At 46.4% G+C, this 121,896-nt stretch overlaps 1 protein-coding gene across 4 annotated transcripts; it reads left to right on the forward strand.

Annotated features, from left to right (window-relative positions):
• Positions 1-12,648: 12,648 nt before the first annotated feature.
• RBM17 (RNA binding motif protein 17) lies at positions 12,649-119,814 on the forward strand. Of its 4 annotated transcripts, none has more exons than XM_063926798.1 (13): positions 12,649-12,795; positions 14,340-14,479; positions 23,657-23,767; positions 57,090-57,256; positions 57,651-57,707; positions 92,278-92,375; positions 95,972-96,028; positions 96,767-96,905; positions 97,137-97,288; positions 97,885-97,961; positions 105,952-106,050; positions 114,340-114,412; positions 119,423-119,814. In XM_063926798.1, the coding sequence occupies exons 2-13, from the start codon at positions 14,357-14,359 to the stop codon at positions 119,518-119,520; spliced, it is 1,251 nt and encodes a 416-aa protein (XP_063782868.1). In that variant the 5' UTR covers positions 12,649-12,795; positions 14,340-14,356; the 3' UTR covers positions 119,521-119,814. The 4 variants fall into 4 exon arrangements, with proteins under 4 accessions (XP_063782868.1, XP_063782871.1, XP_063782870.1 ...); XM_063926800.1 differs by lacking the exon at positions 12,649-12,795 and adding an exon at positions 12,807-12,829; XM_063926799.1 differs by lacking the exon at positions 12,649-12,795 and adding an exon at positions 13,085-13,199.
• Positions 119,815-121,896: the final 2,082 nt, after the last annotated feature.

A 121,896-nucleotide genomic window follows, 5' to 3' on the forward strand; every position in this document is an offset into this window, starting at 1 on the left:
GGTATACTGCCCATAACTTTTTTGAAATTATCAATTGTTATCGGGGGGAAACCCACGCATCATCACACACCTCATTTTATTTCTCAGATTCAGGAAAACTACAGGAAGTTTTTCCTCACCAAACATAATACCCCATTTTTTTGGTGGTATTCATATTATCAGAAAAGTGTAAACTTTTTCCATTGCCTCAATCATGCAATGTGTGGCCTTATTGGAAATCACGGTTGTCTCTTCACCGTCGACACAGGAGTCAGTACCCTTGTCGGCGTCTGTATCTGAGGTAACGGGCGCTTTAGGGCCCCTGTATGAGACGTCTGGACATGCACAAGCTGAGTAGCCGGCTGTCTCATGTCAACCACTGTCTTTTATACAAAGCTGACACTGTCACGCAATTTCAACAGTACATCCACTCAGGTGTCGACCCCCTAGGGGGTGACAACACTATTTCAGACACTCTACTCCGTCTCCTCATCATTTTTCTCCTCATACATGTCGACACCAACGTACCGACACACAGCACACACACAGGGAATGCTCTGATAGAGGACAGGACCCCACTAGCCCTTTGGGGAGACAGAGGGAGAGTTTGCCAGCACACACCAGAGCGCTATATATATACAGGGATAACCTTATATAAGTGTTTTTCCCTTTATAGCTGCTGTATTGTTATATACTGCGCCTAATTTGTGCCCCCCTCTCTTTTTTTAACCCCTTTCTGTAGTGTAGTGACTGCAGGGGAGAGCCAGGGAGCTTCCCTCCAACTGAGCTGTGAGGGAAAATGGCGCCAGTGTGCTGAGGAGATAGGCTCCGCCCCTTTCTCGGCGTCCTTATCATCCTTTTTCTGTATGTTTTGGCAGGGGTTAAATGCATCCATATAGCCCAGGAGTTATATGTGATGCATTTATTTTAGCCATATAAGGTTTTTATATCGATTTATTGCGTCTCAGGGCGCTGCCCCCCCCAGCGCCCTGCACCCTCAGTGACCGGAGTGTGAAGTGTGCTGAGAGCAATGGCGCACAGCTGCGGTGCTGTGCGCTACCTTATCTGAAGACAGGATCGTCTTCTGCCGCCGATTTTTCCGGACCTCTTCGCTTTTCTGGCTCTGTAAGGGGGACGGCGGCGCGGCTCCGGTGACCCATCCAGGCTGAACCTGTGATCGTCCCTCTGGAGCTAATGTCCAGTAGCCTAAGAAGCCCAATCCACTCTGCACGCAGGTGAGTTCGCTTCTTCTCCCCTTAGTCCCTCGATGCAGTGAGCCTGTTGCCAGCAGGTCTCACTGAAAATAATAAACCTAAACTAAAACTTTCACAGAGAGCTCAGGAGAGCCCCTAGTGTGCACCCTTCTCGTCGGGCACAGAAATCTAACTGAGGCTTGGAGGAGGGTCATAGGGGGAGGAGCCAGTGCACACCAGGTGATCCTAAAGCTTTCTTTAGATGTGCCCAGTCTCCTGCGGAGCCGCTATTCCCCATGGTCCTTACGGAGTTCCCAGCATCCACTAGGACGTCAGAGAAAAATGGATATAACTTTACTACAGTGTTTTGAGTGCCCTTTACCCACAACAGTAATATTTGGATGGTATAGAATAATGAGCAAGTCCACAAGAGAGAGTATATATGTGGGTGAGCATCTGGGATCCAGTGATCATCAAGCAGTATGGTTTAGTATAAAGACAGGATCCAACTCCTGTCACACAAAAACAAAGGTGTTGGATTTTAGAAATGCTGATTTTGCAAAAATGGGGAGATGTTTAAGTGATTCATTGGCAGACTGGTGGAACTTGGAAGGAGTGCAGGAGAGGTGGGAAAAACTGAAAAGTGCAATACTAAGTGCAACTGATCTTTGTATCAAAAGGGTTAGGAAAAGCACCAGGAAAAGGAAGCCAGTGTGGTTCACAAAAGTATCAACTAGTGTGAAAGCAAAAAAGATGGCTTTTAGGAAATACAAACAGACTCAAAATTATAATGACAAAGAGGTGTATCTTGACAGACGGAAGGATGCTAAGAAAGTGATCAGACGTGCAAAGGCAGAAGCTGAGGAAAAAATGGCCCAGTCAGTAGATAAAGGGGGCAAAACTTTTTATTAAGTATATAAGTGAAAGGAGAAAATCAAATGAAGGAATAATAAGACTTAAGACAGAGAGTGAGCATTTGGTGGAGGGTGACAAGGCAATAGCAGATCACCTAAATAATTATTTTTGCTCAGTATTTACTACAGAAGAAGGGATGGGGCCACAGTTAAGTTGCAAGGACATTCATAAAAATAAAGTAGATGAAAGTACATTTACAGAGGAGAAGGTCCTAACAGAACTTTCACAACTAAAAGTGGATAAATCAATGGGACCAGATGGGATACACCCAAGGACACTCAAAGAGCTAAAAGATGTGCTGGTTACACCGTTAACAGAATTATTTAACCAGTCACTAAATACAGGTGCTATTCCAGAGGACTGGAAAATAGCAAATGTAGTTCTACTGCACAATAGTGGAAGCAAGGAAGAAGCAAGTAACTACAGACCAGTAAGCCTTACATCAGTAGTGGGGAAAGTAATGGAAAAACTATTAAAAGAAAGAGTTGTGGAATATCTTAAATCAAACCACTTACAGGATCCAAAACAGCATGGATTTACTGGTGGTAGATCATGCCAAACAAATCTTATTGACTTTTTTGACTCTGTGACGAAAATAATAGATCAAGGGGGAGCTGTAGATGTAGCATATCTAGACTTTAGTAAGGCATTTGACACTGTCCCACATCGCAGACTGCTAAATAAACTTGAAAGCGTGGGGGTGGATTATAAAAAGTTAAATGGATAAGAGCCTGGTTGCAGGATAGGAAACAGACAGTGGTAGTTAATGGAGTACAATCTATGGAGGGAAATGTTACCAGTGGAGTACCCCAGGGATCTGTACTTGGTCCAGTTCTCTTTAATATCTTTGTTGGTGACATTGCAGATGGTATTGAAGGGAAGGTATGCCTTTTTGCAGATGATACAAAGATATGCAACAGGGTAGACACACCGGGAGGGGTAAAACAAATGATTGATGACCTAGGTAGGCTTGAGAAATGGTCAAGAACGTGGCAACTACAGTTTAATGCTAAAAAATGCAAAATCATGCACTTAGGTCTAAAAAACCCAAAGGCTAAATATAGTATCAAGGGTACTATAATGGAAACTACTGAGGAGGAAAGGGATTTAGGAGTCACTATTTCAAGTGACTTGAAGGCAGGAAAGCAATGCAACAAAGCAATGAGAAAGGCAAGTCAGATGCTTGGTTGCCTATGGAGAGGAATCAGTAGTAGGAAAAAAGAAGTGATAATGCCACTGTATAGGTCATTGGTGCGGCCCCATCTGGAATACTGTGTCAAGTTCTGGAGACCATATCTCCAGAAGGATATAAATACATTAGAGAGTGTACAAAGAAGGGCAACTAAAATGGTGCATGGCCTACATCACAAAACGTACCCGGAAAGGCTAAAAGATCTTAACATGTATAGTTTGGAGGAGAGAAGAGAAAGGGGGGACATGATAGAAACTTTCAAATATATCAAGGGTCTTAAAGTTCAGGAGGGAAACATTCTTCAAAGGAAGAGAAATATTAGAATTCGAGGACATACACCGAGACTGGAGGGGGGGAGGTTCAGGGGAAATTTAAGGAAAAATTACTTCACAGAAAGGGTAGTTGATAAGTGGAATAGTCTCCCATCAGAGGTGGTAGAGGCTAAGACTGTAGAGCAATTTAAACATGCTTGGGATAGGCATATGAATATCCTTACAAAGAATTAGAGTTCAAAAAGGGTTGAGATTACATAAAGGATAAAATAAAAAAGGGGCAGACTAGATGGGCCAAGTGGTTCTTATCTGCCGTCAAATTCTATGTTTCTATGACTGTTTAGAATAGGCATGTAAGCAAAAGAGTAGAAAAACTGGGAATGTCACATTTGTACACCGGGAGGTAGGGGGAAAAGGTAGCAGGTTAATCTGTACGCAGATGATACTCAAATCTACCTATCCTCCCCTGACTTGTCCCTATCTGTACTGGACCGTGTCACTGAATGCCTTTCTGCCATTTCATCCTGGATGACATCTCGCCACCTCAAACTTAATATTTCAAAGACAGAGTTAATTATATTTCCACCAGCCAATAGTAGATATCTCCATCACTGTTGAAAACTCGACCATCTACCCTACCCCACAAACTCGCTGCCTAGGTGTCATCCTTGACTCTGATCTGTCCTTTGTTCCCCACATTCAATCTGTCTCAAGATCATGTTACATGCATCTAAAAAACATATCCAAAATATGACCATACCTTACACAAGACACTGCTAAAACTCTAATCCATGCTCTCATTATCTCCCGCATTGATTATTGCAATAGTCTCCTAACTGGTCTTCCCAAAACGAGACTCTCACCACTACAATCCATTCTGAATGCAGCGACGAGGCTTATCTTCCTCGCTAGACGTTCATCGTCTGCAGATCCACTCTGTCAGTCCCTCCATTGGTTACCTGTACTCTACCGCATTCAATATAAAATACTTTTACTCACACACAAGGCCATTAACCAAACTACACCAACGTACATCACTTCGCTTATCTCAAAATATCTCCTAACCCGACCTCTTCGCTCTTCACAAGACCTGCGTCTCTCATCCACACTCATTACTCGCTCCCACTCACGATTGCAGGACTTTCATCGGGCTGCACCCACTCTATGGAATGCCCTACCACGCACAATAAGACTCTCCTCTGGTCTCCAAACCTTCAAGCGTTCCCTGAAAACTCACCTCTTTAGGCAAGCATATCAAATTCCAGAACAGCCCACATAACTTTCATAAACCTTCCTATCAAATTGCATCCACTCTGTACAGTCCTCACATATCTTCTCATTCTATGCAATAGATAGCACCTTTCCTTGTGTACACATGCCTATTTCCCTATAGATTGTAAGCTTGCGAGCAGGGCCTTCCTACCTCTATGACTGTTTGTTATCACCCAGTTTGTTATTGTTATTTCAAATTGTAAAGCGCAACGGAATTTGCTGCGCTATATAAGAAACTGTTAATAAATAAATAAATAAAGTTAATGGTAGATGATAGATGCACTGCTACTCTCTTCTATTAGTATATATGGTAACTGATCTGTGCAAAGCAGCAAGCAACTAATAGTACGCAAAGGAATTGAGCATAAAAGGGAACAATCTGTCAGGATGCTATGAAATGAAGCATATATTCAGTGTATTGTATGAATGAATAAGTGTAATTATAAGGGTATTCTTTTTCTATTTTTGTTTGACACTGTATGTATTGCAAATTGAAAATCAATAAATAAAACTTTATTAGAATAGGGTTGAGGTTACCTAAAGGTTAAAAATAAAGGGACAGACTGGATTGGCCAAGTGGTTCTTATCTACTGTCAAATTCTATGTATCCTGCACAGGATGCCAGGACCCGTCTCACCTGCGCAGTCAAAGGATTTGGGGCAGTCAGCGCGCGCGATCGGAGGACTAGGGAACTCATCCCGCGTGCACAGTTGGAGTAGGGACCCGCTTCGTGTGCGCATTCAGGGGAGTCAGCATCCACCTCGCTCTTCGGAGGAGTCATGATGCATTGCGCATGCGCAATCTGGAACCATCTCGTGTGCAGTCAGAGGAGGAGGAGTCGGGACCCATCCTGCGTATGCAGTCGCAGGAGTTGGCCTCTACAAGCTCCAGAAAGGCAAAGTTTGATGCAGAGAGTTGGACCGGCATCTGGACCGTTCAGGTTATTACCCAGTCCCAGAAAATAAGAATTTACTCACCGGTAATTCTATTTCTCGTAGTCCGTAGTGGATGCTGGGGTCTCCGTAAGGACCATGGGGAATAGACGGCTCCGCAGGAGACTGGGCACACTAAAAGAAAGATTTGGTACTACCTGGTGTGCACTGGCTCCTCCCTCTATGCCCCTCCTCCAGACCTCAGTTAGGATACTGTGCCCGGAAGAGCTGACACAATAAGGAAGGATTTTGAATCCCGGGTAAGACTCATACCAGCCACACCAATCACACCGTATAACTCGTGATACCATATCCAGTTAACAGTATGAATAACAACTGAGCCTCTCAACAGATGGCTCAACAATATAACCCTTTAGTTAGGCAATAACTATATACAAGTATTGCAGACAATCCGCACTTGGGATGGGCGCCCAGCATCCGCTACGGACTACGAGAAATAGAATTACCGGTGAGTAAATTCTTATTTTCTCTGACGTCCTAGTGGATGCTGGGGACTCCGTAAGGACCATGGGGATTATACCAGAGCTCCCAAACGGGCGGGAGAGTGCGGATGACTCTGCAGCACCGAATGAGAGAACTCAAGGTCCTCCTCAGCCAGGGTATCAAATTTGTAGAATTTAGCAAACGTGTTTGCCCCTGACCAAGTAGCAGCTCGGCAAAGTTGTAAAGCCGAGACCCCTCGGGCAGCCGCCCAAGATGAGCCCACCTTCCTCGTGGAATGGGCTTTTACCGATTTAGGATGCGGCAAACCAGCCGCAGAATGCGCCAGCTGAATTGTGCTACAAATCCAGCGAGCAACAGTCTGCTTAGAAGCAGGAGCACCTATTTTGTTGGGTGCATACAGGATAAAAAGCGAGTCAGTTTTCCTGACTCCAGCCGTCCTGGAAACATAAATTTTCAAGGCCCTGACTACGTCCAGTAACTTGGAATCCTCCAAGTCCTTAGTAGCCGCAGGCACTACAATAGGTTGGTTCAAGTGAAAAGCTGATACCACCTTAGGGAGAAACTGGGGACGAGTCCTCAATTCTGCCCTATCCATATGGAAAATCAGATAAGGGCTTTTACACGACAAAGCCGCCAATTCTGACACACGCCTGGCCGAAGCCAAGGCCAATAACATGACCACTTTCCACGTGAGATATTTGAGATCCACGGTTTTAAGTGGTTCAAACCAATGTGATTTTAGGAAACTCAACACCACATTGAGATCCCAAGGTGCCACAGGAGGCACAAAAGGGGGCTGAATATGAAGCACTCCCTTTACAAAAGTCTGAACTTCAGGCAGTGAAGCCAGTTCTTTCTGGAAGAAAATCGACAGAGCCGAAATCTGGACCTTAATGGAACCCAATTTTAGGCCCATAGTCACTCCTGACTGTAGGAAGTGCAGAAAACGACCCAGCTGAAATTCCTCTGTGGGGGCCTTCCTGGCCTCACACCACGCAACATATTTTCGCCAAATGCGGTGATAATGGTTTGCGGTTACTTCTTTCCTGGCTTTTATCAGCGTAGGAATGACTTCCTCCGGAATGCCCTTTTCCTTTAGGATCCGGAATTCAACCGCCATGCCGTCAAACGCAGCCGCGGTAAGTCTTGGAACAGACAGGGCCCCTGCTGTAGCAGATCCTGTCTGAGCGGTAGAGGCCATGGGTCCTCTGATAACATTTCTTGAAGTTCCGGGTACCAAGCTCTTCTTGGCCAATCCGGAACCACGAGTATCGTTCTTACTCCTCGCCTTCTTATTATTCTCAGTACCTTTGGTATGAGGGGCAGAGGAGGGAACACATAGACCGACTGGTACACCCACGGTGTCACTAGCGCGTCCACAGCTATCGCCTGAGGGTCCCTTGACCTGGCGCAATATCTCTTTAGCTTTTTGTTGAGGCGGGACGCCATCATGTCCACCTGTGGCCTTTCCCAACGGTTTACCAACAGTAGGAAGACTTCTGGATGAAGTCCCCACTCTCCCGGGTGTAGGTCGTGTCTGCTGAGGAAGTCTGCTTCCCAGTTGTCCACTCCCGGAATGAACACTGCCGACAGTGCTATTAAGTGATTTTCCGCCCATCGGAGAATCCTTGTGGCTTCTGCCATCGCCATCCTGCTTCTTGTGCCGCCCTGTCGGTTTACATGGGCGACTGCCGTGATGTTGTCTGACTGGATCAGTACCGGCCGGTTTTGAAGCAGGGGTTTTGCCTGACTTAGGGCATTGTAAATGGCCCTTAGTTCCAGAATATTTATGTGCAGGGAAGTCTCCTGACTTGACCATAGTCCTTGGAAGTTTCTTCCCTGTGTGACAGCTCCCCAGCCTCGAAGGCTGGCATCCGTGGTCACCAGGACCCAGTCCTGTATGCCGAATCTGCGGCCCTCTAGAAGATGAGCACTCTGCAGCCACCACAGTAGAGACACCCTGGTCCCTGGAGACAGGGTTATCAGACGATGCATCTGAAGATGCGATCCCGACCACTTGTCCAAGAGGTCCCACTGGAAGGTCCTTGCATGGAACCTGCCGAATGGAATTGCTTCGTATGAAGCCACCATTTTTCCCAGGACTCGTGTGCAGTGATGCACCGATACCCGTTTTGGTTTTAGGAGGTCTCTGACTAGAGATGACAGCTCCTTGGCTTTCTCCTGCGGGAGAAACACTTTTTTCTGTTCTGTGTCCAGAATCATCCCCAGGAACAGTAAGCGTGTGGAAGGAACCAGTTGTGACTTTGGGATGTTTAGAATCCAGCCATGCTGTTGTAGCACTTCCCGAGATAGTGCTACTCCGACCAGTAACTGCTCCCTGGACCTCGCCTTTATTAGGAGATCGTCCAAGTACGGGATAATTAAAACTCCCTTTTTTCGAAGGAGTATCATCATTTCTGCCATTACCTTGGTAAACACCCTCGGTGCCGTGGACAGTCCAAACGGTAGTGTCTGGAATTGGTAATGACAATCCTGTACCACAAATCTGAGGTACTCCTGGTGAGGAGGGTAAATTGGGACATGCAGGTAAGCATCCTTGATGTCCAGGGATACCATGTAATCCCCCTCGTCCAGGCTTGCAATAACCGCCCTGAGCGATTCCATCTTGAACTTTGATTTTTTTATGTATGTGTTCAAGGATTTCAAATTTAAAATGGGTCTCACCGAACCGTCCGGTTTCGGTACCACAAACAGTGTGGAATAGTAACCCCGTCCTTGTTGAAGTAGGGGTACTTTTACTATCACCTGCTGGGAATACAGCTTGTGAATTGCCTCTAGCACAGCCTCCCTGCTCGAGGGAATTGTCGGCAAGGCCGATTTGAGGAAACGGCGGGGGGGGGGGGGGGGGGGAGTCGCCTCGGATTCCAGCTTGTACCCCTGAGATACTACTTGAAGGATCCAGGGATCCACCCGTGAGCAAACCCACTGATCGCTGAAATTTTTGAGGCGGCCCCCCACCGTACCTGGCTCCGTCTGTGGAGCCCCACCGTCATGCGGCGGATTTGGAAGAAGCGGGGGAGGACTTTTGTTCCTGGGAACCTGCTGCGTGATGCAGTTTCTTCCCCCTTCCTCTGCCTCTAGACAGAAAGGACCCGCCTTTTCCCCGCCTGCTTTTCTGGGTTCGAAAGGACTGCACCTGATATTACGGCGCTTTCTTAGGCTGTGAGGGGACATGGGGTAAAAATGCTGACTTCCCAGCTGTTGCTGTGGAAACAAGGTCTGAGAGACCGTCCCCGAATAACTCCTCACCCTTATAAGGCAAAACTTCTATGTGCCTTTTAGAATCTGCATCCCCTGTCCGCTGCCGAGTCCATAAGCCTCTCCTAGCAGAAATGGACAATGCACTTATTCTAGATGCCAGCCGGCAGATCTCCCTCTGTGCATCTCTCATGTACAAGACTGAGTCTTTTATATGCTCTATGGTAAGCAATATAGTGTCCCTGTCCAGGGTGTCAATATTTTCCGACAGGGAATCTGACCAAGCAGCAGCAGCACTGCACATCCACGCTGAAGCAATAGCTGGTCTCAGTATAACACCAGTGTGTGTATATATAGACTTTAGGATAGCCTCCTGCTTTCTATCAGCAGGTTCCTTTAGGGCGGCCGTATCCGGAGACGGTAGTGCCACCTTTTTAGACAAACGTGTGAGCGCTTTATCCACTCTAGGGGGAGTTTCCCAACGTGACCTATCCTCTGGCGAGAAAGGGAACGCCATTAGTAATTTTTCTGAAATCACCAATTTCTTATCAGGGAAAGCCCACGCTTCTTCACACACTTCATTTAGTTCTTCAGATGGGGGAAAAACTATTGGTAGTTTTTTCTCCCCAAACATAATACCCTTTTTTGAGGTACCTGGGTTTATATCAGAAAGGTGTAAAACCTCTTTCATTGCCTCAATCATGCCACGAATGGCCTTAGTGGACATTAAATTTGACTCATCGTCGTCGACACTGGTATCAGTATCCGTGTCGACATCTGTGTCTGCCATCTGAGGTAGTGGGCGTTTTAGAGCCCCTGATGGCCATTGAATTGCCTGGGCAGGCACGGGCTGAGAAGCCGGCTGTCCCGTATTTGGCCTGTCGTCAAATTTTTTATGTAAGGAGTCGACACTTGCACGTAATTCCTTCCATAAGTCCATCCACTCAGGTGTCTGCCCCGCAGGGGGTGACATCACATTTATAGGCATCTGCTCCGCCTCCACATAAGTCTCCTCATCAAACATGTCGACACAGCCGTACCGACACACCGCACACACACACACACACAGGGAATGCTCTTAAAGGAGACAGGACCCCACAAAAGCCCTTTGGGGAGACAGAGATAGAGTATGCCAGCACACACCAGAGCGCTCTATAATGCAGGGACTAACTGAATTATGTCCCCTATAGCTGCTATAATATTTACTGCGCCTCAAATCTGTGCCCCCCCTCTCTTTTTTACCCTTTTCTGTAGTGTAGACTGCAGGGGAGAGTCAGGGAGCTTCCTTCCAGCGGAACTGTGAGGGAATAATGGCGCCAGTGTGCTGAGGGAGATGGCTCCGCCCCTTTTTCGGCTGACTTTTCTCCCGCTTTTTTCTGTTTTCTGGCAGGGGTAATTACCACATATATAGCCTCTGGGGCTATATATTGTGGTTATTTTGCCAGCCAAGGTGATATTATTGCTGCTCAGGGCGCCCCCCCCCCCAGCGCCCTGCACCCTCAGTGACCGGAGTGTGAAGTGTGTATGAGGAGCAATGGCGCACAGCTGCAGTGCTGTGCGCTACCTTGGTGAAGACTGAAGTCTTCTGCCGCCGATTTTCCGGACCATCTTCTTGCTTCTGGCTCTGTAAGGGGGACGGCGGCGCGGCTCCGGGAACGAACACCAAGGACAGGTCCTGCGGTCGATCCATCTGGAGCTAATGGTGTCCAGTAGCCTAAGAAGCCCAAGCTAGCTGCAAGCAGGTAGGTTCGCTTCTTCTCCCCTTAGTCCCTCGTTGCAGTGAGCCTGTTGCCAGCAGGTCTCACTGTAAAATAAAAAACCTAATATATACTTTCTTTCTAGGAGCTCAGGAGAGCCCCTAGTGTGCATCCAGCTCGGCCGGGCACAGAAATCTAACTGAGGTCTGGAGGAGGGGCATAGAGGGAGGAGCCAGTGCACACCAGGTAGTACCAAATCTTTGTTTTAGTGTGCCCAGTCTCCTGCGGAGCCATCTATTCCCCATGGTCCTTACGGAGTCCCCAGCATCCACTAGGACGTCAGAGAAAGGACATAATGGTGAGGAAGGAAATACACATGGATGCGTCTCATTGTCCATTCTGACTGTGCCCAAACATCTGTATTACAGAGGCTGCAGGGGAGGGAACACAGCAAATGTATGCCTAAGTATGGGTACACACCAGGACGATTTTGTCCCGATGGCCCCGATTTCGATGCGTCGTGTGAGCGATTGGATGGGAATCGTTGCAGAAATGTACCTTTTCTGCTAACGATTCCGACCCGATGCGCGTACCCGCCGCTCGCACATCAGATCGTTGATCTTGACTGCTGCAGTTAAGATCACCCGATTCGATGCACGGTGAATACATGTCACTGTGCACTGGATCGGTATCGGGGGACCCACTCTCTGCTTCCCGTATGCGCATTGAGAAGCAGGGACCTGGCGGGGGGATGGGACCACGATCAGCTAGTGGTCGTGATCTGAGCAGCATCGCGCTGGTCTGTAGGCACCCTTAGATGAGCTAGTTACCCTTCGTGGAGAGGACCTTTCCCATGAGCCCCTGGGTCCATGTCACCAACTATTTGGATTAGTAACCTATGGTGAGCGAAGTGGATACAGTGCATCACACATACATACGTGTTACTTTTTTGCTAACACGAAGCCTGCCTTCTGCTTATCCCTCACACACTAACCCAGCTTTGTATGATGTCCTGCCAGCGTGCCCATCCAGCTCATGCTGGCACTTGTGACTTGTAGTTCCACAGAAGCCGGCTGCTGTAGGGAACAGTGAAGATGAGACACTGGAGGAGAGAAGGTGCTGGGAGAGCAGGGCAGAGAGGAGGGGCTGCTGCTGCTGCTGCCTCCTCTCCCGGGGATAGGGACAGACAATGGGCAGAGATAAAAGTGACGGTGGCCGCTGCTGGAGGGGGGAAGAGGTCGGCTGTCATAGTGAGGGACTGCAGGAACACTACAGAGCTGCTCCCAGCAGTCTGCAGGTGAGTCACGTCATATTTACCTACATTGCGCTCGTTACGTAGTTTCCTTATGTTCCTGAAATACAGTTACGTAGTTTACGTGACCTGAACCCAAGTAGTGCGCTCCAAGCCTCGTTTCTGAGAAAACTTATCACGTGACTGTCGTCGGCGTATTGTCGCATGTGAAACGCTGTCCAACGCGGTTGGTGCTCTGCTAGCTGCGGGTCCGTCCTTCATAACAGCCAACTCATAAATCCGCGCCAAGAAATGCTGCAGTGTGTCACATGGTCGAGTCACATGGCCTGTGACGTCACCGGATTACATCTACGGAAGGGGAACTAGTCCCTTCCGTCCTTTTATGGATGAGAATCTGCGGCCAGTAGGTAAGCGTTACGAAGAGGGGTCAATATTTTGCACGTAATATAATACTGTAGGTTTTTCAATAACTTCTGAGAGAGAGCAGTGCTCTGCGGCCTTAGCTGCTCCAAATTCCTGTCCAGTAATCTTTAATTGTTCAGTGGTTGAATGAAATTGGATTACTAGTGTTACAGTGGAGACCCACTTATTGTATATATTTAAGCCAGCCCAAAAACGATTTGGTCATCAAATAAGGTGGCAGAGTGGGCACAATCCTTGGAAGTGGGTGGGGGATGGCGCAAGTTTATCGACGTGAGTAGCGAGATAAGGCGCACTGGTGCCGGCCAGGACAGGTAGACACAGCACTGAGCTGAAGCGATGTGTACTCGGGTGACATCGCCGGAGGGAGGAGTGCTTCGGCTAACAAGATGTTAGTATATCATGTCGATGTCCCTTCGTGCTTCGTCTCCGTAATGAGGTGAAGCAGGAAGTGTATCGTGCCCATACTTGCCTACCTGACCCTCTCCGTGAGGGAGAAAATGCTCTGTGTTCCTGGACTTTCCTGGTAATGTATGATTGCCATCACCTGTGGTGAAACACCTTTCTTATCAATTAACCAGCTCACCACAGGTGATGGCAATCATACATTACCAGGAAAGTCCAGGAACAGAGCATTTTCTCCCTCATGGAGAGGGTCAGGTAGGCAAGTATGATCGTGCCGCTATAATACATTTACCCCTCTAAGAAATGTCGGGCTGCCCCAGGCTCTCTGCACTATGAATAGATGCCGTGCACATGCACACAGCGTTTATTCACCCGCTGCTTAGCCACTACTCTACATAGCATATGCGCTCCCCATACCCACGGTATCCAATTTAAAAAAAAAAAAAAAAAAAATTATTGCAGGGTTTTCAGCACTGAAAACCCTGTGGGGCGTGAAGGGATAAAGAAATTCACCTCTCCGGTGGTCTTTGCGGCTCCCAGAGGTTTCCCCTCCATCTTCCCACTACGGAAACTTCCAATTGCTTAATTTGTCCTCTGGGAGGTGCCGCCAGGGTGCCACAGCAAGTCCCCCTGATTTTTCCTAAAAAAATAAAATAAAATACTTAGGGGGTGCGTTAAAAATTATTTCTTTTCTCATGAATAGAAAAACCCCAAGGGTTTTTTTTTTCATTTCCCACCAGCAATTGAATGTGCACCTATTTACCCCCGAAAACTCAAACAGCACTGAGGTGATAGGTTTGATCTCTACCCTGGTTGTAACTGTGAATTTTGTATATTCTCCCTGTGCTTGTGCAGGTTTCCTCACACAATCCAAATATATACTAGTAGGTTAATTAACGCCCAACAAAATTAATCCTAACATGAATGTGTGTGTGGTGTACATGTGGTAGGGAATATAGATTGTATGCTCCACAGACAACACTGGATTTCTTTCAACAACTCTATCTGTATGTACGTATATATATATATATATATATATATATATATATATATATATATATATATATATATATATATATATATATATATATTTAATATTTAGACTTATTTTTTTTTCTCTTTCAAGGTTGAAGGGGAGAAAAGATGTCTTTATATGATGATTTAGGGGTGGAGACAAGTGACTCAAAAACAGAAGGATGGTCGAAAAACTTCAAGCTTTTACAGTCACAGCTGCAAGTCAAAAAGGCAACACTAACACAAGCAAAGGTAAGCTCGAATTTCATCTAGCACACATAATGGAAGTTTGGGACGCCTCACTTATTGTATGGAAGCTTCTATGATTTGTCCTTTCTATTGTGTTTTAAGCACTGTCATGTTGTGTGTCATTATATTTATAAAAATCTAGTACTATAAAATGCTTAACTTTTAAACTTTTGTGCAGACTGTTTAGCATATGTCCACATAGACCTATCCTGAAATCTACCTAAAGTACCTCTTTAGTGCACCACAGACTTCGCGACTTAGTTGTGCCATATAACTTTTCTTTACAATATGTGTATGAGGGGCAGATTCAGTTACAAGCTGTGTTGTGTGGGTAAACTCTGGATTGTATTCCTGGAGCTATTTAATCATTAGTCAGTTTCCCAGCACGATAAGCCCAGGAATAACACGCATTAACCCATAAATTCTGCGTTAAGTGTTGTAATCTATGGTTAAGTCCCAGAGGGGTGATAATAAGTTGCTGACTGAATCTGGCCCTTAATTTACTCATACTTGCCTGCTCTGCCGCAAGTTGCGGGAACTCCTGATTTTTCGTGCTGTCCCCGCACCCACAGAAGAGTGTTTGATTCTACTGGAATTCCGCCCGCTTCTTAGTAAGGTGGGCAGGAGGAGGAAATTATACCTGGGATTCCGGTTACAAATCCGTGGGTGGGTGGGGGGGACTGAATTACGTAAATCAGCATCGAGATAGCCAGGCCCCACCCCTAGAAGTGTCTTGCAGTGTCTTCTCTCTGGGCTTCTCTTGGAGAGGAGACCATAAAACTAGTTAAGTATTAATTTACTATAATAATTGTAAGTATTTAGGGCCTAATTCAGACCTGATCGTAGATGTGCGAAAAAACGCACCTCTACAATCAAAATCTTTGGCAATGCGGGGGGACGCCCAGCACAGGGCAAGTTCGCCCTGCATTGCCTATGCAGCCTAGCTGCACAGACAGACAGCTACCCGCCATGTTTTTGGCCGCAGCTGCTGCGTGTGAGATCACGCAGCCACCACGACCCGCCCCAGCAACGGTCCGGACCCGCCTCCGTTGATCAGACCGGGCCCCCCCCCCCCCCCCCCAACGCTGCCGCCTACATGCCCCACGACCGCCTCTGCCGTTGCATCCCACTGTGTGTACATGTGCAGTTTGGCTACTGCACGTGCACACACTGCAGCGACTAGGTCTGAATTAGGCCCTTAGTACATAATTAAAAACTTAAGATGCAAAATTCAGGAAAAAATACATACAGATGTGTCCTTTTATATTGTAACTTACCTGGTCTGTGCATGCTAGCAATGGAGTTTTGTTGCTTCTAGTTGCACAGACCACTGGGGCTTGTGACCGTTCTATATTTGTGTAAAATGAGCCTCGATGCGAACAGCTGCAGGTTTTTCATCATGTTGAGTTGTGTTGTGCTTCATCTACAACTTTGGGCCTGGTTCAGGATTGTTAGCAAAGTAAAAAAGCACACAGCTGGTCAAAACCACGTTGTATTGCAAGTGGGGCCGATGTAACATGTGTGGAGAGATTTGCGTGGGCTGTATTCAAACTGAAATCTAAATTGCAATATAAAAATAAAGCTGTCTAAGGGTGGGTACACAGTGCGACGATAATGTTCCATCCTTCATTGGCATAAACAAGGACGCTAGCAATACCGCTAGGTTTGACGTGCAGCACGGATGACCAGCGAACAGCGGGAAGACGCAAACACGCGTACACACTGAGCGTTGTAGGCGATAATGTCGTTACAAAACTGCATATCAGCCCAATATCACTTCAGTGTGTGATCGACTTAACATTTGTGGGCTACATGCAAAAGCAGGCAGTATTTCTGCTGCGGGGTACACTGGGCTCCACAGGGAATGACATTAAGTGTAGAGTAGGATCTTGATCCGAGGCACCAACAGGCTCAAAGCTTTGACCTTCTTCCCAGAATGCCTAGCACCGCCTCCTCTATAACCCCGCCTCCGTGCACAGGAGCTCAGTTTTGTAGTTGGTGCCATGCAGTAAGCAGGCATACAACAGGGGGGCTGCTCCAGCAGCCCTGAGAAGAAGCTTTTAAAAGAAAAATGAAGACTTCAAGGGTTGCAGCAGAGGCACTGTCTGTGTTAGATGTCAGTCAAACATCTACTGCTGCAGCTCCATCACCTCCCCCAGCGGCGCTGTATACTCCCGCGCCCTGGTTGCCGGGTACTTACAGCGGAGGCTCCGGTTTTCTTCCTGTTAGTCACACACACGACCGCTGTTCTCCTGGATCGCGTGGCCGCACTCAGGGAGGAGGTAAGTGGGTCCCCCCGGCGGGACCCACTGTAAATCGAGATCCCGCGCGTCTGGTGGGAGGCAGGCCGCGCGCGCTGGCGTGGACACTGTGGTAGTACAGGGACCCCACTAGACCACCTGGGCAAGGGCACAGGTCGGTTTTCTCTCATAAACCGTTTATATAAGCCCACAGTACCCGGTGGTGAAGTCCAGCAGGGGAATAAGGCTTTGACCTGTAGCCCCTCCCCCAGCCCAGGGCGCCATTTAGAGTAAATGTTCCCGCCCTGGAGCTGCATATCTCTCTCCCCCACTCCCTATCAGCGTTTGGGCGCCATTAGGACAAGCTGAGCTGATCCTGGGACTGTTTGGGCAAATCCTCCTCTGTAAAGCCGCCTGCATGTCAGCGCTGTTCATTTTACAGGACACTTCAGTATTCTACATGTCTGCTGACAGTGTTAGTTAAGAAAGAGTGCATTTAGTCAGGGTTATATAGTACAAGTACCCTGTGATATACATCCAGTCTTTACTGTGCATTGTTATATCTAATTCAGTGTATAGCGATACATAGTACTACTCTGTATTGCTAGTCCAGTGTAGTTTTATTGCATGTCATAATTTCTGCATTGTACAATGTGACTATGTGTGTGTGCATATAGCTGCTGTGTGACCTCCATTTTGTGTATCTCACTCAGATTGTTATCCCTATATTCTATAACCTGAGGTGGCTAAGTGCGTCAGGTTTATCATTTAGTATAGGTAGTTCACAGGATATACTCAGTGTGTGTTTTTCTCTGTGATTTTTAGTCACGATATACCTCTTGAATTCCCTGTTTGTGCTGATACACTACACAGGGGGTTCTTGTCAGGTATTGTGCTGCTGATATTGTACTGTGTTGCCTTGCATTGAGCTTTCGGATATGTCAGCTACAAAGGGCAATGGTGCTGGGGCTGATCCCACATTGCGTGGTGGTGATGCTGTAGACACATTTAAGGAAAACATAGCAGCTGAGGGTTCAGTTTCTGGGGGATCTTTACCCCCAAGTGGGACTGTAGCAACGGGGGTTCAAAATGACCCACCTTGGGCTACCTTCTCCACGCTATTGAATACACTGGTAACCTGTGCCGGTACAACCGCTTATGGTCCCCGCTGTTAGCCCGCCATGGGCAGATCAACTGTCTGCTGAGTTACAGCAATTGAACCAATTACTGACTACTCAGAAGTCTAACCCTAAGACCAAGGGGTCCTCTAAGCGGGCCATTACTTCCTCACAATCCACCAACGTCCCAGACTCCTCGTCTGATGAGGATGGCGTTTATGCTGACCCCACAGATTCTGATCCCGACGCTTCTGATGGGGAATCTGTTTCACAGGTGGATGTTCCTGACTTGTTGGAGGCTATCAGGACTTATCTTCAAATTACTGATGACCCGGAGCCTGATGCTGCCCCTAAGAAACCGGACAGGTTTAAACGTCAGAAAGTGGTTAAACAAGTTTTACCTCATTCTGACCATTTAGTTGAAATACGTCAGGAATCCTGGGAAAATCCAGAAAAGAAATTCACGCCTCACAAGAAGATGCTGGCTCGCTACCCCCTCGCAGCGGAGCTAAGTAAAAATTGGGAAACACCCCCACCAGTGGATTCGCAGGTGGCGCGGCTGGTGGTATCCTCAGCTCTGCCGGTAACTAACGTCACGTCTCTGAAAGAACTGACGGATAAGCGTGTGGAGGGTTGTTTAAGGGCAATTTACACCCTAACTGGTGCTGGGCATAGGCCCACCATTGCTGCGACATGGGCTGCAGAGGCTGTTGCAGCGTGGGCTCAGGCGCTGGAGGCGGAGTTGCCTTCCAACGCTTCTGATCATGCTAGACAATGTCTGTCTTATATTGTCACAGCTTCTCATTACATTAAGGAGGCGGCTTCTGATGCCGGTATTCTGGGGCCAAGGCTTCTACCACGTCCATTTTGGCTGGAAACCCTGGAGGTACTCCCTTTTAAGGGAGACATTTCGTTTCGGAGAAGACCTCAACACGATAGTGGCTGACTTAGCTTCTGCTAAAACAGCATGTCTACCTAGTACTGCTCCTTCGGTGCTGAAGGCTAAGAGTACTCCATTTCGCTCCTTTCGTCCTTCCGGGAAAGCAAAAGGTCAGGCGTACTCGCACTTCCAAACCCAAACGGGCCTGGGCTGCCCGTCAGCCTGCCTCCAAAACTGACAAGCCTGCCGCATGATGGGGCGGGCCTCCCTCTGGGGGATCCCAGGGTGGGGGTCCGACTTCTAGGGTATACCCAGGAATGGTTGAGGACCACTTCCAATGCCTGGGTACGGGAAGTCGTCACTCGAGGTTACGCCATATCCTTCAAGAATCGTCCCCCCTCATCGATTTTGCCTGACAGACGTCCCTTCAGATCAGGTGAAGGCGAGAACTCTTCATTCGGTGGTACAGTCCCTCCTGAACACAGGAGTGGTAGTACAGGTGCCTCTGGCTCAGAGAGGCAAGGGGTACTATTCACCGCTGTTCCTAGTCCCGAAACCGAACGGGTCCTCATGGCCCATTCTCAAAGTCAAGTCCTTGAACAAATTTGTCATGGTTTCCAAGTTTCGTATGGAAACTCTTCGCTCTATTGTTCTGCATTGGAACCTGGGGATTATATGGTCTCCCTGGACATACAGGATGCTTACCTGCATATTCCCATTGCAGTGTCGCATCAGCAATACCTGAGGTTTGCGGTTGGCAACCTCCATTACCAATTTTGGGCGTTACCTTTTGGTTTGACCACGGCTCCGAGAGTTTTCACCAAGGTCATGGCGGTAATGACGGCTGTACTCCGCCGTCAAGGGGTCAGGATCCTACCGTAGTTGGACGACTTGTTGATCCTGGCAAATTCCCCAGAAATTCTCCTACACCATCTGGATGTGACTATTCAGTTTCTGCAAGCCCATGGGTGGCTCATCAACTGGAAGAAATCTTCCCTGGTCCCTGCTCAGAGCATGGTGCACCTGGGGGCGTTGTTGGACACTCACAACCAGCGGTTGTTCTTGTCTCAGGAGAAAGTCCTGAAGATTCAGGACAGGATTCGATGCTTCCTATCTCGTCCGCAAGTGTCGATACATTCGGCAATGCAAGTGCTAGGTCTCATGGTGTCGGCTTTCGACATGGTGGAGTTCGCTCAATTCCATTCCCGCATTCTGCAGAAGCTAATTCTTGCCAAGTGGGGCGGCCTGCCTTACCGGATCAGGTCTCAAATGATCTCCTTGTCTCCGGAGGTCCGTCTGTCACTGACCTGGTGGCTTCAGGAACAATGATTGAGCAGGGGTCGTCCCTTTTGGATCTCCAACTGGGTCCTTCTGACGACAGATGCCAGTCTGAGAGGTTGGGGCGCGGTGTTGGAGCAACACTCCCTTTAGGGTCGGTGGACTAAGGAGGAGTATCTCTTCCCGATAAACATTCTGGAATTGCGGGCGGTGTTCAACTCATTGAACTTGGCCCAGCATTTAATACAGAACAGACCTGTTCAAGTACAGTCGGACAACGCCACCACGGTGGCATACATCAATCATCAAGGCAGCACACAAAGCCGCATGGCAATGAGGGAAGTATCACGGATTCTTCAGTGGACGGAATGCCATCTGCCAGCCATATCAGCAGTGTTCATTCCAGGGGTCCTAAACTGGGATGCGGACTTTCTCAGTCATCAGGACGTACACGCCGGAGAGTGGAGCCTCCATCCAGAAGTGTTTCAACTCCTCGTGGACAGGTGGGGCCTTCCATATGTGGACCTGATGGCGTCTCGACATAATCACAAGGTTACGGTCTTCGGAGCAAGGACACGGGATCCTCAAGCAGCGTTTGTGGACGCACTGGCAATTCCATGGAACTTTCAGCTGCCATACGGATTCCCTCCGGTGTCGCTCCTGCCCAGAGTAATAAGGAAGCTCAAGCAAGAAGGAGGAATCCTAATTCTGATCGCTCCCGCGTGGCCCAGACGGCATTGGTTCTCAGACCTTCAGGGTGTCTCGATAGAGCGTCCTCTTCTACTTCCACAGCGCCCAGATCTCCTCGTTCAGGACTCCTGTGTATATCAGGATTTAGCCCGGTTGGCTTTGACGGCGTGGCTCTTGAAGCTTCCGTCTTGTGGGCCAAAGGATTTTCTGAGGCGGTCATTCAAACCATGTTGAAGGCCCGGAAACCGTCTTCTGCTCGGATTTACCATAGGGTCTGGAATTCTTACTTTGCTTGGTGCGCATCTAACAATCATGACGCTTACAAGTTTACTATGACCAAACTTTTGGCCTTTCTACAACAGGGCCTAGACTTGGGCCTTCGTCTGGCCTCCCATCAAGGTTCATATTTCTGCCTTTTCTGTTTGGTTCCCGAGAAAAATTGCGGCTTTACCTGATGTACATACGTTCACTCAGGGTGTGTTTGCGGATTCAACCTCCCTATATCCCGCCTGTGGCCCCTTGGGACTTGTCGTGGTTTTGGAGGCGTTGCAAGGGTCTCCGTTTGAGCCTCTTGAATCTGCAGACCTTAAGTGGCTTTCTCTTAAGGTATTGTTTCTGCTGGCTATTGCCTCTGCTAGAAGGGTGTCGGATTTGGGTGCCTTGTCTTGTAGGTCACCATATCTGATTTTTCACTGATCGGGCGGTTCTTAGAACACGTCCCGGGTATTTACCTAAGATGGTGTCTTCTTTCCACCTTAATCAGGAGATTGTGGCTCCGGCTTCCGGCCTTTGCCTCTCCTGATTTGTCTTCCAAAGACAGTCTTTGGATGTGGTACGGGCTCTGCATATCTACGTGAAGAGAACTGCCTCCATCAGGAAGTCTGATTCTCTCTTTGTTCTGTTTGGTTTTCACAAACGTGGCTGGCCTGCTCACAAGCAGACCCTTGCCAGATGGATTAGAATGGTGATTGCACATGCTTATGTACAGGCTGGCCTTCCAGCTCCTGCTGCCATAAAGGCCCATTCTACTCGGTCGGTTGGTCCTTCTTGGGCGGCCCGCCGTGGTGCGACCCTTGAATAAAGGCGGCTACGTGGTCCTCAGTGAACACGTTTTATAAGGTTCTATGCCTTCGATACTTCCGCCTCCCAGGATGCTTCCTTTGGACGCCGGGTTCTTGTGCCCGCTACAGTGCCATAAGGAACTGCTTTAGGACATCCCCAATGTCATTCCCTGTGGATCCCAGTGTACCCCGCAGCAGAAAACGAGATTTATGGTAAGAACTTACCATTGTTAAATCTCTTTCTGCGAGGTACACTGGGCTGCACAGGGCGCCCACCCTGACGCACTTAGCTTCTTTGGGTTGGTATGGCATTAGCCGCTGACACTTTCTCCTGTCGTGAGAATGTGATATATATGGCTACTAACGGTTGTTGTTTCTTTTACCTGCTACTGCATTGGACTGGTTGACAAAAACTGAGCTCCAGTGCACGGAGGCGGGGTTATAGAGGAGGTGGCGCTAGGCATTCTGGGAAGAAGGTCAAAGCTTTGAGCCTGTTGGTGCCTCGGATCAAGATCCTACCCTACACCCAATGTCATTCCCTGTGGAGCCCAGTGTACCTCGCAGAAAGAGATTTAACAACGATAAGTTCTTACCATAAATCTCGTTTTACCCTGCACAGAAACCCTATAACACCCCCAAATCTAAATCTCTTTGCACATGTTACGTCTGCCCCACTTGCAGTGCAACATTGTTTTGCCCAGTTGTTTGCTTTTTTGCATTGCTAACAAACCTGAATCAGATCCTTTGTACGCATGTAAAACTAATTACTGAGAGGTTAAAGTGGAAGCCTAGCATCTCTGGTACACTGAGCTGCTTTTCGCTGCATCTGCGCTGTAATGAAGATGCAAAATTAAAAGAAAAATACAATGTTACTTGGAGCATCTTGGTCATACCAGGCGTTCTGTGCCGTATGGCATAAAGAAGCTTCCTGCATAAGGACACCTCAAAGTAAAAAAGGCAAAAAACAGATGTCCTATGTGTAAGACCTCTGTCTTTAGCCTCCTTACCCACATTACCTTGTTTTTTCCTGAAACTTGCATCTTAATTCACTACTCGTGTACTCGGTACTCAGTGCTCTCCCCAGGCATTTAAATTTCGGGTGGTATGCCCGGCAAGAGAGACCATGCCACCCAGCACTCACGGACTCTGAATCCCCTGACACCCGGCATTCTCACTAAATAGACCTTGTTGCAGGCGGACACTGATTACGGATGGACCGCCCGATTGGAAGACTGTGACATTGGCGAGCTACGCCGACGCAGTGTCACATGATCTTCCCATTGGGCGCACCGTCCGGAATCGGTGTCCACCTGCAACAAGGTTTAATTGGTGAGAGTGCCGGGTGTCAGGGGACGGGCTCCTTTTGCTGCAAGGTCAGTGTTGTGGGTGGCAGGGGGTGGGCACGTGGCCTATAACAGTGCAGGGTAAGGGGTCGTTCCCTCCCGCCTGAATAAAAGCAAGGGCGCACTGTTCAGGCGAGTACAGTCGCCTGACTGAGCAGCAGTGAACACAGTTTCAGTGTCTCTCTGTTCTGTGTAGTATACGCTTGGAGCTGTTTAAAAAAACAAAAAAACTGTGGCGCAAGAAAGTTAGGGCAGCATCTGGGAGCTGCATAACATTCTTTGGGGGCATTATCTATTCTGGGAGCTGCTTAGCATTCTGTGGCAGGGCAGTAATTGTGTGTGTGACAAATTAATTATGCAGTATTAAGTATAATATGAAGTATTAGGATTTAAACACTTTATTATTGCGAAGACCCCCTCCCAGCTACTTCTTGATGTCACTCAGCTGGAAAAAAATTCTGGGGAGAACACTGGAGTAAAGCAGATTGTTTTTATAAGAAATATCTCCTCCTCTTTTGATGATTTTGGGTGAATTACCACGTTACAAACTGTGTTTTGTTTTTGATCCAGACGCACAAGTCGAAGCAAAGCACAGTACTTGCACCTGTAATCGACCTTAAACGAGGTAGTGATGATCGCCAGATCATTGATACCCCACCACATGTCGCTGCTGCAGTGAAGGTACGTTTATTCTTGATTTATTGTGAAGCATGGCTGCATAAAAGTTATTTAAAGCATCCCATTTATTACGTGCTTATATTTGCTGTTATTTGTACCAATACCACTAGTTTCCATTTTTAGTAAATAATTGATACAATAGGCCTGGTTCATTAAGGATTGCAAATTCCATTTGCAGTCCTCAGCAATGCAAATGCTCGCATCTCAGATGGACATTGTTGTTCATCTGTGACAGCAGGCTGAGCCTTGTGAGGCCAAGGAAACTGCCTCGCCACTCCCGGAAAATGGGAGCAACATGCCCTTGTTTTCCCGAATGCCATCCGCCTCTACCCGCGAATGCCTCTGACTGACAATCAGGCAGAGGTGTTCGCATACCTGCGCCATTTTTGCAGGACCCGCTATGCACATGTGCGGAATGGGTCATGCGCAGGAGCCTAACATTTGGGAAATACAGTGAGGATCACTTATGTGATCCTTACTGAATCACCCCCAATGTTCTGACTTCTCTTTCTCTTTTTTTTATCTCTTAAACATTTAAAACTACACATCCACCTGTGGGGGCAGATTCAGTTATGGGTGATTGCTTTGAAAAGATAATTTCTGCTCACAGCCTATGGAGATGAAAGCAGAATTGGCCTGTGGTAATAGCCTAATACACTGGATGCTTGCATGTAATTAAATCTGCCTGTATGTATAACAGGGGCTGCTGAGAGCTTCTATGGACCTGGGTACTGAAGGGGGCGTGTTCTGATATGGGGAGGCATAGCCACACCCTCTCAACAAAAATAAAAAATGAAGGATTCTATGCGGCTCCAGTGGCCACGCTTTCCCCTTGCCTGGACCACTGGACCAGGTCCTTGTCTGGGCCCTCCAACAAGCCTAGGTGTGGGTAATTAGTACCCCCCCCCCCCCTCTTACCCCCTTGATTTATGTTATTATTTCTTTCTTTATGATTTTTTTTTTTATTTTTTTTACTAGGATTATATATTGCACATTCAATTAGTTATTTTTCTCTAGCATCCATAAGGGATATTGGGGGGAAACTAGTACGATGGGGTATAGACGGGGTCCAAAGGGGCTGGTGCACTTGAAAATTTTTCAACTGGGTGTGCTGGCTCCTCCCCTCTATGCACCCTTCCACAGGCAGTTTAGAAAAAAGTGCCCTAAGGGGAGAATGCACCTCTCTGCAGCTCCAGAGAGTTTTTCTTCTTCAATTTCTTTTAATCTTTTATTTTCGGTATGCTGTCTGGGCAACAGCATACCTGCACTGTGGGTGTAAGGCGGAGAACGGTCACCGGCCTTACGAGGTGCAGAGCCGCTTCCCCGCTGCAGGACCACCGTCCTGAGGGGTTGTTGTTCAGCGGGGCACTGCGCCTTAACTGTCACAGCTGCAGCACGCTGCACACCCCTACACTGCCTGAAGGTGATATCTGTGGTGAGTACAAACTGGGGGCCCCGCTAGGGGGGACCCCCGGTTTAAAGTGCGGCTGACCCCGGGCGCGGCCCTCCCAGGGGTCCCGCTAAGATCCCCCGTGTAGAACTGGCAGAAAGGGGCTTGACTAGCACTTGTGTGATGTTTTAAGCTTAAAAGGAGACTTTTGCCAGTATAATATATGTATGTAACTTCGGAGCGAAAGGAGGGGGCGGAGCTACCATAGAGCGGGACCTTGGGCATTTTGGCGCCTTTCTCTGCTTACTGCAGCCATTTACAGCACACAATAAACAATATACAATGGGCGCTAAGTTTATTAAATGTGTAAAGTTAGAATATTAAATGGCTGCTCACACAAGGAGGATCTGGATGTCCTCCTGAATAAGGAGACACTGCACCTAAAGAATATGGTTACACGTGTGAGCGCACATATAATTAAAATATGGTTAATTAGGCTGCTGGTTTGATAATAAAAAATCTTTATTTCTTAAAAACAGACTAAATAAACATTAACAAAATTAAAATTAAAAAAACATCACAATGGAAATCACAAAGTGAAATTATGCATATATCCCCGCTATGCCAATTGGACTTTATGTAATTAATATTTTGCATGCATGCCAATGAATTTGGTAATTAGTTAGAACAAGACATGATCCTTAGGTGCAGTCTTAATCATTTAAAGCTGTTTAGACCCTCCCGGGGTTTTTTGTTAGTAGTGTTAGTATTTAGTTGATTAAGCAGAAGAACCAAGGATGTCCCTTAATACCTATTGATGGCACAGTCCATTCATGTGTGACAGTTTCTCTGACGTCCTAGTGGATGCTGGGGACTCCGTCAGGACCATGGGGATTAGCGGCTCCGCAGGAGACAGGGCACAAAAGTAAAAGCTTTAGGATCAGGTGGTGTGCACTGGCTCCTCCCCCTATGACCCTCCTCCAAGCCTCAGTTAGATTTTTGTGCCCGGCCGAGAAGGGTGCAATCTAGGTGGCTCTCCTAAAGAGCTGCTTAGAGTAAAAGTTTTGTTAGGTTTTTTATTTTCAGTGAGTCCTGCTGGCAACAGGCTCACTGCATCGAGGGACTTAGGGGAGAGAAGTGAACTCACCTGCGTGCAGGATGGATTGGCTTCTTAGGCTACTGGACACCATTAGCTCCAGAGGGAGTCGGAACACAGGTCTCACCCTGGGGTTCGTCCCGGAGCCGCGCCGCCGACCCCCTTGCAGATGCCGAAAAGTGAAGAGGTCCAGAAACCGGCGGCAGAAGACTTTTCAGTCTTCATAAGGTAGCGCACAGCACTGCAGCTGTGCGCCATTGTTGTCAGCACACTTCATAGCAGCGGTCACTGAGGGTGCAGGGCGCTGGGGGGGGCGCCCTGGGCAGCAATGATAGTACCTTATTCTGGCTAAAAATACATCACATATAGCCCCTGGGGGCTATATGGATGTATTTAACCCCTGCCAGGTCTCAGAAAAACGGGAGAAGAAGCCCGCCGAAAAGGGGTCGGGGCCTATTCTCCTCAGCACACAGCGCCATTTTCCCTCAGAGAAATGCTGGTGGGAAGGCTCCCAGGCTCTCCCCTGCACTGCACTACAGAAACAGGGTTAAAACAGAGAGGGGGGGCACTTATTTGGCGATATGACTATATATATTAAAATGCTATAAGGGAAAAACACTTATATAAAGGTTGTCCCTGTATAATTATAGCGTTTTTGGTGTGTGCTGGCAAACTCTCCCTCTGTCTCCCCAAAGGGCTAGTGGGGTCCTGTCCTCTATCAGAGCATTCCCTGTGTGTGTGCTGTGTCGGTACGTGTGTGTCGACATGTATGAGGACGATGTTGGTGAGGAGGCGGAGCAATTGCCTGTAATGGTGATGTCACTCTCTAGGGAGTCGACACCGGAATGGATGGCTTATTTAAGGAATTACGTGATAATGTCAACACGCTGCAAGGTCGGTTGACGACATGAGACGGCCGGCAAACCAATTAGTACCTGTCCAGGCGTCTCAAACACCGTCAGGGGCGTTAAAACGTCCTTTTACCTCAGTCGGTCGACACAGACACAGACACGGACACTGACTCCAGTGTCGACGGTGAAGAAACAAACGTATTTTCCTTTAGGGCCACACGTTACTTGTTAAGGGCAATGAAGGAGGTGTTACATATTTCTGATACTACAAGTACCACAAAAAAGGGTATTATGTGGAGTGTGAAAAAACTACCTGTAGTTTTTCCTGAATCAGATAAATTAAATGAAGTGTGTGATGATGCGTGGGTTTCCCCCGAAAGAAAATTATTGGCGGTATACCCTTTCCCGCCAGAAGATAGGGCGCGTTGGGAAACACCCCTTAGGGTGGATAAGGCGCTCACACGCTTATCAAAACAAGTGGCGGTACCGTCTCCAGATAGGGCCGCCCTCAAGGAGCCAGCTGATAGGAGGCTGGAAAATATCCTAAAAAGTATATACACACATACTGGTGTTATACTGCGACCAGCGATCGCCTCAGCCTGGATGTGCAGCGTTGGGGTGGCTTGGTCGGATTCCCTGACTGAAAATATTGATACCCTTGACAGGGACAGTATTTTATTGACTATAGAGCATTTATAGGATGCATTTCTATATATGCGAGATGCACAGAGGGATATTTGCACTCTGGCATCAAGAGTAAGTGCGATGTCCATATCTGCCAGAAGTTGTTTATGGACACGACAGTGGTCAGGTGATGCAGATTCCAAACGGCACATGGAAGTATTGCCGTATAAAGGAGAAAAAGACAACGTCTTTTCAGCCTCAGTCCTTTCGTCCCCATAAGGGCAAGCGGGCAAAAGGCCAGTCATATCTGCCATGGGATAGAGGAAAGGGAAGAAGACTGCAGCAGGCAGCCCATTCCCAGAAACAGAAGCCCTCCACCGCTTCTGCCAAGTCCTCAGCATGACGCTGGGGCCGTACAAGCGGACTCAGGTGCGGTGGGGGGGGTCGTCTCAAGAGTTTCAGCACGCAGTGGGCTCACTCGCAAGTGGACCCCTGGATCCTACAAGTAGTATCCCAGGGGTACAGATTGGAAATTCGAGACGTCTCCCCCTCGCAGGTTCCTGAAGTCAGCTTTACCAACGTCTTCCTCCGACAGGGAGGCAGTAGTGGAAACAATTCACAAGCTGTATTCCCAGCAGGTGATAATCAAAGTACCCCTCCTACAACAAGGAAAGGGGTATTATTCCACACTATATTGTGGTACTGAAGCCAGACGGCTCGGTGAGACCTATTCTAAATCTGAAATAGTTGAACACTTACATACAAAGGTTCAAATCAAGATGGAGTCACTCAGAGCAGTGATGGCGAACCAGGAAGAAGGGGACTATATGGTGTCTCGGGACATCAGGGATGCTTACCTCCATGTCCCAATTTGCCCTTCTCACCAAGGGTACCTCAGGTTCGTGGTACAGAACTGTCACGATCAGTTTCAGACGCTGCCGGTTGGATTGTCCACGGCACCCCGGGTCCTTACCAAGGTAATGGCCGAAATGATGATTCTTCTTCAAAGAAAATGGACGATCTCCTGATAGGGGCAAGGTCCAGAGAACAGTTGGAGGTCGGAGTAGCACTATCTCAAGTAGTTCTACGACAGCACGGGTGGATTCTAAATATTCCAAAACTGCAGCTGTTTCCGACGACACGTCTGCTGTTCCTAGGGATGATTCTGGACACAGTCCAGAAAAAGGTGTTTCTCCCGGAGAAGAAAGCCAGGGAGTTATCCGAGCTAGTCAGGAACCTCCTAAAACCAGGAAAAGTGTCAGTGCATCATTGCACAAGGGTCTTGGGAAAAATGGTGGCTTCTTACGAAGCGATTCCATTCGGTAGATTTCACGCAAGAACTTTTCAGTGGGATCTGCTGGAAAAATGGTCCGGATCGCATCTTCAGATGCATCAGCGGATAACCCTGTCTCCAAGGACAAGGGTGTTTCCTCTGCGGTGGCTGCAGAGTGCTCATCTACTAAAGGGCCGCAGATTCGGCATTCAGGACTGGGTCCTGGTGACCACGGATGCCAGCCTGAGAGGCTGGGGAGCAGTCACACAGGGAAAAAATTTCCAGGGAGTGTGATCAAGTCTGGAGACTTCTCTCCACATAAATATACTGGAGCTAAGGGCAATTTACAATGTTCTAAGCTTAGCAAGACCTCTGCTTCAAGGTCAGCCGGTATTGATCCAGTGGGACAACATCACGGCAGTCGCCCACGTAAACAGACAGGGCGGCACAAGAAGCAGGAGGGCAATGGCAGAAACTGCAAGGATTCTTCGCTGGGCGAAAAATCATGTGATAGCACTGTCAGCAGTGTTCATTCCGGGAGTGGACAACTGGGAAGCAGACTTCCTCAGCAGGCACGACCTCCACCCGGGAGAGTGGGGACTTCATCGGGAAGTATTCCACATGATTGTGAACCGTTGGGAAAGACCAAAGGTGGACATGATGGCGTCCCGCCTGAACAAAAAACTGGACAGGTATTGCGCCAGGTCAAGAGACCCTCAAGCAATATCTGTGGACGTTCTGGTAACACCGTGGGTGTACCAGTCGGTGTATGTGTTCCCTCCTCTGCTTCTCATAACCAAGGTACTGAGAATTATAAGACGTAGAGGAGTAAGAACTATACTCGTGGCTCAGGATTGGCCAAGAAGGACGTGGCACCCGGAACTTCCAGAAATGCTCACAGAGGACTCATGGCCTCTGCCGCTAAGAAGGGACTTGCTTCAGCAAGTACCAGGTCTGTTCCAAGACTTACCGCGGCTGCGTTTGACGGCATGGCGGTGGAACGCCAGATCCTAAGGGAAAAAGGCATTCCGGAAGAGGTCATTCCTACCCTGGTCAAAGCCAGGAAGGAGGTGACCGCAAAACATTATCACCACATGTGGCGAAAATATGTTGCGTGGTGTGAGGCCAGGAAGGCCCCACGAAGAAATTTCAACTCGGTCGATTCCTGCATTTCCTGCAAACAGGAGTGTCTATGGGCCTCAAATTGGGGTCCATTAAGGTTCAAATTTCGGCCCTGTCAATTTTCTTCCAGAAAGAATTGGCTTCAGTTCCTGAAGTCCAGAAGTTTGTCAAGGGAGTATTGCATATACAACCCCCTTTTTGTGCCTCCAGTGGCACTGTGGGATCTCAACGTAGTTCTGGGATTCCTCAAATCACATTTTAAACCGCTCAAATCTGTGGATTTGAAATATCTCACATGAAAAGTGACCATGCTCTTGGCCCTGGCCTCGACCAGGCGAGTGTCAGAATTGGCGGCTTTGTCTCACAAAAGCCATATCTGATTGTCCATTCGGACAGGGCAGAGCTGCGGACTCGTCCCCAGTTTCTTCCTAAGGTGGTGTCAGCGTTTCACCTGAACCAGCTTATTGTGGTACCTGCGGCTACTAGGGACTTGGAGGACTCCAAGTTGCTAGATGTTGTCAGGGCCCTGAAAATATAGGTTTCCAGGACGGCTGGAGTCAGGAAAACTGACTCACTGTTATCCTGTATGCACCCAAAAAACTGGGTGCTCTTGCTTCTAAGCAGACGATTGCTCGTTGGATTTGTAGCACATTTCAACTTGCACATTCTGTGGCAGGCCTGCCACAGCCTAAATCTGTCAAGGCCCATTCCACAAGGAAGGTGGGCTCATCCTGGGCGGCTGCCCGAGGGGTCTCGGCATTACAACTCTGCCGAGCAGCTACGTGGTCGGGGGAGAACACGTTTGTAAAATTCTACAAATTTGATACCCTGGTTGAGGAGGACCTGGAGTTCTCTCATTCGGTGCTGCAGAGTCATCCGCACTCTCCCGCCCGTTTGGGAGCTTTGGTATAATCCCCATGGTCCTGACGGAGTCCCCAGCATCCACTAGGACGTCAGAGAAAATAAGAATTTACTTACCGATAATTCTATTTCTCGTAGTCCGTAGTGGATGCTGGGCGCCCATCCCAAGTGCGGATTGTCTGCAATACTTGTACATAGTTATTGTTACAAAAATCGGGTTATTATTGTTGTGAGCCATCTTTTCAGAGGCTCCGCTGTTATCATGCTGTTAACTGGGTTCAGATCACAGGTTGTACAGTGTGATTGGTGTGGCTGGTATGAGTCTTACCCGGGATTCAAAATCCTTCCTTATTGTGTACGCTCGTCCGGGCACAGTATCCTAACTGAGGCTTGGAGGAGGGTCATAGGGGGAGGAGCCAGTGCACACCACCTGATCCTAAAGCTTTTACTTTTGTGCCCTGTCTCCTGCGGAGCCGCTAATCCCCATGGTCCTGACGGAGTCCCCAGCATCCACTACGGTCTACGAGAAATAGATTTATCGGTAAGTAAAATCTTATTTTTCCTCAGATGATATTATATAATGCCAGCTTGTACTGGCTAAAAGTGTGATGCTGATAGATTTTATAATCAGTTAGTCCCCCGTCGTGACACTCATATGGGCAATGCTTACCCTCCCACTCAGCGGCGGTTTTCGTGTCTGTGGCTGGGCTAAGTCACACTGAGGGCATGTAGCTTCGTCCAGCTGACGGGGGACCAACTGATTTTCTCTGACGTCCTAGTGGATGCTGGGAACTCCGAAAGGACCAGGGGGAATAGCGGCTCCGCAGGAGACTGGGCACAAAAGTAAAAGCTTTAGGACTACCTGGTGTGCACTGGCTCCTCCCCCCATGACCCTCCTCCAAGCCTCAGTTAGATTTTTGTGCCCGAACGAGAAGGGTGCACACTAGGTGGCTCTCCTGAGCTGCTTAGTGAAAAAGTTTAAGTATAGGTTTTTTTTTTTCAGTGAATCCTGCTGGCAACAGGTTCACTGCACCGAGGGACTAAGGGGAGAAGAAGCGAACTCACCTGCGTGCAGAGTGGATTGGGCTTCTTAGGCTACTGGACATTAGCTCCAGAGGGACGATCACAGGCCCAGCCATGGATGGGTCCCAGAGCCGCGCCGCCGGCCCCCTTACAGAGCCAGAAGACAGAAGAGGTCCGGGAAATCGGCGGCAGAAGACGTCCTGTCTTCAATAAGATAGCGCACAGCACCGCAGCTGTGCGCCGTTGCTCTCAGCACACTTCACACTCCGGTCACTGAGGGTGCAGGGCGCTGGGGGGGGGCGCCCTGAGACGCAATAAAAATACCTTGGATGGCAAAAAATACATCACATATAGCTCCTGGGCTATATGGATGCATTTAACCCCTGCCAGTTTTTCCTTTAAAAAAGCGGGAGAAAGGCTCCGCCCCCTTCACGGCGGCCTATCTCCTCAGCACACTGGCGCCATTTTCCCTCACAGCTCCGTTGGAGGGAAGCTCCCTGACTCTCCCCTGCAGTCCTGCACTACAGAAACAGGGTAAAACAAGAGAGGGGGGGCACTAATTTGGCAGATAAATAAATACAGCAGCTATATAAGGGAAAAACACTTATATAAGGTTATCCCTGTATATATATATATAGCGCTCTGGTGTGTGCTGGCAAACTCTCCCTCTGTCTCCCCAAAGGGCTAGTGGGGTCCTGTCCTCTATCAGAGCATTCCCTGTGTGTGTGTGTCGGTACGTTGTGTCGACATGTATGAGGAGGAAAATGGTATGGAGGCGGAGCAATTGCCTGTAATAGTGATGTCACCCCCTAGGGAGTCGACACCTGACTGGATGGTCTTATGGAAGGAATTACGTGATAGCGTCAGCACTTTACAAAAGACTGTTGACGACATGAGACAGCCGGCAAATCAGTTATTACCTGTACAGGCGTCTCAAACACCGTCGGGGGCTCTAAAGCGCCCGTTACCTCAGATGGTCGACCCAGACACGGACACTGACTCCAGTGTCGACGGTGAGGAAACAAACGTATTTTCCAGTAGGGCCACACGTTACATGATCACGGCAATGAAGGAGGTTTTGAACATTTCTGATACTACAAGTACCACAAAAAAGGGTATTATGTGGGGTGTGAAAAAACTACCCGTAGTTTTTCCTGAATCAGATGAATTAAATGAGGTGTGTGATGAAGCGTGGGTTTCCCCCGATAAAAAACTGCTAATTTCTAAAAAATTATTGGCATTATACCCTTTCCCGCCAGAGGTTAGGGCGCGTTGGGAAACACCCCCTAGGGTAGATAAGGCGCTCACACGCTTATCAAAACAAGTGGCGTTACCGTCTCCTGATACGGCCGCCCTCAAGGAACCAGCTGATAGGAAGCTGGAAAATATCCTAAAAAGTATATACACACATACTGGTATTATACTGCGACCAGCAATCGCCTCAGCCTGGATGTGCAGTGCTGGGGTGGCTTGGTCGGATTCCCTGACTGAAAATATTGATACCCTGGACAGGGACAGTATATTATTGACTATAGAGCATTTAAAGGATGCATTTCTATATATGCGAGATGCACAGAGGGATATTTGCACTCTGGCATCAAGAGTAAGTGCGCTGTCCATTTCTGCCAGAAGAGGGTTATGGACACGACAGTGGTCAGGTGATGCGGATTCCAAACGGCATATGGAAGTATTGCCGTATAAAGGGGAGGAGTTATTTGGGGTCGGTCTATCGGACCTGGTGGCCACGGCAACGGCTGGGAAATCCACCTTTTTACCCCAGGTCACCTCTCAGCAGAAAAAGACACCGTCTTTTCAGGCTCAGTCCTTTCGTCCCCATAAGGGCAAGCGGGCAAAAGGCCACTCATATCTGCCCCGGGGCAGAGGAAGGGGAAAAAGACTGCAGCAGGCAGCCTCTTCCCAGGAACAGAAGCCCTCCCCCGCTTCTGCCAAGTCCTCAGCATGACACTGGGGCCTTAAAAGCGGACTCAGGCACGGTGGGGGCCCGTCTCAAGAATTTCAGCGCGCAGTGGGCTCACTCGCAAGTGGACCCCTGGATCCTGCAGGTAGTATCTCAGGGGTACAAATTGGAATTCGAGACGTCTCCCCCTCGCCGGTTCCTGAAGTCTGCTTTACGAACGGCTCCCTCCGACAGGGAGGCGGTATTGGAAGCCATTCACAAGCTGTATTCCCAGCAGGTGATAATCAAGGTACCCCTCCTACAACAGGGAAAGGGGTATTATTCCACGCTGTTTGTGGTACCGAAGCCGGACGGCTCGGTGAGACCTATTTTAAATCTGAAATCCTTGAACACTTACATACAAAGGTTCAAATTCAAGATGGAGTCACTCAGAGCAGTGATAGCGAACCTGGAAGAAGAGGACTATATGGTGTCTCTGGACATCAAGGATGCTTACCTCCATGTCCCAATTTGCCCTTCTCACCAAGGGTACCTTTAGGTTTGTGGTACAGAACTGTCATTATCAGTTTCAGACGCTGCCGTTTGGATTGTCCACGGCACCCCGGGTCTTTACCAAGGTAATGGCCGAAATGATGATTCTTCTTCGAAGAAAAGGCGTCTTAATTATCCCTTACTTGGACGATCTCCTGATAAGGGCAAGGTCCAGGGAACAGTTAGAGGTCGGAGTAGCACTATCTCAAGTAGTACTATGACAGCACGGGTGGATTCTAAATATTCCAAAATCGCAGCTGATTCCGACGACACGTCTGCTGTTCCAAGGGATGATTCTGGACACCGTCCAGAAAAAGGTGTTTCTCCCGGAGGAGAAAGCCAGGGAGTTATCCGAGCTAGTCAGGAACCTCCTAAAACCAGGCCAAGTGTCAGTGCATCAATGCACAAGGGTCCTGGGAAAAATGGTGGCTTTTTACGAAGCGATTCCATTCGGCAGATTCCACGCAAGAACTTTTCAGTGGGATCTGCTGGACAAATGGTCCGGATCGCATCTTCAGATGCATCAGCGGATAACCTGTCTCCAAGGACAAGGGTGTCTCTCCTGTGGTGGTTGCAGAGTGCTCATCTTCTAGAGGGCCGCAGATTCGGCATTCAGGACTGGGTCCTGGTGACCACGGATGCCAGCCTGAGAGGCTGGGGAGCAGTCACACAGGGAAGAAATTTCCTGGGCTTGTGGTCAAGCATGGAAACGTCATTTCACATAAATATCCTGGAACTAAGGGCCATTTACAATGCCCTAAGTCAGGCAAGGCCTCTGCTTCAGGGTCAGCCGGTGTTGATCCAGTCGGACAACATCACGGCAGTCGCCCACGTAAACAGACAGGGCGGCACAAGAAGCAGGAGGGCAATGACGGAAGTTGCAAGGATTCTTCGCTGGGCGGAAAATCATGTGATAGCACTGTCAGCAGTGTTCATTCCGGGAGTGGACAACTGGGAAGCAGACTTCCTCAGCAGACACGACCTCCACCCGGGGGAGTGGGGACTTCACCCAGAAGTCTTCCACATGATTGTGAACCGTTGGGAAAAACCAAAGGTGGACATGATGGCGTCCCGCCTCAACAAAAAACTAGACAGATATTGCGCCAGGTCAAGGGACCCTCAGGCAATAGCTGTGGACGCTTTGGTAACACCGTGGGTGTACCAGTCAGTGTATGTGTTCCCTCCTCTGCCTCTCATACCCAAGGTACTGAGAATCATAAGAAGGAGAGGAGTAAGAACTATACTCGTGGCTCCGGATTGGCCAAGAAGGACTTGGTACCCGGAACTTCAAGAGATGCTCACGGAGGACCCGTGGCCTCTACCTCTAAGAAAGGACCTGCTCCAGCAGGGACCCTGTCTGTTCCAAGACTTACCGCGGCTGCGTTTGACGGCATGGCGGTTGAACGCCGGATCCTGAAGGAAAAAGGCATTCCGGATGAAGTCATCCCTACCCTGATCAAAGCCAGGAAGGATGTAACTGTGCAACATTATCACCGTATTTGGCGTAAATATGTTGCGTGGTGTGAGGCCAGGAAGGCCCCTACAGAGGAATTTCAACTGGGTCGTTTCCTGCATTTTCTGCAAACAGGACTGTCTATGGGCCTAAAATTAGGGTCCATTAAGGTCCAAATTTCGGCCCTGTCGATTTTCTTCCTAAAAGAACTAGCTTCAGTTCCTGAAGTTCAGACGTTTGTCAAGGGGGTACTGCATATACAGCCTCCTTTTGTGCCTCCAGTGGCACCTTGGGATCTCAATGTAGTTTTGGGGTTCCTAAAATCACATTGGTTTGAACCACTCACCACTGTGGACTTAAAATATCTCACATGGAAAGTGGTAATGCTGTTAGCCCTGGCTTCAGCCAGGCGTGTCTCAGAATTGGCGGCTTTATCCTATAAAAGCCCTTACCTAATTTTTCATACGGACAGGGCAGAATTGAGGACTCGTCCTCAATTTCTCCCTAAGGTGGTTTCAGCGTTTCACTTAAACCAGCCTATTGTGGTACCTGCGGCTACTAGGGACTTGGAGGATTCCAAGTTGCTGGACGTAGTCAGGGCCCTGAAAATATATGTTTCCAGGACGGCTGGAGTCAGAAAATCTGACTCGCTGTTTATCCTGTATGCACCCAACAAGCTGGGTGCTCCTGCTTCTAAGCAGACTATTGCTCGTTGGATTTGTAGTACAATTCAGCTTGCACATTCTGTGGCAGGCCTGCCACAGCCAAAATCTGTAAAAGCCCATTCCACAAGGAAAGTGGGCTCATCTTGGGCGGCTGCCCGAGGGGTCTCGGCTTTACAAGTTTGCCGAGCAGCTACTTGGTCAGGGGCAAACACGTTTGCTAAATTCTACAAATTTGATACCCTGGCTGAGGAGGACCTGGAGTTCTCTCATTCGGTGCTGCAGAGTCATCCGCACTCTCCCGTCCGTTTGGGAGCTTTGGTATAATCCCCATGGTCCTTTCGGAGTTCCCAGCATCCACTAGGACGTCAGAGAAAATAAGAATTTACTTACCGATAATTCTATTTCTCATAGTCCGTAGTGGATGCTGGGCGCCCATCCCAAGTGCGGATTGTCTGCAATACTTGTACATAGTTATTGTTACAAAAATCGGGTTATTATTGTTGTGAGACATCTTTTCAGAGGCTCCTCTGTTATCATGCTGTTAACTGGGTTCAGATCACAAGTTGTACGGTGTGATTGGTGTGGCTGGTATGAGTCTTATCCGGGATTCAAAATCCTTCCTTATTGTGTACGCTCGTCCGGGCACAGTATCCTGGCTGAGGCTTGGAGGAGGGTCATGGGGGGAGGAGCCAGTGCACACCAGGTAGTCCTAAAGCTTTTACTTTTGTGCCCAGTTTCCTGCGGAGCCGCTATTCCCCCTGGTCCTTTCGGAGTTCCCAGCATCCACTACGGACTATGAGAAATAGAATTATCGGTAAGTAAATTCTTATTATAAAATCTATCAGCATCACACTTTTAGCCAGTACAAGCTGGCATTATATAATATCATCTGAGGAAAGCTGTCACACATGAATGGACTGTGCCATCAATAGGTATTAAGGGACATCCTTGGTTCTTCTGCTTAATCAATTAAATACTAACACTACTAACAAAAAACCCAGGGAGGGTCTAAACAGCTTTAAATGATTAAGACTGCACCTAAGGATCATGTCTTGTTCTAACTAATTACCAAATTCATTGGCATGCATGCAAAATATTAATTACATAAAGTCCAATTGGCATAGCGGGGATATATGCATAATTTCACTTTGTGATTTCCATTGTGATGTTTTTTTAATTTTCATTTTGTTAATGTTTATTTAGTCTGTTTTTAAGAAATAAAAAGATTTTTTATTATCAAACCAGCAGCCTAATTAACCATATTTTAATTATATGTGCGCTCACACGTGTAACCAGGGCCGGATTGGCCATAGAAGTCACCGGGAGTTTCCCCGGGGGGGGGGGGGGGCGATTGGGCCGTGGGGCCGCCTGTCCTACGCGGCCCCGCCCCCCTCTGCGTTACCAGGCAGGCACAATACCTGCATAATGTAATACAGTCTGCGGCCGCTGTCAGGAGAGCCGGCCCCGCAAATCACCATCTCATGCTGCCCTTCCCCTCAACAGCTTATGCCTGTGTGCGGCCACGCCCCCCCCCCCCCACCCCCCGCACGGCACGTCACCAGTCACCTAGCTGCTTCGGCCAATGGCCGCTATCAGGGGAGCCGGCCACACACCCCCATGTCATCTGCTTATGCCTTGCTGCAGCGGCCGCTATCAGGAGAGCCGGCCACGCCCCCCTCCACATACTCTGCTTATGCCTTGCTGCGGCCACAGAACCGGCCCCGCCCCCCCCTCTATGTCACTTGCTTCATTGTGGGCAATGCAGCGGCCGTTTTCTAGTCAGCGGCCCCGCCCCCAACCGGCTGACCTGAAGAGGAGGTCCGCACGCCAAGCGCCATAGACGTAATCAGTGCGGACCTTGCAGGAAGAGAAGGTGCGGCCGCGGTGGGTGCACACATTCTACAGTAGGAGAGGTGAGGTGGTATGACTGGTGTACAGTGCTCTGGAGGTGTGAGGTGTAATTTTATGGGTGAGGTGTAATTTTGTGTAGGGGGGGGTAAGGTGTAATTTTGTGTAGGGGGGGGTGAGGTGTAATTTTGTGTAGGGGGGGTGTGGTGTAATTTTGTGTAGGGGGTGAGGTGTAATTTTATGTTTGGGGGTGTGAGATGTCATTTTATGGGTGCAAGGTGTAATTTTGTGTCTTGGGGAGTGAGGTGTAATTTTGTGTCTTGGGGTGTCGGGTGTAATTTTATAGGTGTCGGGTGTAATTTTATGTCTGGGGATGTGAGGTATAATTTTATGTCTATGGGTGTGAGGTGTAATTTTATGGGTGTGAGATGTAATTTGGTGTCTTGGGGAGTGTGGTGTAATTTTGTGTCTTGGGGAGTGAGGTGTAATTTTATATCTTGGGGTGTCGGGTGTAATTTTATAGGTGTCGGGTGTAATTTAGTGTCTTGGGGTGTGAGGTGTAATTTAGTATCTTGGGGTGTGAGGTGTAATTTAGTGTCCTGGGGTGTGAGGTGTAATTTTATGTCTGGGGGTGTGAGGTGTAGTTTTATGGGTGTCGGGTGTAATTTTATGTCTGGGGGTGTGAGGTGTAGTTTTATTGGTGTCGGGTGTAATTTTATAGGTGTCGGGTGTAATTTTATGTCTGGGGTGTGAGGTGTAATTTTGTTTCTGGGGGTGTGAGGTGTAAATTTATGGGTGTGAGGTATCATTTTATGGGTGTGAGGTGTAATTTTGTGTCTTGGGGTGTAATTTTATAGGTGTCAGGTGTAATTTTGTGTCTGGGGGTGTGAGGTGTAATTTTATGTATGGGGGTGTGAGGTGTACTTTTGTGTCTGGGGGTTTAGATGTCTGCAGCTAACATCAAAGTTAATTGATGTCACCCACAAGAGTGACCTCAATTAACCTCCCGATTATCCGCAGACCGCAATTTTCCCACCATTGACTATAATGGAGGACCGCTCCGTCTGATTGACAGGCCAGGAGCGCTCAGCCAATCAGGAGAGTGCTATGACGTAACGCTCCCTGATTTGCTGCCAGGTCCTCTAGTGACAGGAGTCACAGTGGGGTCCCGGCATTCAGGGAAAGGGGATCCATGTGTTAACATGGATCCCCTTTAGTGCATTGGACCAGGTTTCTCGCTTTTTTTTTTTTTTGGTGCAGTGTGCCTCAGTGCTCTCTACCTGGTGCAATGTGTCTCAGTGCTTTCTACATGGTGCAATGTGTCTCAGTGCTCTCTACCTGGTGCAGTGTGTCTCAGTGCTCTCTACCTGGTGCAATGTGCCTCAGTGCTCTCTACCTGGTGCAATGTGCCTCAGTGCTCTCTACCTGGTGCAATGTGCCTCAGTGCTCTCTACCTGGTGCAATGTGTCTCAGTGCTCTCTACCTGGTGCAATGTGCCTCAGTGCTCTCTCCCTGGTGCAGTGTGTCTCAGTGCTCTCTCCCTGGTGCAGTGTGTCTCAGTGCTCTCTACCTGGTGCAGTGTGTCTCAGTGCTCTCTACCTGGCGCAGTGTGTCTCAGTGCTCTCTACCTGGTGCAGTGTGTCTCAGTGCTCTCTACCTGGTGCAGTGTGTCTCAGTGCTCTCTACCTGGTGCAGTGTGTCTCAGTGCTCTCTACCTGGTGCAGTGTGGCTCAGTGCTCTCTACCTGGTGCAGTGTGGCTCAGTGCTCTCTACCTGGTGCAGTGTGTCTCAGTGCTCTCTACCTGGTGCAATGTGTCTCAGTGCTCTCTACCTGGTGCAATGTGTCTCTGTGCTCTCTACCTGGTGCAATGTGTCTCTGTGCTCTCTACCTGGTGCAATGTGCCTCAGTGCTCTCTACATGGTGCAGTGTGCCTCAGTGCTCTCTACATGGTGCAGTGTGCCTCAGTGCTCTCTACATGGTGCAGTGTGCCTCAGTGCTCTCTACATGGTGCAGTGTGCCTCAGTGCTCTCTACATGGTGCAGTGTGCCTCAGTGCTCTCTACATGGTGCAGTGTGCCTCAGTGCTCTCTACATGGTGCAGTGTGCCTCAGTGCTCTCTACCTGGTGCAATGTGTCTCTGTACTGTCTACCTGGTGCAATATGCCTCAGTGCTTTCTACCTGGTGCAATGTGTCTCTGTGCTCTCTACCTGGTGCAATGTGCCTCAGTGCTCTCTACCTGGTGCAATGTGCCTCAGTGCTCTCTACCTGGTGCAGTGTGTCTCTGTGCTCTCTACCTGGTGCAGTGTGTCTCTGTGCTCTCTACCTGGTGCAGTGTGTCTCAGTGCTCTCTACCTGGCGCAATGTGTATAACATGCTCTATCTGGCGCAATATGTATAACGTGCTCTACTTGTCGCAGTGTGTATAGGAGGTTCTACCTGGTGCATTGTGTATTAGGTGCACTACTGTGTGGTGTAATATGAATTGCCACTTATGTGGCCACGCCCCTTCCACATGAAACAACGCCCCTAAATTTTTGACGCGCGCCTTCGGCGCGCACTGTCCATACTTTGTCCTGTGGGAATGGGAGCACCAAGCATTATAGTATGTACTGTACGTAATTTTGCCCTTCTAACTTAAAAAAGTGCCCTTCCGAATGAAAAATGTGCCCTCCCCTGTGATCAGCACCCTGCCCTAAAAATCCTAGAGTGAACACTAACATGATCTGCCTTTTGGTGTAACTCCGCCTACATTATATTTTGAAGCAGTAATCCCGCCTACTTTTGTATTGGTCCCGCCTACAGTTGATTTGATGCCGCCCACAAGGCCACTTCTAGAATTTTTTCCAGGGCCACTTTTATCTCCCAATCCGTCCCTGCGTGTAACCATATTTACAGCACACCCAGCACTTCCTGATCCTCAGACACGCTGGATATCTGGTACAGGGTATGGCAAAGGGGAGAGCCGTTTGTGTACGCTATCCTGATCCTATCTAGGACAATATTTGTTAGTGTTTACTGTATTACTGCAGCTCAGGGTGTGCTGGTGTCCTTCCCTCTGTGTCTCCTCTCACATACAGTAGAGCAGGCTTGCATTATAACTGTCTGTGTGTATGTTACTGTGCTTACTGTGAATATGGGTAAACAGCTGTGCAGTGTATGTCACACTAGATTCTCTCCTTTATATAATGACTCTGTATCCTGTGAACAATGCAGTCAATCTTCACAAATCAGTGAAGGGGCTGGGGGAGAGCGTCCAGAGCCCTACTGATTAGGGGGTAATTCTGAGTTGATCGCAGCAGCAAGTTTGTTAGCAATTGGGCAAAACCATGTGCACTGCAGTGGAGGCAGATATAACATGTGCAGAGAGGGTTAGATTTGGGTGGGTTATTTTGTTTCTGTGCAGGGTAAATACTGGCTGCTTTATTTTTACACTGCAATTTAGATTTCAGTTTGAATACACCCCACCCAAATCTAACTCTCTGCACATGTTATATCTGCCCCTCCTGCAGTGCACATGGTTTTGCCCAATTGCTAATAAACTTGCTGCTGCGATCAACTCAGAATTAGGCCCTATGATGTCTGATATGTCATCCCAGCCCACTGCTAATGTACAGAAAACTCAGCTACTACAACAAGCTGTTGCAGATTTAGCTGCTAGGGCTGATGCACAGCCCCCCCCCCTCTCTCATGCAGGTCCTCAGAAGCGTGGTTTACCTGCTATTCTATCTACAGATGATGATATACAGGATGATGGGGATGACCTGGACCGCGTTAGTGGGGATCCCGATGCTGCTCAGGGTATTGAACCCCTCATTTTGGCTATAAGGGATGTGTTAAAGCTACCTCTAGAGGATGCTGCATCACAGCATTCGTTTTTCTTTGTGCAAAACAAGCCTAATGTCACTTTCCCTGATTCTACAGTTAGATGACTTATTCAAACAGGCCTGGAAAAATCCAGACCCAAAATTCCAAGTGTCCAAAAAGTTTTTGTGCACTTTTCCATTTGCTCCTGAAGGTAGAAAATTTTGGGAGGAACCCCCAGTGGTGGATGTCTCAGTATCTCGCCTGTCTAAAAAGGCAGTGCTGCCTGCCCCGGGCTCCTTTACCATGAAGGATCCAGGGGATAGGAAGATAGAGACTACCCTAAAACTATATACACTGCTCAAAAAAATAAAGGGAACACTAAAATAACACATCCTAGATCTGAATAAATGAAATATTCTTATTAAATACTTTGTTCTTTACATAGTTGAATGTGCTGACAACAAAATCACACAAAAATTATCAATGGAAATCAAATTTATTAACCCATGGAGGTCTGGATTTGGAGTCAGCCTCAAAATTAAAGTGGAAAAACACACTACAGGCTGATCCAACTTTGATGTAATGTCCTTAAAACAAGTCAAAATGAGGCTCAGTAGTGTGTGTGGCCTCCACGTGCCTGTATGACCTCCGAGTCCATACAACCCACACAAGTGGCTCAGGTAGTGCAACTCATCCAGGATGGCACATCAATGCGAGCTATGGCAAGAAGGTTTGCTGTGTCTGTCAGCGTAGTGTCCAGAGCACGGAGTCGCTACCAGGAGACAGGCCAGTACATCAGGAGATGTGGAGGAGGCCGTAGGAGGGCAACAACCCAGCAGCAGGACCGCTACCTCCGCCTTTGTGCAAGGAGGAACAGGAGGAGCACTGCCAGAGCCCTGCAAAATGACCTCCAGCAAGCCACAAATGTGCATGTGTCTACTCAAATTATCAGAATCAGACTCCATGAGGGTTGTATGAGGGCCCGACGTCCACAGGTGGGGGCTCTGCTTACAGCCCAGCACCGTGCAGGACGTTTGACATTTGCCAGAGAACACCAAGATTGGCAAATTCGCCACTGGCGCCCTGTTTCACAGATGAAAGCAAGTTCTCACTGAGCACATGTGACAGACGTGACAGAGTCTGGAGACGCCAAGGAGAACGTTCTGCTGCCTGCAACATCCTCCAGCATGACCGGTTTGGCAGTGGGTCAGTAATGATGTGGGGTGGCATTTCTTTGGGGGGCTGCACAGCCCTCCATGTGCTCGCCAGAGGTAGCCTGACTGCCTTTAGGTACCGAGATGAGATCCTCAGACCCCTTGTGAGACCATATGCTGGTGCGGTTGGCCCTGGGTTCTTCCTAATGCAAGACAATTCTAGACCTCATGTGGCTGGAGTGTGTCAGCAGTTCCTGCAAGATGAAGGCATTGATGCTATGGACTGGCCCGCCCGTTCCCCAGACCTGAATCCAATTGAGCACATCTGGGACATCATGTCTCGCTCCATCCACCAACGCCACGTTGCACCACAGACTGTCCAGGAGTTGGCGGATGCTTTAGTCCAGGTCTGGGAGGAGATCCCTCAGGAGACCATCCGCCACCTCATCAGGAGCATGCCCAAGCGTTGTAGGGAGGTCATACAGGCACGTGGAGGCCACACACACTACTGAGCCTCATTTTGACTTGTTTTAAGGACATTACATCAAAGTTGGATAAGCCTGTAGTGTGTTTTTCCACTTTAATTTTGAGGCTGACTCCAAATCCAGACCTCCATGGGTTAATAAATTTGATTTCCATTGATAATTTTTGTGTGATTTTGTTGTCCGCACATTCAACTATGTAAAGAACAAAGTATTTAATAAGAATATTTCATTCATTCAGATCTAGGATGTGTTATTTTAGTGTTCCTTTTATTTTTTTGAGCAGTGTATATACGGCAGCCGGTATTTTACAAAGCCCTATCGATGCGGGTTGCTGGATGACCGATCCTATTCACTCTTGGGCCATTCAAATTCAGGGGGGCCTCTCGGGGGATATGCCCTTAGTTACTATGGTAACATTCAGGACACTACCCGTGTCCTCTATGATTTACTCAAGGAGATGGGGAACATTAATGCTCGGGCTTCTGCCATGACGGTGTCTGCGCGCAGTGCCTTGTGGTTGCGTCAGTGGACTGCAGATGCAGAATCCACACGTAGTGTGGAATCCCTTCCCTTTTCTGGGAATGGCTTTTTGGGATCGAATTGGATACCTTGATTTCCAAAGGTACGGCTGGGAAATCCACGTTTCTTCCCTCCGGGGCCCCGCCGGCGAGCCGCTCCTATCCTGGGCCATCTGTCCAGTCCTTTCGGTCTCACAGATTTCGATCTAAGGCCAGAGGTGCCTCCAATGCAGCTAGAGGCACCAGATGTAAGTCCAGAAAAGCTGCAAGCACCAGTTCTCAGGAACAGTCCACCGGTTCTGCTTCCACTAAGGCCTCAGCATGACTGTGCCCACCCACCCTGAGGGGATCTCGAGGTGGGAGATCGACTGCGTCACTTCAGCCGCGTCTGGGAAACTTCCTGCCAGGATGCCTGGGTCAGAGATCTTGTTTCTCAGGGCTACAGGCTCGAGTTTGACAGTACTCCCCCCTCAACGATTTTTAAAATCAAGCTTACCAGCTTTGGAGGATATGCAAGTTACGTTACAACAGGCAATCCGAAAGTTGGTTCAGTCCCACGTCATTGTTCCCGTACCACTACTGCAACGCGGCACAGGGTTTTACTCAAACCTCTTTGTGGTGCCGAAACCAGACAGTTCGATCAGACCCATTTTGAATCTCAAATCCTTGAATTCTTACTTGAAGGTGTTCAAGATGGAATCCCTGCGAGCAGTGATTGCGGGCCTGGAAGAACAGGTATTTATGGTCTCCTTGGATATCAAGGACGCCTATCTCCATATTCCGATTTGGCCGCCTCATCAGGCGTCCTGCAGTTTGCCCTACTGGACAATCGCTTCCAATTCCAGGCACTGTCCTTTGGCCTGTCTACAGCCCCGAGGGTATTCACAAAGGTGATGGCGGAGCTGATGCTTCAACTCTGGGTCAATGTGGTCCCTTATCTGGATAATCTTCTGATAAAGGCAAGATCCATCCATCCATCTTCTGTCAGACCGTGGGTGGATACTCAACTTACAGAAGTCCCACCTGGAGCCAACTCGGAGGCTTCAGTTCCTGGGGATGTTGCTGGATACTGTGGGCCATAAAGTGTTTCTATCAGAGGACAAGGCGAAAACACTTCAGTAGATGGTCCGCATGGTGCTCCGACCTACTCGAGTGTCCGTACATCTTTGCATAAGATTGTTAGGAAAGATGGTTGCCTCATACAAGGCGATCCAGTATGGGAGGTTTCATGCTAGAACGTTTCAGTTGGATCTCCTGAGTAAGTGGTCCGGCTCACAACTACAGATGCAACGGATGATTCACCTTTCACCTCCGGCCAGGATTTCCCTCCTGTGGTGGCTACAGTCCTCCAATATCTTTGAAAGGCCGGAGTTTCGGGATTCAGGATTGGACCCTCCTCACGACGGATGCGAGTCTGAGAGGATGGGGAGCTGTCATCCAAGGGGCGCAGTTCCAGGGCAGGTGGTCAGCCCACAAACGCCTCCATCCAATCAACATTCTGGAACATCGGGCGATCTACAATGCTCTGCTTCAAGTCTCTCCTCTTCTCAAGGATCATGCAATCCAGGTACAGTCGGACAACGCCACGGCGGTGGCGTATATCAATCGACAAGGAGAGACAAAAAGCAGAGCCTGCATGTGAGATGTGTCAAAGATACTCCGCTGGGTGGAAAGAAATGCAAGAGCCATGTCAGGAGTCTTCATTCCGGATGTGGACAATTGGGAGGCGGACTTCCTGAGTCGTCACGATCTCCACCCGGGGGAGTGGGGGCTCCACCATCTGGTCTTCCAGCAGATCATCGACTGGTGGGGTTGCCCACAAAAAGACATGATAGCTTCTCGTCTCAACAAGAAAATTCCCTGGTATTGCTCACGAACCAGGGACCCTCAGGTGAGGGCAGTGGACGCACTGGCGTCGCCTTGGCCGTACCGGCTAGTCTACCTGTTTCCTCCGATCCTATTGCTCCCAAGCGTGCTAAAGCGAATCAGGAATCAAGGTGTCCAGGCAATTCTGATTGCCCTGGATTGGCCTTGGAAGGCGTGGTACGCGGATCTTCTGGACATGTCCGTCGAAGACCCTTGGCCTCTACCACTCAGATCTTCTTCAACAAGGACCGTTCGTCTACCCGGACTTATGGCGACTTCGTTTGACGACCTGGAAGTTGAGCGGAACATCCTAGCTCACAAGGGCCTTTCCAAGAAGGTTATTGCTACCATGGTTCAGGCCAGGAAACCTGTGATGTCAAAACACTATCATCATATCTGGAGGATATATGTCTCTCTTGGTGCGAGGAATGCATGTATCCACCTGCAGAGTTTCACTTTGCACGTTTCTTACGTTTCCTGCATGCTGGTGTGGATAAGGGCTTACGTCTGGGTTCCATTATGGTCCAGATTTCAGCTCTATTTTCTTTCAGAAGAAATTGGCAGTGTTGCCAGAAGTTCAGACCTTCTTGCAAGGGGTAATCCACATACAACCTCCTTTTGTGCCGCCTACGGCACCCTGGGATTCGTATGTAGTGTTGGAATTTCTACAGTCCTCCTGGTTTCTGATGACGGTAGAAGACCAGCATCTCACGTGGAAGACGGTGATGTTACTGGCCCTGGCTTCTGCTCGACGTGTCTCGTAATTGGGGGCCTTATCGTGTAAAAGTCCATACTAGACAGCAGTTCCTGCCGAAGGTTGTCTCCGTGTTTCACCTGAATCAACCTATTGTAATTCCGTCCAGTACTTCTGCTCCTCCGGAGGCATTGGAAGCTGTGCGTGCCTTGAAGATCTATGTCAAGCGCACGGCTCTGGTCAGAAAGACAGATTCCTTGTTCGTGCTCTTTGATGCGCAGAAAAAGGGTTGCCCTGCTTCAAAGCAGTCCATTGCGCGTTGGATTAGGCTCACTATCCAACAGGCCTATGTGTCGGCAGCCTTACCTGTTCCTAAGTCTCTAAAGGCCCACTCTTCAAGTGGGCTCTTCCTGGGGGCTGCCCGTGGAGTCTCTGCCTTGCAACTATGCCGAGCAGCTACCTGGTCAGGGAAGAACACCTTTGTGAAGTTCTACAAGTTTCATAACCTGGCCAAAGAGGATACCCAGTTTGGGCTTGTGGTGCTGCAGCAGTCTCTGCACGTTCCCGTCCGTTCTGGAAGCTTTGGGACGTTCCCATTGTACTAGTTTCCCCCAATATCCCTTATGGATGCTAGAGAAAATAGAATTTTAATACCTACCGGTAAATCCTTTTCTCGTAGTCCATAAGGGATATTGGGCGCCCGCCTCAGTGCGTTGACTTTTCTGCAGGTTCTTGTTCTATAGTTACCTGTTCAGCTGTTGTTGTTACCAGCCGTTGCTGGTCGTTCTATGTTAGTGGTGTGCTGGTATGTAAATCTCACCACCTTTTGTTATCATCTCTCATATGTCCTATCTCCTTCGGGCATGCTTTTACCTATAACTGCCTGTGGGAGGGGGCATAGAGGGGAGGAGCCAATACACTCAGTTGAAGAAATTTAAAGTCCACTGGCTCCTTTGGACCCCGTCTATACCCCATCGTACTAGTTTCCCCCAATATCCCTTATGGACTACGAGAAAAGGATTTACCGGTAGGTATTAAAATCCTATTTTTTGATTAATATTTTTCCATGTTCATGCAGAATGTTGGTATAAAAATATAAGATAATTCCACAGACTCGGAAGGCACCCAGGAAAATTTTATAATAAAGCTAACTGAGTATCTCTTTATAGACTAAAAGTTACAGGTTCTAAAAGTATACCATTACATCTTTTTGCTAGTATTCTCGTTTTTTTTTTTTTTTTTTTTTTTTTTTTTAAAGAATCCAATTTTAAATTTGTAACTGCAACCACTAGATGGCACATGTTTCTGTGATTGTAAAGTTATGGACATCCTCTACAGCAGTGTTTCCCAACTCTGTCCTCGCGGCACACTAACAATCCTGGTTTTAGTGATATCCAGGCTTGAACATAGGTGACTTAATTAGTACCTCAGTTATTTTGATTTAACCATCTGTGCTGAAGCCTGGATATTGCTAAAACCTGCACTGTTGGTGTGCCTTGAGGACCGCGGTTGGGAATGCCTGCTCTACAGTGCAGCATTGCGAAGATTAAACCTATTCTGATTTATTGTGGTACTTCACATCTGATAAAATGGTGTCTGGTACCTACAATTTTGAAGTACATCTTTACTCAGTGGTCTTAATAACAAAAAATATACATAAATGCAAATCTGTGTAATAAATTAGGTTTGCACTGCGCTCAACCCCTGGCTGTGCATGTTACTGTTTGTCTCAATATCACGTTGTAGAGGTGTAACCTTTCACTGATACCATATATAAGGAGCAACAATTTGAACAAATGTGTTCATGTGTTCTGGTATAACCTTTTACTGATAAGGGGGGTACACACTGAGAGATCCGTGCTTAAATCCTAAGCAATCTGACTAGATTGCTTAGAAGTTAAGCACGGATCTCTCCGTGTATGCACCATAGCGTTAGCGCGTCGCTCTCGCCGGTACTAGATTGTGCCTGCATGCATGCATGCATGCATGGTCTTCGGCTGCCCCTCCTGTAGGCTTGGTAAAAGCACGGTTGTCATTCCTGTATAATATCTACTACGATATTGCCGTCCCGGTCTATAACTTCTAGCTTCTCTAAATTGTTTAGAAGATGACATTGGATATCTGCTTCTTCTGTCCTGAGGTAACTCTACACATTTATCTCCCGTCTTTTTCTGTATAATTGCCTCCCATGTATTACCAAACAGCATAGAACCTTCATAAGGCAAAGGAAACAAGTCTATTTTCTCTTACGTCCTAGAGGATGCTGGGGACTCCAAAAGGACCATGGGGTATAGACGGATCCGCAGGAGACATGGGCACACTAAAAAGACTTTGACTGGGTGTGAACTAGCTCCTTGCTCTATGCCCCTCCCCCAGAGCTCAGTTAGACTTTGTGCCCAGGAGTGACTGGACACACACTAGGGGAGCTCTACTGAGTTTCTCTAGAAAGACTTTTGTTAGGTTTTTTATTTTCAGGGAGACCTGCTGGCTACAGGCTCCCTGCAGCGTGGGAGTGAGGGGAGAGAAGTCAGACCTACTTCTTCTTAGTTTAAGGGCTCTGCTTCTTAGGCTACTGGACACCATTAGCTCCAGAGGGTTCGATCACTTGGTTCACCTAGCTGTTTGTTCCCGGAGCCGCGCTGTCACCCCCCTCACAGAAGACAGAAGTCGGGTGAGTATTAGAAGAACCGAAGACTTCAGACGGCAGAAGACTTCAGTAACGGTACAGCGCTGCGCTCCATGCTCCCACACCCTTCACCAACGGCACTCGCAGGGCGCTGGGGGAGCGCCCTGGGCAGCAGTTACTGAGGGTCACTGGACTGGCAGAACGTAGATTCGGTCCCATACCCCCGCCACTATAAAAAATTTTTACAATTGAGCGGGACTACAGCGCGTCGGGAAGGGGCGTGGCTTAGCCGCACAGCTCACCAGCGCCATTTTCTCTCTCTCCGCAGCCGCATGCAGAGACGCTGGCTCGGACCTCCAAGCTCCTTCAAGTAACAGGGGAGAAAAACGTGGGGGGGGGGGGGCACATGAAATTTAGTGCTTTTTTATAATATATTGCAGCGCTAGACACATATATTATTTTCTTGTAGTATATGGGCGCTGGGGTGTGAGCTGGCATACTCCCTCTGTTTCTCTCTCTACAGGCTTCCCTGTGGGTCTGTCCCCTTGTTTTTGGCTGGTGTGGGTGTGTCGGTACTACGTGTCGACATGTCTGAGGCTGAGTGTTCCTCCCCGGAGGTTGTTACTGGGGGTGCAGAGAGGGATTTGGGAATGACTGTCGGCACAGCCGACTGCTGATTGGGTAAATATGCTGAGTACACTGAATGCAAATGTGGCTTTATTGTCTAAGAGGCTGGATAAATCTGATCCTCAGACAAAAACATGGAGAAAATCCATGGAGGACGCATTTATCTCAGGTACAGACCACCTCAGGGTCACAAAAGTGTTCAATTACCCAGATGACAGATACAGATACCGACACGGACTCTGATTCCGACGTCGATTTCAATGAGGCTTCCTTACATCCGAGGGTTGTTTTAGGAGTATTCAGTACATGATTGTAGCTATCAAAGATGTTTTACATATCTCTGAGGAACCTGCTGTTCCTGACACAAGGGTTTGCTTATTTAAAGGGAAAAGGCCTGAGGTGAAATTTCCCCCCTCTCATGAAATGAATGCGCTTTGTGAAAAGGCTTGGGAGTCGCCTGACAAAAGGTGGCAGATTCCCAAGAGAATTTTGATGGCATATCCTTTCCCCTCTGACGACAGGGAAAAATGGGAGTCCTCTCCCAATGTGGACAAGGCTCTATCCCGATTGTCCAAGAAGGTGGCGCTTCCGTCTCCTGACACGGCTGCTCTCAAGGACCCGGCGGATCGCAAGCTGGAGACGACATTGAAGTCCATTTTTGTTAATACTGGTGCATTGCTCAGACCTGCTGTGGCGTCGGTATGGGTGAGTAGTGCTGTTGCTAAGTGGGCTGATAATTTGGCTTCTGATATGGATACCCTTGATAAGGATAACATTCTTTTGACTCTTGGTTATATCAAGGACGCTGCAGATTACCTAAAGGATGCGGCGACGGATGTTGGCCTCTTGGGATCAAGAGCCAATGCCATGGCGGTCTCGGCCAGGAGGGTGCTGTGGATTCATCAATGGAAAGCTGACGCCGACTCCAAGAAGAATATGGAAGCTCTCCCTTTTAAAGGTATTGTCTTGTTTGGTGACAGCCTTGCTGACCTGGTGTCTACCGCTACTGCGGGTAAGTCATCTTTTCTTCCTTATGTTCCCACACAACAGAAAAAGGCACCCCATCATCAGATGCAGTCCTTTCGGCCTAATAAATACAAAAAAGGAAAGGGCTCCTCCTTCCTCGCTTCAAAGGGTAGAGGAAGGGGAAAGAAGTCGCCCGCCGTGTCAGGCTCCCAGGACCAAAAGTCCTCCCCTGCCTCTACCAAATCTACCGCATGACGCTGGGGCTTCCCTGCGGGAGTCCGTGCCAGTGGGGGGCCGTCTCTGATTCTTCAGTCAGGTCTGGTTTCAATTGGCTCTGGATCCTTGGGTCTTAGACATAGTGTCCCAAGGGTACAAGCTGGAGTTTCAGGAGATGTCCCCCCGCCGCTTTTTCGTGTCGGCCTTTCCAGTTTCTCTTCCAGAAAGAGCGGTGGTAAATGCTGCGATACAAAAGCTGTGTCAACAGAGGGTCGTTGTGCCGGTTCCCCCGTCCCAACGGGTGGAAGGGTTCTATTCAAGCCTCTTTGTCGTACCCAAGCCGGTCGGCTCGGTCAAACCGATTCTGAACCTGAAATCCCTCAATCCATACTTGAAAATTTTCAAGTTCAAGATGGAGTCTCTTCGAGCTGTGATCTCCAGCCTCGAAGGGGGGGATTTTATGGCGTCGGTCAACATAAAGGATGCTTACTTACACGTCCCGATATACCCTCCTCATCAGGCCTTCCTGAGGTTTGCGGAGCAGGATTGTCATTACCAATTTCAGGCGTTGCCGTTTGGGCTTTCCACGGCCCCGAGGGTGTTCACCAAGGTAATGGCGGAAATGATGGTTCTCCTTCGCAAGCAAGGGGTCACAATTATCCCGTACTTGGACGGTCTCTTGATAAAGGCGAGGTCAAAGGAACAGTTGTTAAGAAGTGTTGATCTCTCCCTGTCAGTTCTGCGACATCACTGTTGGATTCTAAATTTGCCAAAGTCTCAGTTGATTCCGTCCACTCGGCTGCCCTTCCTGGGCATGATCCTAGACACGGAGCTACAGAGAGTGTTTCTTCCGGAGGACAAAGCTCTGGAAATCCAGACCATGGTCAGGGAGCTTCTGAGGCCGACAAGTGTGTCGATTCATCAATGCACTAGAGTGCTAGGGAAGATGGTTGTGGCTTACGAAGCCATTCCGTTTGGCAGGTTTCATGCCCGGGTGTTTCAGTGGGATCTGCTGAACAAATGGTTCGGGTCTCACCTGCACATGCACCGGAAAATAAGTCCATCTTCCAGGGCCAGGATTTCTCTCCTGTGGTGGCTGCAAGGTTCTCACCTCCTAGGGGGGTGCCGATTCGGAATCCAGAACTGGGTCCTGCTGACCACAGATGCAAGTCTCCGAGGCTGGGGCGCAGTCACGCAAGGAGGAAGTTTCCAGGGAAAGTGATCAAGCCAGGAATCTTGTCTCCACATAAATGTTCTCGAGTTAAGAGCCATTTACAACGGCCTCCTGCAAGCGAAGAACCTTCTAAAGGGTCTCCCTGTTCTGATCCAGTCGGACAACATAACTGCGGTGACGTACGTAAACCGCCAAGGCGGAACAAGGAGCAGGGCGGCAATGGCGGAGGCCACAAGAATTCTTCGCTGGGCGGAACAGCACGTGAGCGCTCTGTCAGCAGTCTTCCTCCCGGGCGTGAACAACTGGTAAGCAGACTTCCTCAGCAGACACTATCTCCATCCGGGAGAGTGGGCTCTTCTTCAAGAGGTATTTGCAGAAGTGACAAGGCGTTGGGGAATCCCTCAAATAGACATGATGGCGTCTCGCCTCAACAAGAAGCTTCCGAGGTATTGTTCCAGGTCAAGGGACCCCCAAGCCAGTGCGGTGGACGTCCTGGTATCTCCGTGGGTGTTTCAGTCGGTGTATGTGTTCCCTCCGCTTCCTCTCATTCCAAGGGTGCTGAGGATCGTACGACGAACAAGGGTTCAGGCAATACTCATCGTTCCAGATTGGCCACGGAGGGCCTGGTATCCGGATCTTCAGGAATTGCTTGTAGAATATCCTTGGCCGCTTCCTCTAAGAGAGGACCTGTTACTGCAGGGGCCCTGCGTGTTTCTGGACTTACCGCTGCTGCGTTTGACGGCGTGGAAGTTGAGCGCCAGATCCTAGCTCGGAAAGGTATTCCCGGGTAGGTCATCCCCACTCTCCTTAAAGCTAGGAAGGAGGTTACGGCAAAACATTATCACCGTATTTGGAGAAAGTATGTGCCGTGGTGTGAAACCAAAGCAGCTCCTGCGGAGGAGTTTCATTTGGGTCGTTTCCTCCATTTTTTGCAGGCAGGCGTGGATGCAGGCCTGAAATTGGGTTCCATCAAAGTGCAGATTTCGGCTTTATCTATTTTCTTTCAAAAAGAATTGGCCGTCCTTCCTGAGGTTCAGACTTTCGTGAAGGGAGTGCTGCATATCCATCCTCCATTTGTGCCACCCGTGGCGCCGTGGGATCTTGAAGTGGTGTTGCAGTTTCTTATGTCTCACTGGTTTGAACCTTTTGCGTAAGGTTGAGTTAAAGTTTCTCACTTGGAAAGTGGTCATGCTTTTGGCTTTGGCGTCTGCCAGACGAGTGTCCGAGTTGGCGGCTTTGTCTCACAAGAGCCCATATTTGATTTTTCATTCAGATAGAGCGGAATTGAGGACTCGTCAACAATTTCTGCCGAAGGTGGTTTCTTCGTTTCACATAAACCAACCTATTGTGGTATTGGTGGCTACGGATGCTGTGGCGTTCCCAAAATCTCTTGATGTTGTAAGAGCTTTGAAAATTTATGTCGCCAGAACGGCTCTTACTAGGAAGACAGAGGCTCTGTTTGTCCTGTATGCTTCCAACAAGATTGGAAATCCTTCTTCTAAGCAAACTATTGCATGCAGGATTAGTAATACGATTCAGCAAGCTCATTCTTCGGCTGGGCTGCCGTTGCCCAAGTCAGTGAAGGCCCATTCTACCAGGAAGGTGGGCTCATCTTGGGTGGCTGCCCGAGGGGTCTCGGCACTTTAACTTTGCCGAGCAGCTACGTGGTCAGGTTCAAACACTTTTGCTAAGTTCTACAAGTTTGATACCCTGGCTGATGAGGACCTCATGTTTGCTCAATCGGTGCTGCAGAGTCGTCCGCACTCTCCCGCCCGGTCTGGAGCTTTGGTATAGACCCCATGGTCCTTTTGGAGTCCCCAGCATCCTCTAGGACGTAAGAGAAAATAGGTTTTTAATACCTACCGGTAAATCCTTTTCTCCTAGTCCGTAGAGGATGATTGGGCGCCCGTCCCAGTGCGGACTGTTACTTGCAGTTGTATTGATACTGGTTATTTTTGGTTACACAAGGTTTGTGTATCGGTTATATTCAGCTTGTTGCTGTTGTTAGTTCATACTGTTATCTGGTTTACTGCTATTCCGATTGTACAGTATGTTTGTGGTGTGGGCTGGTATGTTTCTCGCCCTTAGTTTAACAAAAATCCTTTCCTCGAAATGTCTGTCTCTCCTGGGCACAGTTCCTATAACTGAGGTCTGGGGGAGGGGCATAGAGGGAGGAGCCAGTTCACACCCAGTCAGTCTTTTTAGTGTGCCCATGTCTCCTGCGGATCCGTCTATACCCCATGGTCCTTTTGGAGTCCCCAGCATCCTCTACGGACTAGGAGAAAAGGATTTACCGGTAGGTATTAAAATCCTATTTTTTTTAATGTACATTCGCTGCCCACAAACACAAGAACTTTTCTTGCCATTACTCCTGTTTAACCTCCTAGTAAGGGAAAGATAAGTATACTTACCTTCTCCCTGTATGGATTCTCATTGTTGGGATGCCGTGGTCTGTATTCTAACTGCTGGCGTTGCAAACCCAACCCACTCTGATTCCAGAAACACAGAGCATGTGCATGGGCTGCACCGGGAGGAAGGGGGGACCTGTTGTTCTTTGTAAACTGTTGCCAAGAACGATGTCTTCAGTAATCCCTGCACGTGCTGGACCTACAAAGTACTGACTGATCTATTTGCAGCCAGTGGCCCATAACTTTTGTCTACATAGTGTATGTATATATAATACCCTAATATCTTGAATCATATACTCATCACTTTGGATAATTCATTTGTATCAGTCACATATGGCGGTAATTGTATATCTTGATTATAATACAAAAGTGTTGTAAGTTTAATATTTGTTAACTTGTACTGGGTTAATCAAGACAAATACAGTTGTGTCTTCATACAACTAGCTTCAATATGCCATGTGGCGCAAGATGCCTGGTGCTAGTGAGCCGTGAGGTCCCATGCGACTGTCTTTTTACCCGAAAATATGTCTTAGTTCCAATGCGATGTGACTAGGATGCACTAGCAGACTTTGCTAATTAATTTGATATGTATATTTGTGTGTGACTGAGTCTGTATACGAAGCACAATGAAACTTGAAATAATGGTGATAGAGGACTGCTGCGCCTCAGAGAGCTGCAGTGGAGATGTCTACAGGTGGTCACTCAACCGCCCTATGGCATAAAATACACAAAGAATGAGAAATCACTTCTGCGCTCATCCAACCACAAAACAATGAAAAAGTATAACAGGAGTAAGTTCGAAATCAACAGTCTTTAGTGAAAACTCTGTTCTTTTTCTCAGTTCTCTTTCATGGACGTGTGCAAGATGACTTGATGCGTATGCGTGGTATGTCCCTCGTATAAAGGTATCTTTGGTACTTTGTTCCCTTCTTTCCTCCTACTTCTCCAAATGAGGCACTCGATAGGTTCTTATCCTCGAGGGCGAGAAGGAGGAACAGGAAAACAGCTGATAGTGTAGTAGGTTCGTAATAATAGAGAACCATTTCTAGGGTGCGTAACTCCTATGTCCTTATTCTTTTAGTGAGGGGTGTGTACCATACATTAATGTGAAAAAAAGTAGAGAGACATAAAGGTATCTTTCCTTCTATAGGTGGTTTTGTCGCTGGATGAGCGCAGAAGTGATTTCTCATTCTTTGTGCACAATGGAACTTGGTCTGAAAAAAACAAACCACTGCCACTGCATTTTAGTTCTTCCTATACAGATTCAGACTAATTTTCTCCCAGATGTACAATAGTTGCATATCAAATTAATCGTCAGAGTCTCCTGGTGCGTCGTAGTTACACATTATGACTAAGAGGCATTTTTGGGTAACCTGTCGTGCAGAGAGGAGCTGTTTGGGGTGACTTCAGCAATAATGTATGAAGACACATCTGTATGTGTTTATTCTTGACTGCAGAATTTGTGTCACTACTTTGTACTGATCATTACTTGATGGAGATTTTGATCGCCTATGAAATCCAATGACCCCCCAGATAAACATTGGCTTATACAGCCTGTCTGGCGTTACCCTTAATCCTGCTTGATGTTTTTATAGTGAGCATCCTTTTTACCCTTTTACACATTTTTTTTAACCTATTCTACTGTAATGCTTTCTCTTTTATCTAGCACACAGGTTCTCAAACTCGGTCCTCATTACCCCACACAGTGCATGTTTTGCAGGTCTCCTCACAGAATCGCAAGTGAAATAATTAGCTCCACCTGGGGATCTTTTAAAATGTGTCAGTGAGTAATTAATACACCTGTGCACTTGCTGGGTTACCTGCAAAACATGCACTGTGTGGGGTCCTGAGGACAGAGTTTGAGAACCACTGATCTAGTATATTTGGATATGCATAATATGGTATAGGTATATACAGCAAGTGCACTGTATCTTTTTTTGTTTTGTTTTTTGCATTGCAATATTACTTAGCAGGAGAACAGACGTAAGTGTTCAGACTATGAAATGTCAACCCAGACTTCAAGTTTTATTTTATGTACCAAATAAAAACACAGATCTAAGGATTTTTTTTTTCCCCCTACACATCATATGCTCTTGTTATCCTTAAAACAATATTTTACGCTGCTTCCCAGGACCCTGTGCCCAGTGGCTTTTCTGCTGGAGAGGTTCTGGTTCCTTTAGCTGATGAATATGACCCCATGTACCCTAATGAATATGAAAAAGTGGTGAAACGTCAGAGAGAGGAGAGGCAACGGCAGCGAGAGATCGAAAGGCAGAAAGAAATAGAAGAGCGAGAAAAGTAAGTAGAATTTCTTTCTTTAACAGAAATGTAGATAAATGGGCATATTTCATTATAGGGCTTATCTTTATTCTGCTACATAATCCACAAAAATGCATTTAGAATGAGCTTGATGCTTATGTAATACATTTGGTAAGGTAAAATGTTTTAAGTATATTATCATTCTATTTTTGTCAAATTATGAAGCATATTTTTTCAAACTGAAAAAGAATTTTCTATTATATTTTAAAAAGTTGCAATTCCTCTTTGACCTCATTGGACATTTACTTATAAAGGAAAATGGATGGGAAATGTTTGTTTCTAAATTATTATTTTTTTAATTTTTTTTTCTCATTAAAGTACTTTATTTTAGCATAAATCAGAAGTTTTAGTCTCATGCATTGATCTATTACAGAAACCTAATTGATGAACGAACGCAACCAACCTTAACTGCTTCAGTAACTCCTGTTAGGTACACAATTCCCTTGTTACAGTGGTATTTATAACGCAGCGATGGAAGCTTGCTTGAGTGATAACTGTATGTATGGAGTCTCTGCAGCAACCACAAAATATGTGAATGGCTATAGTTGTATGCTTGTCTCTTGTGACTTTTAATACTGTGTTAGCATCTTATCCTATGCATTAATGCATTTTCATATGAACAAGTTTCATCGCAATGGTGGTGTAACTTAGATTAGCGCTGTGATGCTGTTGCTACGGCAACATTAAATTGACACTTAACATTTACAGAATAACTTTGCCGTTGCAGTGTGTTTATTGTCTTCATTAATGCAGATGACATATTACATAATAAGTTTAGGCTTGCTACAGACTGTGGTATGAATATGGAGTGATGTTTAGCTAAATAAATAAATATATATATATATATATATATATATATATATATATATATATATATATATATATATATATATATATATATATATATATATATATATATATATATATATAAAAATAAATCTCATACTTGCCTACCTGACCCTCTCCATGAGGGTGAAAATGCTCTGTACCTGGACTTTCCTGGTAATGTATGATTGCCATCACCTGTGGTGAAACACCTTTATTATCAATTAACTAGCTCACCACAGGTGATGGCAAGTTGTGCGCATGAGTTTACATACCCTAGCAGAATTTGTGATTTTCTGACCATTTGTTAGAGAATATGAATGATAACTCACAAACTTTTCTTTCACTCATGGTTAGTGGTTGGGTGAAGCTATTTATTGTCAAACAACTGTGTTTACTCTTTTTAAATCATAGTGACAACAGAAACTACCCAAATGACCCTGATCAAAAGTTTACATACCCTGGAGATTTTGGCCTGATAACATGCACACAAGTTGATACAAACGGGTTTGACTGGCTAGTAAAGGTAACCATCCTCACCTGTGATCTGTTTGCTTGTAATCAGTGTGTGTGTATAAAAGGTCAGTGAGTTTCTGGACTCCTGAAAGACCCTTGCATCTTTCATCCAGTGCTGCACTGACGTGTCTGGATTCTGAGTCATGGGGAAAGCAAAAGAATTGTCAAAGGATCTGCGGGAAAAGGTTATTAAACTGTATAAAACAGGAAAGGGATATAAACAGATATCCAAGCAATTGAGAATGCCAATCAGCAGTGTTCAAACTCTAATTAAGAAGTGGAAAATGAGGGATTCTGTGGAAACCAAATCACGGTCAGGTAGACCAACAAAAATTTCAGCCACAACTGCCAGGAAAATTGTTCAGGATGCAAAGAAAAATCCACAAACAACTTCAGCTGAAATACAGGACTCTCTGAAAAAAAGTGGTGTGGTTGTTTCAAGATGCACAATAAGGAGGCATTTGAAGAAAAATGGGCTGCATGGTCGAGTCGCCAGGAGAAAGCCATTACTACGCAAATGCCACAAAGCATCCCGCTTACAATACTTCAAACAGCACAGAGACAAGCCTCAAAACTTCTGGAACAAAGTCATTTGGAGTGATGAGACCAAAATTGAACTTTTTAGCCACAACCATAAACGTTACATTTGGAGAGGAGTCAACAAGGCCTATGATGAAAGGCACACCGTTCCTACTGTGAAACACGGAGGTGGATCGCTGATGTTTTGGGGATGTGTGAGCTACAAAAGCACTTGAAACTTGGTCAAAATTGATGGCAAGATGAATGCAGCATGTTATCAGAAAATACTGGAGGAAAATTTGCACTCATCAGCCCAGAAGCTGCGCATGGGACGTACTTGGAAGTTCCAACATGACAATGATCCAAAACACAAGGCCAAGTCGACCTTTCAAGTGAAGGTTCTGGAGTGGCCATCTCAGTCTCCTGACCTCAATATCATTGAGCCACTCTGGGGAGATCTCAGACGTGCAGTTCATGTAAGACAGCCCAAGAATTTTCAGGAACTGGAGGCTTTTTGCCAAGAAGAATGGGCAGCTTTACCATCTGAGAAAATAAAGAGCCTCATCCACAACTACCACAAAAGACTTCAAGCTGTCATTGATGTTAAATGGGTCAATACACAGTATTAAGAACTGGGGAATGTAAACTTTTGATCAGGGTCATTTGGGTATTGTCTGTTGTCATTATGAATTAAAGAGTAAACACAGTTGTTTGACAATAAATGGCTTCACCCAACCACTAACCATGAGTGAAAGAAAAGTTTGTGAGTTACATATTCTGACAAATGTCCAGAAAATCACAAATTCTGCTAGGGTTTGTAAACATGCGCACAACTGTGTGTGTGTGTGTATTATAATGTATCCTGTTCATTACACACAGTGGTCCAATACCTGAAATTGTGCATCGTACAATATGTATGTTTTACATTCCATTGTTGCAAGTACGACTGCCTGTGCACTAATAACCGCTGGGTGCACATTGTTTTATTATCGCAGACAACAAATTCCACATTTTGACTGCTGAAATGATTGTTGCAAATGACTCATATCTTTGTTAAAAGAACATCTAAGTTTTCAGTAATGATTTTGTTTTCTCTATTATCCACTTGAGGGGAGGCTGGAGCATGGAAGGTGGAGCCTCTGTCAGAACTTTTGTACTTGAAAATATCCAATATGATTTGTATGACTCTTTTTTGTATGCCCACTCTGCAATGAACTTGCCTTTTGTATTGAGTGCTAACAGGACACCGTGATTTTTCTATGATGCTGCATAAGCAGTTTTTATTAAATTAAGCGCTTATTTTACTATGTAACAGTATGGTTGCTGTTGTGTTGAATCGTACAACATCAAAGAGGGGACAAAAAAAATAATTGCAGTTCAGGACAAATGGGAGCAGCACACCAATATATTCTGACGCGTATACAAATAATAATTCTGTGTGACTTCATGCACTTACAGTATTTTTCTGTTTTTTTTTTTTTTTTTTTTGTTTTGTTTCTCTAACGTCCTAAGTGGATGCTGGGGACTCCGTAAGGACCATGGGGAATAGCGGCTCCGCAGGAGACTGGGCACAAAAGTAAAGCTTTAGAACTACCTGGTGTGCACTGGCTCCTCCCCCTATGACCCTCCTCCAAGCCTCAGTTAGATTTTTGTGCCCGAACGAGAAGGGTGCACACTAGGTGGCTCTCCTGAGCTGCTTAGTGAAAAGTTTAGTTTTAGGTTTTTTATTTTCAGTGAGACCTGCTGGCAACAGGCTCACTGCATCGAGGGACTAAGGGGAGAAGAAGCGAACTCACCTGCGTGCAGAGTGGATTGGGCTTCTTAGGCTACTGGACATTAGCTCCAGAGGGACGATCACAGGCCCAGCCATGGATGGGTCCCAGAGCCGCGCCGCCGGCCCCCTTACAGAGCCAGAAGACATCCTCATTTCTGCCCCGTGACAGAGGGAGAGGAAAAAGGCTGCAGAAATCGGCCAGTTCCCAGGAACAGAAACCCTCTCCCGCCTCTGCCAAGCCCTCAGTATGACGCTGGGGCTTTACAAGCAGAATCAGGCACGGTGGGGGGCCCGTCTCAATGAATTTCAGCGCGCAGTGGGCTCACTCGCAAGTAGACCCCTGGATCCTTCAGGTGATATCTCAGGGGTACAAATTGGAATTCGAGACATCTCCCCCTCACCGTTTCCTAAAGTCGGCTTTACCGATGTCTCCTTCTGACAGGGAGACTGTTTTGGAAGCCATTCACAAGCTGTATTCCCAGCAGGTGATAATCAAGGTACCCCTCCTGCAACAGGGAACGGGGTATTATTCCACACTGTTGTGGTACCGAAGCCGGACGGCTCGGTGAGACCGATTCTAAATCTAAAATCTTTGAACACTTACATACAGAGGTTCAAATTCAAGATTGAGTCACTCAGAGCAGTGATTGCGAACCTGGAAGAAGGGGACTACATGATGTCTCGGGACATCAAGGATGCTTACCTTCATGTCCCAATTTACCCTTCTCACCAAGGGTACCTCAGGTTTATGGTACAGAACTGTCACTATCAGTTCAGACGCTGCCGTATGGATGGTCCACGGCACCCCGGGTCTTTACCAAGGTAATGGCCGAAATGATGATATTCCTTCGAAGGAAGGGAATTTTAGTTATCCCTTACTTGGACGATTCCCTGATAAGGGTAAGATCCAGGGAACAGTTGGAGGTCGGTGTAGCACTATCTCAGGTAGTGTTGCGGCAGCACGATTGGATTCTCAATATTCCAAAATCGCAGCTGGTTCCGACGACTCGTCTTCTGTTCCTAGGGATGATCCTGGACACAGTCCAGAAAAAGGTGTTTCTCTCGGAGGAGAAAGCCAGGGAGTTATCCGAGCTAGTCAGGAACCTCCTAAAACCGAGCCAACTCTCAGTGCATCAATGCACAAGGGTTCTGGGTAAAATGGTGGCTTCCTACGAAGCAATCCCATTCGGCAGATTCCACGCAAGAACTTTCCAGTGGGACCTGCTGGACAAATGGTCCGGGTCGCATCTTCAGATGCATCAGCGGATAACCCTGTCACCAAGGACAAGGGTGTCCCTCCTGTGGTGGTTGCAGAGTGCTCATCTTCTAGAGGGCCGCAGATTCGGCATTCAGGACTGGGTCCTGGTGACCACGGATGCCAGCCTGCGAGGCTGGGGAGCAGTCACACAGGGAAGGAATTTCCAGGGCTTATGGTCAAGCCTGGAGACATCACTTCACATAAATATCCTGAAGCTAAGGGCCATTTACAATGCTCTAAGCTTAGCAAGACCTCTGCTTCAAGGTCAGCCGGTGTTGATCCAGTCGGACAACAACACGGCAGTCACCCACGTAAACAGACAGGGTGGCACAAGAAGCAGGAGGGCAATGGCAGAAGCTGCAAGGATTCTTCGCTGGGCGGAAAATCATGTGATAGCACTGTCAGCAGTATTCATTCCGGGAGTGGACAACTGGGAAGCAGACTTCCTCAGCAGACACGACCTCCACCCGGGAGAGTGGAGACTTCACCCAGAAGTCTTCCACATGATTATTAACCGTTGGGAAAAACTCGACAGGTATTGCGCCAGGTCAAGGGACCCTCAGGCAATAGCTGTAGACGCTCTGGTAACACCGTGGGTGTACCAGTCAGTGTATGTGTTCCCTCCTCTGCCTCTCATACCCAAGGTACTGAGATTGATAAGATGGAGAGGAGTAAGCACTATATTCGTGGCTCCGGATTGGCCAAGAAGGACTTGGTAACCGGAACTTCAAGAGATGCTCACGGAGGATCCGTGGCCTCTACCTCTAAGAAGGGACCTGCTCCAGCAAGGACCCTGTCTGTTCCAAAACTTACCGCGGCTGCGTTTGACGGCATGGCGGTTGAACGCCGGATCCTGAAGGAAAAAAGGCATTCCGGATGAAGTCATCCCTATCCTGATCAAAGCCAGGAAGGATGTAACCGCAAAACATTATCACCGCATTTGGCGAAAATATGTTGCGTGGTGCGAGGCCAGTAAGGCCCGACGGAGGAAATTCAACTGGGTCGATTCCTACATTTCCTGCAAACAGGAGTGTCTATGGGCCTGAAATTGGGGTCCATTAAGGTTCAAATTTCGGCCCTGTCAATTTTCTTCCAAAAAAAACTAGCTTCAGTCCCTGAAGTTCAGACGTTTGTAAAAGGGGTACTGCATATACAGCCTCCTTTTGTGCCTCCAGTGGCACTTTGGGATCTCAATGTAGTTTTTGGGTTCCAAAAGTCACATTGGTTTGAACCACTTAAATCTGTGGAGTTAAAATATCTCACATGGAAAGTGGTCTTGCTGTTGGCCCTGGCCTGGGCCAGGCGCGTGTCAGAATTGGCGGCTTTATCCTGTAAAAGCCCTTATCTGATTTTCCATTCGGACAGGGCGGAATTGAGGACTCGTCCTCAGTTTCTCCCTAAGGTGGTTTCAGCGTTTCACCTGAACCAACCTATTGTGGTGCCTGCGGCTACTAGGGACTTGGAGGACTCCAAGTTGCTAGACGTTGTCAGGGCCCTGAAAATATATGTTTCCAGGACGGCTGGAGTCAGAAAATCTGACTCGCTGTTTATCCTGTATGCACCCAACAAGCTGGGTGCTCCTGCTTCTAAGCAGACTATTGCTCGTTGGATTTGTAGTACAATTCAGCTTGCACATTCTGTGGCAGGCCTGCCACAGCCAAAAATCTGTAAATGCCCACTCCACAAGGAAGGTGGGCTCATCTTGGGCGGCTGCCCGAGGGGTCTCGGCTTTACAACTTTGCCGAGCAGCTACTTGGTCAGGAGCAAATACGTTTGTAAAATTCTACAAAATTGATACCCTGGCTGAGGAGGACCTGGAGTTCTCTCATTTGGTGCTGCAGAGTCATCCGCACTCTCCCGCCCGTTTGGGAGCTTTGGTATAATCCCCATGGTCCTTACGGAGTCCCCAGCATCCACTTAGGACGTTAGAGAAAATAAGAATTTACTTACCGATAATTCTATTTCTCGTAGTCCGTAGTGGATGCTGGGCGCCCATCCCAAGTGCGGATTGTCTGCAATACTGGTACATAGTTATTGTTACCAAAAAATCGGGTTATTGCTGTAGTGAGCCATCTTTTCTAGAGGCTCCTCTGTTATCATGCTGTTAACTGGGTTTAGATCACGAGTTATACGGTGTGATTGGTGTGGCTGGTATGAGTCTTACCCGGGATTCAAAATCCTTCCTTATTGTGTACGCTCGTCCGGGCACAGTATCCTAACTGAGGCTTGGAGGAGGGTCATAGGGGGAGGAGCCAGTGCACACCAGGTAGTTCTAAAGCTTTACTTTTGTGCCCAGTCTCCTGCGGAGCCGCTATTCCCCATGGTCCTTACGGAGTCCCCAGCATCCACTACGGACTACGAGAAATAGAATTATCGGTAAGTAAATTCTTATTTTTTTTCACACTATGGGGAAAATTCAATTGACGGCAGGAAATAATAATAAAAAAAACCCTGCGGCGCAAGGATTTTCCCGCTGTCATGGGGTTTTTCTATTCAATTATAGGACAGAAAATGAGACCCAATGGCTTTTTTTTCTTACAGCTACAGAGCACTGCTGTTTCCCCCCAGGCCCCCCCCCCCCCCCAAAATAGATATTTTTAGAAAAAAAACATTGGGACATGTTCTGGGACGCCAGCGACTCTCCTCTTGAGGACTAATTAAGCAATTGGAAGTTTCCAATTAGTTTAATTAGGCAGTAATTACTCCCCTTCCGAAGCGGTGTTTTCTGCATTCAGCGTCGGGAGCCGAGTCTCCTGTAGTAGTTTGTGAGTGTGTAAGTATGTAGTGTTCACTCTAGAATCCGGGCAGGGCAGGGCGCCGGACCTAGAGGGACAATAGCGTGCGCGCGCTGTGAAAAGGGGGCGCAGCCATGCAAAATAGGGGGCGGGGTCATTGCGGTAATAAAAGTTGGAGGTTCAGCCCGCAGACTTAAAAAAAAAAAGGGGGCGTGGGCGGCCGGCGGCATCACTGTTGGCGTGCCCAGCACCTATGGAGGTGGTGGGCTTCCCCCAAGCTCTTTCTTAGCGTGAATGGATGCCGTGCGCATGTCACCCTTACCCCTCCTCCTTTGTAGTGTATTCCCCCTGGATGGAGGCAGCGGCTGGGAGAACTACATCTCCTAGCATCCCTTGAGCCTCCCAGAGACTAGCATACCGGTAATTATTTTTTTTTTTTTTTTTGTTAAATCTTTTTACCCCAAAATGTGTCTTAGTCGCAATGCCATGAGACTTGGATGCACCAGGAGACTGCTGATTAATTTGATATGTGACACTTGTATCTCTGTGTGTGACTGAGTCACACAGGACCTGGTGCGCCAAGAGGGGCTGTTTGGCACAACTGCAGCAATAATGTATGAGGATACATCTGTAGGTAAATGAATCTTCTCTCAATGCGGGAAGTACCTAAGCTGTAGTCAGCAACTAGAGACCTTGGACCAATACGGAGTGCAGGCTTTGGGCTTGAGTCTACACCATTTACATACACTAGTAAGATGTCTATTGGCTTGTAGATAGACGTCTTTTCTGTATGAAAGTCCTGGGGTAGATGGTTTCTACATTCAACTCCGTGCAGTTTGTACTTTTCCATTTGAGAGCATTACAGATTGAACTCGCCTATAAATGAGACAAGTTGCATCAGCAGTTTGTCTCCAAAGAACACATTTGTTGCCTTTGTGTCTCATGGATGACAAATTGCCCTTGCTGTATGGAATGGGACAATTGTCACTATAGATGCCAGCCTTTAGGCCTAGGAGGCAGTTTCCCTTATTGCTGGATTCAGGGTACGTGGACCACAGCAGAAGCCAAGCTTCTGCTCTGTGTTCTAAAATTTAGGAGAAGTACTAAATGCTGTAATTCAGGGTATATAAAGCAATATCATTGCTGTATGCAGCGCTGTACATGTAACCATGAAGGAGTCTTAGAGTGCGCTCTCTTTTGTAACGAAGGAAACCCGTAGGATCGTGTGTTGGGAAGAACAAAATATTCCAATATGTATGGCAGACAAATGATTTTATATGAAAACATTGTTGTCCCAGTTTAAAAAATTGTTACTATTCAGTATTTAAAAAAAAAAAAAAAAAAAATTGTTTATTTCTGAATGGGCACATTAAATGCTAATAAATGTGCCATCTCTTTTCTATTAATGCTATCTCTGGAAACTGGGAGCACAGAGCACTAGCATGCAGACTAGGCTGCGGCAGACGTTGCACTGGCATCAGAATGCTCCCAGAAATACCCTGCCCCTTGCTGGGATTGGTGCAGCTGAATTACCTGAATCAGGCCTCTGATTGGTCCCCGTTGGTCATGTGACCAGAACCAAGATGGCAGTGCCCTAAGCCCGGTACCGACGGGGTTCTGGCCGCACAGCGCTCCTCTCCACCGCCTGCTCGCCCTCTCCTGCCTTCCGGACCTCCCGCTGCGCTCCAGCCGCCTCCACGCACTGCAGAGAGAGACTGCAGCGCCCGGATGGGTACACTCCGGCTCCCCGCCACCACTCTCCTGCTGGCTGGGACACTCTAGCTATTTCTTTTTTTCCCTTATGATCTCCTCTTCTGTCTCTCCGCTTTCTTTGAATGGTTGGCCACCTCATTTTACAAGCGGAAAGTCTTTTTGCTCCTTTAATTTTTTTTAAAAACAGGATCACGCTTATCATAGTGGCAATGTTGATGTGTTGTACTGCTCTTTGATGTTCATTCATTGTCCGTCACTGTCTACCTTGTGTACTAATGCATTATGTGATCTGCTTAATAAATAAACTCTTCAAACATATAAGAACATGCAACAGAAAAAAACCTACAACCATTAATTATACATTGTGACCAGTCGTCAAGTGGAGTCCAATAAGGAATACATGCATAGCTCAGCAAATGTGATGTCTGACCTTGTGAGCTCCACCCATCCACCAGGAGATCTTTTTAATGGCAAGCTCACAATTCATGTGAACGCTGCTTGTGTGTGTGTGTGTGTGTGTGTGTGTGTGTGTGTGTGTGTGTGTGTGTACCTTTTGATTCAGATGAGATTTTGAAATGACACGTTTTTGAAAGTCCATTACTCAATCATAAGGCTTCTGCTCTAAATAAGTTGCGTTTCTAATAGTAATTTTTAAAAAATCAATGTAAACTCATCAGAGCCATCCTATAAGTAGAGTTAGTAAATAAAATGTAGATTAAGCTGCTCACGCTGTTTAGTTATTAATCAAATACAGTGTAATCAGCTCACTGGGATTTGTTTTAATACTAGTCATCTTTCCTGTGCATGTGTATACAGATAGAGTGTGTGTGTGTGTCTGTTTTAAGCCAGCTAAGTGAGCTGGAAGGTCATGTATTCCTTCTTGATATATGTAATCCTTCCTTCAGATGCATTATTAGTGTTTGATTTTCTTTATATTTTTACTGTTCTAAATGTTACAAAATGTTTTCTTGTGATCATTAATTGTTTTTACTCTGAGAGGTAATAATTTTGTTCTACTCCAAAATACTCTGTCACCGATGGACAATAGTTTTACCTGTTTGATGATGGAGATCTCATGATTCCCTGTCATCGATGCCACAGGGTGAGTCCATGAAAACAGGGACAAAGTACTAAAAATTTTATTTAAAATTATTTGTTATTTCAGTTTATTCTGAAGCACAAGATGTTAAAGTAAGTGGCAACACTAATTTCTCTGACGTCCTAAGTGGATGCTGGGGACTCCGTCAGGACCATGGGGATTAGCGGCTCCGCAGGAGACAGGGCACAAAAGTAAAAGCTTTAGGATCAGGTGGTGTGCACTGGCTCCTCCCCCTATGACCCTCCTCCAAGCCTCAGTTAGATTTTTGTGCCCGGCCGAGAAGGGTGCAATCTAGGTGGCTCTCCTAAAGAGTTGCTTAGAGTAAAAGTTTGTTAGGTTTTTTATTTTCAGTGAGTCCTGCTGGCAACAGGCTCACTGCTACGAGGGACTTAGGGGAGAGAAGTGAACTCACCTGCGTGCAGGATGGATTGGCTTCTTAGGCTACTGGATACCATTAGCTCCAGAGGGAGTCGGAACACAGGTCTCACCCTGGGGTTCGTCCCGGAGCCGCGCCGCCGACCCCCCTTGCAGATGCCGAAAAGTGAAGAGGTCCAGAAACGGCGGCAGAAGACTCTTCAGTCTTCATAAGGTAGCGCACAGCACTGCAGCTGTGCGCCATTGTTGTCGGCACACTTCATAGCAGCGGTCACTGAGGGTGCAGGGCGCTGGGGGGGGGCGCCCTGGGCAGCAATGATAGTACCTTATTCTGGCTAAAAATACATCACATATAGCCCCTGGGGGCTATATGGATGTATTTAACCCCTGCCAGGTCTCAGAAAAACGGGAGAAGAAGCCCGCCGAAAAGGGGGTGGGGCCTATTCTCCTCAGCACACAGCGCCATTTTCCCTCACAGAAATGCTGGTGGGAAGGCTCCCAGGCTCTCCCCTGCACTGCACTACAGAAACAGGGTTAAAACAGAGAGGGGGGGCACTTATTTGACGATGTGTGTATATATATATATATATATATATATATATATATATATATATATATATATATATATATATATATATATATATATATATATATATATATATATATATATATATATATATATATATATATAGCTATAAGGGAAAAACACATATAAAGGTTGTCCCTGTATAATTATAGCGTTTTTGGTGTGTGCTAGCAAACTCTCCCTCTGTCTCCCCAAAGGGCTAGTGGGGTCCTGTCCTCTATCAGAGCATTCCCTGTGTGTGTGCTGTGTGTCGGTACGTGTGTGTCGACATGTATGAGGGCGATGTTGGTGAGGAGGCGGAGCAATTGCCTGAAATGGTGATGTCACTCTCTAGGGAGTCGACACCGGAATGGATGGCTTATTTAAGGAATTACGTGATAATGTCAACACGCTGCAAGGTCGGTTGACGACATGAGACGGCCGGCAAACAAATTAGTACCTGTCCAGGCGTCTCAAACACCGTCAGGGGCTGTAAAACGCTCATTTACCTCAGTCGGTCGACACAGACACGGACACTGACTCCAGTGTCGACGGTGAAGAAACAAACGTATTTTCCTTTAGGGCCACACGTTACATGTTAAGGGCAATGAAGGAGGTGTTACATATTTCTGATACTACAAGTACCACAAGAAGGGTATTATGTGGGGTGTGAAAAAACTACCTGTAGTTTTTCCTGAATCAGATAAATTAAATGAAGTGTGTGATGATGCGTGGGTTTCCCCCAATAGAAAATTATTGGCGGTATACCCTTTCCCGCCAGAAGTTAGGGCGCGTTGGGAAACACCCTTTAGGGTGGATAAGGCGCTCACACGCTTATCAAAACAAGTGGCGGTACCGTCTCCAGATAGGGCCGCCCTCAAGGAGCCAGCTGAGAGGCTGAAAAATATCCTAAAAAGGTATATACACACATACTGGTGTTATACTGCGACCAGCGATCGCCTCAGCCTGGATGTGCAGCGCTGGGGTGGCTTGGTCGGATTCCCTGACTGAAAATATTGATACCCTTGACAGGGACAGTATTTTATTGACTATAGAGCATTTAAAGGATGCATTTCTATATGCGAGATGCACAGAGGGATATTTGCACTCTGGCATCAAGAGTAAGTGCGATGTCCATATCTGCCAGAAGATGTTTATGGACACGACAGTGGTCAGGTGATGCAGATTCCAAACGGCACATGGAAGTATTGCCGTATAAAGGGGAGGAGTTATTTGGGGTCGGTCCATCGGACCTGGTGGCCTCGGCAACAGCTGGAAAATCCACCTTTTTTACCCCAAATCACATCTCAGCAGAAAAAGACACCGTCTTTTCAGCCTCAGTCCTTTCGTCCCCATAAGGGCAAGCGGGCAAAAGGCCAGTCATATCTGCCCAGGGATAGAGGAAAGGGAAGAAGACTACAGCAGGCAGCCCATTCCCAGGAACAGAAGCCCTCCACAGCTTCTGCCAAGTCCTCAGCATGACGCTGGGGTCGTCTCAAGAGTTTCAGCGCGTAGTGGGCTCACTCGCAAGTGGACCCCTGGATCCTACAAGTAGTATCCCAGGGGTACAGACTGGAAATTCGAGACGTCTCCCCCTCGCAGGCTCCTGATGTCTGCTTTACCAACGTCTTCCTCCGACAGGGAGGCAGTATTGGAAACAATTCACAAGCTGTATTCCCAGCAGGTGATAATCAAAGTACCCCTCCTACAACAAGGAAAGGGGTATTATTCCACACTATATTGTGGTACTGAAGCCAGACGGCTCGGTGAGACCTATTCTAAATGGGAAATCTTTGAACACTTACATACAAAGGTTCAAATCAAGATGGAGTCACTCAGAGCAGTGATAGCGAACCAGGAAGAAGGGGACTATATGGTGTCCCTGGACATCAAGGATGCTTACCTCCATGTCCCAAATTGCCCTTCTCTCCAAGGGTACCTCAGGTTCGTGGTACGGAACTGTCACTATCAGTTTCAGACGCTGCCGTTTGGATTGTCCACGGCACCCCGGGTCTTTACCAAAGTAATGGCCGAAATGATGATTCTTCTTCAAAGAAAAGGCGTCTTAATTATCCCTTACTTGGACGATCTCCTGATAAGGGCAAGGTCCAGAGAACAGTTGGAAGTCGGAGTAGCACTATCTCAAGTAGTTCTACGACAGCACGGGTGGATTCTAAATATCCAAAATCGCAGCCGTTTCCGACGACACGTCTGCTGTTCCTAGGGATGGTTCTGGACACAGTCCAGAAAAAGGTGTTTCTCCCGGAGGAGAAAGCCAGGGCGTTATCTGAGCTAGTCAGGAACCTCCTAAAACCAGGAAAAGTGTCAGTGCATCATTGCACAAGAGTCCTGGGAAAAATGGTGGCTTATTACGAAGCGATTCCATTCGGCAGATTCCACGCAAGAACTTTTCAGTGGGATCTGCTGGACAAATGGTCCGGATCGCATTTTCAGATGCATCAGCGGATAACCCTATCTCCGAGGACAAGGGTGTCTCTCCTGTGGTGGTTACAGAGTGCTCATCTTCTAGAGGGCCGCAGATTCGGCATTCAGGATTGGATGCTGGTGACCACGGAGGCCAGCCTGAGAGGCTGGGGAGCAGTCACACAGGGAAAAAAATTTCCAGGGAGTGTGATCAAGTCTGGAGATTTTTCTCCACATAAATATACTGGAGCTAAGGGCAATTTACAATGCTCTAAGCTTAGCAAGACCTCTGCTTCAAGGTCAGCCGGTATTGATCCAGTGGGACAACATCACGGCAGTCGCCCACGTAAACAGACAGGGCGGCACAAGAAGCAGGAGGGCAATGGCAGAAACTGCAAGGATTTTTCGCTGGGCGGAAAATCATGTGATAGCACTGTCAGCAGTGTTCATTCCGGGAGTGGACAACTGGGAAGCAGACTTCCTCAGCAGGCACAACCTCCACCCGGGAGAGTGGGGACTTCATCGGGAAGTCTTCCACATGATTGTGAACCGTTGGAAAAGACCAAAGGTGGACATGATGGCGTCCCGCCTGAACAAAAAACTGGACAAGTATTGCGCCAGGTCAAAAGACCCTCAGGCAATAGCTGTGGACGTTCTGGTAACACCGTGGGTGTACCAGTCGGTGTATGTCTTCCCTCCTCTGCTTCTCATACCCAAGGTATTGAGAATTATAAGACGTAGAGGAGTAAGAACTATACTCGTGGCTCCGGATTGGCCAAGAAGGACTTGGTACCCGGAACTTCAAGAGATGCTCACAGAGGACTCATGGCCTCTGCCGCTAAGAAGGGACTTGCTTCAGCAAGTACCATGTCTGTTCCAAGACTTACCGCGGCTGCGTTTGACGGCATGGCGGTTGAACGCCGGATCCTAAGGGAAAAAGGCATTCCGGAAGAGGTCATTCCTACCCTGGTCAAAGCCAGGAAGGAGGTGACCGCACAAGATTATCACCACATGTGGCGAAAATATGTTGCGTGGTGTGAGGCCAGGAAGGCCCCATGAAGAAATTTCAACTCGGTCGTTTCCTGCATTTCCTGCAAACAGGAGTGTCTATGGGCCTCAAATTGGGGTCCATTAAGGTTCAAATTTCGGCCCTGTCGATTTTCTTCCAGAAAGAATTGGCTTCAGTTCCTGAAGTCCAGAAGTTTGTCAAGGGAGTACTGCATATACAACCCCCTTTTGTGCCTCCAGTGGCACTGTGGGATCTCAACGTAGTTCTGGGATTCCTAAAATCACATTGGTTTAAACCGCTCAAATCTGTGGATTTGAAATCTCACAGGGAAAGTGACCATGCTGTTGGCCCTGGCCTCGGCCAGGCGAGTGTCAGAATTGGCGGCATTTGTCTCAAAAAAGCCCATATCTGATTGTCCATTCGGACAGGGCAGAGCTGCGGACTCATCCCCAGTTTCTCCCTAAGGTGGTGTCAGTGTTTCACCCGAATCAGCTTATTGTGGTACCTGCGGCTACTAGGGACTTGGAGGACTCCAAGTTGCTAGATGTTGTCAGGGCCCTGAAAATATAGTTTCCAGGACGGCTGGAGTCAGGAAAACTGACTTGCTGTTATCCTGTATGCACCCAACAAACTGGGTGCTCTTGCTTCTAAGCAGACGATTGCTAGTTGGATGTGTAGTACAATTCAGCTTGCACATTCTGTGGCAGGCCTGCCACAGCCAAAATATGTAAATGCCCATTCCACAAGGAAGGTGGGCTCATCTTGGGCGGCTGCCCGAGGGGTCTCGGCTTTACAACTTTGCCGAGCTGATACTTGGTCAGGGGCACACCCTGACTGAGGAGGACCTGGAGTTCTCTCATTCGGTGCTGCAGAGTCATCCACACTCTCCCGCCCGTTTGGGAGCTTTGGTATAATCCCCATGGTCCTGACGGAGTCCCCAGCATCCACTTAGGACGTCGGAGAAAATAAGAATTTACTTACCGATAATTCTATTTCTCGTAGTCCGTAGTGGATGCTGGGCGCCCATCCCAAGTGCGGATTGTCTGCAATACTTGTACATAGTTGTTGTTACAAAAATCGGGTTATTATTGTTGTGAGCCATCTTTTCAGAGGCTCCGCTGTTATCATGCTGTTAACTGGGTTCAGATCACAGGTTGTACAGTGTGATTGGTGTGGCTGGTATGAGTCTTACCCGGGATTCAAAATCCTTCCTTATTGTATACGCTCGTCCGGGCACAGTATCCTAACTGAGGCTTGGAGGAGGGTCATAGGGGGAGGAGCCAGTGCACACCACCTGATCCTAAAGCTTTTACTTTTGTGCCCTGTCTCCTGCGGAGCCGCTAATCCCCATGGTCCTGACGGAGTCCCCAGCATCCACTACGGACTACGAGAAATAGAATTATCAGTAAGTAAATTCTTATTTTTTTAACAAAAACACACTTTTTTTTCACTAGATTAGCGGCTTCCGCATATCCATGTGTTTCTCAGGCTAGTTGGATATGATTCTTTCACTTTCATTTAGAAGTAAAAATGTTAAAATTTTAACATGTTAGCAAGCTATTCATTTTATTACCAGTTTTTTAATGCAATATACTTGGAATTTTTTTAGTGTAACTTACATATGAATTAACTGGATTAGTATAAACTTTAAAAAAAAAAATTACGCTATCTTTATCTGTTTTGTATAAGAATTATACCCCTTTTCCCCTACTGAGCACGGGTCGCAGCCGGGAGCTTGACACGGGTGCTACCCGGCTGCGGCCCGTGCTCAGCCCCCTTTCCCACTGTGCTCGCCAACCCGGCATATTGCCGGGTTGGTGACGCTGCTAGTGACGCTGCAGGGGCGGCGCTGGGTGATCTCCCAGCGCCGCCCTCCCATACAGTGTAAACGGGAGCCGTGTCGCATCGACATGGCTTCCGTTTACACTACAACCCTACCCGGATCATTCCCGTGTCCTACCCAGGTATTTACCCGGGTAGGATTCACAGGTCACTTGATCCGGGTTTTTGCGGGGGGACCCTTTTCCGCTAGCAAAGAACATGGGTAAATACGCGCCCCCGTACATTTACCCGTGTTTTTTGAGCTAGTGGAAAAGGGGTATTACTGTAAGGGGATCAGTACGAAATCCCGCTGGATGGGATTCCGGTGGTTGAAATACCGACACCGAAATCCCGACCAGCACAATCCCGACAGGGGTGGCGAGCGGAACGCAGCAAAACATCATATCGTTATGTTGCTGTCTGCCAGAGTGAATTGGAAGATGATGGTGAGGTTAAGATTACTAGGGGGAGATGTACTAAGCCTGAAAAGTGATAAATATCACTGTGATAAAGCACCAGCCAATCGGCTCCTAACTGCCATGTCAGGCTGTGTTTGAAAAATATAATAGGAAGAATAGGAAAGTGTGTCAAGTGGCGCAATGCAGCTATAGTACTTGATGGTTTAAATTAAATGTCACCACATTTAAACACAAAGATAGATGGGGCGTGGCCACGGCGGTGAAGGAGTAGGCAGCGGATCCCGGGAGCTCCCCGTTCTAACATCTCCTGTACCCATCCTGAGTCCCTCCGGAGTGTCTCACCTCCGGGCAGCGGCGGGCACCTTTGTCCGCGATCTCCGCATGCTGTCTGACCGTGGCGGACGACTTCCGGCATTGTGGCCTGTGACTCCTCCGGATCCCCGACCTCGAGTTTGGCGCTCCCGGCCGCGCGACTCACGGGGCCTCATTGACGAGCGGGCGACTCTGTCTGGCCGCAGGGAACACCACAGAGGACATTGCTAATCCTCCTGAAACTGGCTGGAGGGGCCTGGGACTGCTGGCTGGACAACAAGGAAAGGTACTCCAGGGAAGGGGAGAAGTGCCTATAAACCCGGGGGCCATTTTGGGTGCAGTTCCATATACAGCCTCATTACACAGCTCTCCCTGTCTACCCTGCAGGGGCTGCATGTACCTTGGAACTCACTATACTGCAGTGCTACACTAATAGCTCATAGTGTATTACACACCAATACCCTACCTTTGCCTCCTGAAATTTGCTGCAGGACATTATCCTCAATATTACCTATATTATTTCTACTTTTACACAAAGCCTGTGCTTCTTGTCCATTGATATTTTGACCCAAAGATCCAACACGATTGCTTCCCGGCTATAAAAACATATAGCCTGCTGTCTTCTAATTACACTTTATAATACAACCCTACCCGGAGGTGTGTGTGACCGATCTTTGTCAATATGGTTAAGAGCGGCCAGAGTGCGGCCGCGGCCAAACTAGAGAGATTTGCTAGGCAATCCAACCCCAGGGGGTCATCGGCTCCACCTCAGGGTGCCTCTCCAACACACCCAAGCTCCCCTTCTGCGTCTACTGCCAACTCCCCAACGGCAGCGGAGGCGCCGTCTATTCAGCAGGTGTTGGAGGCTATAGCCGGAAGCGAGCAGCGTCTCTCCGATAAGATGGAAAAGGTGCAGTGCGACCTCTCCTTACTCCGACAAGATGTTCAGCGTATCCGTGAGAGAGTGGGTGAGGCGGTGACGCGTGTCTCCAACTTGGAGGATGTGTGTGGCCCCCTTAAGCAATCCATGTCCGCGGTGACCCAACAGGTCTCATCTCTTCAAACCAAGCTTCTAGACATGGAGGGTCGGCTGCGTAGGAACAATGTACGATTTGTGGGTCTGCCTGAGAGAGAGGAGGGCTCGCAGCCGGAGGACTTCCTCGAATCCTGGCTCAAAGAGATATATGGCGCTGAGTCCTTTACGGCCCAATTCACGGTGGAGCGTGCACATAGGATACCATCTCGGCCGCTACCTCCTGGTGCCCCTCCTCGCACCTTCATCGCCAAATTCCTGCACTATAAGGATCGTGACTCGGTTCTCCGCCTGGGTCGTACGAAGGGCCCGTTGGTCCGTAATGGAGTCAGGGTGTCGGCCTTCCCGGATTTTGCCGCAGACGTCCAGAAGGACAGAGCCCAGTTTATGCCTATTAAACGACGTCTGCGGGATCTCAACCTCTCATACTCCATGCTGTTTCCCTCTCGGCTCCGGGTAGTGGCGGATGGGGAGACCAAGTTCTTTAATTCTCCTAGAGAGGCGGCCCAGTGGCTGGACAGATTTGCGCCGGGTGCTCGTCAGCTGGCTCCGGACTGATTCCCTGCGTTGAAGATGCTGGGATCTTGACTACCGGAGGAGACTATCACAGTTCGGGGAGCCCCCCCCTTTGCACTGGTGGCTCAAGACTTTTCACGTTCAAGTGCTACTGGTTAAAGAGGTTTAGGTTAAGCTGAGAATCTAGGCCTTCTTAGCATTTGGTAGTTGGGGTTGGCTGTTTGGGATATAAGTATGCCAGAGTTCGGGGTGGTGTATGGGGAGGGGAAGGATGGTTGGGAAGCTGCTAGTTGCGGCTCCTCTTGTTGTTTTTGGTTTTCTTTCTTTAGTTTGTTATTTTTCATATCTATGTTTTTTCTGAAACTAGGATGTTTAATATACTGGATGTTATGGCTTACAACGCAGGGCCTGTATGAGCTATATGTTGCTGTGGCTAATAGTCCTGATTCTCAGATATATATTGTGAGATGTCTATCCGTGTGGCACATGGCGTATACCTGGGGTCATGATTAACCTGAAATTTCTGGCATGGAATGTCCGAGGTTTGAATAACAAAATCAAACGCTCCTTGGTTCTAAATATGATTAGGAAATATGACCCGGATATTGCATGCCTCAGCGAGACCCACTTAGAGGGAAATCGGTTGTTATCTCTACGACGGGCCTGGGTGGGATGGGCTTACCATGCCTCTCATTCCTCCTTCTCCAGGGGTGTATCTGTTCTGATTAAAAAATCGGTGCAATTTGAGTTAATATCGGTCAAAACGGACACGTATGGAAGATTTGTATTTCTAGAATGCAAACTGAGCTCCCAGCCCTATTACATCTTAGCAGTGTATGTCCCCCCTCCTTTTTCATATGCTGTATTGCAGCAAGCTGCATCTTTTATAGCTTCCTCTCCTACCACCCCAGTGATATGTCTGGGCGACTTTAATAATATACTAGATGTGTCTTTGGACCGATGGCATTCTCCGATTGATGCGGTGGTGGGTAGAGGTTCTACCAAGTTTGCTGATTTCATGAATAGTTTGCAGTGGGTAGATGTGTGGAGGCTTCGCCACCCTGCGGTCCGTGAGTTCTCCTGTTTCTCCAGCACATATGGCTCCTTTTCTAGAATAGACCTGATACTGGTGTCCCCCGCCCTTGTCCCTGTGATCACTGACGTCCGCTATGAGGCCCGAGGGGTCTCTGACCACTCCCCTTTGTTCATGACTCTTACTGTGGAAAGTCAGAGGGGGCACTCTTATTGGAAGTTGCACCCTTCCTGGCTGACTCAGCTGGGTGACTGCAGTGACCTGGAGACTCAGTGGGAGGGTTACTTTAACGACAACACGGGGTCTGCCCCGGGAACGATGGTATGGGATTCATTCAAGGCGTTTATGAGGGGTTCTTATATAGGACGCATAGCAGCTCATAAAGTATCCTCTAGGGAAAGGGAAAAGGCCCTGGAGAGTGACGCCAGAGATTTGGAGTCCCAATACTTGCTGGATGGTACCCCCACGACGAAAGCGCGATGGCTGGTGGCTCAGTCAGCTTGGCTTGCCCACCTGTCTGATAAAAACTCACGGTCCCTCCTCTTTAGGGCTACTAATATTTATATGCAGGCTGATAGGACGGGTGGCCTCCTGGCCCGGCTGATACATCAGGATCGTCCTGGGACTGTGATCACTCAAATGTCCGGCGGTGATGGCTCCTTTGTTGACACCACGCCGGACATTGCGCAGTTATTCCGATCCTATTACACCAAGGTTTATAGCTCACAATTGACATGCTCTACTCTAGATCTCTCCTATTATCTGGGGGGTATTCCACTGCCCGCGCTCTCCTCTGTTGCCCGTGAGGTACTGGAGGCGCCTTTGACGCTCGCGGAGGTGACTGCGGCTATTGGTGTGTCCCCTAATGGCAAGGCTCCGGGGTGTGATGGAATTCCCTCAGAAGTATACAAAACTCATGTTGATTTTTTCAGGCCCAGGCTCCATGCCTTATACTTAGATATATTTGCCAATAATGAACTTCCCCCTTCTATGTCAGAGGCAATTATAATAGTGATTCCAAAGCCCGGTAAGGACCCTAAGTCTCCAGACTCCTATAGGCCGATATCCCTAATTCCCACCGACGCTAAGATCCTGGCAAAGATATTGGCAGTACGACTTAACACAGTGATCACCTCCCTTGTTCACCCGGACCAGACTGGCTTCATGCCAGGGAAGTCCACGTCTATTAACCTACGTAGACTGTATACCATTTTACAACTCCCACATGACTTCCCTTCTGACTCGGCTGTGGTCTCGCTGGACGCGGCCAAGGCCTTTGACAGTATCGAATGGGCTTATTTATGGGAGGTGATGTCTTGTATGGGCTTTGGGCCCAACTTTATCAGATGGACTAAATTACTGTATCAACATCCGAGTGCCAGGATCTTGGTGAATGGTTATGTTTCCCCCTCCTTTCAATTGTCCCGTGGTACTAGGCAAGGCTGCCCCCTATCCCCCGCACTGTTTGCCCTGGCTGTTGAGCCCTTGGCCTGTTTGGTAAGATCACACCCAGATATTGTGGGAATTCGAAAAAAGAAAGAAAAAGAAGCATTTTTTTGGACGCACTAAACCACTGTTCATTTTTTTAAAATTTTTTATCTTTAATCGGTATGCATTAAAATTGTAATCTCAAGGAATTGGTGAAATATTAAAATATAGTGTGAGTAAGAAAAACAGAATGTGATAATAAAAACTACTAATATCCGAATGGTGATCCCTCAAAGTATCTATTGAAATAAAGGCTATATTGCCTATAATAAAGTATCAGTGTCTTCTCTTAGTATTGTCCTAAAATTTCCTATTATACATATAACAAGCCAGCAGTGTTGTTGTATACCCTTTTGCTACAATTGTATGCAAGCTTTTAAATTGTAGCTATTTGTCTGTTCTTAGAGAATGTAGCAAGTTGTATATTCTCAGCTTAATTCCAGGGATGTGTCACTATTAGCCCTTTATACAGGGGAAATAATACCTCCACTGGTTATCGTGGGCTAATATCACATTTGCACAAATGCTCTTATATAATATAACTGCTTGGTATTAGCTCTCTTCTTACAATGTGTTGCCCAATTATTGACACATCATCTTTTGAGTGTTAATTCACAAAATAAATTTTATTCCACCTTATTTAGTGTATTCTGTTTGGAACTTTAAGCAATCTGACAGTTTGTATATAGTCTCATCATAATTCCATCCCATCAATAATATTTCAGGCAATCATATTTAATACTGCTATTTCATTATTTTCTCCCAGTATCAGTAATGTTTTATTATTTGATCATATTGCTTATTATCAACTTGTGTCTTAATACTTTAAGATCACAGCACCATGTGGCTTTCGATGCTGTGATCACTATGCAGGAGAGCACTGAATAATCACCGCCCGTCTAATTACCGCTGGCCGCTCTGAGCTCAGCGTGTATGCGGGCTGACGCTGGGGCTCCCTGCTCTCTCTCTCCTCTCTCCGTCTGGCAGTCCTGCACGTCAGGCTGCTGCTGACAACGGAGATCGTGAGGGGGAGCGGTGCTAGTAGCTGTGCTGCCTGTATTACGTGGGAGGACAATAAACTAAAGACACATAATTAACATTCTTTCAACTTTGAGTTATTTCCACCATTCGGAAGCAGCCCACGGCCGTTCCACCTTAGGCTTCCTCAGGGCACTAGTGATCACAGCATCGAAAGCCACATGGTGCTGTGATCTTAAAGTATTAAGACACAAGTTGATAATAAGCAATATGATCAAATAATAAAACATTACTGATACTGGGAGAAAATAATGAAATAGCAGTATTAAATATGATTGCCTGAAATATTATTGATGGGATGGAATTATGATGAGACTATATACAAACTGTCAGATTGCTTAAAGTTCCAAACAGAATACACTAAATAAGGTGGAATAAAATTTATTTTGTGAATTAACACTCAAAAGATGATGTGTCAATAATTGGGCAACACATTGTAAGAAGAGAGCTAATACCAAGCAGTTATATTATATAAGAGCATTTGTGCAAATGTGATATTAGCCCACGATAACCAGTGGAGGTATTATTTCCCCTGTATAAAGGGCTAATAGTGACACATCCCTGGAATTAAGCTGAGAATATACAACTTGCTACATTCTCTAAGAACAGACAAATAGCTACAATTTAAAAGCTTGCATACAATTGTAGCAAAAGGGTATACAACAACACTGCTGGCTTGTTATATGTATAATAGGAAATTTTAGGACAATACTAAGAGAAGACACTGATACTTTATTATAGGCAATATAGCCTTTATTTCAATAGATACTTTGAGGGATCACCATTCGGATATTAGTAGTTTTTATTATCACATTCTGTTTTTCTTACTCACACTATATTTTAATATTTCACCAATTCCTTGAGATTACAATTTTAATGCATACCGATTAAAGATAAAAAATTTAAAAAAAATGAACAGTGGTTTAGTGCGTCCAAAAAAATGCTTCTTTTTCTTTCTTTTTTCTGATTACATTGTGTGGGTCTAGGACCCAAAAGCATTTGGAGAGCACCTGCGTTTAGAACAAGAAATAGGGTATAATAAACCCAAGATAAGTTAGTAACGCAGTAGTTACCACGATACATTTAAGCTCTACATATAAGAAAGTAATTAAGAAAACTGGTGCGGGATTATAAAAACTTTGTGTATATTGTGGGAATTCGTACGGGCTCACGCGAGGATAGGATAGCACTCTATGCCGACGACCTGTTGTTGTTTTTGCAAGACTACACCAGGTCAATGCCCATTCTGCTGCGTGTGATTGAGGGCTTTGGTGCTCACTCGGGTCTTCAGATCAACTGGTCTAAATCATACATTATGCCAGTCATAGGCCCCCCTCCGACTGTTCCCAAAATCTCCCTACCATTATGTTGGACAATACAATTTAAATACCTTGGAATCCAAATAACTAACGACCCCTCTGATTTCATCCCTCTGAACCTGGACCCGACCATGCAGCAGATCATGCGCAAATCCAAAACCTGGTGTAGGCTTCCACTGACGGTGTCTGGCAGGGTTAATCTCATTAAAATGATCATACTGCCAAAACTTTTATACATTATTCTCCAGTCCCCTGTATATATCTATCCATTATTCTATAGAAAATTGAACAGTGTTCTGTCCTCACTGATTTGGGCTAACAAACGACCTAGGATACAGTTAAATACCCTCACCAGGCAGCGCTCTGATGGCGGCCTAGCTATGCCTAACTTTCAGATGTATTACTACGCTGTTCAGCTGACTCACATTAGTGTATGGGCGCAGGATTCTGGCAATGATTCTTTACATTGTGAGTTCATCCGCTGCTATTTTCCTCACCTCTCTCCTATGCAGGTGCTGCTGAGTGGGAGCATAGCCCGGTTTCTTCCCCCTATTATTTTTCAGGCCTTAAAGATATGGCGGGCCCTGAGAGATCTCTTAGGGTACGAGGACCTGGACTCAGACACCCCCCTTTGGTACTCTGACTGGCTTCCAGAGCTGCATGCGCTTGAGGGACGGGAGGTATGGGCCCCTAGATCTGTGGTTTCTATTTCCCAACTTTACCTACATAGTGTATTTAAATCCTTTCGGCAACTGAAAGATGAGTTTGATTTACCCAACTCCTATTTTTTCAGATACCTTCAACTTCGACATGCCCTCCAGTCCCAGTTTGCTGAGTCCCCCCCATGAATCCTCCCATTTCCCATCAAGACCTTTGTGACTACATTGGGTCGAGCTAAGATGGTCTCCCTTGCGTATGGATATCTTCTTACCAAACTCCATGCGGACCCTTTGACACGTCTCCATGGAAAATGGGAGGAGGACATAGGTCTAATAACTGAGGAGGACTGGGCCCTTGCTCTGGAATATCCTGCTACAGTCACCAAGTCCCTCAGATATCAACAAATTAAATTCTTCATCCTACATAGAACATATATGACTCCAGCTAGACTGGCCTCTTTTGGGACTGGCAGATCTGGCCTCTGCCCTAAGTGCGGGTGGATGTGGGAACATTTTGGCATCTCGTGTGGGACTGCCCGAGACTGCGGGTATTCTGGACGGGGGTTAGGTCAATTCTGGAGAGTACGGGAGTGACTGGCGGATTGCTTACCCCACAATTCTGTATTTTGGGGATGGGATGTTCTACTTCTGAGACTGGTCCGGTGGATCTATATGCTCGCAATGTATGCGCCTTGGCTAAGGTTTGCATTGCGAGGCTCTGGATGGCCCCTGGTGGCCCTTTAGTTTCTGCGCTAAAGACCCTAGTTAATGATACAATATTCAAGGAAAGATATATTTACATGAAACAAAACGCATCAGCCAAATTTGAAAGAGTCTGGTCTCCATGGCTGGAATCTCCCCACTCCCACCTGGTCCCTCAATTATAGTGGATACTGAAAAGCTATTGTGCCACTGACTTACTGTTTAATGATGTATGTTTAGATGGTTGACTGCTGAGCTCTGCGGGTTCGCCTGGTTATATACACGACTGATAAGGTCCTGGTTTAGATGATTACTCCTTAATATGTTTCTTTCAATGTTTCTTTCTTCTTTTCTTTTTCTTTTTATGTACCCTCTGTCTTTGTTGGGTTAGTTTAAGGGCGAAAAATCCCAAAAAATATCATGGGGATTTATATATTGGTTGCGGATGTTGCAGGCTCAAACGTGCCGATTAACTGTGTGTTTGTTTGTTTGTTTGTTTGTTTTCTTTTTTATGCTCATTTCCTCATGGACACAGCCTGATACTAAACTGCTGTAAATTTATCTCATAAACGAGGATGCGATTTATTTGCTATATGTGATGTGCTGTTGGTATGCAATGTCTGTAACTTAATTTCCATACTATTGAATAAAAATTACTTTATTAAAAAAAAACCACAAAGATAGATACAACAAATATAAACCCTCCTAGTACACACAGCGCAAAAATAAAATTAGAATTACGTTCCTGATTGGATGTGTGGAATCAGATGCCTTAATCCAACCTTCCAGGTCAATGGAATCCAGCTCGTTTAGTCCCAATATGAAACAGAAAAAATAGCAAGAGGACAACCAATGTGTAGTACTTCACAACAATGATGAATCAAAAACGTCTTTGAAGAAACAGATGGATCCATCTATCCGTATTGCACACTCCAAGGGTGTATGGATACGGCAATTGACTACACAAAGAAACCTTGATATATATATATATCCACCTATCACTGAGTGAGTGGGGTACGCTGGATCTAGATATCTGTTTCTGTTTCTTCAAAGACGTTTTTGATTCATCATTGTTGTGAAGTACTACCCATTGGTTGTCCTCTTGCTATTTTTTCTGTTTCATATTGGGACTAAACGAGCTGGATTCCATTGACCTGGAAGGTTGGATTAAGGCATCTGATTCCACACATCCAATCAGGAACGTAATTCTAATTTTATTTTTGCGCTGTGTGTACTAGGAGGGTTTATATTTGTTGTTTTTGAAAAATGACAGGAGCCGATTGGCTGGTGCTTTATCACAGTGATATTTATCACTTTTCAAGCTTAGTACATCTGGCCCATGTGTCTGAATCTGGTTGGCAAAAGTGGCATGCGTTTTAAAGTGGATGATCCTGATGTATCATATGTGTCATATGATCATATCCTGTATCTTTTACCAACTCCAAGGCTAGTAATGCAAGGAAATGGAATGGTGTATGATTTTGATACTGAAATTGATGTGTATCAAAAGACCTAGGACCCAGAGAATGCACTTTCATCAACATTTCTCTGACGTCCTAAGTGGATGCTGGGGACTCCGTCAGGACCATGGGGATTAGCGGCTCCGCAGGAGACAGGGCACAAAAATAAAAGCTTTAGGACTAGGTGGTGTGCACTGGCTCCTCCCCTGTGACCCTCCTCCAAGCCTCAGTTAGGTTTTTGTGCCCGGCCGAGAAGGGTGCAATCTAGGTAGCTCTCCTGAGCTGCTTAGAATAAAAGTATAGACTTAGGTTTTTTTATTTTCAGTGAGTCCTGCTGGCAACAGGCTCACTGCATCGAGGGACTAAGGGGAGAAGAAGCGAACTCACCTGCGTGCAGAGTGGATTGGGCTTCTTGGCTACTGGACATTAGCTCCAGAGGGACGATCACAGGCCCAGCCATGGATGGGTCCCGGAGCCGCGCCGCCGGCCCCCTTACAGAGCCAGAAGAGTGAAGAGGTCCAGAAATCGGCGGCAGAAGGCATCTTGTCTTCAAGAAAGGTAGCGCACAGCACTGCAGCTGTGCGCCATTGCTCTCAGCACACTTCACACTCCGGTCACTGAGGGTGCAGGGCGCTGGGGGGGGCGCCCTGAGACGCAATGAAAACACTATTTATGGTAAAAAATACATCACATATAGCTCCTGGGCTATGGATGTATTTAACCCCTGCCATTTTACCTCATAAAAAGCGGGAGAAAGGCCGCCGTGAAGGGGGCGGAGCCTATCTCCTCAGCACACAAGCGCCATTTTCCCTCACAGCTCCGCTGGAAGGACGTCTCCCTGACTCTCCCCTGCAGTCCTGCACTACAGAAACAGGGTAAAAAAGAGAGGGGGGGGGGGCACTAATTTGGCATATAAAAACATATATAGCAGCTATAAGGGAGAAACACTTATTTATAAGGTTGTCCCTATACATATATAGCGCTCTGGTGTGTGCTGGCAAACTCTCCCTCTGTCTCCCCAAAGGGCTAGTGGGGTCCTGTCCTCTATCAGAGCATTCCCTGTGTGTGTGCTGTGTGTCGGTACGCGTGTGTCGACATGTATGAGGAGGAAAATGGTGTGGAGGCGGAGCAATTGCCTGTATTAGTGATGTCACCCCCTAGGGAGTCGACACCTGACTGGATGGTCTTATTTAAGGAATTACGTGATCGTGTCAGCACTTTACAAAAAACTGTTGACGACATGAGACAGCCGGCAAGTCAGTTAGTGCCTGTCCAGGCGTCTCAAACACCGTCAGGGGCTCTAAAGCGCCCATTACCTCAGTCGGTCGACACAGACACGGACACTGACTCCAGTGTCGACGGTGAAGAAACAAACGTATTTTCCAGTAGGGCCACACGTTACATGATCACGGCAATGAAGGAGGCTTTGCATATTTCTGATACTACAAGTACCACAAAAAAGGGTATTATGTGGGGTGTGAAAAAACTACCCGTAGTTTTTCCTGAATCAGATGAATTAAATGAAGTGTGTGATGATGCGTGGGTCTCCCCCGATAAAAAATTGCTGATATCTAAGAAATTATTGGCATTATACCCTTTCCCGCCAGAAGTTAGGGCGCGTTGGGAAACACCCCCTAGGGTGGATAAGGCACTCACACGCTTATCAAAACAAGTGGCGTTACCGTCTCCTGATACGGCCGCCCTCAAGGAGCCAGTTGATAGGAAGCTGGAAAATGTCCTAAAAAGTATATACACACATACTGGTGTTATACTGCGACCAGCGATTGCCTCAGCCTGGATGTGCAGCGCTGGGGTGGCGTGGTCGGAGTCCCTGACTGAAAATATTGATACCCTGGACAGGGACAGTATTTTATTGACTATAGAGCGTTTAAAAGATGCGTTTCTATATATGCGTGATGCACAGAGGGATATTTGCACCCTGGCATCAAGAGTAAGTGCGATGTCCATTTCTGCCAGAAGATGTTTATGGACACGACAGTGGTCAGGTGATGCGGATTCCAAACGGCATATGGAAGTATTGCCGTATAAAGGGGAGGAGTTATTTGGGGTCGGTCTTTCGGACCTGGTGGCCACGGCAACAGCTGGAAAATCCACCATTTTACCCCAACTCACCTCTCAGCAGAAAAAGACACCGTCTTTTCAGCCTCAGTCCTTTCGTCCCCATAAGGGCAAGCGGGCAAAAGGCCAGTCATATCTGCCCCGGGGTAGAGGAAAGGGAAAAAGACTGCAGCAGACAGCCTCTTCCCAGGAACAGAAGCCCTCCACCGCTTCTGCCAAGTCCTCAGCATGACGCTGGGGCCTTACAAGCGGACTCAGGTGCGGTGGGGGGTCGTCTCAAGAGTTTCAGCGCGCAGTGGGCTCACTCGCAAGTGGACCCCTGGATCCTACAGGTAGTATCCCAGGGGTACAGATTGGAATTCGAGACGTCTCCCCCTCGCAGGTTCCTGAAGTCTGCTTTACCAACGTCTCCCTCCGACAGGGAGGCAGTATTGGAAGCAATTCACAAGCTGTATTCCCAGCAGGTGATAATCAAAGTACCCCTCCTACAACAGGGAAAGGGGTATTATTCCACACTATTTGTGGTACCGAAGCCAGACGGCTCGGTGAGACCTATTCTAAATCTGAAATCTTTGAACACTTACATACAAAGGTTCAAATTCAAGATGGAGTCACTCAGAGCAGTGATAGCGAACCTGGAAGAAGGGGACTATATGGTGTCCCTGGACATCAAGGATGCTTACCTTCATGTCCCAATTTGCCCTTCTCACCAAGGGTACCTCAGGTTCGTAGTACAGAACTGTCATTATCAGTTTCAGACGCTGCCGTTTGGATTGTCCACGGCACCCCGGGTCTTTACCAAGGTAATGGCCGAAATGATGATTCTTCTTCGAAGAAAAGGCGTCTTAATTATCCCTTACTTGGACGATCTCCTGATAAGGGCAAAGTCCAGGGAACAGTTGGAGGTCGGAGTAGCACTATCTCGGGTACTGCTACAACAGCACGGGTGGATTCTAAATATTCCAAAATCGCAGCTGATCCCGACGACACGTCTGCTGTTCCTAGGGATGATTCTGGACACAGTCCAGAAAAAGGTGTTTCTCCCGGAGGAGAAAGCCAGGGAGTTATCCGAGCTAGTCAGGAACCTCCTAAAACCAGGAAAAGTGTCAGTGCATCATTGCACAAGGGTCCTGAGAAAAATGGTGGCTTCCTACGAAGCGATTCCATTCGGCAGATTTCACGCAAGAACTTTTCAGTGGGATCTGCTGGACAAATGGTCCGGATCGCATCTTCAGATGCATCAGCGGATAACCCTGTCTCCGAGGACAAGGGTGTCTCTTCTGTGGTGGCTGCAGAGTGCTCATCTACTAGAGGGCCGCAGATTCGGCATTCAGGATTGGATCCTGGTGACCACGGATGCCAGCCTGAGAGGCTGGGGAGCAGTCACACAGGGAAGAAATTTCCAGGGAACGTGGTCAAGTCTAGAGACTTCTCTCCACATAAATATACTGGAGCTAAGGGCAATTTACAATGCTCTATGCCTAGCAAGACCTCTGCTTCAAGGTCAGCCGGTGCTGATCCAGTCGGACAACATCACGCCAGTCGCCCACGTAAACAGACAGGGCGGCACAAGAAGCAGGAGGGCAATGGCAGAAGCTGCAAGGATTCTTCGCTGGGCGGAAAATCATGTGATAGCACTGTCAGCAGTGTTCATTCCGGGAGTGGACAACTGGGAAGCAGACTTCCTCAGCAGGCACGACCTCCACCCGGGAGAGTGGGGACTTCACACGGAAGTCTTCCACATGATTGTGAACCATTGGGAAAAACCAAAGGTGGACATGATGGCGTCCCGCCTCAACAAAAAACTGGACAGGTATTGCGCCAGGTCAAGGGACCCTCAGGCAATAGCTGTGGACGCTCTGGTAACACCGTGGGTGTACCAGTCAGTGTATGTGTTCCCTCCTCTTCCTCTCATACCCAAGGTACTGAGGATTATAAGACGGAGAGGAGTAAGAACTATACTCGTGGCTCCGGATTGGCCAAGGAGGACTTGGTACCCGGAACTTCAAGAGATGCTCACAGAGGACCCATGGCCTCTGCCGTTAAGAAGGGACTTGCTTCAGCAAGGACCCTGTCTGTTCCAAGACTTACCGCGGCTGCGTTTGACGGCATGGCGGTTGAACGCCGGATCCTAAGGGAAAAAGGCATTCCGGAAGAGGTCATACCTACCCTGGTCAAAGCCAGGAAAGAGGTGACCGCACAACATTATCACCGCATTTGGCGAAAATATGTTGCGTGGTGTGAGGCCAGGAAGGCCCCCACGGAGGAATTTCAACTCTGTCGATTCCTGCATTTCCTGCAAACAGGAGTGTCTATGGGCCTCAAATTGGGGTCCATTAAGGTTCAAATTTCGGCCCTGTCGATTTTCTTCCAGAAAGAATTGGCTTCAGTTCCTGAAGTCCAGACATTCGTCAAGGGAGTACTGCATATACAACCCCCTTTTGTGCCTCCAGTGGCACCGTGGGATCTCAACGTAGTTCTGGGATTCCTCAAATCACATTGGTTTGAACCGCTCAAATCTGTGGATTTGAAATATCTCACATGGAAAGTGACCATGCTGTTGGCCCTGGCCTCGGCCAGGCAAGTGTCAGAATTGGCGGCTTTGTCTCACAAAAGCCCATATCTGATTTTCCATTCGGACAGGGCAGAACTGCGGACTCGTCCCCAGTTTCTCCCTAAGGTGGTGTCAGCGTTTCACCTGAACCAACCTATTGTGGTGCCTGCGGCTACTAGGGACTTGGAGGACTCCAAGTTGCTAGACGTTGTCAGGGCCCTGAAAATATATATTTCCAGGACGGCTGGAGTCAGGAAAACTGACAAGCTGTTTATCCTGTATGCACCCAACAAGCTGGGTGCTCCTGCTTCTAAGCAGACGATTGCTCGTTGGATTTGTAGTACAATTCATCTTGCACATTCTGTGGCAGGCCTGCCACAGCCAAAATCTGTAAATGCCCATTCCACAAGGAAGGTGGGCTCATCTTGGGCGGCTGCCCGAGGGGTCTCGGCTTTACAACTTTGCCGAGCTGCTACTTGGTCAGAAGCAAACACGTTTGCTAAATTCTACAAATTTGATACCCTGGCTGAGGAGGACCTGGAGTTCTCTCATTCGGTGCTGCAGAGTCATACGCACTCTCCCGCCCGTTTGGGAGCTTTGGTATAATCCCCATGGTCCTGACGGAGTCCCCAGCATCCACTTAGGACGTCAGAGAAAATAAGAATTTACTTACCGATTATTCTATTTCTCGTAGTCCGTAGTGGATGCTGGGCGCCCATCCCAAGTGCGGATTGTCTGCAATACTTGTACATAGTTATTGTTACAAAAATCGGGTTATTATTGTTGTGAGCCATCTTTTCAGAGGCTCCTCTGTTATCATGCTGTTAACTGGGTTCAGATCACAAGTTGTACAGTGTGATTGGTGTGGCTGGTATGAGTCTTACCCGGGATTCAAAATCTTTCCTTATTGTGTACGCTCGTCCGGGCACAGTATCCTGAGGCTTGGAGGAGGGTCATAGGGGGAGGAGCCAGTGCACACCACCTAGTCCTAAAGCTTTTATTTTTGTGCCCAGTCTCCTGCGGAGCCGCTAATCCTCATGGTCCTGACGGAGTCCCCAGCATCCACTACGGACTACGAGAAATAGAATTATCGGTAAGTAAATTCTTATTTTTTGCCTCATGTAACCTGAGTGACCATACCCTGTAACCTGAGTTACCAACAATTTGTTTTATAAATAATTCATTTCTTATCATAAACGTGTAATATGTTATATCATCATCTATGATTTAGTGGCTTTTTCATAAATAGATTGTAGCAACTTCACACCTCAATAAGAGCAGATATATTACATTATATGATCTTAAAAAAAAAGCTGTGTCTTTTTAGTGTAACCTGAGTTACCACACAAAAACAATTTGTATTAATTTATATGCAATTATTTTTCATTGTTTGCACATTTGGAAATAAAGAAGATGTATTATTAGTAGGCTAAATCATTATTTAGTACTCCTAAGCATATTTTATGTGGTAAAAATATTGGTTTAAATGTCAACTTAGAGCAGTGGTGGCCAACGCGTGGCTCTTGAGCCTCATGTGGCTCTTTCTGTATTCAAATGTGGCTCCCGACACTCAAAGTCACGTGACCACATGAGATCTGTAAACCGCTGCATTCCAGCCAGACATGCAGCAGCACTACGTAGACTGAGAACTCGGAGCAAAATACACATCGGGGAGCTGGCTTGAGTGACACAGGCGGGTGGTGGCTGGAGTGACACATGGGGGGAATGAAGTGTATTATGTGAATCTGGCTTTTCAATATATTTTATGCGGATCTGGCTTTTTCAATTATTTGATGTAGAAGTGGCTTTTTCATTGTATTTTATGTTGGATCTGGCTTTTTCAATGTATTTTATACCAGGGGTGTGGCCTAGCAGGCACAAGGTCACACCCCATTTTTGCAAGTGCTCCTTCGGCTCGAAGTCGGCTCTTTGATGTACCTAACAAGATTTCTTGACTTTTTGTCTGACTGGTTGGCCACCCCTGACTTAGAGTGTCACTTGTAACCTGAGTTACCATGGAATCACCCCACAGAGCTTTGCATTATTATTTTTTTCCTTTCCTTTATGGTGTGAAGAGTTCTGCTCCTGATGTGACCTGTGAAGCCCCACCCCAAACTCTGATTGGCCCAGTGAATAATAGGCAAAGCACCCTCCCCTGTTGACCGTTTCATACCATTGATGACAGTCATCGATAGTGGCCATCCCTACTTTGTTAACAAAATCCTCCTTTAATTAGAAGTGTATATTTGTGTCCGGTGCCATGGTGCATCCTCAGGGATAACTCACTCTTCGACATATGCTTTTCACTGCAGACAGCATGTTTGTTTTGGTTTCCTTTTCTCTATAATGAGTGCCTGTTTATAACAGGGTTATACATTAGAATTCTCTTGGGGCTAGAAGGGTAAGAAGCAGCACATAGTACTGAGTTCTCCGGCACAGCAAAGGTCCGTTGCATGAGATTCATAGGGCGGTATTCAATTCTTTTCACCCCCTTCCACACGCATTCTGTTTCTGCTAACGGACATAATATAATCATTTCAGCTCGCTGCCCCCGGAGTAGTGAGGGTGTCTAACCCTTTATGCAGCTAAACCTGATTACTGTGGGTGCGATAACAGGGATCACTTTAGAAAGGAGATTGGGCGTGATATATCATTTGAATACCGCCCATAATGTCTTGCTTTTTGAGGAAGGGGAGAGCGTTAAAGTGGTATTCACATTCATTGTCATGAGAAAATGGAATGCAAGGGTCTAAGATACAGTGGCAAGGGAATGATAATATGCTTCCGCTGATCTCTTTTCATTCCTGATGTACAGTCATTGTATGGCTTATTTTTAATGACATTTATGTAAATAGTTTAATGCAGTATGTTGCAATGAGAACTTTATTTCCCCTGTCAATGCTTTAAGACCGTTTGAAATATCCATATCATGTATCCAGTCTGAAAAATGTGGTACAGTCTCCTGTGATGAGAAACTGCGTATCGCACATAAGGTTATACACCGCTAAGTAAATTTTGAGTTCCTATGTGACGCACAGTCCATGGCAAGGGTAGTGTCATATGTGCTTTAATTGTATGCAGCATGTTTACAGTTGCCTAATGTTTTGCTATAAAACAAACCTAGTGTGGTCCCTCCCACTGGAATGTCCCAGTGCAGTTGCACTGCACTCAAGAGAATTTGTTTATCAACGTTGTGTTTTTAAAAAATTTATCAATGCACAATTAGGGCTGGATTCAATTAAATGCATTCATTTACCATGCCAGGAAAAGGATGGTACCCTCAGGCTTTAACGCCTGGGGCATATCAGTTACAGCCCCTTTCCTTGCGCTGGAAAATTACCTGCTAACACGGAGTTACTCGCAGAACACGGGATAAGTAACCAGAGCTATGGGCTAACACGCATTTAACAAGGACTTTGTTTGAGCTTCCCTCAGACTGATGTCGGGCTGCTGCTCAATTAGCCTGCGGTAATTAACCGTGGCTAATTGAATCTAGCCCCCACACTTTTTACTATATTTACATTTGTTTTGTTTTTTTGCACCACTTAGCTCTTTAGAACACAAGGCGATAGGTGACACTGTTAACATTAGACATTAGTAATGAATGCTGAAGCACTTGTATCAGTTATATTTAATAAGTAATTTCCTGTTATATTGTATATCGTCATATTTTCATCATATGCTACATTCCTGTAGTTTTCCAAATGGTTCTCTTTATGCATTTAAGTGCAATACATTGTACTTTTGTATTACAGGAGGAGAAAGGACCGGCATGAAGCTAGTGGGTTTTCTCGTAAACCTGACCCAGAATCTGATGAGGATGAAGAATATGAAAAAGAGAGGCGGAAGAGAGGTATATTGTTAGTGAGCCTGATGACGCTAAGGCTAGCTATTTCTTTTGAACTCAAAAAGACACAGTACTTTTTATTCAAGGATTTAAGACCATAAAAATGTTTACATTGTGAAGTAACTATTCATATTAACTGATATCCACTGTATATAGTATATACTTCAGCAGGTTGTCATTCAATCCAGGCAAGTCCTGCTGAGCATTCCAGATGCGCATTTGTGCTTTTGACATGCTTTTATTAAGTTCATTGAACTTAGTAACAGTGCTATAAACAAGTTGAGGTTGTGTTACACATCTCTCTATAGACCGTCAAGGAAAACAAGTAGAGGCCAGCACTTGTACCACTCACTATTCCAGGGTTCTCCAACCTCAGTTTTCAAGGCACACTGAGAGGGAGGCGATTCAGTTGTTTTCACGGCAGATCTTCTATCTAAAGTGAAGGGAGATCGCAGGGCAATATTTAGATGGGTTCGGTTTTTTTTTTTGCCCATGTGCCCAAACTGACCAGGTTAAGCTGCGTAAAGCAGCTAAACCTGCCCAAACCAATGGGTGCGACTTGAAAAGTGTTGTTTGGCCACCCAAACAGCTGACTTTTTGCACATTCAGCTCGCCACCTCAGGAAGCTGCAAGCTGAAATGTGTGCGCTCATGGCTCTTCACGCCTGAATGTATAAACAATTGAATTGCTCTGTCGGGCACACAAAATAAATAGCCACAGTCAAAACAATTGAATCGTCCTCTAAGAGTCTAGGTTTTAAGGATAGCCATACTTGAGCACAGGTGACTTAATTAGTACCTCGTTTTTTTAAAATTTATCCATCCGTGTTAAAGCATGGATATCCTTAAAACCTGGACTGTTAGTGTGCCTTAAGGACTGAGGTTCGGAAATACTAGAGTAGTGTTACAAGTGCTGGCCTCCACTTGTTTTCCTTTACTGCGTATAGAGGCACTTGGGTAACACAACCTCAATTATTTATAGTATTGTTTGATTCATTCAGCAATGTTTTTCTGAATGGGACCGGATCGACTTAATGCTATGAGATAAAATGAAGGTTGCTCCCAAGAACGGGATTAAGAGATTTAATGTCTATGCAATCAAGCAGATACAGACGCCAACCTCGCTTATCCGTATTACTTGGATGAATGTATGACATGAGCTGATGCCTGCTTCTAGGCCAAACTCTCTGCAATTTATGTTATCAGATGAAAAACTAAACTCTTAATAACTATATTTATTATATTTTTATATTTTCAGAAAAAAATTTACTTTTAATTTACTGTGTAATGGAAGAGTACAAATTGATTTCTTCATAAATAAAGACCGTTCCCTATAAAACAAAGGAACAAAACAACATTTGTTGTCCTTGTTGCTAGTACGCTGTTTCGTTATTACTCAGCACTGCTGACCACACATTCATCCTTAGTTACTGAATTACAACGTAATATTAAAAAAGAAATGTTTATCCCCCCAGTGCCACGGCCTCAATATGACTGGGATTATTGCCTCTTTTTTATTTTATTTTTTTTGTAGAAAACTAAGCAATGCATAAGATTTTAAATCCTTTTCAGCTCGAAACATTAGAAACGGCCATTCTTCTAGAGTTGTTGTACTTTTAAGAAATATCCTATATAATAAAAGGCTAACTGCTCCTCACCTCTGTTATGTGCACCGGTGGCCACTGGAGGCTGCCTCACAGATTAAATGAAAAATGAAAGTGACAATGCAGGGAGATGTTACAGCATGCTGCTAATTACGTAAAAACACTGATCTGTTTCACACTTGCTGAATATGGATAGGGTAGGGGTAGGTTTTTGGTTTGGCAGTTGCCATTTATAACCTTTCATATTCAAAATTGACTAGATTTTCTATCCTTTTGTTAGATTTCCATTTACGGTTACATTAATCTAACGCTGCTCCTCGTCTCTGTGGTGCCGCTGGCAGCCACTGGAGGGACAAGGACACCCCCCCCCCCCCCCCCCCCCTGTGTACACTGCACCCCCCACCATATACTGCCCCTATATACACTTTCGACCCTCATACCCCTCCATAATAGTGCCCCCTATACACAGGGCACATTCCTCCTCTATACACTAATTCCGCTATATATTGCAATTTCTGCACTCCCTCCCTTATATACTTTGCTGCAACCCATGGTTACTTGCCATCCCAGAACTCTGCAACAGGTAGCAGCAGTAACCAGGAAACGGATGTAGAAACCACAGCGCTCAGAGTGGAGGCACTGGGTACACAGGTGGCCACTTACTGGCGGGGGGGAGAAGGTGAATCAGTCCGGCAGAAAGGGGTGAGACCCTGTGTGGAGTGAGTAGTGCGGTAACCGGGAGGAGGAGGGGTCGGCGCTTGGGGTGCAGATGATGCGGTTTAGGAGAAGGCAGATAATTGGCTCAACTGCTTTATATATCCTGTTGGTGGCTACTGGTGTCCTCTGCCCCCAGACTGGGCAAGAGCTGTGCAGGGACTGGTGAGTTGCCAGTACTGGTTTACGTAGTGAAACGTCATTATAGCCTGCCCATTACAGATATACAGTATATATATATATATATGTGTGTGTGTGTATGTATGTATGTATGTATGTATATATATATATATATATATATATATATATATATATATACATACATATATATATATATATATATATATATATATATATATATATATTATATATACATACATACATACATACATACATACATACATACATACATACATACATACATACATACATACCAATCCCACACTCTCACTCGTCACAGCCAACTGCTGGGGTGCCAGATCAGAGTCCAACCCACTGAGCGGTGGGACCCATAGTACAGTATTTCCCACAGTAGTGCAAATGATAACACTCTCCAGACTTGATAAGTAGTAATAATCAAACAAAATATTTAATGGGGAAAAAAAGGATAGATCTCACAGTTCCAAACGACATGCAAGTGTATGTTGGCTGTGCTGCATACACCTTGAAAAAGGTCCTGGCGTGGACTGAAAAGTTGGTGAACACTTGCATGTTGAGTAAATTGTGTTTATATGTCATCCTTTGGTTTAATTGAGGATTTGATTCTGTCTGTCCACATACTTTATGATTAGCAGCCACCAGCACTGGTTTTACCTATTACATTGACCATAAATAAGTTGAATTGGTCCTGGGCCACCAATCCAAGGCACCCCTGCAAGTGTCCTGAGGCACCCCAGGGTGCCACAGCACACAGTTTGAGAATGACTGCCTTATTCTAATAAGTATTCTAATAAGTCCTTTCCCCACCAAGGTACATACCCCTGTCCTCCGCACCGCGCAGGACATTGTGCTTGTACCCTGTCACCCTTTACCTCCCTTTGGCTTCCGTTGTCAATCTCTGCCTCTCCTGCTTATGCGGTCACCCACTGCTGTGTGGCATAATGAACTTGGGTTGGGGGAAAGGGGGGTAACTCACAGGTTCCGCCACTCACAAGCTCCGCCACTGATGCATACACTTACCTTCTTGACTTCCACCTAAAACCAACTCTACAAAAAAAATATATACTGTTACCTTAGGAAAATGGCATGCTTGTGAGTTCAACCTACTTTTTTTTTTCTCTTACAGTAATAGGAGGAGCTGCTATTGCACCCCCTACGTCACTTGTTGAGAAAGACAGGGAATGTAAGTGTTGATGACTTTCAAGAATACCTAGTGCTACCACTAGATGAAGTCTTAAGCCATTACTAAAGTTATTTCTGTGACCCATAGGACTTTAGTAATGTGTGTTTTATGTATTGCTGCTGGGTTTTTTTGTTTTTGTTTTTTTAAAGTATGTGCCTACTTATAAACATTTAAGTTGATCATAAACCTTATATAATTGGTGTAACAATATTAGAGACGGTAATGTATGAAGATATGTTTAATAAGGACTTGATGGTTTAGAGACCTCTTTTTTTTAAAGTTTCATTGTCTGTTTTTTGTTTTTTTTACCTTTTTAAAAAGATGGTCTTTATTGATACTCTCGGCACATGTAAGCTATTTCCATATACTGTAGTACATCTTGCTAATCTAAATGTTTCTCATGATTGTAAAAGTATTGCTGTTAAGTGCCTTTTTAGCTTTCTAGGTAGTTTATTCCTTCATACGACTTCACACAAACATATCTGCAAATTGTGCATAATCCTTTTTCCTGAATAACATAAGCATATTAGTCCAAATAGAGAGGGGAACATTTTGGTGTAACTGTCTTATGTGTTTATAGCACCTCTTAACCTTACATTTGCTGTAAAATAAAATAAAAAATAATAATTCTCAGTGTGTAGCATTTGTTAAACTAGAATACCTGTACTGTATATCTGCATAAACCTATTTCTACATGTGAGTTAGGTATCATTTATCATTTGAATTTTCTTGTCTCAGCTATCGTACCTTCCTATGATGATGAACCTAGGCCTCGTCCCCCAGTAGCGAAGGCTGCAATTCCACCCCCTATATATGATGAGCCAGAGAGACCACGGTCACCAACTGGGCCAAGTAATTCCTTTATTGCAAACATGGGGTAAGATTGTGTTCTTTAAATATTTTGTAGAGAGCAAAGTACAAATTAAAGGATATCTACCCTCCCAAATGGCACATAATTGAATCCTTCCATGCACCTTTCTGTTTTGTTTCTTTTAGGGATAATAACTTGATTTCACCCCTCCCACATTTTAGAAAGGGGGTTGTCATTTTAAATAAATTACTACCTTTTTTTCCAACTGTATTTATTACTTTTATTTTTGTTTCACAGGGGAACTGTAGCCCACAAAATCATGCAGAAGTATGGCTTCCGGGAAGGGCAGGGTCTGGGCAAACACGAGCAGGGGCTCAGCACTGCACTCTCTGTTGAGAAAACCAGCAAGAGAGGAGGCAAAATCATTGTTGGAGATTTGGCAGATAAAGGTGTGTTGCTTTCTTTATATCCTTCCTTATTATATCAACTTTCTAGGGGAAATTAAGGTGTGGATAAATGCATTTAATTTAAAAAAAAAATGGTTTTCTCTAATGGCATTTAGAAAGAAGATACAGTATATGTAGTTTACTAGCAGGGCTTATTTTTCTGTGACAAATTGCAGAATTTTTGCATTGTCTAGTAGGGTTTTCCACTGACACAATAGACCTCTGTTCTGTGGTAGTATTTCCTTTATTTGGGTGAACAAGAAATGTAAGTCTTTGTTTTATGATATTTGTTAGTTGTTCCTTATTGGTGTAAGACATGCTGAGTTTGCCTGGCAGTTGCGTCGTATTGAGACCCACTGAGCCTTTTATAAATGTCCTGGTGTGATGCAAACACTGCAGATAACGGAGATGCTCAGGACTCCATGCACTTTGTATGTTTGTCACTGTTGGCAATGAGAAGCATTGCAGTACATGTTTTTTTAAGGTGACACTAAATTGTGCACGTGGTTAGAGTTTTATTTGTAGTTTATGATTGTTTAGTACCCATCTTATTTTTTGTGTTGGAATATATCGCTAACCAATGCATTCCTGTCTTTCAGCTGAAACCAGTAAGAAAACTGATCCTAACCCCCTAACAGAAATACTAAAGTTTCCTACCAAGGTGGTTTTACTACGGGTAAGGATATAATAACGTATATAACCAGGCTCAAAGTACCTCCAATCCCCAGGTTACTTATGTTGCCTTAGTGATTCATATCTAAAAATATTGTTCCGTGTCACCCTCACATTCTGCTGCAGCTCTGCTACAAGTAGAAGTGTTCTAACGCCACTAGACAGCTGATCTTGTCCTGATGGGATCTCACATAGGTTAGAAGGCTGTTTTTTGTATGTATTCAGTCAGCTCTGGTCGTATACTATCTATATAACAACCAATTCAGTGCTTTTATATAGCTAGTTTATAAAGCTGTCACTCCAATTAAAAAAGCACCTTCCCGTCTATTACGGCAACCTGCTAGAGTAGTGATACCAGTCATATACAATGTTTTATACACAAGTGGCAAATGGCTTTACTGTAGTACTGAATATAACATTTTTCATAAGTAATAGTCCTTTTACATTAGTAACTATTTTGCGAACGTAGGGGGTTATTTAGGTTTATTAGCAAACCAAAAAGTAAGCAAATCGGCAAAACCATGTTGCACTGCAGGTGGGGCAGATGTAACATGTGCAGAGAGATTTCAATTTGGGTGGGTTATGTTTGTGCATGGTAAATACTGGCTGCTTAATTTTGAGACTGCAATTTAGATTTCAGTATGAACACACCCCACCCAAATTGAAATCTCTCTGCACATTACATCTGCCCCACCTGCAGTGCAGCATGGTTTTGCCCAGTTGCTTGCTTTTTGGTTTGCTAACAAACCTGAATAAGGCCCATAGGGGTCATTCCGAGTTGATCGCTCGCAAGCTATTTTTTGCAGCGCTGCGAACAGATAGTCGCCGCCTATAGGGGAGTGTATTTTTGCTTTGCAAGTGTGTGATTGCATGTGCAGACGAGCAATACAAAAATGTTTTGTGCAGTTTCTGAGTAGCTCAGAACTTACTCAGCCGCTGCGATTACTTCAGCCTGTTCTTGCCCGGAATTGACATCAGACACCCGCCCTGCAAACGCTTGGACACGCCTGCGTTTTTCCAAACACTCCCAGAAAACTGTCAGTTGCCACCCACAAACGCCCTCTTCCTGTCAATCTCCTTGCGATTGGCTGTGCAAATGGATCCTTTGTTAAATCCATCACTCGGCAACGATCCGCTTTGTATCTGTACGACGTGCCTGCGCATTACGGTGCATACGCATGCGCAGTTGTGACCTGATCGCAGTGCAGGGAAAATCCTAGCGTGCGATCAGGTCAGAATGACCCCCATAGTTGCTTAGAAGAGTGCAACTGTAATATGCTTGATTTCTAGATGGGAGGGAGCATGACTAGCAAGTAAGGGCTGTGAGTATCATTTTTTCTCTATCGTCCTAAGTGGATGCTGGGGTTCCTGAAAGGACCATGGGGAATAGCGGCTCCGCAGGAGACAGGGCACAAAAAAGTAAAGCTTTACTAGGTCAGGTGGTGTGCACTGGCTCCTCCCCCTATGACCCTCCTCCAGACTCCAGTTAGATTTTGTGCCCGAACGAGAAGGGTGCAATCTAGGTGGCTCTCCTAAAGAGCTGCTTAGAGAAAGTTTAGTTTAGGTTTTTTTTCTTTACAGTGAGTCCTGCTGGCAACAGGATCACTGCAACGTGGGACTTAGGGGGAAAGTAGTAAACTCACCTGCATGCAGAGTGGATTTGCTGCTTGGCTACTGGACACCATTAGCTCCAGAGGGATCGAACACAGGCCCAGCCGTGGAGTCCGGTCCCGGAGCCGCGCCGCCGACCCCCTTGCAGATGCTGAAGCGTGAAGAGGTCCGGAAACCGGCGGCTGAAGACTCCTCAGTCTTCATAAGGTAGCGCACAGCACTGCAGCTGTGCGCCATTTTCCTCTCAGCACACTTCACTGGGCAGTCACTGAGGGTGCAGAGCGCTGGGGGGGGGCGCTCTGAGAGGCAAATATAAACCTTATACAAGGCTAAAAATACCTCACATATAGCCCATAGGGGCTATATGGAGATATTTAACCCCTGCCTGACTGGAAAAATAGCGGGAGAAGAACCCGCCGAAAAAGGGGCGGGGCCTATCTCCTCAGCACACGGCGCCATTTTCTGTCACAGCTCCGCTGGTCAGAACGGCTCCCAGGTCTCTCCCCTGCACTGCACTACAGAAACAGGGTAAAACAGAGAGGGGGGGCACATTAATGGATATATATATATATATTAAAGCAGCTATAAGGGAGCACTTAATATAAGGATATCCCTTGTATATATAGCGCTTTGTGGTGTGTGCTGGCAGACTCTCCCTCTGTCTCCCCAAAAGGGCTAGTGGGTCCTGTCTTCATTAGAGCATTCCCTGTGAGTTTGCGGTGTGTGTCGGTACGTGGTGTCGACATGTATGAGGACGATATTGGTGTGGAGGCGGAGCAATTGCCAAATATGCAGATGTCACCCCCCAGGGGGTCGACACCAGAATGGATGCCTTTATTTGTGGAATTACGTGATGGTTTATCTTCCCTTAAACAGTCAGTTGAGGACATGAGGCGGCCGGACAATCAATTAATGCCTGTCCAGGCGCCTCAAACACCGTCAGGGGCTGTAAAACGCCCTTTGCCTCAGTCGGTCGACACAGACCCAGACACGGGCACTGATTCCAGTGACGACGGTAGAAATTCAAACGTATTTTCCAGTAGGGCCACACGTTATATGATTTTGGCAATGAAGGAGACGTTACATTTAGCTGATACTACAGATACCGTAAAACAGGGTATTATGTATGGTGTGAAAAAACTACAAACAGTTTTTCCTGAATCAGAAGAATTAAATGACGTGTGTGATGAAGCGTGGGTTGCTCCTGATAAAAAGTTGATAATTTCAAAAAAGTTATTGGCATTATACCCTTTCCCGCCAGAGGTTAGGGCACGCTGGGAAACACCCCCTAAGGTGGACAAGGCGCTCACACGCTTATCCAAACAAGTGGCGTTACCCTCTCCTGAGACGGCCGCACTTAAGGATCCATCAGATAGAAAGATGGAAGTTATTCAAAAGAATATATACACACATGCAGGTGTTATACTACGACCAGCTATAGCAACTGCCTGGATGTGCAGTGCTGGAGTAGTTTGGTCAGAATCCCTGATTGAAAATATTGATACCCTAGATAGGGACAATGTTTTACTGTCGTTAGAACAAATAAAGGATGCATTTATCTATATGCGTGATGCACAGAGGGATATTTGCACACTGGCATCTCGGGTGAGTGCTATGTCCATTTCAGCCAGAAGAGCCTTATGGACACGACAGTGGACAGGCGATGCGGATTCAAAACGTCACATGGAGGTTTTGCCGTATAAAGGGGAGGAGTTATTTGGAGTTGGTCTATCAGACTTGGTGGCCACGGCTACTGCCGGGAAATCCACTTTTTTACCTCAAGTCACTCCCCAACAGAGAAAGGCACCGACCTTTCAACCGCAGCCTTTTCGCTCCTACAAAAATAAGAGAGCAAAGGGCTTGTCGTACCTGCCACGAGGCAGAGGAAGAGGGAAGAGACACCAACAGGCAGCTCCTTCCCAGGAACAGAAGCCCTCCCCGGCTCCTGCAAAAACCTCAGCATGACGCTGGGGCCTCTCAAGCGGACTCGGGGACAGTGGGGGGCCGTCTCAAAAATTACAGCGCGCAGTGGGCTCACTCGCAGGTAGACCCCTGGATCCTGCAGATAATATCTCAGGGGTACAGGTTGGAATTAGAGACGGATCCTCCTCATCGTTTCCTGAAGTCTGCCTTACCAACCGTCTCTTCCGAAAGGGAGAGGGTGTTGGAAGCCATTCACAAGCTGTACGCTCAGCAGGTGATAGTCAAAGTACCCCTATTACAACAAGGAAAGGGGTATTATTCCACTCTATTTGTGGTACCGAAGCCGGATGGCTCGGTAAGGCCTATTCTAAATCTGAAGTCCTTGAACCTCTACATAAAAAAGTTCAAGTTCAAGATGGAGTCACTCAGAGCAGTGATAGCGAACCTGGAAGAAGGGGACTTTATGGTATCCTTGGACATCAAGGATGCGTATCTACACGTTCCGATTTACCCCGCACACCAGGGGTACCTCAGGTTCATTGTTCAAAACTGTCACTATCAGTTTCAGACGCTGCCGTTCGGATTGTCCACGGCGCCTCGGGTCTTTACCAAGGTAATGGCCGAGATGATGATTCTTCTTCGAAGAAAAGGCGTATTAGTTATCCCATACTTGGACGATCTCCTAATAAGGGCAAGGTCCAGAGAACAGCTGGAGACAGCTTTAGCACTATCTCAAGAGGTGCTAAGACAACACGGGTGGATTCTGAATATTCCAAAATCCCATTTAATCCCGACAACTCGTCTGCTGTTCCTAGGAATGATTCTGGACACGGTTCAGAAAAAGGTTTTCCTTCCAGAGGAAAAAGCCAAGGAGTTATCCGATCTGGTCAGGAACCTCCTAAAACCAGGAAAAGTGTCAGTACATCAATGCACAAGAGTCCTGGGAAAAATGGTGGCTTCTTACGAAGCAATTCCATTCGGCAGATTCCATGCAAGAATATTCCAAAGGGATCTGTTGGACAAATGGTCAGGGTCGCATCTGCAGATGCACCTGCGAATAACCCTGTCACCAAAGACAAGGGTGTCACTTCTGTGGTGGTTGCAGAAGGCTCACCTATTAGAAGGCCGCAGATTCGGCATTCAGGATTGGATCCTGGTGACCACGGACGCCAGCCTGAGAGGCTGGGGAGCAGTCACACAAGGAAGAAACTTCCAGGGAGTATGGACGAGTCTGGAAAAGTCTCTTCACATAAACATTCTGGAACTAAGAGCAATCTACAATGCTCTAAGCCAGGCGGAACTTCTCCTGCAAGGAAAGCCGGTGTTGATTCAGTCGGACAACATCACGGCGGTCGCCCATGTAAACAGGCAGGGCGGCACAAGAAGCAGGAGTGCAATGGCAGAAGCTGCCAAGATTCTTCGCTGGGCGGAGAATCACGTGATAGCACTGTCAGCAGTGTTCATCCCGGGCGTGGACAACTGGGAAGCAGACTTCCTCAGCAGACACGATCTTCATCCGGGAGAGTGGGGTCTACATCCAGAAGTCTTCAACATGTTAATAGACCGTTGGGAAAGACCAATTGTAGACATGATGGCGTCTCGCCTCAACAAGAAACTGGACAAATATTGCGCCAGGTCAAGAGATCCACAGGCAATAGCTGTGGACGCACTGGTAACTCCTTGGGTGTACCAGTCAGTGTATGTGTTTCCTCCTCTGCCGCTCATACCAAAGGTATTGAAGATCATACGGCAAAGAAGAGTAAGAACAATACTAGTGGTTCCGGATTGGCCGAGAAGGACTTGGTATCCGGAACTTCAAGAGATGCTCACGGACGAACCGTGGCCTCTACCTCTGAGAAGGGACCTGCTACAGCAGGGTCCCTGTCTTTTTCAAGACTTACCGCGGCTGCGTTTGACGGCATGGCGGTTGAACGCCAGATCCTAAAAGGGAAAGGCATTCCAGAAGAAGTCATTCCTACCTTGATTAAGGCACGGAAGGAAGTCACCGTGAAACATTATCACCGCATTTGGCGAAAATATGTAGCGTGGTGCGAGGATCGGAGGGTTCCGACGGAGGAATTCCAACTGGGTCGTTTCCTACATTTCCTGCAATCAGGATTATCTATGGGTCTCAAATTGGGATCCATTAAGGTTCAAATTTCGGCCCTGTCAATATTCTTCCAAAAAGAATTGGCCTCTGTCCCTGAGGTCCAGACTTTTGTCAAGGGAGTACTGCATATACAGCCTCCTGTGGTGCCTCCGGTGGCACCGTGGGATCTAAATGTAGTTTTAGATTTCCTCAAATCCCATTGGTTTGAACCATTGAAAAAGGTGGATTTGAAATATCTCACATTGAAAGTGACTATGTTACTAGCCCTGGCCTCTGCCAGGAGAGTATCTGAATTGGCGGCTTTATCTTATAAAAGTCCTTATCTAATCTTCCATTCGGATAGGGCAGAACTGCGGACTCGTCCGCATTTTCTCCCTAAAGTGGTATCAGCATTTCATCTGAACCAACCTATTGTGGTGCCTGCGGCCACTAGCGACTTGGAGGACTCCAAGTTGTTGGACGTTGTCAGAGCCTTAAAAATATACATTGCAAGGACGGCTGGAGTCAGAAAATCTGACTCGCTGTTTATATTGTATGCACCCAACAAGTTGGGCGCACCTGCTTCTAAGCAGTCGATTGCTCGTTGGATTTGTAACACAATTCAACTTGCACATTCTGTGGCAGGCCTGCCACAGCCTAAAACTGTAAAAGCCCACTCCACAAGGAAGGTGGGCTCATCTTGGGCGGCTGCCCGAGGGGTCTCGGCATTACAACTCTGCCGAGCAGCTACGTGGTCGGGGGAGAACACGTTTGTAAAATTTTACAAATTTGATACCCTGGCAAAGGAGGACCTGGAGTTCTCTCATTCGGTGCTGCAGAGTCATCCGCACTCTCCCGCCCGTTTGGGAGCTTTGGTATAATCCCCATGGTCCTTTCAGGAACCCCAGCATCCACTTAGGACGATAGAGAAAATAAGAATTTACTTACCGATAATTCTATTTCTCGGAGTCCGTAGTGGATGCTGGGCGCCCATCCCAAGTGCGGATTATCTGCAATACTTGTACATAGTTATTGTTAACTAATTCGGGTTATTGTTAAGGAGCCATCTTTAAGAGGCCCTTTCTGTTGTCATACTGTTAACTGGGTTTAGATCACAAGTTGTACGGTGTGATTGGTGTGGCTGGTATGAGTCTTACCCGGGATTCAAAATGCCTCCCTTATTGTGTATGCTCGTCCGGGCACAGTACCTAACTGGAGTCTGGAGGAGGGTCATAGGGGGAGGAGCCAGTGCACACCACCTGACCTAGTAAAGCTTTACTTTTTTGTGCCCTGTCTCCTGCGGAGCCGCTATTCCCCATGGTCCTTTCAGGAACCCCAGCATCCACTACGGACTCCGAGAAATAGAATTATCGGTAAGTAAATTCTTATTATATTGTGCTAAGCTGCTGTCCAACCTGTACCCGTTAAATACGCGTGCACAGTTGTGTGCTCTACTGTTACTTGTATGCAGCTCCCTCTTCATATACAGAGTGCTAAGTGAGACATACTTTCCAACTTTCCTTGTAGAAGGGACAGACTCCAGACTGGGGCATTCACCCAAAATCAGTGATTGGGCAGATCTTGCTCTCTCCAGCCTGTTGTAGCTTTCACTACCTGCTGCTGCAGTATCTTAAGCACAGCTGCTGCTTGTCTGAATGCTAGATTGTGGGCACATGTTTGAAAAAAGGATAGGATAGGTTAATAAAATATGGAAAGCTTAGGCCTCCCTCTCCCCTCCAACCAAACCCGATATTTAAATGAATAATTAAGCCTCTTTACCTGTAACTAGCCATGATTATTAAATCAATAGCAGTCGCAATTAATAAATAGATCTGTATCCCCTCAACCAGCCCCAGCCTTAAAGTAATGGTTTTCAAATGTAATAAATAGATCTGTTTCTCCACAAATTAAGCACTACATTCAGTTATAGCCCCCATACTAACCTAGCATTAAAATAATAGTCCCATCACCGCAACCAAAATCAATAGGCCCCACCATACCACTACCGTAACATTATATAACTCCTAACATCACCCCACCTGCAGATGAATAACTCCCACCCACCATTAAGTGATTGGCCCCACCATTACCACACAAATAAATAGCTCATGACTTTTTTTTCCATCTAGCACTGCATCTTGCTGTTTGCACACACGTAACATGCCAGCAGAACTGTCTGCTGGGATATGCTGCAAGGTGGCAGATCCTGGGGGAAAGGCCAGGCACCAGGAAGGATAGAGTGGCCTGCCGTGGATGCCACAACCAGTTAGAGACACTCTCTGAGTGTGTGCCAGTCCTTTACATATTGTCCAATCTGTGTGTGAATGTTATTGCTAGTCTGTGATTTTTATTTATTTTTTGACTCTTTCAGAACATGGTGGGTGCAGGGGAAGTTGATGAAGACCTGGAGGCTGAAACAAAAGAAGAATGTGAGAAATATGGCAAAGTAGCAAAATGTGTTATATTTGAGGTTAGTACAATAGCTGTTTTTTTTATTGCAGAATTATTTGTTATAGTTGTATGAATTAACAGTGAATTCTACATATCCAAGTGTTGTATTCATGTTGGCAAATGTGTACCATGCATAGCTAGAAGTATGTATTGCCAGTACCTATTTATAGTAGCAGGATTGCACAACTGACATACTGAAATACTTCCTTATTCTGATTCTGTTGATGGTGAGCTTGAATTGTGTGTAAAATACCGCCATTTTGGTTTGCCCTGCATGGTTATGGTTAGTATGTGGGTTTGTAAAGGTGATGGTATTACTTTAGGATATAACCCATTTTCTTTAAAGCTGACAATCCACTAGTCTTGATTTTATTTTATGCCACACATGATTTTCCTAAGCACTCTTTCATTGCTGTTTTATTAGTGCTATTGGCTTTTTGGTGGCTGTTTAGATACACCAGATGAGAGCGAAAAACACGTGGGGTGGAATGCCACGCACCAAATTATGCAGTCTGCAAGAGAGCCAGGATTTTTATCTAAGCCCAAAGCATACACCAAAAAGCTACGCTACATTTCAGTGGCTTAACCACTTCACTGACCAGTTTTTAAATGTTTTTTTTTTTTAAGCGCTTTTTTTTCCCCCACAGAGTGTAAAACTTTTTTTTTAATGTGTGTGTGTGTGGATATATAGATTTTTTTGGTCAACCCCATATGGTTGACATGGACAAAAGGTCAACATAAGAAAAGTCTCCAGGGTCAAAGGGTTCACATGACAATGGTTGACACACCTTTTATTACATTGTAGGGGTTAGTGTGAATAATTTTGGCATCTGTGACCACCACTTGTAGAAACGCGTCACCTCCCACAAGGTTACGAAAGGTTATGATTTGTGACATGGAAAGTCAAGGGTGGAGAAAGTATACAAAATCGTGAAAAAAAAAAAGTGTCGACCATACGTGTGTCAACCGTTGTCATGTCAACCATATGAACCTGATGACCTTTTTCAGTGTCAACCGTTCATATGCCAACCTCGTGCCTATCCACCATATGGGGTCTACCTAATGACTGTCGACCCCTAGTACGGATCCTGTGTCCATAGGCTCCCATTGTGAAATTACTATCCCCACCCCGTGGCGTTAGATCTCCAGCATTATCTATCACTAGCCCTCTATTGGTAATAGATCCCAGTGTCAATGAGCCCCCCACAGTTTAGTGTCCACTCCTCCCCATGTGTCATGTGTGTGTCATTTTTAGTGTATATAATCCCCACCCCTCTTATTGCAGAGCTCAGTGGGGCCCCGCAGGAGGGACTGATCATCAGTCCCTCCTGCTGTAGATAATCTCTGAACACACAGAGATCAGCATAGATGTGCTGGGGAGGGGCTGCAGCAACATGAGGACGTCTGTTCTGCACATGCAGAACGGATTTCCTCCTTTCATGACAGGGGCAGCAGTTGGCCAGCCAGACGTATGTGATGCAACCTGGCTGAAGTCACATCAGATGTGTTTATGCCAGGCAAGTGGTTAAAGGAACACAAAGTTGCCAATCCAGTATTGCAAAGTATATGTCCAGATTGTAGAGGTGATAGAGACTTAGCCAAATAGATTCAAAACTATAGTTACACATAAATGTACTTCTGCCAAGTAAAAGCAGTTTCTTATTTAAATGCTTTGTCTTTATTATAGAAAAAAATTGTTTTGGCATTTGACATTAGAAAGTATTTTGGGTTGACCAATGGTATGAATTGTGAATAAATACATTCTGATTTGATGCTGTAACAAGATAAAGTGTCATATTTATTATTTTATGCCCTAAAACTATAATTTCTTATTGCAGCAATAAGAAATGATTTTTCAAAGAGATATATTAAAAATGCATTCAAGGACTCTGGAAGACAAAATAGTAAAATGATGGCTTATGCCAGGGCTTGACAGTTTTTTTTTTTTCTAAAATCTAGTAGCCAGCTTAAAAGTTTAGGAGCCAGATCGTCACCCACCAAAGAATATTAAAACTTGTATAGAGCACCATACAAGCCCCTTCAACGCCCCTCAGACCTCCACACATGGCTGTTCAGTGCCCATCAGATAATCTCTGGTGCACAACTTATATATTTCTCTTACATCCTTGGGGATACTGGGAATCTATCAGAGAAGTTCTAAATATCCCTGATAAGGTGGCAGAGGAGACTGAGGAATCTTATTTTAATATAAAAAATAAATCCTCTGCCGCTTTTCCTGTGTCAAAGGAACTAAATACCCTGTTTGTAGAACCGTGGGATAATCTTGATAGGAAATTTAAAATCCCTAAAAGGTTGATATCATCTTTTCCTCCTGAGGATAGGAAAAAATGGGAAAATCCACCGATAGTGGATGCGTCAGTTATCCAGGCTGTCACGGAAAATTGTATTGCCTGACCCGGGTGCAGCCTCCCTAAAAGACACGGCTGATCGTAGAATTGAGACTACACTCAAATCTTTGTATACAGCTGCACCATAGCATGTGGGTGGATTACTAAGGCCATCGCCAAATGGTTGGGTAACCTACTTGAGGGTTTACCTTGTTTCAGGGAGAGATTATTTTCTCCTGCAACATATACAGGACTCTGCAAACTTTGTGGTGGAAGCCATAAAAGAAATAGGCTTGCTTAATGCACACACCACAGCTACGGCAGTGTCAGCACGCAGAGGCTTATGGCTACGCCAGTGGACTGCTGACACGGACTCCAGGAAAGGCTTGGAAGGCCTAAACTTCATAGGAGAGGCCTTATTTGGAGATGAACTAGACAAATGGATCTCCAAAGCTACTGAGGGTAAGTCCTTCTGCAGCTCCCCCAGCCAGGAAAGCCTACTCAGGACCTAATCTACAGTCCATTCGGACTGCCTAGTTCAAGGGCAAGACCGGAGGTTCTTCTACAGGCGCTAGAGGTAAACCACGCAAACCAGCAACTGCTCAAGCTCTGCTTCCTCAAAGCCTTCAGCATGACGATGGACCGAGATACCTGGAGGACTGTTGGGAGCCCGACTAAAAAATTTTAGTCACATCTGGACAGCTTTGTGCCAGGATTCCTGGGTCATAGATCTTATTTCCCAGGGCTACAGACTGGAGTTTCAGAAGCTCTCACCTCACAGATTCTTCAAATCAGGCTTACCAGTTTCACAAGAGGCAAGTTTAACCTTACAGGACGGTATTCAAAAACTGGTACAGACTCAGGTCATTGTTCCAGTGCCACCTCATCTGCAAAACAAGGGCTATTATTCCAACTTGTTTGTAGTACCGAAACCGGACGGTTCGGTAAGACCGATTTTGAACCTCAAGTCGTTGAACCCGTACTTACGAGTGTTCAAATTCAAGATGGAGTCTCTGAGAGCGGTGATCTCTGGTACGGAGGAGGGGGAATTCCTAGTGTCCCTGGATATTAAGGATGCGTATCTACACATTCCGATCTGGCTGCCTCATCAGGCTTATCTACGGTTTGCACTACAGGACTGCCACTACCAGTTCCAGGCCCTGCCATTTGGTCTCTCCACGGCACGAGAGTATTCACCAAGGTGATGGCAGAGATGATGTTTCTACTCCGTAAACAGGGAGTGAACATAATTCCGTACCTGGACGATCTTCTAATAAAGCCACTGTCCAGGGAGCAGTTGTTGGAAAGCATTGGCCTCGCAACCAGACTACTCCTGGATCACGGGTGGATTCTGAACTTACCAAAATCTCACCTGGAACCGACCAGAAGCTTCCTTTCCTGGTAATGATACTGGACACAGAGTCTCAGATAGATAGTGTTCCTTCCCTTGGAGAAGGCTATGGTAATCCCAGTCGATGGTTCGGGCTGTCCTGAAGCCAACCCGGATCTCTGTGCATCTGTGCATTCGCCTTCTGGGGAAAATGGTGGCCACTTACGAGGCGCTTCAGGATGGAAGGTTTCATGCGAGGCCCTTCCAGCTGCATCTGTTGGACAAATGGTCCGGATCGCATCGTCACATGCACCAGAGGATCTGTTGTCGCCAAAAGCCAGAATCTCCCTTCTGTGGTGGCTTCATACTCTCGTCGAGAGCTGGAGGTTCGGGATTCAGAATTGGATTCTGCTAACCACAGACACAAGCCTCAGAGGTTGGGGAGCAGTCACCCAGGGGGTGCAGTTTAAAGGAAGTCGGGAACTCATCTTTTCCTTCCAATAAACAACTTGGAACTCGGGGCAATCTACAACGCTCTTCTGCAGGCCTCATCTCTACATTGGAATCAGGCCATTCAAGTCCAGTCGAACAATGTAACGGTGGTAACGTACATAAACTAACAGGGCGGAACGAAAAGCAGAGCAGCAATGTCAGAGGTGTCAAGAATTCTCCTCTGGGCGGAGAAACCAGCGATGGCGGTCTTCATTCCGGGAGTAGACAACTGGGACGCAGACTTCCTCAGCTGACACGACCTGCACTCGTGGGAGTGGGGCCTCCACCCGGAGGTGTTCCGGTGGCTGACACCTCGGTGGGGATATCCACAGATTGACATGACGGCCTCTCAACTCAACAAGAAGCTCAAGCGGTACTGTTCCAGGTCGAGGGACCCACAAGCAGTGGCGGTAGACGCTATGACAACTCCATAGGTCTATCAGGTGGTGTACGTGTTTCCTCCACTTCCTCTGATCCCAAGAATTCTAAAGAGAATAAAAAGGGAAAAGGTTCAAGCAATCCTCATTGCTCCGGACTGGCCTCGAAGGGCCTGGTACGCGGATCTTCTCGAGATGCTGATCGAAGATCCGTTGCCTCTACCTCTTCGCGAGGATCTTCTGCAACAGGGCCTGTTCATCTATCAAGACTTACCGCGGCTACGTTTAACGGCATGGAAGTTGAACGGCTGATTCTAGCCAGGAGAGGAATTCCAGACAAGGTCATCCCGACTATAATCCAAGCCAGGAAGGGGATAACTTCTAAACATTGGAACACCGTATATGGAAGAAGTATGTCTCTTGGTGTGAAAGCAGACCATATTCTGCGGTGGATTTTCATCAGGAACGTCTCCTGCTTTTTCTGCAGTTGGGAGTGGATGTGGAACTACGCCTAGGCTCCAATAAAGTCCAGATTTCGGCCTTGTCTGTTATCTTTCAGAAACAATTGGCTTCTCTCCCTGAGGTCCAGACGTTTTTGAAAGGTGTTCTGCACATCCAGCCTCCCTTTGTGTCTCCCACGGCCTCTAGGGATCTCAATTTGGTGCTGCAGTTCCTCCAATCGGACTGGTTCGAACCGTTACAGGAGGTTGACGTAAAGTACCTTACGTGGAAGACAGTCACACTGTTGGCCTTGGCTTCAGCAAGACGTGTGTCTGAGCTAGGGGTGTTGTCTCACAAGAGCCCCTACTTAATTTTCCATGAGGACAGAGCTGAACTCAGAACTTGTCTGCAATTTCTTCCTAAGGTGGTATCCACGTTTCACATCAACCAACCTATTGTGGTCCCGGCTGTTACGGACACATCTGCTACTACAAAGTCTTTGGATGTTGTGAGGGCTTTGAAGGTGTACGTAAAGAGGACAGCTCGTCGCAGGAAATCCAACTCGCTGTTCGTTCTCTATGATCCCAATAAAATTGGGTGTCCTGCTTCAAAGCAGTCTATTGCACGCTGGATCAGGCTCACTATCCAGCATGCTTATTCCACGGCAGGATTGCTGGTTCCAAAATCTGTACAGGCCCACTCTACTAGGTCAGGGAGTTCGTTGGCGGCTGCCCGGGGTGTCTCGGCTTTACAGCTTTGCCGAGCAGCTACTTGGTCAGGTTCGAACACGTTTGCAAAGTTCTACAAGTTCGATACTTTGGCCTCTGAGGACCTTTAGTTTGGTCAATCAAGTTCTGCAAGAACCTCGGCACACTCCCACCCGGTTTGGGAGCTTTGGTACATCCCCATGGTACTAAATGGAGTTTCCTAGACTGAGTCTGGTAGGAGGGGCGTAGAGGGAGGAGCCAGCGCACACACTCAAATTCTTAAAGTGCCCAAGGCTCCTAGTGGACCTGTCTATACCCCATGGTATTAAATGGAATCCCAGTATCCCCTACGGACTACGAGAAAAGGATTTAAGGTAGGTACTGAAAATCCTATTTATACCACAGTTCTGCCCTCAATTCGTAGTAAGCCACATAGCAGGGCCCCACTTCATAGCATGCCACACAGAAGGTTCCACATTTCATAGCATGCCATATAGCAGGGATGCCAATCTATAGTATGCCGTACAGTAAGACCCCCAAACTATAGCATGCCATACAGCAGGGATCCCAATACATAGTAGGCCAAAGTAGTATATATTCTCGACATTAATTCGTGTAAACACAATGGTGACTGAACATAGGCACAGTTGATATGTGCTTATAGCTCCCTTTTCAAATATATGAGGCTAGCCTCCCAACAGTGTATTTGTTGTGATTAATTTTTCACTACCTTTCCTTATGGGAACTGCTTCCAGGACCCGAAGTCTGCTGATGACTATCCCCAGTTCAGCGACTGCAGGGATCAGTTGTTTCAAGGTGGCTGATGTTGTAGTGGGCTTGAGTGGTATGCCCTACATCCGATCCCCAGGGCAGGATGGTGGCTGTGGGGATCAGAGCTTCAGTGTGACAGGTGCAGCCAGGGGCGGATTGGGATGGAAAACCAGCCTGGGAAATTTGTGAGAGCAACCCTAAGGGGATGTGTGGTCTGAGGGGGTGGGGAGGAGACTGCTAAGGGGGGCGGGGTCACTCATTTTAGGACCTGATTGTACGCAGTTGCAGCCCTCCTTGCGTCTTTTGCTGCAGTTGTGTCTGAGACCAGGCAGATTGGGAACTATAAGTGTCCGTGTAATATTTAGTAGAAGTTGCCCGACATGGGCAGCACAAGAGGTATAACATACCGTGTATCCATGGCAGCGTCACTGGATGGCAGAGTTGCTATACTGCAGAGATGGAATAACAGAATGGATGCGGACAATGCAGTGTGGTGAGCTACCTGTCGTGGGGGGTGGGGCCACATCACAAAACAGGCCCCACGGACACGTCAGCCTACCGGGAATCTTCCTTGTGGACCCTATGCACGATCCGCCCATGGATGCAGCAGCGGGACTTCACTTTTCACCATCACCACTGATGGTGTGCTGGGACTGAGCACTGAATCTTCAGAGCTGGCAGCAGGTATTGAGTACTGTGTCCAGAGACCTCCAGGAACGGTAGTAAGCTTGTGCTGATCTTCATGGCTACGGTCTACATGGAATCAGCACCAGCTGACTTCAGGTACCGGAGATCTATGGACACAGCTCTCACTACCCGCTGCCTGATCTGAAGGCACAGCATTCTGTCCCCCCACATCATCAGCAACCATGATAGTGGGAATGGGTTTGGCGGGGCTGAACTGAGCTCTGCAGTGGGAGTTTTGAAGACAAAAGAGCGCTCACAAACTTCCTCCAATCTAGAAACATGGGTGGGTTCTCATTCATCATGACGACTGTTTTGCAACACACAACATAAAAACTTCCATCTCGTCCCTCACAGGTCTCTAGACCCAGCCAATTGAGATCAAACTATATAGATCAGACCACAGCAAAATCTAGTCGCCTGGACTAAAATTTTACTTGCCAAGGTGACCTGGTGCTCAAGACTTGTTGAGCCTTGGTTTATGCTATCACTTTACTTCTGGGTTTGGTCCTGGCATTCTTACTGCACAGGCATTGGACCAGGCATGTGCAATAAGTGGGTTAGATATTGCTGGCAACTTTGAATAGTCACTTTTCGAAGCTTTGTACATTTCACAGTTAAGCAGCCCCTATAAAAAATCGTGAGGATACATCAGTTTTGTGGATATCTTCCAAAGACATGTTTTCGGAGTATATCCTGCAAAACCTGGTTAATAAGTAGGCCCCTAAAATATGAAAATGCTAAAGGTAATGAATACTTTTTATTGCCACTTTGTATTTATTGACAAAGTGTCTGAATTCTCAGCTTCCAAAACTTTTTATTTTTTACCTTTTGTGTGCAAACGGGTTGGGTATGAAATGTCGGCGGTCACATGACCGACCGCGGCATCCCGAAAGCGGAGGCGGGTTAGTATTTTACACCTCTTCCCTTCCCAAACCTTCCATCCCTAGTGTCTAACCCCAACCCCCACCCTGATACTCGCCTTCTAAAATACCAGAATGTAATCAGTTTTACCAGGCTTTTATCACCTTAGTGTGAGTTATCGGAAGCAGCATAACTGTTGTTTTGTGTGTGGAATTTAAAAGACAGAATGTATACAGTGGTTTGCATTTTTTGTAAGCTGATTTGTACTTATCACAATTGTTTTGTTTTTCCTAGACCCCTGGTGCTCCAGATGAGGAAGCAGTGAGGATATTTTTGGAATTTGAGCGTGTAGAATCCGCTATAAAAGGTCAATTACATAGCTGTTGTAAAGCCTGACTAATCGGAGAGGTTTCTGTGTGTGGGAGAGGAGGTTCCAGGATAATAAAAGTGCCTAATGATTACACTCTAATAATGGATTTCACTTGTTAGCTCCCAAGTATTTATTGTAAAAATAATTTTAAACCTTTGTTTTTTTTATCAACCATGTTACAACACTACTTTTTAGATTTTAATTGTTTTAATTATTAACCCAAACTTGCAAAAAAAAAGTGTGAAAGCAAAACAAATACTTCAGTGAGCTAATCAGAATTTTCACAGCCTTGTTTTCTGCCTTAGAACTTGTAGAAATTGATTTTCTACTTCATAGATAAGTTTTAAAATGTATTACTTTTCAAATAAATCACAGCCTTAAAAATAATGGCCATTTCATAGCATAAGCGACTACAAATATACAGTTGTAGCTGCAATCGCTTTAACTCCACCTGACAGGCTTTTTATAAACTATTCTGCAGATCCTTTATCTCCAAATGACAATTTGGAGATATGATTATGTCCATACCAGGACTAAATTTTGTCGAAGACTGCCAGGAACTAATTTGTTTAGTTCTTGGCCAGGTTATCCACAAAAACTGATTGCTGTATGTATGTGTGCATGGCACTTTTACAGTAGAGGGAGATCACCCCCCTTTGTCTGAATCAGGCTTTTTCTTGTAATAATGGATTCAAGCAAATTGTCTGTACTTGTAGTTTTTTACCAGTTACCGTTAGTTCCAGTTTATAGTGGATCTGTATGTGCTATTAATAGACAAGACCAACAATTGAAATTCCCCAGTGTCCCCATGGATAGATAATAACGGAAACCAATTCTGTTTTTTCCCCTATCGAATATCTCCATATATGTTACAGTTATACCTTTTTGGTACCTCCTCTATGTTCTGTAGATAAAGAAAAATCTATTTTAAGATTGGGATAAAGCACTGTTGAACGTTTTTGTGTGAACATTACCTTTAGAGGAAGAGCAGGGCAAAATCGGATTTCATTTTAGGGAACAAGATTTTAATAATCTGATACAAGGATGGGGACGGTGTATTTTCAGGGGTGTTACCAGTCATTCCTCTTAGCCAAAGCAGGGCCGAAACTAGGATTTTCGTCACCCGGGGCGGGGCAGCAATTAGTCGTCTCCAGCCCCCCCCCCAAAAAAAAAAAAATAAATAAAAAAAAAAAAAAAATGATGATAATAATTAAAAAAACACACAAAAACACAAAACAAACAAGCCCTATCAGACTAAAATAATCAGATTATCTAAAAAATTTAAAAAAGGGGATACTACTGGACAATATTCCCCTATGTGCCTCAAATGCCAAATGTGTCACATGCGCCGCCAGCGTGTTCAACTACAGGACATGCTCCTCTGTGTGTCCCCATACATTGCACTATATTATAACACGTCATCACCACTGCACTACATCACTATACTACATCCTCTACACCCTGAACTACATCACTGCACTACATACTCTATATGCTACACTACGTCCCCTTATATGTTACACCACATCAGTGCACTACATGCCCCTATATACTGCAATACATTACTACACTACATACCCTATATGGTACACTACATCACTGCACTACATCCCACTATAAGCTACACCAAATCCCCCCATCTGGGAGGCAAAGCGGAGGTTGATACTGCCAACTGGGTGCACAGTGCACTTCTATAGCTTGTACGGTGTACCGCACGCTAGTCGCAGCACTGCATGGCAAATAAGAGAGTTTAAGACAGTAGCCAACATAGGAGCAGGGCCGTCTTTTCGTATGGGCTCAGTGGGCTCTTGCCCAAGGGCCCCTGGAGTAAAAGGGCCCTAGGCTGATAGCTGAGGGTCCCCTCTTTCCAGGGGTACCAGATTTTTTTAAATTGGCCCTGGGGAACCAGAGATATCCGACTTCAAAGCAGTGGGCCCCATCCAAGCCTGTTAATTGTTCTTTCCAGCCAGATATCTTGGGTTCTGTCTGACTTGAGAGTATTTCTGAGAGAACAAACCAAAAGCTGGGACACTCCCCTTTCACTGGACACTGGCACCTTGTCTCTACTATGCCCAGAACCAGAGATATCAGCCTTCAAGCAGCTAGTCCCTGCTCCAGCTCCACACGCCTAATATGCAGTTTTATATTTTTGTTGGTGGATTGCTCTGGCTCCTGAAGTCTGATCCCCAAGTCCCCAGTACCTCCTGAAAGGTGGGACTCTCAAATTTTTTTTATCCCATTAAAGCTAAGAAATCTATTTCCAAGAACTGGACATATCTGCAGTAAAGCAAGCTGCCCAACCACCGGAAAATGATGAATATTAAGCCCACTCCACTATCCACCCCTGCCCTGTGTATTAAACGCCCCCCTACCACCCTGGAAGTCATGTACCAGGGCCCCTTCATTCAGCACAATGTCCCTTTCTACAGCTTAGTGTTCTCCTTCCTGCCCCATTTGTGCAGTATAGGAGTAATTAACAGAAACTATTTCTCCAGGTCCTACATGATAAGCGAAAGATAGAACCCCCTACCCCCCGCGTAACATCAAAGCTGCCGCTGATAGCACCCCCCAACCCTACCGCTGATGGGTGGGTAGAGGGGCTCCAGTGCATTGCTGTGCCCAGGGGCCTACACTACTGTTAAGACGGCTCTGCATAGGAGAGGTCCTAGGTACTCGAGATCACCCGCACAGTGTTGGAGCCAGCTGCGGGCAGACAGATGGGTCAGATACATTGCCCTGGAAGCTGTCTGCTGTCTCACTGGAGCAGCACAGCACTGCCGTTTAAAAAAAAAAAAAAAAAAAGCTTGCTCCTCTAACTCCTTGGCACCCCCTGAAATCCTGCACCCGGGGCGCATGCCCCCTTAGCCCATCAGAAAGCAAAGGTGTCACTATCTCAGTCTTGCTAAAAATAAATAAATCTGTATTTTGGATATGGGATATGCCACCTTTATTTAAAAACATTTGTAAAAAGTAAAATTGATAAATCAAATTAATTTGAATGGAATAAGTAGCATCCCAATACCTTCCTCCGCCACTTAATTAAATAAATATAAAACATTTTTTCTTGATTTGTCAGTCAAAATAGAGGGGTGAGCACACAAAACACAGGAGGAATGAATAGATAACCCTCCCTCACACCCAAGTGTAATGATCAAAGCGGGGAGTGCCCGGGGACCCCCCCACCCCCCCCCACACACACACACACACACACCACCACCACCAGTCATCCACAAGCAGCTTATCACATTGGCATCTTGAGAAGAGGGCACCTTAGGCAATTCCAGATTTAGTTCACTTCAGTCATTTGTAGTGTGCAGGTGTGTTTAAAAAAAAAACACATTATTTTTGTGGGGATTCTCATCTTTTCTTTCTGCGTGGATTACAACGCATCAAAAAATAAAAAAATATATGTACGGTATATTTTTAAATGATTGTTAAAGTGATTTTAATTAGGATTTCTTCCCTTTTTTTTTTATGTCCGTTATACTCACTAGGCTAGAGCAGAACTTTTCCTCACCAGCTCTGCAATTAAAATTTTTAGGGATTTGGAGGACAGGGGCACAGTGCTTTTAGAAAATGTTTTTTTCTTATTATAGAGGGGACTGTTTCTTACAGGAGATATCCTCTTCAAATGCTCCTCCTTTGGTTTCTTGTATGTGCCTTTTGGTTGAGAAGAACATTTCCAGGCTCACTCTGAGTGAGCAATGTTGTAAAATGCTTCAGGCACAAAGATGGTACAGTAGATATAATAAAGATATTCTTGATGTCCCCTCACTCATGATATATGTAAGCCATAAATACAGTCATGGCGACCAGTATTTTCAGGAAGAAAACTGAAAAGCCGTTCACTGTAAAAATGGGTCTGGTTCCTATGGTAAAAAGTGCATCTGGTCATTAAAACTTAGCAGTTTGTGAATTTTGAGGCAGATGCTCATTGATTGAGAAGTTGATTGAACATTAGGTGACTTTCATGTAAGCTAGAACAAAGGAACCATGTGGCAGATATAATGAGCCTGGAGAAGTGATAAGTGCACGGTGATAACACACCAGCCAATCAGCTTCTGTTTACATATTGGGGCTGATTGGCTGGTGCGTTATCACCTTGCACATCGCACTGCATTATCACTTCACCAGGTTTAATACATCTGGCCCCTTGTTCTAGTTTGCACATAGCACTGTGAATCCCCTAAACACTACATCTCTGTTGTAACCATGGTCCATGAAGAAACCGCAATATACAAGGGTGGTTCAAGAAATAAAGTAACAAGACCTCTCATTGCGTAAATTTATTCAACTCGTACACATACGTATGATCAGTAGTATGGCCTTGGTACACATTTTTGCACATATTCCCCATTCTTGTCTAAGCATTTGTTCCAACAGTACACTGTTGGCACAAATGAAGCCAGGGCAGGACTGCTTGCTGAACCTCACCGTTTGTTGTGAATCGCCTTCCACCCAGGTGCTTCTGTAATGGTTCAAAGAGATGGAAATCATTCTGTTCCAAGTCAGGGCTGTAGGGAAGATGGTCCAGTACCTCCCAATGGTAGCGCCGTAACAACTCACGCGTTCAGTTGACTGAGTCTGTCCTGCATTATCAAAGGCAGTGCACCAAACCTGTTTCCGTGACATGACATTATTACCATTCACCTCTACAAGTTGGCTATGAATGTCAACTTCTGAAGTGTCCCTCAGACACAGAAATCTGATCACACTACACACCTCTGCCATCTTACAATTGATATTGAGACAGTATGATTGACATGAGGGAAAGCCTAATGGCCATGAGGGGACGCAGTGGTCTACCTGCTCTGGCCTGGGGATAAAGTAGTATGAAAAAGAGAACATTACATACATGAGAGATCTTGTTACTTTCCCTTACTTATTGAACCACGCTTGTATTTCAATTCATTTCACTCGATATAATAGTTTGAGACCTATCATTCTACAACAGCTGAAAATTAGATGTTTGGAGCAATTGTTTCATAACTTTTCCTTCTGTTTCAGCTGTGGTGGATCTAAATGGGAGATACTTTGGTGGCCGAATTGTTAAGGCGGGCTTCTACAATCTGGACAAGTTCAGAACTCTGGACCTCGTAGATTGATAATTATTAGTCCTGTTTGATGGGAGACATCTGCTCATTGAAAGAAATATCTAAATATGTCACGTTTATTGTGATAAGGTTTTTTTTTTTTCGTGTTTTATAGTATAAAAACATTTTTAAAACCACAAAATTCTTGTGTCCTTTTTATGGCAGATTTGTTTTTCTTTTCGTATAAACCATGTGTGTACTGATTTTCTAGTGCCATTTACATTTTTCTCTTGTTAATCACATTTCTGCCAGACTACTATTTAACGCTGTGTTATTAGAGCAAAATAAATGTAGTTTTATCTGCTTCATCAGATTCCTAACATTCCAGTCAAACAGCACTATTGATTTATTTTTACAATAGCTAATTTTGGTTTCTACATCTAAGTATTTTTAAGTTACTACAGATCTTTTTTTTTTGTTTTGTTTTTTTATTCCTTATAAATTTAACCTAATTATGAAATTAATCAAAACTTTACTTTAAATGTTAAAACTACAGCAGTGTTATTTTCAGAGTACAAATTATTTTTCTTAACTATATATTAATATCTATTTGCTCATGGTATTAAGGGTCATTAATACAATATTGTACTTTTGAGATTCAAATAACATTTTAAAGAAACTTTCATATTTATTATTTGTCTGAACAAAAACATTTTTTGTTTTCTATTCTACAGCACGTGTACATTGTGCTTTTGAATAAAGTTATCTCTTGAAACTTTAATCTTCATTACCTAAACAACTTACTTTTACTATTACTTTTAATATCTCATGGGGTTTAAGGCAGCAACATAGGGGGTCATTCCGACTTGATCGTAGCTGTGCGATGCTTTTGTACTTGTAGAGTAACTCCCAGCCAGCGCAACTCCTGCGGCTGGCCGGGAGCTACTCATCGCTGCCCGGCTCGCAGTGGCTGCGTGTGACATCATGCAGCCACTGGGGCCCGCCCCCACACGGTCCGACCACAACTGCGTTGGCCGGACCACGCCCACAAAACGGCGGCCAAACTCCGCTGTGCCACCCCCTCCCACCTAGCGACCGCCTCTGCCTGTCAATCAGGCAGTGGCGATTGCTAGGCAGCGACAGCCGTCGGCTGTCAGCCATGCGCAGTTCTACCCTGAATGCTGCGCTGCGAAGAACTGCAGTGAGTGTTCAGGTCAGAATGACCCCCATAGTGCAGTGTGCACAAATGCCATATGCAATTCAATAAACCTTAAACATTTATAATGTGTAACAACATATTTCTTAATAAACATTCATATTCCAAGGCTATAATTTAAGACCTACAGATGTATTTTTATACATCATTGCTGCAGTCACACCATGCAGCCCATCTTGGTGTGCAAGGTCATCTGAGATTATGCTAGCATCTGGCGTCATTTTAGCTGAAAATGCTTAGTCGCAACGTGATGAGGCTAGGGTGCACAAGGAGACTGTGCTGATTAATTTGACACTGTATGTGTGTGTGTAACGGAGTCTCTAAATCTGCTTACAAAGTGCTACGATGCACCAGGCGTGCTTTTTATGTCATAACATTGTTCTTCATATACAGACTCTCAAATTAATCCGCAGTCTCCTGATGTGCAGTTGCATCCTCGTGAATAAGATGCGTTTTTTGGCAAATGGACGCCCAACGTTCACGGGACCTGGTGGCTCACTCGCACCAGACATCTTTCTCTGCGTGCTGTATTGAGGCTAGATGTATGAGGACACATCTGTACATATGCCAGCAGACCTTGACGCTGTCTGATTCGGGAGGTACTTATGAATCACATCATTGTCTGCAGGAGTGTGCCAACACGCTACTAACGTTACTTAAAGCACTGTAACTGGGCTGGCACACCAACTTATAACATGATGCTTTAACATCATGTTAACATTTTTAGTTCTGACCTGTTTACAATGCTTTGAGTAAAGTTAGTTTATACTCTCATCAGACAATATGATAGTTGGCATTAGGGATATCTAAAAATCATTACCAGTTCCCTTTCATTTGTGAAGTTGTCTGCAGTAAACTATTGGAGTTCTAGTTTCAGTAGGCTGGCTAGGAACGTGCACTTGTCATTCCACTAAGACATGAAGTTTGTCTCTCTCTATCTAAATTAATAGCCACATTTAGATCTTTGTTTTAATTTAGCTTTAACTGTTTATTGATTGTGTAGACTAAACTAAATTAAGAAGACGCACAATTTACTTTCACTGCTCATTGTGGCAAGTTTGACAGTTAACTGAAATAGATGTTAGTATAATGTTTAAATACAGCTTGGAGTCTGTGAGCAATGTTGTAAGCTAATGGCATGGATTCAAATGGATTAAGAGTGACCTTTAGCGTTCATTTGATATAGTACATTGTGCTAAACAATTACCCTGTCAATTCACATTATTATGACC

This window comes from Pseudophryne corroboree, chromosome 6 (assembly GCF_028390025.1).
Source record: "Pseudophryne corroboree isolate aPseCor3 chromosome 6, aPseCor3.hap2, whole genome shotgun sequence".
NCBI classification, from domain to species: Eukaryota; Metazoa; Chordata; class Amphibia; order Anura; family Myobatrachidae; genus Pseudophryne; species Pseudophryne corroboree.

What these genes read in the sequence shown, in the direction of transcription:
- RBM17 (XM_063926798.1), top strand. Translation starts at nt 14,357, where the DNA reads ATGTCTTTATATGATGATTTAGGGGTGGAGACAAGTGACTCAAAAACA. An exon ending in ATGTCGCTGCTGCAGTGAAG is followed by an intron (nt 23,768 to 57,089) that starts GTACGTTTATTC and finishes GCTGCTTCCCAG; the next exon opens with GACCCTGTGCCCAGTGGCTT. An exon ending in CCAAGGTGGTTTTACTACGG is followed by an intron (nt 97,962 to 105,951) that starts GTAAGGATATAA and finishes TGACTCTTTCAG; the next exon opens with AACATGGTGGGTGCAGGGGA.